We start from the raw sequence: 123,798 nt of genomic DNA on the forward strand, positions 1-123,798 counted from the left end.
TAGCTTGCTAGGGACATTCCCTCTGCACTGAACTGTCCATTTGTTCACAAATAAACTCTTAAAATATTTAGGGAAAGGAAATAGAGGTCGGGTGGTCAATTGAGGAAATATTATTCAGAGAGATTTGAGATTCTTAATTCGGACTCAAATACAGCGGTCAGAAAGTCTACAAGGTTTGCACTATGAGACAAGGACCGATCACAAAGGCCTGTCATGAGGTCCGGGGAATGTGGGTACGGCAGAATTGGACCGAGCAGCATATATAGTTGATACAGACCGGGACCACACAATTCACACCTAACTTAGTGAGAAAGGGAAAACTAAGATATAACACAGTGAGTGACGGACCAAATGAATAAAGGCAGCCGGAGATAGTACAACAATTGTTTGATGAATTAGGAAAATGTGAGAGAGGGAAGGAGGGACGAAATGGGGCTAAGGATCTATGTGCGTTTGATCCCCTTGCGTGAGTGTCTCTGCTCTGAGTTTAACTCGGCCCAACAGAATAGAACGAAGGTGGGCTTGGGCCCGGTTCTGGCAGGACAGCGCGGCTCTGCCCACAGAACAGACATGAAAATGTCTGGATTCATTCGTTCAATGCAGAATATGTGGAGGAAATGTACACTACGAACGGTCACTTTTCAGCCTAACCTAACCTGGGCTGATGACTACAGATACATAGTAATTGTGACCTAAGAAAGAAACGTAGAACAATCTAATGTGAATAGCTTTATAAGCTATTTTCTTGTAAATCAAATGGATATGGTATCCTAGTATCATATAATCTCTTCACTGTATCCCTGAATGTATGAGCGCGCCTATAGTTGAAAGTCAATATATGAGGTGTTGTCAGTACAAAGAAATCTTCAACTTAGTGAGATGATATTTTAAAATGTTTGGTCATAGTATGGCACGTCTAATATGGCTTCATTGATTCTTTAGTACGTGTTCAAGTTTATCTCTTTTGATAGACAACATCAATACGCTCAGGGGCTGTGTTGCATGTTTTGAGAAAAAAAAGAGAACAAAGGTTTGAATATCATTCGGGTTAAAAGGAAAAGGGGGCTTTTCAAATTGTTTAATGTGGCGTTGCCTACATGCGCTGTATGGGAGAATGCTGGAGAGATTCTGACAGAAAATAAGAAAGAAAATCGAGGAGCGATGGATAAGCAAATGAGCGACAGAATAGCAGCAAGGTCAATGTATCTTGTTATATGTGACTTGTGTTGCACATCAGTCAGTCAAAGCCCAGTTCGATTGATCGCTCTGGGGCTGTGCTGTCAGAGCCCGAGTAAATTTGTGAGTTAGCACTGCTTACCATGTTCCAGCTAATGCACTACCAACAAATGCAGGCCATCCATTAAAGATTAGTTTAAAAAGCACTTTGGACCAATAATGCACTATTCATTCAAATCTGAAAGATTATCGGAGCAGATTTTTATTTTTAACACTGATGTCGGAAAAGGAATGTACGTTTAACAACTCTCCACAACGTGGTTCTAACTACTTTTTAATTGATATGTTTTGCGTTCATGTATGCAATGGGCTTCAATGCTATTCTGATGTAATAGGGATCTGAAATGTGTATTTTATGTGTTAGGGAGACTAATTAAAAATGCGTATTTTGAAAAACAGTCTATGCAAATGAAGGTCCAAAATCCCCCCCCCCCCAAAAAAAAAGAAAGAAAACTAAAAAAGGAATGTAGAAAGACCGTTGTAATTAGCAAACACCCTCTGGATCAAAACAGGGTAGAACATCCCCCTTAGTTGTTCCACCTGGCCAAGAGTGATGATGATGTAATCCAGGTTTGAAGTTCTTTTTGGTTCTTTGCCCTTTACAAATGTCTTCGACTTCTTTATTTCTCAATTGACACTGCAATGAGAAGAAGAGAGCAAGCTGATCAATGGATGACATTTTCTTAGTCCACAGTTTAGCCAAAATGGTTCTATTCTAGGAGAGTTAGGCACAAGACATACAATAGCAGTGGTAATACCAATATTGAACAAGCATACATGATTACTCCTATACATAAACAGTTGGCTAATACCTGAAATAAGCAGTAAATAGCAAGTGCTAACATTCCCTCTGTTTGGCTCATTTCTATTCATATTTCAGATTACGTGATATCCACGGTGTAAAAATGACAATGCATGTTGCATTATTGCATTCATTTAAAACCAACAATTGAGTTGATTCTAATCATCATACTGTCAACAAATCTGTAACATAATACGATTCGGAAAAGCTCATCCTTTCACACCAGACCTTGAATATCCCAATCGTAGACACCTGAGAACCATCGTCTCATACACTCCTTCGTTAGATAAGGACCCGCGAGATCCCACTACACTAACATCAACTTTGAGAGAATAGACATGTTTTGACTTCAACATAAAACACCTCGATGGGACATGATGACGAGAGACACCATGTGGCTAGTACTGACACCGAGAGACGAGTGTCAGGGGAGAAGATTAGGTCTCATGGTGAAGACTAGGCCTCGAGAGGAGAGAAAGGAGGAGAGAAGCAACAGATGTGAGCAGAGTGGGGGGGGGTTGCCCTGAATGAGAGTATCCTGTCGAGATGAGAAGAGGAAAACAGGGAGCAATGCTGGGTTGGGGGCCCTAAAATTGGAGTCTCTTGTGCTGGAAAGTTAAGGGTGCCTTTCAAATCAGTGACTGCCCTGGGGGTCCATTTCCATTATGTCTCCTTGATGCAGCAATTAAGAAGCTACTGACGACAGCTGATCTCCTCGAATGTGAAGCTTTCTAGGCAAACACATCGTTTCGACAGACACACCGCTCGGCCTGGCCACAAATAGTGAGATGTTTATGAGTCTGTTCGGGTGCATATGGAACAGAGCATTCCCAACATATATGCTGCCTGAGCATCTGCTGATGCCTGGCCCTGCCGAGCACAGGTCTTAAAGAGACAGTGTAAACGCTGACACACAGCGTGTTAGCTCTACACTGACCCCCCCTCGCTCCCACTTCCCTCCCTCCCGCTCTCTCTCTGCCAGTGAGTGGGCTTGAGCAGGCTCTCTCAGAATAGCACTGCAGCATTGAACGAGAGAGGGAAAGAAAGTGAATGAGCAACACTGTCCACCACTGTTCTCTCTATACATATATATATATATATACATACGTCTATTGTCTTATCAATGCAATTCGTTGTACAATGGGCTTTGCTTCACCTCTTCTCCTTTCCCAAAGATCTCTCCATCTATCTCGCCCTCCTCCTCCCATGATGCTCAGTGTCAGATGTTTGTCCAGCTCACTGCTCCATCCATCCCTCCCGCCGTCCATCCATACCCAAGCCTACCTTTTCTCCCTGTCTTTCCCTGAACTGAAGCATGCTGGTTCTTAACACAGTGCACTAGGACAGTGAGCCTTTGTAATTAGGTGTCAGCATTCAAAGGCCTCCGAAGACAAGACATCATGAATTATGGAAGCAACGTAATTACCGTAGACCTATTACTGACTCCCTTGATAGTGAACGATAATTACCTTTAATACTGGGAAATGCCATAATATAGTATAAGTGCACAATTATGAACAATTAATGAACTATTGTGGCTGTGTCCCAATGTGCCATATCATGTAGCATTAATTGAGCCTAGTCTATAGACTATTTGTGTGAGATTATATATGGACAAGACTCCCACAGCTGAGGTTTTGGGCAGCAAACAGGTGACTATGTGACAATGTTGTCAAAGCAAAACCATTTCCATTCTAACTTCTGCACATGAGCGACCATGAACATTATAGCACGGTTGGTGTGTCGACATTTGCATTCGTGTTGCATAGTGTGGTAGAGGCCAATTCACACACTTCCATTTTCCATTGATGCAAGGGGACTTAATTTATGGGGGAAACGGACAAGACAGACACAAAATGGGAGGGTATGTTATGGTGGTCGAGGCGCAAAGAGCGAGACTTGTTCACGTGCACATTTTATTGGGCAATGTTGCAGCACTAAACAGAAACAAAATGAAGGAACGTCTTACCTATGTGTCGCTGGTTGTATTCAGAATGGCAATACGATGATGATCCTTATTTAGATGCGGCCGTCAGGCCCGTCACCATGTTTATTTGAAATTAAACTAGGAACACATATTGCCGCACATCAATTGTTGCAGATTGATGCCAATAAAAGAATGCAAATATGCATTGATCAAAAATGGCCATACACTATGCTGCATCACAATAAAAGCGCATAGATTGGAGTTCACAGGCGTATGCGCTCGTCTCTTTCAAATTACACCCAAATTGTATGTCTTATGGTCAAAATAATTGTTATATAAATAGGATAAAATCTGCACTCAATTAATAATTTACTTCCATCCTAAATTGCGAGAATCATGTTAATCTATCCAGTCGAATGAGGTTGTGGAAATCCGTTTCAAGCTTTGAAGTTATGCAAAGAGGAGAAAATGATTCAGATGTTGTTCTTAAAAAGTGTTCAAAAGATAGCTTTACCGGTTGTCTTAGTCCATTCACCAACGTTGGATCTTTGTGATTCCCGGAAAATAATTGACCATGCCTACATTTTCATTGTAATTCCAGGTGAGGATGACATTAATTGGTCTCGAAAGACATTTTTCTCTGAATAGACATGTAAAATGGCACAATCATTTAAAAAACGAGAGGGAGCTCGTCTGAAATATGTTCTGCTATAATTTAGACCATCACATATTGCTATTTCCTTTTAGCGGTGACTATAATCCTCAATGCGCTCCCCCTTTGCTAAATAGGTTCTACCGCGTTGATGAAATTCGCAAAAAGTGATTGCTCTCACAAAGGTCCGCCACACTAGGTGCTCATTCATTGATTGGCCAATATGGTATTTTTCTACGTTTCCATTTGTTAAGTGGAAATAGTATCTACCAATCGGTGACACACTTTATTCCCAATGAGATATTTTTCTCCAGGAACCATTGGTTTACAACCGGGGATGGAATGGAATAGTTTAAATGCATGCGACAAGAGCGAACAATCAGACACTTTCAAAAGGGCCAATTTGTCTTTTCAATGTGCCGAACAAAGCTCATTGCAATTAACAGTGGAATGTTTAACTCCTAAAACACTAGCAGAGTGATGGGGGGGTTACACTGCTTTACAGTTTTTCATGGGGAATAGATGGAGAAGGAAAAGTCTATGGTAATGTAGTGACATTAGTTGCCTTGACAATCGTGTCCCTGTATTTCGGCAAATTATTAATTTGATGGGAATTAGTAGATGCTTGTTTCCTTCCCGAGTCATTGCCCCATTCACTAACTTCTAATTGTCACACAAACTGTTTCCAAAATCTCTCAGGCATGCCTTCCTCCGTGACATAAATTACAGTATCCTGTGTGCTACATAAAATAGAACCGAACAGAGACGATTAGAAAATAATATGCTTCAAAGGCTCCCAAAAAGTCCAACATTGGGGAATGCATGATTATGTGACAGAGGCAGCTAGTTCAATCATTGTACCAGAACAGGAGCAGGACTGCATGGCGTCTGGGGCCTCACAGATGGTCTTCTATAACATGGCACATGGTGGCTCTTTCAGCCAGGGTTAGTCAACTGTCCTAATCACCACTTCTCGCCAGTGATTACTCTGAACGTCAACATATCAATGAATTAACCAAACACATAATCAATACTGTCTCCAAAAGGCTAACAAATATGGAAATAGTCATTTTAACAACAAAGGTAATTGCTGACAGAAAGTTTAGCAAATTGCAACTGATTGAAATGTCCAGAGACTCACTTTTCACTCCATAAAAGCCATTTGAAGACAGGCTAAAAGAGAACCCCTGTGAACCAGCCACAGGAAATGCTCCCCACCTGAACAGGAAATAGAGAATTCTCAGCGGTATCTACACAGTCAATGGGCAAGCCCACCCATATGAAGCTGACAGGGTGTTGGTGTTGAGTGACTGCACCTCACAATGATCATGTGTAGACTTCGGGCAATGTGTTACAATGTGTTGTTTAGTAGTATTACTCTTAGATTCAAATAAAGAGACATGTTTGGCTAGTCCTTGATGGCATTACAAGAGCCTGTTGGTGGCTATGCCAAAATGATACTGGAATACAGAGTACGTTGGTCGAAAGCGTACTGTAATGGAAGTTAGTAATGGCTGACTTATTACTCATTTCAGGCTTTGGGTCAAGCTTATGAACACGCCCCCTTCTGACCCAACATCCCCCAAGGGTTCATTTGATTGGGTTTTTGCTGCGGAATGTCTTTTTAATTTTTTTATTTATTAGACTGCATTAGTGACAGTCCAAAGTATTACACAGTAATACAACATGCAGAATGCATATTTTGGGGTGTAACTACTAAGCATATGGATGTATACAGTATATGAACCATTGAACAAATTAGTATTAAAGGATCCAATCTAGGTCACTTGGAGACAGAGAGATAACAACAAGCTCCCAGATGTGACGTGAGAGAGAGTTAAGGCATAAGGAGCCTTTCCTTGCCACTTGCGTCACTTCCTCCATTCCACGTCTAGAGGGCAAAAGAGAAGTATCGTCACTATCGCTATGCAGGTCTCTCAGTAGTAGACCTGCCAGAACTCTATTCAGTCAACAGAGCAGGATGACTCAAAGTGTCCTCTGGACAGGATGGAGTCAGAGTGCGTCACACACACACACACACAAACACAAACCAACTTCAGATACACAGGGCCAAGCATTCCTTGCTCTCAAACATCTTCAGGCGGTAGTCTACGACCAGGTAAATCATGTCATTCAGACAATAACAAAGCTCTCTACACTGCACTTTGTGGTGCACAGCTGAGGAATGGAGATGCAGAAATGTAGCCATTTCATATTCATAGACAGAGCTATTGATGCAAGGACTGATCATGACCTTGAGATCAGATGTATCATTTTAACCATGTTGAGGATATATGCAGTGCATTCGGAAAGTATTCAGGACCCTTCCCTTTTCCCACATTTTGTTACATTCAGTCTTATTCTAAAATGGATGAAATAAAAAAAAATACTCATCAATATACAGTGGGGCAAAAAAGTATTTAGTCAGCCACCAATTGTGCAAGTTCTCCCACTTAAAAAGATGAGAGGCCTGTAATTTTCATCATAGGTACACTTCAACTATGACAGACAAAATGAGAAAAAAATCCAGAAAATCACATTGTAGGATGTTTAATGAATTTATTTGCAAATTATGGTGGAAAATAAGTATTTGGTCACCTAGAAACAAGCAAGATTTCTGGCTCTCACAGACCTGTAACTTCTTTAAGAGGCTCCTCTGTCCTCCACTCGTTACCTGTATTAATGGCACCTGTTTGAACTTGTTATCAGTATAAAAGACACCTGTCCACAACCTCAAACAGTCACACTCCAAACTCCACTATGGCCAAGACCAAAGAGCTCTCAATGGACACAAGAAACAAAATTGTAGACCTGCACCAGACTGGGAAGACTGAATCTGCAATAGGTAAGCAGCTTGATTTGAAGAAATCAACTGTGGGAGCAATTATTAGGAAATGGAAGACATACAAGACCACTGATAAATCCCAGAACCACACGGGGAGACCTATTGAATGACCTGCAGAGAGCTGGGACCAAAGTAATAAAGCCTACCATCAGCAAGGGCATTGAAGATGAAACTTGGCTGGGTCTTTTAGCATGACAATGATCCCAAACACACCGCCTGGGCAACGAAGGAGTGGCTTCGTAAGAAGCATTTCAAGGTCCTGGAGTGGCCTAGCCAGTCTCCAGATCTCAACCCATAGAAAATCTTTGGAGGGAGTTGAAAGTCTGTGTTGCCCAGCAACAGCCCCAAAACATCACTGCTCTAGAGGAGATCTGCATGGATGAATGGGCCAAAATAGCAGCAACAGTGTGTGAAAACCTTGTGAAGACTCACAGAAAACGTTTGACCTCTGTCATTGCCAACAAAGGGTATATAACAAAGTATTGAGATAAACTTTTGTTATTGACCAAATACTTATTTTCCACCATTTTGGTTTCATCTGACCATATGACATTCTCCCAATCTTCTTCTGGATCATCCAAATGCTCTCTAGCAAACTTCAGATGGGCCTGGACATGTACTGGCTTAAGCAGCGGGACACGTCTGGCACTGCAGGATTTGAGTGCCTGGCGGCGTAGTGTGTTACTGATGGTAGGCTTTGTTACTTTGGTCCCAGCTCTCTGCAGGTCATTGACTAGGTCCCCCCGTGTGGTTCTGGGATTTTTGCTCACCGTTCTTGCGATCATTTTGACCCCACGGGGTGAGATCTTGCGTGGACCCCCAGATCGAGGGAGATTATCAGTGGTCTTGTATGTCTTCCATTTCCTAAAATTCACTCCCACAGTTGATTTCTTCAAACCAAGCTGCTTACCTATTGCAGATTCAGTCTTCCCAGCCTGGTGCAGGTCTACAATTTTGTTTCTGGTGCCATTAATACAGGTAACGAGTGGAGGACAGAGGAGCCTCTTAAAAGAAGAAGTTACAGGTCTGTCAGAGCCAGAAATCTTGCTTGTTTGTAGGTGACCAAATACTTATTTTCCACTATAATTTGCAAATAAATTCATAAAAAAATCCTACAATGTGATTTTCTGGATTTTTTTTCTCATTTTGTTTGTCATAGTTGGAAGTGTACCTATGATGAAAATTACAGGCTTCTCTCATCTTTTTAAGTGGGAGAACTTGCACAATTGGTGGCTGACTAAATACTTTTTTGCCCTACTGTATGTAAATGTGATATTTTTGTATTTTCTATTGCTAACATTTCTAAAAACTTGTTTTTGCTTTATCATTATTTGGTGCTGTGTGTAGATTGACGAGGGATTACAAAATATATACATACATTCTAAATGTAACTTAACGAAATGTGGAATAAGTCAAGGGGTCTGAATACTTTCCGAATGCACTGTAGTGTTTGTTTACAATTAATTGTTCACAAACATTGGAGTAAAACAAGCTTGTATTTTGGGTACAGATGGTGTAGGGCAGAACTTAACTCTTGAGACATTTAGAAGTTTAATTTTTCAATAATCAATGGGTAGATTGTACAAGTACAAATGGAGCAACTGCAGATTGCCCCATGAAAGAGCTTGTCCTTACAGGCTTGCTGCAAGTCTTTTCACGCTGCTTATTAGTGCATATGCCATGCATAACCCAGAGCAGCGCAAGTTAAGTGCCTAAGCCTAGCATCAGCACGCAGTGTTCCTAAATCTGGAACAGCAGGTAACTGCTTCTATTGTTACCTCGGTAGACACCTATTCTCTCTGTAGAATAGAGTACCCTACTCAAGTTTTAAAAAGCACCTGTCAATCTTCCATCAAACGGTAGAACTATCCCATGAATATTGCATTGAGTCGTAATCCGTTTTAAGGTGTGACCACGTGTATTGCTTAGAACATAAAAAGTGGAATCCATGCATGCTTATGACAAGTCTTGTAATACATTAGAACTGCATCATACCTGCTTTTAAGTTAAATGTTACCACTTCAACCATACAATTTCGGCTGCCCCCTCTGTTTCTTTGTATTTACATTGCTCCATTGAGCGCCTAGGTTTTCCTCTCCTTGTCTCAACATAACTTATGATAAACGCAGCACAACACAACATATGGTAGCTGATGTGTTCAACAACAAGATGGCTGCTGAGGCTCTCTTGGGAGACTGGCCCTGCATACACTACATGTGGTAAATGTAAATGTCATGTAGCATTCAGTACACCTATTGGACCAACAATGTGTATTGTAAGATAAAAGGAACTGTATTACTGTAGTAATACTGTAGCACTATTCGAACAAGTAATAATATATTATACCTGTCTGGTTTAAAATACCCCAGAAGCTTTATCAATATGATAAAAAAATCAAATAAAAATACTTCTGAAAAGTAATTATTTTATTAATATTTTACAATCCTTTATTCATGGTTATGCTTCATATTTACTTAATTTTATCAGCTCCACTTTGCAAGTGTCATTGATCATGCTGTCCAGAAGACAACGGCAAACAAAAAGTAAAGGATGAAAATGACAGTCTATACAACACCCTTTTAGAGGGGGAGAGTTTCACATTTCAGCTCTGGTGGACTTCTCTTCCCTTCCGCTTGCCAAATAGGTAAAAGGTAACATTAAAAACAGCAGGCTCGTCAGTGAATGGTGCCCTGACAAGTTATTTTCTTTAAAAAAAATTAAAAAAAATAAAAAAAACTGGGTCTCACTCTTTCGGATTGAAATGCTTTCCATCTCTGAGATGACATACACAGGCAAACGAAAATGACAAATTTAAGATTGCACTCCAAACATTGGAGGATATTATTATTTAAAAAATTTAAAGCCTGAAATGAAACACATGGCCATTAAAAGGGATAGAAAGCCCTATTGGGGTGGACAAAAAAAATTGCCTGCGGTGTCGGTCTGATCTCTGTGGGGTTTTTGTGCTGCAATGGAGCTCCTGACGTGGTATATTTCCTCACATAATGATCCATCAAACACTTCCTGAGAAAAGGAAATATCTACCTGGAGGTTGAAGTGAATTTTGGAAGTGCAATCACAACTGATTTGTACATTATTATCATCAAAGTGGCGGGAACAAAAATAATGAAGTTATTACTAGGGCGGTCGAGTTTATTGTAAAAGCCCACCTCTCGGGTTAAAACACTTGTAAACATACTCTACAGACGAGACGCTTAAGTGCTGGTGTGGTTTCTGTTGCTGTTGACCACAGCAATATAAACGTAATGCTGTAACTTGGGATAAGAATGAATGGAGGGATGGAGGAGGGCTGGGTTACCATATTTTATTATAGCAGTCTTTATGGCAGTCTGGTCAATGCTGGGTGTACCCAAGAGGAAGCTATTAGTTTAACATTAGGGTGGGCTGGTGACCATGAAGAGTCTATTCATTAGGGCTAAAACATGGAGTCACCCCAAAAAGCCCTTATTGTAACATGGAAATGCTACCGTTTCCCCTCTAGTCTTTAGCTTGTGTCTAACCCAGCAATGACCTAGGACTGCTGTGAAATGCTTTAGGCTTTGGACCCACCCCCCTCTGACCCACCATCCCCCAAGGGCTCATTTGATTGGCCTCTCGCTTCATCTTGTCACTTTTTTTTTTTTAATTGGACTGCCATACTGCTGGGAATTAAAACAGATTTGACCAATCATCTTTGGTTCTCTCAAATGAGTGGTAGGTGAGTAAAAAAATAATAAAGGAGTGTGTTATCAACCAAACATTATATATATATATATATCTAAATATATATATATATAAATAAAAAAGGGATCCAGTTCAGGTAAGAGATAAAAAGCTCCAATCTAAATCAAAACTGCCTTATGGGAAAAGAGGGAGGGGTTTATCACTGTAGGGGGTGTGGCTTCGCAGGGCAAAGAGGGAGAAGCTCCAAATGCATTATGCTCTGCTAAGACTGGCTCAGTCTGGCGTCTGCATCCGTGCCTCTTCCCAGTGTGTTGAGTTCAATCCAGGAATGTCGACGGTAGTCCAACCTTCTTTTATTCTCCTCCTCTGCCTTATGTCACTGGAGGTCTCGGTCCTCAAGGTACCTGTACTCAAACGTGAATCCCTCCTTCTTCCGTTGTCCCCACTTCTCGTAGTCAAAGTAAATGTACGTCCCCTTTAAAATACATTGGAAGATGCAGTAATGTTATAGCGCACAAAAAGTAAAACAACAAATCACAGACAAACCCCCCCCCACAAAAAAATAATAATAATTCTGACCAATCTTCAAAGAAAAATACATTTTAACGGAGCATGCAACGGATAACATTGAAACATTTTGCAACGGAAAATGGAAATAAGTATTTATTATTGGTCAAGTCTAAGTAATCACTCTCATTTTCAATCCGTTTTCTTCCGTTTGGTATCCAATGAACACGTCCCCAGGTTGCGGTCCAAGGAGTCTGCAGTGTGTGGAGGGGTGCCGAACTCACCTGCTCAAACTCATCTGTGATGGTCTTGGGCTCCTCGTGCCTCTGGAACCACATCATGTACTTAGTGTGGAACCGCCACGACTGCTTCTTCAAGGCCTTGGCTGCCAGATACTGGGCCTTGGTGCCCTGCGGAGAGAACCCAGAAGGGAATCTGTTACTATTATGTGCACAATCATATCCATGACATGACATGGCTTGGCCTGAAGATTGAAAAGATGCAGACCGCCATCTTCAAAAGTAAAACCATAGAAATGATCAGCGTCTCAGTCGCACAGTCAAGCTTGTTTTGTCAAACGAACACACACACACACACACACACACACACACACACACACACACACACACACACACACACACACACACACACACCTCTAGGTAGTAGAAGATGAAGAACAGTGTCTCCGTGGACAGTCTCTGGTAGAACTCTACAGAGTCGGAGTGTGGGGGTGGCACCTGGTGGTGGAAAGGCAGGGTGGGACATGGGTTCCTCATCAGGTACTGCCTGGAAGACCAAAACAGTCACAATAAGGGATAAATACATGTAGTAACGCTGAGGAAAAATCTACACGCCTTTAGTCTCAAAAGCAACAATAAAGAAATTACCCAAATGTAGACCTGGGGTGAATCTCAAAAGTATTTTCCTTGATACCTCATGTCCTCTCGCTTTGCCAAAAATGTGAGAGGGAAGCAAGAAGACTTGAGATTCAACCCTGGAGACCTTTTTCAGATTGCGGCTCGGTTCGTACCTGATCCTCTCCGAGTCGGAGGGGTGGGGCATGTGCGTCCATGCCGATTCCTGCATGGCCTGCTGGTACAGCTGGTCTTTGGACAGGGGCACAGGCCCGAGTGGGCACACGCCCAGCGATGGGGGGATGCTGACCTCTGAAAGCGAGGGCTGCTGGGGGGCCGAGGGAGGCCCCGGGGGCAATGTAGTGCTGGGGAAAATGTCTGAAGCCACAGAGAGAGAGAAAGAAATAGTAATAAAAAAGGAGTCTGGTGTGAAAGCCCCCCCCAAAAGTAGCTTTATTGTCACATACACCGGAATAGACTATGGGAGGCACACAGTACTACATGGAACTCTATTCCACAACAAGTAACACATGCAAGCAGTAGAATCAGATTTTATTTTTCAAACATTCTTACGGAACCGCAGGGATTGCGAAGAGAGACACAGGCACACGCATACACACACGATAACATACACACACAAATGATTTTTTGTTGAAGATATGTGGTAGTAGAGTCGTGGCCTGAGGGCACTCAATGTGTTATGAAATGTATTGTAGTGTTTTTAAAATTGTATACAACACTGCCTTGATTTTGCTGGACACCAGAAAGTCAGCAGTTAATGGGGATCTATACCAAATACAAATTGGTCTCATTCCAAGACTGATCCACCACGGCCCAATTTTGAGCCTTCACATCCAGTCGGTTGCTTACCTGTGGTGAGGTGCAGAGGAAGCATCTCTTCCTCCATTGCTGAGCCCAGTGCCGCTCGTTCTGCCATAGACTTTAGAGTGCTCAGAGGCTCCTGGGGCTGAAAGAGAGGAAAGAGGTTAAACTGACTGGGTGAGAGATCAGGAAATCTGGCTTCAGGTTGAGTCCCAAGAAGATCTCCCTGTAATGGGCTCAGGGCAGGGCAATTACTACATGAAGCTACCCGTGTTTTTCCTCACCTTGCTTTCAGAGGTCTGTGTGTAGGAGAGTGGCCCGTTGAGCATACCGCTGCCTGGAAGTTTACTCTCGCTGTAGGAGGGCGAGGGAGAGCTGGTGGGAAGAATCATGGGCCCTAAGAGGCTGGGGCCACTGTCTTTACTGGGAGGGTGGGAGAGAGGAGAGACATTGGTTGATGTGCTTTTTCACATTGTACAGTGAGAGTCACAATCCAAGACACTATAGGACATTTCTTTATTATATTTGACTCACGGCTGATTGGTGGTGGAGGTCAAAGACGAGGGTTGGCTGCTTTGTAATTGGCTGGCACTATTGAGGGCGGAATCGGGTGTGCTGTCTGCTACTACAGCACTGTAACCTGGGACAGAGGAGATTGAGAGGGAGGCTTACAAACTGAATCAGAACTCGGATAATACATAGATAGATGATATACATTTGGTTTGCTCTACCTTATCTGTACAACCCAACGCTGGGTTGAACAACTACTACGGAACTAAACAAAATACCCAAATAAGGGCATGGATGGATACAACCAATCAACAACACAATATAAGTGGATGGTAATTCAAGCTTACTAGTGCTACCATTCTGCTTCTGTCCACTGGGTGGCCTTGTGATCGCCGTGCTTGGCGCGCCTGAACCAGAGTTCCCTCCAATGCTTCCTATGGCTCCCAGGCTGCTTCCAGGGGACAGGCCTCCTATGGGACTGGAGGCCACCAGGGGAGGGCCCTGGACCGCCAACTGCCCTGAGCCAAGGCCGCTTAGGCTGAGGATCCCACCGCTGACACCAATTGCACAGGGCGCAGAGCCCAACAGGCCCGTGGATCTATCGCTGACAGTGTTCCCGCCCATCGGTCCCACTGTGCCGGAGTTAGGGCTGCTACTGCTGACGCTTTTCCCTGCTAGGGGGCTTCCGATGGTTCCGGAGCCTGCTGCTGCCGTGGCGTAGGGGGCCGAAGTTGAGCCCGCCAGGAGCCCGGCCATGGTGTTTAGGGATGCTGGCATCCCCGACAAGCCAAGGCCCGACATCTGGCTGACGGCCGGTGACCCCGTAATGCCGCCTTTACCAAGGCCCAAGCCCAACCCAAGCCCCAAGCTGGAGGACGGTGATGGCCTTGACGGAGCATGCAACTGGGTGTTGGGCGTAAGTGGGGGGAGGGTTGTGCTAGAGTTGGCGGGTGAGGAAGTGGAGGGGCTGGGGAGGAGGAGGTTGTTCGAAGGGTTGGAGTTGGAGGGGGCGTTGGAGGAGATGACTGAGTTTCTGGCCTGCTGGGTATGGTAATGCTGCTGCAGTTGGGTAGCGTCTCTGTAGCTGCCAGAGTTGGAGAGGAGACCTCCCATGTTGCCCAGGAGGCTGTTGCCCCCAGTGACAGGCAGGCCAACCCCGGCAATGGTCGCCAGTGAGGATGAGGAGGCTCCCGAGGAGGCAGAGGATGAAGAGGAAGAGGATGAAGAGGAGGAGGAGGACAACGACGAAGAAGGGTTGCCGTTCTTGATAGGCGACTGAAATTGTATAAAAGGCATTACTTCAAAACCACTCCTGGTGCAGCACAGCTGAAAATATATAGATGGGAAGTTGTGACATTTTTAAGACCATAGACCCAAATCAATGCAAGTGACTCATACACAGCACTGTTAACATTGGAATTCATCACACCTGACCGACTTCACTGTCTGTCGAACGTCCCCTTTTCTTGTCATCTTCAGAGTTCTCCTGGGGGGGGACAAAGAAATACCTCCTATAAGCACTCAGTCAAGACCATCTGTTCTAATTCAACGCAACACATGTTGTATCGCATGCAAACCCTATGTTTTGTACCAAAATCCATACAAGTGCTGTTCATATTAAAGCTCAACACAAACGTCAACATCATAATCCTCTCGCTTTCATCCTCGTTGCTCCAAACCCCCTCTGATCTGAGAGCGAGGGACCACTGAGCACCCACTCCAACCCAGGAACATTCAACATTCACCAGACCTAATTACAGAATGAGAGTGGGTGGTTCTAAAGAATGGGAGAGCAAGTAGGGGATACAATGGAGGCTGTAAAGTGAGAAGTAGCGGGGCGGGGGGCGTTCCCTCACCGTAGTGTAAGTTACGGACGAGGGAGGGATGGGCGAGGAGGAAGTGGTGGAGGTAGGCGTGCCGCTGGAGATCTGATGGAAGAGATCGTCGTCCAGGAGCGATTGGCCCGGCGGGGACGTGGCCACCAGCGACCCGGCTAGAGAGACAAGAGATGGATGGGGGGAGACAGAGGGAGAGGTAGCTACATAAAAACAAAAAGTTGCATATGGAAAAAGTTAAGTGGCAGTTATACAGAGACAACAGGAACAGAAATGATAGAATTTACAGCATTGTAATAACCAAGCTATGCAGACAATTACATTGATAGAAGCCACAATCACCAATATCAAAGCTGATCTATGCACAGTTTTTTAAAATTTTATAACCAAGCTATCATCCATTTGAGGCTATACATACTCCACATGCGGTCTAAGATATGCAGTACAAATGCAATATTCAGGAATAAACACACAAGTAGTGATGTCTAGACACAGTATGGATACTTCCGATACTCCATGGTTCTTTAAGGACCGGCTTAAGGGAAAACAATGTGTGCCATAGTGTGGGAAATAAACAAATGTTGGAACTTTGGGTGACCGTTTCCAACGACAGGATTTTTTCCTCAGGAAATTCAGCCTGCTTCATGTTGTGTTTCCATTGCCGTGATACTATGTCGTATCGATACTGCGTATCGCGACAACACCACGATGAAGCAGCACTTACGGAGCTCCTCCAGATCCAGGTCGTCGTAGAGGAACTCGTTCTCCTCGAAGTCGGGGTCCTGCGACGAGTCCATGTAGTACTCCACGTCGTCCTTGATCTTGCGGATGGAGTCCACCGGCAAGGTGTCGTTGTCCAGCATGCGCAGGATGGTCTCCAGCATCCGGATGTGGTACCGGTGCTTCTCGATGAAGCGCTTCAGCTCTTCGATGCGGTCCTGTTTCTATAGCAGAGATGCGCGTGTAAGTTGATGCTTAAAGCTCACTGTATGTTTCGGGCTAACAATCTCAAATGTGCTATATGTGTAGAGGCATGAAAGTGGAACACACAGATGGTAAAGTAGATGGTACCTACTTTACATTTTGGTGCATTGGGTAATGCAGCGTGCCGAGAAAATAAAGAGAGACATACAGGATAAGAGATGAATTTAAGAGTTAGAATGACAGCATCTGAAGAGAAAAGATTCAAGTAGTACGGAAGGAAACAGGGAGATAAGGAGGAAGATATGGAGAAGATAGCCAAATGGCGTGGCAAAAAAGACAATTGACCTCTTTGTCTCCCTTCTTCTTTCGAGTTTGGACTGAGAGGGACTCCACTTCGCTCTCAAACTGGTCCACCTGCATGTTCAGAGTGTCTATTGTATTCTGATGGGCGACAGGGGAGAGACACAGAGGTCATTCATGATTTACGCCAACACAACAGCCATAATCACACCACAACCACAAACTTTGTGGACCACACTTCACAATAATCTATTTCATAGGGGAAACTAGACGATACCAGTATTGCGATACTCGTTAGTACCGTGGCAAGGAAACAAAACACGAAGCAGATTTAATGCGAAGCCGATTTCCATGGAAGAAAAATGTGCGATACTGGTATCGTCCCAGCCCTAGAAACTATGCAGTAAAACAAAACAATCTACTTTGAAAGGCCTAGCATGCATGATGAAATCTCAAAGTCATTATTGTCACGTCATCAGACCACATTATTGAAATGTGCTCATGTGTGAAACAAATTCCCTTTGGGGTAAAGGTTTTCAATCAAAAGTAGTGCTCACCGTTAGCCAATTGCCGACCTCCTCTTTCTCCCTTTGGGCCGGGTCCACCTTCTGTGCCAGGCCCAGCCCCTCCTTCGAGTACGCCTTTGTCTTGGTCTCTCGCTCCACGATCTTGAACCGCTCCATTTGCTAAAGGGGGAGAGAGCAGGAATTGGTTTATAAATCCCTACAGATGACAGGTTTTCTTTTGACCATATGCTAGCTATGCCAGAGCCAAAAACGCTTGGCTTGTGAAATGTTCATGTCACATCATTGGACTAGTTGCCAATCAATGAAGGGTCATATAAGGGCATTAGGACGCGCCATAGCAAAACATTTCAAAAATGTTTTTCAACGGTAAACGAAAGGGAGTGGTTTTTTTTAATTGGTCAAGTTCAGATAATACCTCACCGTTTCAGACCTACTGAGCGTGTACCTGTTGGGCACTGTTGGTGGAGATTGAGACCGAGTCCTCACCAATTAAAGCCATCCAATATAATAGTTCAGGATGACTGTGGCAGGTGTACACATCCCCCAATCAGGCCAGTGATTACTTGTTGCAGGAATTTAATTACTCTGTTTTAATTCCCAATTAAAATTAAACACTCTGTCCATTCATAAGAATTTGTATTTTATAGAAATGGACAGAGCCCGGTCTTAAAGTCAAATAGCAGCCTTTATTCACAAGAGTACTGAACACAATACAGTTTACCACAGGTTATAAAGTGAAAATGATGTCATTAGTTCCAGTACCAACCACTCTCCTCCCACCCTGGTACAAAGGCAGTATCTCAAGCCTTCCCACATCGTCTCCCTACCAATTTAATATAATTTATGAGCCAAGGTCTTCTTGTGTAGATAAGCATTCTAGCCAGTCTGAAGATTTAGTTCATTCATTTCTACCAAGGAACAGACCGTCATTGTTCTAATCCTTGATTATATTTACACACATTATATTCAGTACTAGGATTAAGAAAGAAAATTCATACATATACAGTAACATAATACTATTCTGATTAGTACATCCTGGTTGAAATGTATACATAATTAGTCATTATAGATAAAAAAATTCCCTTAACATTACTAAGTTGAGACACCTGTATGTGCTTCCTTGTGCTAGTAACGCTGTCTACGCTCTCCTAGGTGTGCTCAGTAGAGGTTCCACAACCTCTGACTTCCACACGCAACAGAGTTCACTGAGATTTTGATGCATGCCAGAGGAGAATGCTTGGAGGCGTGTAAACCCAGCCTAAAAGCCAATTGATGCTTGGTCCAAAAATGTGGTCAGTGGCTCCCCATGGAGGGTGTGACGCAATCGCGGAGCCTCTAGAGGCATGCGGAGACCAAATTGAGCTCTGTACCGCATCACCGTGCGCCTCCCGAATTTTTTAACAATGCGGAGGGCTCCGTATAGCTCCGCATTGACAGGATTGGTTGACGGCACGAGGGGGACGGTCAGTCCTATATAAACACAAATTCACTTCCTTGACAACAGCTCTGCTCCGTGAAGCGCAAGAAGTATGAATGCCCTGACTTCTGCAGAGGCCTTATCCCTGCGAATGCTGCACGGCCAATACAGATGTCGGATTGATTATGCAGCGCCTTTTTTTAAACGCGCAACACTGTTTCAATGCATTGCCCTAGAAGTCAGCTGCCACTGTAAGTGTAGTAATATGCGTCGTCCCCACGAGCGTCCCAGCAACACCTTTGTACATAACATTGTAGGTCCCCCTGTGTTAATCTGTTAACGGCATAACAAGAAGCTAAATTAAAGCCCCGGCATGAAGCCTGTGAATGCTTAGCAGAGCGGTGAGTATATGCTAAATGCTTGTCGTTGCTGATGTGGCTAATTGTTCTCCTGAGGGGGAGGGGGGGGAGTCCTGGTTATGGATGGAGTCTCCGCTGGGGTTTTTATTCCGCCTCCGCACTGGTGTGGACTGCTGAATCCTTGATCAGGGTAGGGCTCTGCAGACCTGAAACCTAAAGTCTGCGTCCTAAATTATACCCTATTGCCATTTGGGACACAACCAAAGTGGCAAGCTACCAGGTGTCGCCAAATTATCTCAAGTTCCTAGGACCCTACCTCAATACTACAATACCTATCTCAAATACTGAGGGACGAACAAGACAGTCAGTCTTCAATAAGTGCTATGGAGCAACTTCCTTTGTTCATCATATCTGCGGACCATACATTGGGCTATGGTGATGCCGCCGTTTTCACTAACAGTGATCAGTTTAGTTTTCCTCCCTTGTTAAAGCAACGCAGATATTGTCTGAGTCTAGACGTTGAGCGCCAGCCTGGGGGGGGCAGCAAAAAAAAGGAAGCACATTATGATTCGATGCATTTCCATCAATGGACCCATGAGCACCAACGTGAAATTCATAGCAGGGTTGGAGTCAATTCAGGAAGTACACTGAAATTCCAATTCCAATTCTCTTCAATACTTTTCAATTAGGAACATTTCAAATTGCAATTGTGTTAACTTTCTGAATTGACTGGAAGTAAAATTAAATTGACCCCAACCCTGTATAAGAGCATGTCAAATGAAAGCCAAGAGTCTATATTTTGGGGCAAATGAAGGCATAGATACATTTGAACCATTTTCCAAGGCTTTGATTTCTGGATAAACAGATTGAAAAGGGATCTTAGAAAGCATCTATCAGAAAGTCTTAAAAGGTATTAGAAATGATAACACAATGTTGAAGTAAAGACCCTTGCCAACTAATATCAACACTTGTTAGCCTTGTGTAAGTTTAAGAAATATTGCCTGGTGCCTTGTAATTCAGTTACCAAAAACTCACATTTCTTTAAGATATTTTCTAATATTCCCTCCCATGAGGGAGGATAATGAAAGTTCACAGAAGTAACAAGTAATGGTAGACCTACCAATTATTAGTTATAGTGATTTTACTGATCAATTGTTTCTGAATTAAGTGGTTAAAACTTGGTAACGGAATTACCCTAAAATCAGTAACGGAATTCTTATGTTCAGCTCATAACAGTTTTCTTTGTCTTTCTGTTTTGTGGTCAAACCAAGAGTTTTAAAACAGTCTAACTCTGGACAACTCCTCACCCTCTCTCACGCTACAGCTTAAAGTCACCTCTCCCAGCTCTTACTGACACCTACCCATGAGCCCCCTCTTTCCATTTACTTTAACCAGAATCCTCACCCACTGAGCACCTACCAACACCGGGTGTCTATGGGCATTGAAAAGTAGTTGAAATTTGTTCGCGCCCAGGCTCTGTCGCAGCCGGCCGCGACCGGGAGGTCCGTGGGGCGACACACAATTGGCCTAGCATCGCCCGGTTTAGGGAGGGTTTTGCCGGTAGGGATATCCTTGTCTCACTAGCGACTCCTGTGGCGGCCCGGTCGCCAGGTGCACGGCGTTTCCTCCGACACATTGGTGTGGCTGGCTTCCAGGTAGAATGCACGCTGTATTAAGAAGCAGTGCGGCTTGGTTGGGTTGTGTTTCGGAGGACGCATGGCTTTCGACCTTTGTCTCTCTCGAGCCCGTAGGGGAGTTGTAGCGATGAGACAAGATAGTAACTACTAACAATTGGATACCACGAAATTGGGGAGAAAAGGGGGTACTTTTTTTTCTTTTTTTTTTACAAAAAAAAAGTAGTTGAAATTTGATCAGTCCACCCTGGCCTTGACGTCTACAGACGGACCGGACCGGGCCAAATCTGAACATATCAGAGACGCATGTTTTACAAGTTCGGACAGTATAGTACAGCGAGTACAGTACAATAAATACAGTAAAGAAAAGTAGTGTACAGTAGATTGTACTGAACTGTACTGAACTCTGCTCTACTGCACTGTGCTCTGCTGCAATTTCCAAACTTGTGAAACACGAGAATATCCATAATTATGCATTTCCGTGTCGTACAGATATGGGACCTATGATGTAATTCCATTGCCGGGTGGAAAAGCCATTTCACTTACTGTAGTTCAATAACAAAAATAGATTTTTCAAAACTCAAGATACTATGCCATAGCTGACACTGCATTCTTTCTGCAGACATATTTTAATCTTAATTCGGAGCAGATATGAATTTTTTGAAGACTTGGTCGCATAAAAACCTGAGATTTTAACCGTGAATCTATAATCAAAGTTTGCATGCTGACTCTTCTTCCACTAAATTAGTTTATGTACATTTTTCTGTGGAATATGTTGAAAGTAGTCCTTGTGCATAGAGGTGTATGCTTTGTTAAAATTGGAAATCAATGGGTTTTGCTTGGCATACATTTTAAGTGGCAAAAAAACTGAGTCAAAGTGCAATTTCATTATGTTGAATTGCCCTTAGCTAAGAACAGTGCCACAGGTGTGAAAAGCAGATGCTTAAAGAACTGCAGTAGACTCAATATAGACCAGGGGTCTGCAGCAGGCGGTTACGGCCCGCGAGTGATATTTATCTGGCCCTGCAAAGCAAAAATGTTGTTACATTAACTAAATCTGTACTCCCACAAAAAAAAGATATGTGATCATGTCGCAAGGTATGAAATTATTGTGATTTTAAAAATATTTTTGGGCATAGTTGTGGTCAATTTTCAGTGTACGAATTATGCCCCCCCGCCCGGCTGAATCTAGTTGCCTACACCTGATTTAAACCTTACTGCTAACAGATAATGGTATACACAATGAACATGGCTTTGACATGAATACTAACAAAGATAATATTAGCAAAAGTCACCACTGTTTGTTTCTGCATTTGTATTGGCCAACACCACAATTTAAAAAAGTCGCATCTTGATATCCAAGTGTCTTTTTCACCATTATCCCATGTATTTTTGGCTTGGTAGCACCACGTTTCAGGTCAACCAAAACCACACAGATGCTCACACTTAGATACGAGACCCTCGATAAAAAACCCTATTAAGACCCATAGGCTAAGATGACACATCCGTCTCATTGTGTTAGCAGGTGCTGTTGTTGAAGCAGGTGCTGTTGTCTGAATAACCTCAGTGCACTATGTGGCTTGCTAAGCCCTGCTAACCACAGGTGTTTATACCAATTGATTCTTCACTATGTGGCTAATGAACATGTCCCACACACTCACCGTCTCAATCAGTTTGCGATTCTCCACTAGCTGCCTTTTGTCTTTAATCTCGTTGGAGGCCACCCACGTCTTGATCTGGTCTCGAAGACGCTGGGGGATGAAGGTGAAGGAGAGGAACAAACGGAGAAAGAAAAATAAGTTCTCTTAGTGAAGGCATGCGGTGGCTTGCCCTGAAGTCAAGTATGGTTGACACGCACACACGTAAGCAAGCTTGGCTTGGGGTAGGATATGTCCACATGGTAACACATGGCCAAGTTAAAAAAAAAAAAATTTAAAAAATGCACACACAGACACTTTCACTTGGTTTTAAGGATAGCTGACCCTCCTATTTAATCATCAGCACATAGATGCCCTCTCGCACGTGAACACACACCCCTACCTGTGGTCAGGCGTAACCATATAACACTGGTAAACAAACATTTGAGGAACATCCCAAAACCATGTGCCCTCAAGCCACATAACAGTTAAGAGTCATAGGGTTGTCGGTGTCCCACCTGTAGTTTTTTAATCTCTTTCTTGAGGTCTGCTTCATACTTCTCCTTCTGGTTAGCGTTGGCTGCATTGTGAAGCTGTGTTTTGGAGGGGTACAGTCATAGAGTACACTCAGACAATCAGTATCTTTTCCCAAACATGTTTCATATAGTCTTTGTAAACAAAGTAAACCATGTAGCCTATAGCTTCAAAATGTGTCTAAAACTAGCGTATCATGGACTGTCAGTCCTAGCAACCATAGCTCAGCCTCCGCCTAGAAATTTGAGTGACATTCATTCCCTCCAGTCCCATCCCTCAACTTTCCACCAAAGCAAGTGCAAATGGGCCGAAACGCAAACTCGGGAGTGGGCCTTTAAACCTTGTTCTTCTTTGGCTATACAGAACACACTAACAATAGGTCTCCTCTCGATCCCCACGGCCGTGAATAGGAAAGGCTACAACCCCACCAAACAAATGCGGTATCGAAGAACCCTGCATATACAACGGATGTTAAACGTTAATCATTTGGTGGAGCTTTCTAAGGTCAGCACAAAACGTTCCAACAACCAACGTGTCAGGGTGGTAAGCACTTAACATGCATACAGTTCCTTCAGAAAGTATTCACACCCCTAGACTTTTTCCACATTTTGTTGTGCTACAGCGTGAATTTAAAAAAGGATTACAATTGGCCTACACACAATACCCCATAATTTTTAAAACAAATTAATTACAAATGAAAAGCTGAAATGTCTTGCGTCAATAAGTATCCTTTGTTGTGGCAAGCCTAAATAAGTTCAGGAGTAAAAATGTGCTTAACAAGTCACAATAGGTTGCATGGACTTTGTGTGCAATAATAGTGTTTAACATGATTTTTTGAATGACTACCTCATCTCTGTACCTCACACATACAGATAATTGTAAGGTCCCTCAGTCAAGTACTGAATTTCAAGTACTGAATTTCAAGCACAAACCTCAGGTTTTCCAATGCCTCGCAAATTAGGGCATCTATTGGAAGATGGGTAAGGGGGAAAAAGCAGATATTGAATATCCCTTTGAGCATGGTGAAGGTAATACACCTCGGATGGCGTATCAAGACACCTAGTCACTACAAAAGATACAGGCGTCCTTCCTAACTCGTTTTCCGTAGAGGAAGAAAGCCGCTCAGGGACTTCACCATGTGGCCAATGGTGACTTTAAAACCGTCAAGAGTTTAATGGCTGTGATAGGAAAAAACTGAGGATGGATCAAGAACATTGTAGTTACTCCACAATACTAACCTAATAGACAGAGTGAAAAGGAAGCCTGTACAGAATATTTTCTTGTCCAAAACATGCATCTTGTTTGCAACAAGCCACTAAAGTAATAATGCAAAAAATGTGTAAAGCAATTAACTTTTGGTCCTGAATACAAAGTGTTATGTTTGGGATAAATACAACACATTACCGAGTACCACTCTCTATATTTTCAAGCCTAGTGGTGGCTGCATCACGTTATGGGTATGCTTGTAATCATTAAGGACTGGGGAGTTTTTCAGGATAAAAAAAGAAAAGGAATGGCGAGAAGCGCAAGCAAAATTCTAGAGGAAAACATACAGTTGAAGTCAGAAGTTTACATACACCTTAGCCAAATACATTTAAAATTCAGTTATTCACAATTCCTGACAGTTAGTCTTGGTAAAAATTCCCTGTCTTAGGTCAGTTAAGATCACCACTTTATTTTAAGAATGTGAAATGTCAGAATAATAGTAGAGTGATTTATTTCAGCTTTTATTTCTTTCATCACATTCCCAGTGAGTCAGAAGTTTACATACACTCAATTAGTATTTGGTAGCATTGTCTTTAAATTGTTTAACTTACTGTCAAACGTTTCAGGTAGCCTTCCACAAGCCTCCCACAATAAGTTTGGGGAATTTTAGCCCATTCCTCCAGACAGAGCTGGTGTTACCGAGTCAGGTTTGTAGGCAAGCATCCCCTTTTTCCTCCAAACATAACGATGGTCATTGTGGCCAAACAGTTCTATTTTTGTTTCATCAGACCAGAGGACATTTCTTAAAAAAGTACAATCTTTGTCTCCATGTGCAGTTGAAAACCGTAGTCTGGCATTTTTATGGCGGTTTTGGAGCAGTGGCTTCTTCCTTGCTGAGAGGCCTTTCAGGTTATGTCGATATAGGACTCTTTTTACTGTGGATATAGATACTTTTGTACCGGTTTCCTCCAGCATCTTCACAAGGTCCTTTGCTGTTGTCCTGGGATTGATTTGCACTTTTCACACCAAAGTACATTCATCTCTAGGAGACAGAATGCGTCTCCTTCCTGGGCGATATGGCGGCTGCGTGGTCCCATGGTGTTTATACTTGCATACTATTGTTTCTACAGATTAACGTGGTACCTTCAGGCGTTTGGAAATTTCTCCCAAGGATGAACCAGACTTGTGGAGGTCTACAACTTTTTTGCACTAAGTTTGAAGGTAGGCCTTGAAATACATCCACAGGTACACCTTTATCATCATGTGAACATGACTGAGGGTTTCAGGTGTTTCCTAATGCCTTAGATTCCTGTGGTGTACTGTAGATAAGGTTTTGCAACTGAACGACTTGATTAGTGTAGTGTTAGCTAACTACATAGTTGTCTCTGCTGTCTTCGTATCCAAGATAATTGTGTAGTTTAGAGTGTGTAGTCTTAGAGTGATTATCTTAATTTACCGAGGTTAGCTAGCCAGCTATTTGTCGTCCTTAACGTAGGAGACACTGCTAGCTAGCCAACAGCTAGCCAACGTCTACCGAATAGAACTCAACAACCCGGTCGCATTCCGCTTCGCTCCACAGGTAGTATCACATTTTCATTTCATTTCATTACAGTACAACGGTTTGATTTGTTTGATCGTAGCTAGCTACATAGCTAGATACATAGCCGTCTTTGTATCAAAGATAATTGTGTAGTCTAGAGCGATTTTCTAGGTTAGCTAGCCAGCTATTGTCGTTCTTTTAACGCAACGTAATCAACACTGCTAGCTAGCCAGCTAGCCCCCGAATAGCAGCACTGTAGAAACTATTACACTCAACGGAACGACTTGATTAGTGTAGTGTCAACAACGCAGCCACTGCCAGCTAGCCTACAAAGTCAACAACGCAGCCACTGCCAGCTAGCCTACTTCAGCAGTACTGTATCATTTTAATCATTTTAGTCAATAAGATTCTTGCTACGTAAGCTTAACTTTCTGAACATTCGAGACGTGTAGTCCACTTGTCATTCTAATCTCCTTTGCATTAGCGTAGCCTCTTCTGTAGCCTGTCAACTATGTGTCTGTCTATCCCTGTTCTCTCCTCTCTGCACAGACCATACAAACGCTCCACACCGCGTGGCCGCGGCCACCCTAATCTGGTGGTCCCAGCGCGCACGACCCACGTGGAGTTCCAGGTCTCCGGCAGCCTCTGGAACTGCCGATCTGCGGCCAACAAGGCAGAGTTCATCTCAGCCTATGCCTCCCTCCAGTCCCTCGACTTCTTGGCACTGACGGAAACATGGATCACCACAGATAACACACTGCTACTCCGACTGCTCTCTCTTCGTCCGCCCACGTGTTCTCGCACACCCCGAGAGCTTCTGGTCAGCGGGGTGGTGGCACCGGGATCCTCATCTCTCCCAAGTGGTCATTCTCTCTTTCTCCCCTTACCCATCTGTCTAGCGCCTCCTTTGAATTCCATGCTGTCACAGTTACCAGCCCTTTCAAGCTTAACATCCTTATCATTTATCGCCCTCCAGGTTCCCTCGGAGAGTTCATCAATAAGCTTGATGCCTTGATAAGCTCCTTTCCTGAGGACGGCTCACCTCTCACAGTTCTGGGCGACTTTAACCTCCCCATGTCTACCTTTGACTCATTCCTCTCTGCCTCCTTCTTTCCACTCCTCTCCTCTTTTGACCTCACCCTCTCACCTTCCCCCCCTACTCACAAGGCAGGCAATACGCTCGACCTCATCTTTACTAGAACCTGTTCTTCCACTAACCTCATTGCAACTCCCCTCCAAGTCTCCGACCACTACCTTGTATCCTTGTCCCTCTCGCTCTCATCCAACACTTCTCACACTGCCCCTACTCGGATGGTATCGCGCCGTCCCAACCTCTGCTCTCTCTCCCCCGCTACTCTCTCCTCTTCCATCCTATCATCTCTTCCCTCTGCTCAAACCTTCTCCAACCTATCTCCTGATTCTGCCTCCTCAACCCTCCTCTCCTCCCTTTCTGCATCCTTTGACTCTCTATGTCCCCTATCCTCCAGGCCAGCTCGGTCCTCCCCTCCCGCTCCGTGGCTCGACGACTCATTGCGAGCTCACAGAACAGGGCTCCGGGCAGCCAAGCGGAAATGGAGGAAAACTCGCCTCCCTGCGGACCTGGCATCCTTTCACTCCCTCCTCTCTACATTTCCTTGCTCTGTCTCTGCTGCTAAAGCCACTTTCTACCACTCTAAATTCCAAGCATCTGCCTCTAACCCTAGGAAGCTCTTTGCCACCTTCTCCTCCCTCCTGAATCCTCCTCCCCCTCCTCCCTCTCTGCAGATGACTTCGTCAACCATTTTGAAAAGAAGGTCGACGACATCCGATCCTCGTTTGCTAAGTCAAACGACACCGCTGGTTCTGCTCACACTGCCCTACCCTGTGCTTTGACCTCTTTCTCCCCTCTCTCTCCAGATGAAATCTTGCGTCTTGTGACGGCCGGCCGCCCAACAACCTGCCCGCTTGACCCTATGCCCTCCTCTCTTCTCCAGACCATTTCCGGAGACCTTCTCCCTTACCTCACCTCGCTCATCAACTCATCCCTGACCGCTGGCTACGTCCCTTCAGTCTTCAAGAGAGCGAGAGTTGCACCCCTTCTGAAAAAACCTACACTCGATCCCTCTGATGTCAACAACTACAGACCAGTATCCCTTCTTTCTTTTCTCTCCAAAACTCTTGAACGTGCCGTCCTTGGCCAGCTCTCCCGCTATCTCTCTCAGAATGACCTTCTTGATCCAAATCAGTCAGGTTTCAAGACTAGTCATTCAACTGAGACTGCTCTTCTCTGTATCACGGAGGCGCTCCGCACTGCTAAAGCTAACTCTCTCTCCTCTGCTCTCATCCTTCTAGACCTATCGGCTGCCTTCGATACTGTGAACCATCAGATCATCCCCTCCCCACCCTCTCCGAGTTGGGCATCTCCGGCGCGGCCCACGCTTGGATTGCGTCCTACCTGACAGGTCGCTCCTACCAGGTGGCGTGGCGAGAATCTGTCTCCTCACCACGCGCTCTCACCACTGGTGTCCCCCAGGGCTCTGTTCTAGGCCCTCTCCTATTCTCGCTATACACCAAGTCACTTGGCTCTGTCATAACCTCACATGGTCTCTCCTATCATTACTATGCAGACGACACACAATTAATCTTCTCCTTTCCCCCCTTCTGATGACCAGGTGGCGAATCGCATCTCTGCATGTCTGGCAGACATATCAGTGTGGATGACGGATCACCACCTCAAGCTGAACCTCGGCAAGACGGAGCTGCTCTTCCTCCCGGGGAAGGACTGCCCGTTCCATGATCTCACCATCACGGTTGACAACTCCATTGTGTCCTCCTCCCAGAGCGCTAAGAACCTTGGCGTGATCCTGGACAACACCCTGTCGTTCTCAACTAACATCAAGGCGGTGGCCCGTTCCTGTAGGTTCATGCTCTACAACATCCGCAGAGTACGACCCTGTCTCACACAGGAAGCGACGCAGGTCCTAATCCAGGCACTTGTCATCTCCCGTCTGGATTACTGCAACTCGCTGTTGGCTGGGCTCCCTGCCTGTGCCATTAAACCCCTACAACTCATCCAGAACGCCGCAGCCCGTCTGGTGTTCAACCTTCCCAAGTACTCTCACGTCACCCCGCTCCTCCGCTCTCTCCACTGGCTTCCAGTTGAAGCTCGCATCCGCTACAAGACCATGGTGCTTGCCTACGGAGCTGTGAGGGGAACGGCACCTCAGTACCTCCAGGCTCTGATCAGGCCCTACACCCAAACAAGGGCACTGCGTTCATCCACCTCTGGCCTGCTCGCCTCCCTACCACTGAGGAAGTACAGTTCCCGCTCAGCCCAGTCAAAACTGTTCGTTGCTCTGGCCCCCCAATGGTGGAACAAACTCCCTCACGACGCCAGGACAGCGGAGTCAATCACCACCTTCCGGAGACACCTGAAACCCCACCTCTTTAAGGAATACCTAGGATAGGATAAAGTAATCCTTCTCACCCCCCCACCTTAAAAGATTTAGATGCACTATTGTAAAGTGGCTGTTCCACTGGATGTCATAAGGTGAATGCACCAATTTGTAAGTCGCTCTGGATAAGAGCGTCTGCTAAATGACTTAAATGTAAATGTAAACCTCTGATAGACTCCTTCACATAATTTGACAGAAGCTTCTAAATCCATGACATCATTTTCTGGAATTTTCCAAGCCATTTAAAGGCAGTCAATTTAGTGTACGTAAACTTCTGACCCACTGGAATTGTGATACAGTGAATTATAAGTGAAATAATCTGTCTGTAAACAATTGTTGGAAAATGACTTGTGTCATGCACAAAGTAATGTCCTAACCATACTTGCCAAAACTATAGTTTGTTAACAAGAAATTTGTGGAGTGGTTGAAAAACAAGTTTTAATGACTCCAACGTAAGTGTATGTAAACTTCCGACTTCAACTGTAGGTCAGTCTGCTTTCCACCAGACACTGTGAGATGAATTCACCTTTCAGCAAAACAATAACCTAAAAAACAGGGACAAATTTACACTGGAGTCGCTTACCAAGAAGAAATGTTCCGGAGTGGGCGAGTTACAGCATTTACTTAAATCTATGGCAAGACCCGAAAATGGTTGTCTAGCGATGATCAACAACCGATTTGACAGAGCTTGAAGAATTTTTAAAATAATAAAATGGGCAAATGTTGCACAATCCAGGTGTGGAAAGCTCTTAAGAGACTTACCCAGAAATACTCACAGCTGTAATCACTGCCAAAGGTGCTTCTACAAAGTATTGACTAAGGGGTGTGAATAATTATGTAAATGTATATGTCTGCATTTCATTTGAATTAAATGTGCAAATAAAACACTTTTTCACTTTGCCATTATGGGGTATTGTGTGTAAACAGGGTGAGAAAGAAACCTACATTTAATCCATTTTGAGTTCAGGCTGGATGAACCCACCACCCTCCCTGCATGTTACCTTTTGCCAAATGTCTTCAAACTGTTCCACGCCTTCCGTTACTTTTTTCAAACATCGATCTATTTCACCTGGGGAAGGGCATAGAATAACAGGGAGGTTTGGGAAAGAGCCGTGGTTTTAAAAATTAATAATAATCCTTCAACACGCATCACATCAGGATGAATAATGTAAAGTCAAAATGCGGAGCTCTCCCTTTCCCCATAAGCAGCACTGCTTTTACAACTGTGGCTGGTAAGCCTTATCAAAGATACATGCAGTAAAACCTAAATGTGTCACCACAAACCTGTTTAAAAATGAAACACCACGGGCACTGGCAACTGGGTTCGGTATACAGTCTTAATTTTAGAAGGTTGTCTCTACAGACTAAGTCTGACTTTGGCCTTGTGCAGCCTTGCTCCTAAATGTTGCTTCTGGCTTCTTATTTTTGGTATCACAGGTCACAACCCTTTTCAGTAATAAGAGTGCAGCACTTCTCTTACTGCGATCACATCCGTGCAGGACAATTTGACAATCTCTACATCATGTATGGATAGAGAAATTAAAGTGACATTTCATCTGTTGGATAGACATGCTTCATAGAGAAAAGGGAGGGAATATAGTGATGGACTGGGTGGTGGATCATTGGCAGGGGTACCATCTGGTCAACCATTTGGTAACCTCACCTTGAAGTTTCCTTTTATCAGCCATGACTGTTGACTAGGATGCTGTCTTCATGCCTTCTTTCACTGTAGAGAAAAATAACAGGTGTGATAACCGTAATCTCCGGCAACCTTTTTACGCTACATTACTTTTTCATAGCATTTTAGCTTGGCAGCCAAGTTCAGTGAAGTCAGCAGTGTGAAATCCTGGGTTGTATTCAATACAGCACAGGCACATCATAGCAAAACGTTTAGCAAACAGAAAATGAAAACAAGAGTTTGTTATTGGACAAGTTCAGGTAGTTGCTGCCTGTTTCTCACAGCTTGATGTGATGAAGATGTATCGTGAGAGCATGCACGGTGCAGGTACATGGTTTTCACATTAAGCTACCACTTCAAAAGTGCCAGCATGCAAAAAAAAAGTTTGGATTAATTTCTAAATGGTACAATATTACACTTTCATCTCAAGTTAATTACATTAAAAAGCATTTTGTACGAGACATACTCAACTCTCTAATTTACTACCCTGGAGGCATCACCATTACATTAGTTAAATACTTAAAGGTTGGTTAAATAAATATAAAATACATTGTATCATAAAGTGGCTTGTAGTTATTAAGGAGTAGTGGATAGACCATAGTTGACAGTCTGACTTGTTGACCTGTCACACACAGTCAATTCCTGGTAGAATGGTGCATGTAATTGGTTTTAGACATGGTTCATTCAACAAGGCATTTCTGACCATTCCGGGAATGACTTTAAGGGGGGCATCACAGAAACATTGATATTTAAAGTACTGTAAAGAACTAGCATGTAGTTTTGAATTTAGAAATGTTTAAAAACTCAATGTCTCAACATAAATAAACATTGACCATGTTTCTTTAGGAAATGTCAGTGGTGTAAAGTACATCAGTAAACATACTTTCAAGTACTACTTAAGTCTTTTTGTGGTATCTGTACTTCACTATTTATATTTTTGACAATTTTCACTTTTACTTCACTACATTCCTAAAGAAAAGTATTTACTTTTTACTCCATACATTATCCCTGACACCCAAAAGTACTCGTTTTGAATGCTTAGCAAGACAAGAAAATGGTCTAATTCACACACTTGTCAAGAGAACATCCCTGGTCAACCCTACTGCCTCTGATCTGGCAGACTCACTAAACACATGCTTAATTTGTAAAGGATGAGCCCCTTGCTATCTGTAAATACAAACAACGAAAATGTGTTCATCTGTACTTCTACATTTACTATTGATACTTAACTATATTCAAAACCAAACACTGAGACTTTTACTCAAGCAGTATTTTACTGGGTGACTCACCTTTGAGTCATTTTTTATTAAGGTATCTTTATTTTTCTCAAGTATTACAATTGGGTACTTTTTCCACCACTGGAAAATGTTAACTAAAATGTTAGTTTAAGTATTTTTTCTGTCAATTAATACTATAATACAAGAGTAAATATCACAAGCGGCAGTAGGCTAGCAGCTAACTGATGTCGCTTGCTAGCCTGCCTACATGAAAACTTGAAACATTGTAGCCACTGAGTGAAGCCTGGTCTGGATAATTTCACATTGACGGTTCACGTGAATTCAACAATGTAACGCGCATGGTAGGTTACTTCGTTGAGCATCACTTGATACTTTTTGTGACAATTTTTCACGTCCACGCAACCACCGTTTGATAAGGTCATTTTACCATCACTTCAGCCAGTGAGTTTTGACCATGTATTTACCAAATGTTTTTACCGACGCTAGACTTTCTCAACAGATCCAGTAAGCCAGCTAAACTAGTCTCCATATCTGGCTTGGGGGCAACGATCGATTTTTAAAAAGTGAGTAGTAATAAATAAACATGAAATGTTTACAAGCAACATAGCTAATGACTTTATAAGCTGTTTCTATTTGTCAGAGACAAGCAAACAAGTATACCACTTCAACACCTGAGTAACAAAAACTTGTCGGCTACAGATGTGCCGTGAATTATAGCAAAATGTATGCATTCCCATGGAAAATATCAGGCGAACCCATGTCAATTTGGCTCTGCAGCTGATAACCAGCTAGTGGATAACCACCAGCTAAGATATTAGTGAGACACATTGGAAGGGAGAAGATAATGGCACATAACTAGATCTGTTTTAGCGTACAATTTATTTACCTGGATTTTCCGATTTATCTTTTCTGTTCTTAGTTGACGCCACTCTTTTAAATCGTATTTGCCTACGTCTTCACGCTATTTTTCTAAATTATATTAATTATTTTCGCCAAACAATCACTCCGCACATCCAAGATGGCTACCAGGAACACCTCCTCTACTGTTGCCCTGATGGCCTGGAGGCCCGCCTTCCTTGCAAGCTATTCGATCCTCACCCTCATTCTACGCCTTCCACTGGCTAGACTGCCTGTCACTCTGGAGGGAGGGACAGGTTTCCCACTTCCGCACAAGTCGCACTATGATTGGTTAACTTTGAAAGGTGAAAGGTAAACATGAGTTCTTAGAACACCTCACCCCCTTCATGTTTTGGTTCCTGTCCCTAACCACTGACACTGGCCAGAAAATGTCAAGAAAACAACATGATAGTTAACTGAGCTGACAGAAAATCTATTGATAATATGAGCTGTAATAGTCCAAGTGTAGACTGCCATGTATATTATTAATTGCAGTGCAAATGAAATGCTGTCTTTCATTAATCAAATGGCCTACATTGTTAAAACTGCATTATTGGTTAAGGGCTTGTAAGTAAGCATTTCACTGTAAGGTCCTCACCTGTTGTATTCGGCGCATGTGACAAATACATTTGACTGAAATAAGATGTTGCCATCAACCTAAAGTAAAACAAATGTTTTACCTTTATTTAACTAGGCAAGTCAAGTAAAAATTCTTATTTACAATATATAAACACCGAACCAAAATATATAACTGCAACATGCAACAATTTCAAAGATTTGACTGAGTTAGTTAATTTAAGGAAATCAGTCAATTGAAATAAATTCATTAGGCCCTAATCTATAGATTTCACATCACTGAGAATAAGGATATGCATCTGTTAGTCACAGATACCTTTAAAAAAAGGTAGGGGCGTGGATCAGAAAACCAGTCAGTATCTAACATTTGCCTCATTCAGCGTGACATCTACTTCGCATAATGTTGATCAGACTTGATTGTGGCCTGTGGAATTGTGTCCCACTCTTCAACAGATGTGCGAACTTCCTGGATATTGGCAGGAACTGGAATAAGCTGTCAAACATGTCGATCCATATTATCTTAAACATGCTCAATGGGTGACATGTCTGGTGAGTATGCAGGCCATGGGAGAATTGGCACATTTTCAGCTTACAGGGATTGTGTACAGAGCCTTGCGACATGGGGGCATGCACTTTCATGCTGAAACCTGAGGTGATGGCGGGGAATAACTAGCACGACAATGGGCCTCAGGATCTTGTCACGGTATCTCTGTGCATTCAAATGGCCATCGATAAAATGCAATTGTGTTTGTTGTCTAGCTTATAAAAGCCCATAGCGCCACCATGGGGCACTCTGTTCACAATGTTGACATCAGCAAACCGCTCGCCCACACAACGACATACATGTGGTCTGCGGTTGTGAGGCCGGTTGGACATACTGCCAAATTCTCTAAATGACTTGAGGCGGCTTATGGTTGAGAAAATCATTCAATTCTCTGGCAGCAGCTCTGTGGACATTCCTGCAGTCAGCATGTCAATTGATCGCTCCCTCAAAACTCCCTCACAGCTATGGCATTGTGTTGCGTGACAAAACTGCACATTTTAGAGTGGCCTTTTATTGTCCCCAGCACAAGGTGCCCCTTTTTGTGCATAGGAAACATTTCTGGGGTCTTTTATTTCAACTCATGAAACATGGGACCAACCCTTTACATGTTGAGTTTATATCTTTTGTTCAGTGTAGTTCTCAAAACTCACTGAATAGAACTTTGGCCCGGCGTTGTCTTTTTTCCCCCCAACCCTACTGCAAGGCACTGTGAAATTAAAGACTGACCGATTCAACCCATTTGGGAACACATAATAGAAATGTTCCATTACACCTTTTGATCCTTTTCCATCCCCCATCAAAAATATTCCGCCTTGGAGGAGATCTCAGATAGTTGGCTCCATAAAATACCAAGGACGAGCCACAAGCACACTCAAAATCTGATTCAATACCCTGTAGACTGTAGACAATAAACAGATCAGACAGACATCAGAGTACATTAAATATGTTTTAATGAGATCAGTCAAGACCTTCTGTAAACAACCTTACAATGTAGAGGGAAGTGACGGAGTGCAAAAATTCTCACCTGCTAACCTGTTGACAGTATATGGACAGAGTCAAAGCCATTCTCTTACATAATCATTCAACCTGTTTCGGAAAACAACAAACAATCTCAGAGGTGGAGAAGCTTTGGTATTGCAAATCATCTAAAAGATCCTCAGGAAACTACAGCATTTGGAACGCAAACCTGTCAAAATAAAAGAGCGTTAAGAAATTCGAAGCAACGGAAAGTCTTGGGGATGGGAATAGAAAGGAAAATAATAGCAGACAGGTTCTTCCAAGTGTGATCTTTGTTGTAAAGAGAAAATTGAAAACAATTGAATAAGAAAGAGGAGTATAAGTAGAAGAAAGGGCCATGTAATTGAACTCTTCACATCGTTTTAATAGAGCCCACCCACGCCTGCAAATTATCTTGACTATTCTATTCTATTGCCTGTCACGAACCTGAATTCATGTCATCCTCCAGAAAGCCTCACACGTGCATATCCACATCTTTTTTTGGTCCAAAAGATATCACTTTGAGGCGAAACGTACTACAAAAAAAAAACAGCAGATATGATTTTACAGTGAAATAAATAACATTGTGTCAATGTTGTTTTACAAGACCAACCAAGGGTTGAGGCAGGGCAGTGATAACTCTCTCTCGGCTGAACAGCAGTTGGTCTGAGGAGAGAGAGCGAGAGAGAGAGAGAGGAAGCTGTGGAGGGGGAGAGTTCACGGTCGTGTTCATTAGGCACCAAACTGAAGAAAACGGACTGAAACGGGGAGGGATCTGAACTACCTGAACTTGTACAATAAGAAATACATATTTATTTTTTCAGTCACAAAACATTTTGCTATGGTATGCCCTAATGAACACGACCCAAATGTATCCAGTTACAGTACCTCTGATTGGGTGAATAATATATGCAGTGCATCCAATCTAATGTAGCTGATTGGACATACAGTAAGGCCTAAAATACAGTTAAAGCCTTAACACATACAACCCTATGAGATAGGGTTAATAAAACTGCATTTCATCATCACCGCTGTGTCATAGCATCAGCGTGATCGAGAGGCTTCTATTACAGGCTCTGGATCTGGCCTGGGTCAGCAGGTACTTCCTGTTAATATACTGGCCTGTAAGGTCTCCATATCAATGCAGTTGCCATTTTGGAGGTCTCATTGTTTTCTGTGGAATGGAGGTTGCCCACTGAGAAAGTCACATTGCATCATTTTCAGGCGTTTTGTTATCAAAAGAGGGCGGTGATGCTAAGTTAAATGTACACAAAGACACAATAATTGAAGGTCCCCTCAGACTTAAGTCAGTGCTGAATTCACAATAAGTGGTGTTGATGTTCTGAAAATGGAGGGGGGGGCCTAGAACATAACAAAAAAATCCTGGCTCGAGTATGGATAAAACAAAATGGTTAAAATCGGGATTGAACTTGATTCATAGGAGAAAAGTCAGAATTTGACCAATTCTGCTGATAAGTGGCCTTAAATGAACTTCAATAGGCCTCTTATACTCATTATATCAAAGTGATAAATTAATAAATAAATACTCCATATAAATACATATTATCCACTGGCCAGACCCAGTTTGCTGTACAAAATGTACCTTCCAAGCTTATAATACAATATAGGAATAATCTTTGTAACAAGTCTTCCAGTCTGCCTCTCTAGTAGCTAAATTCAAACTTTGTCTCCTCTTTAAAAAAAAATTCAAGTTGGGAGTGTTGTGATGCTCATAAATATTCATATCATTACATAAAACTCTGCTTCTCTCCCTCTCTCTGGTTCTCAGGTCTACCAGAAGTCTCGGCGGTGGTAAGCGTCTGGGTCACAGTACTTGGTCACCACCACCCTGTTGGCAAACTTCCTGCCTGTTAGCGCCTGCATGGCCTTCTGGGAGTCAAACAGCGTCATGAACTCCACAAAGATCTGAGAGAGGGAAAGAAAAGGATAGGAGAGTAGGTGAATAGCCATTCAGTATAGAACCATGTAATTCTACAGCAATCAACTATGATAAATGTTAACACACACACACACACACACACACACACACACACACACACACACACACACACACACACACACACACACACACACACACACACACACACACACACACACACACACACACACACACACACACACACACACACACACACCTTATTGCATTGGAAACTATTATCTTAAGCCTAGGCAAAAGTGATATGTTATGAAATGTTTGTTTGATGGGCAAATTTACATTTTTTTACACCCTTTTTCTCCCCAATTTCGGGATTACAATCTTGTCTCATCGCTGCAACTCCCCAATGGGCTCGGGAGAGGCGAAGGTCGGGTCCTCTGAAACATGACCCGCCGAACAGCGCTTCTTAACACCCGCTCGCTTAACCCGGAAGCCAGCTGCACTAATGTGTCAGAGGAAACACCGTTTAACTCCCCGGCGCCCGCCACGAGGAGTCGCTAGAGCATGATGAGCCAAGTAAAACCCCCCCGGCCAAACCCTCCCCTAACCCAGATGATGCTGGGCCAATTGTGCGCTGCCCTATGGGACTCCGGGTCAAGGCCGGTAATGACACAGCCTGGGATCGAACCTAAGGCTGTAGTGACACCGCAACACTGCGATGCAGTGCCTTAGACCACTGCGCCACTCGGTAGGCCAGGGAATTCAATCATTTAACCTGAACTGAACGGATTCACTTAAAAAATGTACAATTTCAGAACGCACACCACACAAACTCTCCTCAAATGACTGCAACAAACACCCCCATGCATCATGAGCCCTCATCCCCTCCCATCTTAACACCCAGGTACTCCTTTACCCCTCCCCTTGCTCATCTCACCTTCCCAGTGCCTGGGACCTCCAGGCCATCAACTGGCCGGGGGATTTCAATGCTCTTCACCTGGCCGTACTTGCCGCACTCATCCCGGACATCCTCCACGATCTCCTCGTACTCCTCGTCATCCAGCAGCTCCTCCACAGCCACCATGTTCATCAGGCAGAGGACCTCAGTGGGTAGGCCACCCAGCGAAGCCATGGAGGTGGGCATCAGGCCTGGCACCTGGAGGGTCACCGGGGTCTGGTTCATACCTGTCTGATGGGGGAAGGGTGGGGAGAGGTGTTGGTGATTGGGAAGGTTGAAAGAACATGAGAACTTGTAGAAAACATTTTAGAATGTTTAGGGTGTAAAACACATAAGAATTTAAAAATAATAATGTGTCCTCTTTGCAGTTGTGTATATGCTTAGTCAATCCGTAGTCAGCTCTGGATTGTCCTGATTAAGTTATGAAACAAAGCTTGATGTTCCAGGTCAGTCATTCGGCGATGGTCACAAGCCATTCAAACAAAGTCGAGCTGCTTGAACTTTTGCGCCAGGAGTGGCATAAAGTCACCCAACATCAATGTGAAAGACTGGTGGAGAGCGTGCCAAGACGCATGAAAGCTGTGAATGAAAATCAGGGTTATTCCACCAAATATTGATTTCTGAACTCCTCTTAAGATAAAACATTAGTATTGTGTTGTTAAAAAATGAATATGGACTTATTTTCTTTGCATTATTTGAGGTCTGACAACACTTTTGTTTTTTTGACCAGTTGTCATTTTCTGCAAATAAATGCTCTAAATGACAATATTTTGATTTGGAACTTGGGAGAAATGTCAGTAGTTTATAGAATAAAACAAATGTAATTTTACCCAAACACATACACAAAATAGTAAAACCAGAGAAACTGTTAATTTTGCAGTGGTCTCTGTATATACAGAGATGTATGTACAATACCGTTCAAAAGTTTGGGGTCACTTAGAAATGTCCTAGGTTTCTATGACAAAAATACATGAAATAAATTGCTAAATTAATAGGAAATATAGTCAAGACATTGGCAATATAAATAATGATTTTTAATTGAAATAATAATTGTGTCAAATAATCAAATAGTCTAAATAATCCTCCATTTGCAGCAACTACAGCCTTGCAGACCTTTGGCATTCTAGTTGTCCATTTGTTGAGGTGATCTGAAGAGATTTCACCCCATGCTTCCTGAAGCGCCTCCCACAAGTTGGATTGGCTTGCTGGGCACTTCTTACGTACCATACGGTCAAGCTGCTCCCACAACAGCTCAATAGGGTTGAGATCCGGTGACTGTGCTGGCCACTCCATTATAGACAGAATACCAGCTGACTGCTTCTTCCCTAAATAGTTATTGCATAGTTTGAAGCTGTGCTTTGGGTCATTGTCCTGTTGTAGGAGGAAATTTGCTGCAGTTATGCGCTGTCCACATGGTATGGCGTTGTAGAAGGAAGGCTATCACTCCATTTTGCAAGATCCCTTTACCTTGTACAAATCTACCGCTTTACCATCACCAAAGCACCTCCAGACCATCACATTGCCTCCACCATGCTTGACAGATGGCGTCAAGCACTCCTCCAGCATCTTTTCATTTTTTGTGTCTCACGAATGTTCTTCTTTGTGATCTGAACACCTCAAACCTAGATTAGTCTGTCCATAACACTTTTTTCCAATCTTCCTCTGTCCAGTGTCTGTGTTCTTTTGCCCATCTTAATCTTTTCATTGGCCAGTCTGAGATATGGCTTTTTCTTTGCAACTCTGCCTAGAAGGCCAGCATCCCGGAATCGCCTCTTCACTGTTGACGTTGAGACTGGTGTTTTGTGGGTACTATTTAATGAAGCTGCCAGTTGAGGACTTGTGAGGCGTCTGTTTCTCAAACTAGACACACTAATGTTCTTGTCCTCTTGCTCAGTTGTGCACCGGGGCCTCCCACTCCTCTTTCTATTCTAATTAGAGCCAGTTTCAGAAGAAAGTTCTTTGTTTCTAGCCATTTTGAGCCTGTAATCGAGTCTGTAACCCACAAATGCTGATGCTCCAACTAGTCTAAAGAAGGACAGTTTTATTGCTTCTTTTAATCAGATCAATTTTATGTTATTTTAATGGACTCTTTTTATTGCTGTTATTTCAAAAACTAGGAGATTCTAAATGACCGCAAACGTTTGAACAGTAGTGCACACATACAGTGCATTCGGAAACTATTCAGACCCCTTGACTTTTTCCAAATTTTGTTATGTTACAGCTGTATTCTAAAAATGTATTTTTATTTTTTAAGAATCCCTCAATCTACACACAATACCCCATTATGACAAAGCAAAAACAGGTTTTTTAGAAATGTTTACAAAATACATAACTATTCAGATCCTTCACTCAGTACTTTGTTGAAGCACCTTTGGGTATGACGCAACAAGCTTGGCACACCTGTATTTGGGGAGGTTTCTCCCACTCTTCTATGCAGATACTTTCAAGCTCTGTCAGGTTGGATGGGGAGTGTCGCTGCACAGCTATATTCAAATCAATTATACATATTTAGCAGATGTTATTGGGGGTGAAATGCTTGTGTTCCTAGTGCAGTAGTATCTAACAATTCACAACAATACACAAATCCCAAAGTAAAAGTGGAATAGATACTACTGCACTAGGAACACAAGCATTTCAAAAGTAAAATAATGGAATTAAGAAATATAATAATATAAATATTAGGATGGGAAATGTCGGAGTGGAATTTACTAAATACAGTAGAATAGAATACCGTATATACATATGAGATGAGTAAAGCTGTATATAAATATTATTAAAGTGACTAGTGTTCCATTATTTAAAGTGGCCAGTGATTCCATGTCTATGTATATAGCGCAGTAGGCTCTAACGTGCAGGGTTGAGTAACTGGGTGGTACCCGACTAGTACTGGATATTTAAAGTGACGGATTGCAAAAATTCTCACCTGCTAACAGTATATGGACAGAGTTCTCTTACATAATCGTTCAACCTGTTTCGGAAAACAACAAACAATCTCAGACGTGGAGAAGCTTTGGTATTGCAAATCATCTAAAAGATCCTCAGGAAACTACAGCATTTGGAACGCAAACCTGTCAAAATAAAAGTCCATTATGAAATTCTCAGAGGCTACCCGAAACATATGCCAGTCTATGTGATTAAAACAATCTTGAAGCATGGATTCCGATTGGTCAGACCAGCATTGAATAGACCTCAGCATGGGTACTCCCTGTTTGAGTTTCTGCCTATAGGAAGGGAGGAGCAAAATCGAGTCCTGATCTGATTTGCCGAAGGGAGGAGGGGGGAGGGCCTTGTAGGCATCTCAAAAAAGCGAGTAGCAGTGATCTAGTGTTTTCCCTAAACTAGTACTACAGTCAATGTGTTGGTATAACTTCGGTAGTGTTTTCCTCAAATTTGCTTTGTTAAAATCCCCAGCTACAATAAATGCGGCCTCAGGATATGTGGTTTCCAGTTTGCATGAAGTCCAGTGTCGTTCATTGAGGGCCTACACTGAACATTAGCGAGTAATATACTCAGAAGCAGTGGATGGTGTACCCGCCTCCCGAGTCGGACTAGAAATCCACTCTGAATACCTCTTCTCCGCCGGCGGCGACTTGAAGCAGCCTCTGGGATAAGTTCTATTGCCCTGGGGGGTACGAACAAAGGATCCAATTCAGGAAAGTTGTATTTCTGACCATAATGCTGGAGATTTACCGCCGCTATGATATCGAAAAGTTATTTCCGGCTGTATGTAATAACACAAAACCATTTCTGGGCTAATAATGTAATAAATAATACATTTAAAAAATGCAATACTGCAAAGTTGTTTAGGAGCTAGAAGCAGAGCTGCCATGTCTGTTGGCTCCATCTTGCCATGCCATCAGGTCTCTTCAGAGATGTTCGATCGGGTTCAAGTCCGGGCCACTCAAGGACATTCAGAGACTTGTCCCTAAGCCACGCCTGCATTATCTTGGCTGTGTACTTAGGGTCGTTGTCCTGTTGGAAGGTGAACCTTCGCCCAGTCTGTGGTCCTGAGCACTCTGGAGCAGGTTTTCATCAAGTATCTCTCTGTACTTTGTTCTGTTCATCTTTCCCTCTATCCTGACTAGTCTCCCAGTCCCTGCCTCTGAGAAACATCCCACAACATGATGCTGCCACCACCATGCTTCACCGTAGGGATGGTACCAGGTTTCCTCCAGATGTGACGTTTCGAATTCAGGCTAAAGAGTTCAATCTTGGCTTCATCATACCAGATAATCTTGTTTCTCATGGTCTGAGAGTCCTTTAGGTGCCCTTTGACAAACTCCAAGCGGGCTGTAATGTGCCTTTTATTGAGGAGGGGCTTCTGTCTGGCCACTACTATAAAGCCTGATTGGTGGAGTGCTGCAGAGATGGTCGGGCTTCTGGAAGGTTCTCCCATTTCCACAGAGGAACTCTGGAGCTTTGTCAGTGACCAACGGGTTCTTGGTCACCTCCCTGACCAACGCCCTTCTCCCCTGATTGCTCAGTTTGGCCGGGCGGACTGTTCCAGGAAGAGTCTTGGTGGTTCCAAACTTCTTCCATTTAAGAATGATGGAAGCCACTGTGTTCTTGGTGACCTTCAATGCTGCAGACATTTTTCGCTACCCTTCCCCAGATCTGTGCCTCGACACAATCCTGTCTCGGAGCTCTACAGAAAATTCCTTCGACCTCATGGCTTATGTGCCTTTCCAAATCATGTCCAACCAATTGAATTTACCACAGGTGGACTCCAAGTTTTAGAAACATCTCAAGGATGATCAATGGAAACAGGACGCACCTGAACTAAATTTCAAATATCATAGCAATGGGTCTGAATACTTATATAATAAGGTATCCGTTTTGTTTGTTGTCATTATTGGGTATCATGTGTAGATTGATGAAAGAAAAACATTTATTAAATTATTTTTAGAATAAGGGTGTAACAGAATTTGGAAAAGGTCAAAGGGTCTGAATACTTTCCAAATGCACTGTATGTGTATGCGTATATTTACAGTACCAGTCAAAAGTTTGGACACACCTACTCATTCAAGGGTTTTTCTTAATTTTTTTACATTGCAGAATAATAGTGAAGACATCAAAACTATTAAATAACACAGATGGAATCATGTAGTAACCAAAGTAGCCCCCCTTTGCCTTGATGACAGCTTTGCACACTCTTGGCATGTTCTCCCACGTTTTGTGCCTTACTTACACATTTTTTTTCCTCATTCTGTCTTCCATTTTGAAATGTTTTCTACCGTTTGTTCCTTTTGAACAGCACCCAGTTGTAAAGTGTGCCTCTACTTGTAGTCTATCATCTCTGCTACTCACCAGAGCTGCATTCTTGGCCCCAACACTGGCTCTCTGCACCAGGAGCTTCTTGTCCCCCAGCTGCATCCCATTCAACCCTGCAATTGCCTGAGACGGCAAACATAGTTAGAACAGAGGGATGCATCACAACAGTCAAAATTGATTTCCTATCCACATCTCCTTTCCTACAACAGCGCTGATCTACTAAGGCTGGATGGGTGACAGCAATATGGAAGACGACTATTATGAGATTGGCTTTCACCTGGCCTGGTATAATACAGTGCGGATTAGAGACAGACAGGGTAGCCACTTTGTACTATTGACATGCAGCCCAAGAGTTTGTGACCTTATGTTAACCTCATATCTATAACAATAAACATATTGCACACAGCAATACAGGTGCAATATCTGACACTGACCTGGTCGTTCAAATTGACGTCCACATATTCACAGAAGGCGTAGCCCTTGGAGAGGGCCGTGGCGCTGTCTTTGACCAGGTTGAAGGCCTTCAGAGGGCCAAAGGAGGTCAATAGCTCTTTTACCTAGGGGGGGGGGATTGCTCTATCAGTAATATTGTCTGAACTAAAACAAATGAATTCTCAACCTTGATGATTGACAAAATTAAACAGTACTATGAAATGTATTGATCATGCTAGAGACTTAGAAAGAAGGACTTCAATAAGTTAGAAAGGACTGACCTGATCGTCATTAAGGTAATTTGGCAAGCCACCGATGAAGAGTTTGTGGGCCGAGTCTGGCACCACGGTCGAAACCACTCCTAATCCAAGCAACAGTGAGATATAGGGTTAAGACATAAAAAATAAAATTGGAAATCAGAGGACTCAACTGTGTCAACAATCTTTCGAAAGACCCACCTGGTACATAGACACTGGGGCTCTCACTCATGCCGGGCAGGGGCTGGTAGTCGTGAGGCCGTCTGATCTTCAGGCTCTGACCCTGGAAGATGATGCCGTCAAAGGCCATGGCCTGGGTCGTCTCGTCCACCGAGCGGAACTGGAAGAGGAACAGGTAGAGAGAAGGTCAACATTGTGACGTGCTATTGTAGAAGCATGCAAAACTCAACGATACTTCAGCACTCAGCACGGCAACTGTTAGCGGGCAATGCAAGTTAGCTAACAACTGCCATCCATGATCGACATGTATTTTATGCCATAATTTTTATACTAAATACATTTTAGTTGAGCACACACCTCGAGGAAGGCAAAGTTCTTGTCCTGGTTTATCTGTACAGCTAGAACAGGGTTGCCAGGTGCCTGGGTGAGTCCGCCAAGGCACATCTGGGCATTGAAGAAATCCATCATTGCTTCCTATTGACACAACAGGGACGATCACTTATACGTTTTGCAATTGGGAAGGCAGAAGTACATAGAACCAGCCTGGTCGAGAGCCTTCTATGACACAGTAGTGATGATGAAATACACAGTTATTTTTAACCATATCACATAGGGTTGAGGCGTTAGTCTTTAACTGTATTAGGCCTTATGTCCGATCAGCTACAATGAACAAACGCAACATGCAACAATTTCAAAGACTTTACAGAGTTACAATTCATATAAGGACATCAGCTAATTGAAATAAATTGATTAGGCGCTAATCTATGGATTTCACATGACTAGGAATACAGACATGCATCGGTATGTCACAGATACCTTTAAAAACAAAAGTCATCCCAAGCATGCTCAAATCGGTGACATGTCTGGTGAGTATGCAGGACATGGAAGAACGGGGACATTTCCAGCTTCCAGCAATTGTGTACAGATCCTTGCGACATCGGGCTGTGCATGATCAAGCTGAAACATGAGGTGATGGCGCCGGAAGAATGGCACAACAATGGGCCTCAGGATCTCGTAACGGTATCTCTGTGCATTCAAATTGCCATCCATAAGTTAGAATTGTGTTTAATTTCCATAGCTTATGCCTGCCCATACCATAACCCCACCACCACCATAGGGCACTCTGATCACAACGTTGACATCAGCTGGCCCACACAACACCAGCCTGGTACAGTTGAAACTGGGATTCATCCGTGAAGTGCAAACCTCTCCATCGTGCCAGTGGCTATCAAAGGTGAGCATTTGCCCAATGAAGTCGGTTACAACGCCAAACTGCAATCAGGTCAAGACCCTGGTGAGGACGACGAGTACTAAGATGAGCTTCCCCTGGACTGTTTCTTAAAGTGCAGAAATTCTTCAGTTGTGCAAACCCACAGTTTCATCAGCTTTCCGTGTGGCTGGCCTCAGACAACCGCGCAGGTAAAGAAGCCAGATGTGAAGGTCTTGGGCTGGCATGGTTACACGTGGTTTGCGGTTTTGATGCCGGTTGGCGGTACTGCCAAATTCTCTAAAAACGATGTTGGAGGCGGCTTATGATAGAGAAAATAACCTTCAATTCTCTGGCAACAGCTCTGGTGGACATTCCTGCAATCAGCATGCCAATTGCACGCTCCCTCAAAGCTTGAGACATCTGTGGCATTGTGTTGTATGACAAAACTGCACATTTTAGAGTGGCCTTTTAGGTGCACCTGTGTAATTATCATGCTGTTTAATCAGCTTCTTGATATGCCACACCTGTCAGGTGGATTGATTATTGTGACATAGGAGAATGCTGACTAACAGGGAAATTAACACATTTGTGCACAACATTTTAGAGAAATACGTTTTTTGTGCATATGGAAAATGTTAGGTATATTTTATTTCCGCTCATGAAATATGGGACCAAGACTTTACATGTTGCTTTTATATTTTTGTTAGGCTACAGTTTACATACACTTACGTTGGAGTCATTAAAACTTGTTTTTCAACCACTCTAACATTTCTTGTTAACAAACTATAGTTTTGGCAATTCGGTTAGATCATCTACTTTGTGCATGACACGAGTACATTATCAACAATTTTTTACAGACAGATTATTTCACTGTATCGCAATTCCAGTGGGTTACATGCACTAAATTGAGTGTGCCTTTAAACAGCTTGGAAAATTCCAGAAAATTATGTCATGGCTTTAGAAGCTTCTGATAGGCTAATTGACATAATTGGAGTCAATTGAAGGTGTACCTGTGGATGTATTTCAAGGCCGACCTTCAAACTCAGTGCCTCTTTGCCTGACATCATGGGAAAATCAAAAGAAATCAGCCAAGAAAATTGTAGACCTCCACAAGTCTGGTTAATCATTGGGAGCAATTTCCAAACGCCTGAAGGTACCACGTTCATTTGTACAAACAATAGTACGCAAGTATAAACACCATGGGACCACAGCAGTCATACCGCTCAGGAGGGAGATGCGTTCTGTCTCCTAGAGATGAATGTACTTTGGTGCGAAAAGTGCAAATCAATCCCAGAACAACAGCAAAGGACCTTGTGAGGATGCTGTAGGAAACAGGTACAAAAGTATCTATATCCACAGTAAAACTAGTCCTATATCGACATAACCTGAAAGGCCGCTCAGCAAGGAAGAAGCCACTGCTCCAAAACCGCCCTAATAAATCCAAACTACAGTTTGCAACTGCACATGGGAACAAAGATCGTACTTTTTGGAGAAATGTCCTCTGTTCTGATGAAACAAAAATAGAACTGTTTGGCCATGATGCCCATCGTTATGTTTGGAGGAAAAAGGGGGAGGCTTGCAATCCGAAGAACACCATCCCAACCGTGAAGCACGGGTGTCAGCATCATGTTGTGGGGGTGCATTGCTGCGGGAGGGACTGGTGCACTTCACAAAATTGATGGCATCATGAGGAAAATTATGTCTATATTGAAGCAACATCTCAAGACATCAGTCAGAAAGTTAAAGCTGGGTCGCAAAGGGGTCTTCCAAATGGACAATGACCCCAAGCAGACTTCTAAAGTTGTGGCAAAATGGCTTAAGGACAACAAAGTCAAGGTATTGGAGTGGCCATCACTAAGCCCTGACCTCAATCATATAGAAAATCTGTGGGCAGTACTGAAAAAGCGTGTGCGAGCAAGGAGGCCTACAAACCCGACTCAGTTACACCAGCTCTGTCAGGAGGAATGGGCCAAAATTTATCCAACTTATTGTGGGAAGCTTGTGGAAGGCTACCCGAAACGTTTGACCCAAGTTAAACAATTTAAAGGCAATGCTACCAAATACTAATTGAGTGTAGACCCACTGAGAATGTGACAAACTAAATAAAAGCTGAAATAAATCAATCTCTACTATTATCCTGACATTTCACATTCCTATAATAAAGTGGTGATCCTAACTGACCTAAGACAGGGAATGTTTCCTAGGATTAAATGCCAGGAATTGTGAAAAACTGTGTTTAAATTTATTTGGCAAAGGTGTATGTAAACTTCCGACTTCAACTGTACATTAGATTTGGTGAATAATATATGCAGTGCATCCAATCAGTAACTAGATCTGAAATTGATACATCTTGCTGTGGTCTTCAGGGCACACTGCAGCTCTTTGTCATGTGTTGCATTGACTTCACTTGCTGATGTGTAGTAATCAGCATATACAGAGACACAGGCTTCACTCAGAGCCGGTGGCAAGTCATTAGTAAAGATTGGTGGGAAAAAAACATCAGTCTGCTTCATGTGAATTATTTACCCTTTTCACACCACCATGCCAACCCGAACCGTACTGCAACTATGTTGAATGCTTAACCAAGCCAGCACAGTACCGCTCTGCTAAGGTAGTGTGGAAAGGGTAGCAGTTTCCCCATTACCTACCTCTGTGATGCCAAATGGTATGTTGCCTACGTAGAGCCTCCTGGCCTGCCTGGTCATTTGGCTGCCCACCACGGGTACAGAGGTGGGGGCGGGGGGCAGCCCCTCTGGAGTTATCATGGTGGGCAGCAGGGCCGTGGCTGGGATCTGGCCAGCAGCTGAGACAGGAACATGGACTCAAGTTAGATATGAGTCTAACAGAGAAGAAATACTCAACACCTGCTCTTTCCATGACATAGGCTGACCAAGGGAATCCAGGTGAAAGCTATGATCCCTTATTGAAGTCACTTGTTAAATTCACATCAAAGAGTAGATGAAGGGGAGGTGACAGATTAAAGAAAAGTTTAAGCCTTGAAACATGTGCCATTTAGAGGGTGAAGTGGGCAAGACACAAGATTTAAGTGCCTTTGAACTGGGCATGGCAATACGTTCCAGGCGCACCGGTTTGTGTCGAGAACTGCAACGCTGGCGGGTTTTTCACTCAACAGTTTCCCGTGTATATCAAGAATGGTCCACCACCCAAAGGACATTTTTGGGGGGCAATATTAAGAAGGTGTTTTTAATGTTTTGTACACTCTGTGTATGTATGACTATATACAGTGCATTCTTAAAGTACTCAGACCCCTTCACTTTTTCCACAATTTGTAACGTTACAACCTTATTTTTTTCCCTCATCAATCTACACACATTACCCCATATTGACAAAGTAAAAACAGATTTTTTGAAATGTTGGCAAATATATTAAAAAAATAACTAATAAAACATTACATTTACATAAGTATTCAGACCCTTTACTCAGTAGATTGTTGAAGCACCTTTGGCAACGATTACAGCCTCGAGTCTTCTTGGGTATGACGCTACAAGCTTGGAACACCTGTATTTGGGGAGTTTCTCCCATTCTTCTCTGCAAGCTCAGGTTGAGAGACATGTCACGAAGCCACTCCTGCATTGTCTTGGCTGTGTGCTTAGGGTCAATTTTCCTGTTGGAAGGTGAAACTTCACCCCAGTCTGAGGTGGTTCCAAACTTCTTCCATTTAAGAATGATGGAGGCCACTGTGTTCTTGGGGTCCTTCAATGCTGTAGAAATATTTTGGTACCCTTCCCCAGATCTGTGCCTCGACACAATCCTGTCTCGGACCTCAACGGACAATTCCTTCGACCTCATGGCTTGGTTTTTGCTCTGACATGCACTGTCAACTGCGGGACATTACATAGTGTGTGCCTTTCCAAATCATGTCCAATCAATTGAATTTACCACAGGTGGACTACAATCAAGTTGTAGAAACATCTTGAGGATGATCATTGGAAACAGGATGCACCTGAGCTCAATTTCGAGTCTCCTAGAAAAGGATCTGAATACTTATGTAAATAAGGTAATCCTGTTTTTAATTTTTAATAAACTTGCAAATGTCTAAAAACCTGTTTTCGCTTTGTCATTATGGGGTATTATTTTCTTAAAGGATTTTCTTAAATTAAATGTAATAATTTTTAGGATATGGCTGTAACATAACAAAATGTGGAAAAGGGCAACGGGATCTGAATAATTTCCGAATGCACTGTATTTATGTACAGTTGAAGTTGGAAGTTTACATACACTTAGGTTGGAGTCATTAAAACTTGTTTTCTACCACTCCACAAAATCCTTGTTATTAACAAACTACAGTTTTGGCAAGTTGGTTAGTACATCTACTGTGTGCTTGACACAAGTAATTTTCCCAACAATTGTTTACAGACAGATTATTTCACTTATAATTCACTGTATCATAATTCCAGTGGGTCAGAAGTTTACATACACTAAGTTGACTGTGCCTTTAAACAGCTTGGAAAATTCCAGAAAATTATGTCATAGCTTTAGAAGCTTCTGATAGGCAAATTGACATAATTTGAGTCAATTGGAGGTGTACCTGTGGATGTATTTCAAGGCATACCTTCAAACTCAAAGAAAAATTGTAGACCTCCACAAGTCTACTAGCTTTAAGCACCAACTGTCAGAGCATCTTACAGATTACTGCACCTGTACATAGCCCACCTATAATTTAGCCCAAACAACTACCTCTTTCCCAACTGTATTTAATTTATTTATTTATTTTGCTCCTTTGCACCCCATTATTTTTATGTCTACTTTGCACATTCTTCCATTGCAAAACTACCATTCCAGTGTTTTACTTGCTATATTGTATTTACTTTGCCACCATGGACTTTTTTGCCTTTACCTCCCTTCTCACCTCATTTGCTCACATTGTATATAGACTTGTTTATACTGTATTATTGACTGTATGTTTGTTTTACTCCATGTGTAACTCTGTGTTGTTGTATCTGTCGAACTGCTTTGCTTTATCTTGGCCAGGTCGCAATTGTAAATGAGAACTTGTTCTCAACTTGCCTACCTGGTTAAATAAAGGTGAAATAAATAAATAAATAAAAAAGTCTGGTTCATCCTTGGGAGAAATTTACAAATGTCTGAAGGACTCACTTACATTTGTACAAACGATAGGCAAGTATAAACACCATGGGACTACGCAGCCGTCATAACGCTCAGGAAGGAGATGCGTTCTGTCTCCTAGAGATGAACGTACTTTGGTGCAAAAAGTGCAAATCAATCCCAGAACAACAGCAAAGGACCTTGTGAAGATGCTGGAGGAAACAGATACAAACGTATCTATATCCACAGTAAAACGAGTCGTATATCGACATAACCTGAAAGGCCGCTCAACAAACAAAATGTTTGATCCAAGTTAAACAATTTAAAGGCAATGCTACCACATACTAATTGAGTGTATCTAAACTTCTGAGCCACTGGAACAGGGAGGGAATTTTTACTAGGATTAAATGTTAGGAATTGTGAAAAACTGAGTTTAAATGTATTTGGCTGTATGTAAACTTCTGACTTCAACTGTGTAAGTATTAAGTGAGAGGGACTGAGTTGAATACTTTCATACAAAATCGCATTAACAGCCTTTGCTTTTGAGCAAAAACAATACAGACCATGATGTGACACTATTATAGTGAGTGCTGACAAGTACTGACAAACTGACCCTGCATAGCCTTGTACTGCAGGGGGGTGATATGCTCGAAGCCTGGTGCCGGAACATCCCAGTACTTCCTCACTTTCTTCTTCTTCTCTCTGTGCAGAGCTGGAGAGCGACTGCAGGAGAGAGACAGGAGAGATGGACATATAGCCTTGCAATGCAGAGACCGTGTGGACGGAGGTTAATGGATAGCACAAAAGTATGGGAATCAATGGGATATCACAAAAAAATACATTTTGGATTGATAGTTATAATACATTGCTCTTATAACTCTATCTACCTGGCATCTACATGCTCCCATTTGTATATGGTTTAAACATCAGACATTTACCATAATATAAGCCCTGATTTCAAAGTAAGCCTCTGACCATTATAGATCCAAGACGTCTCCCCTTACCTTGACCCTGTTTGTATTAAGAACCATTCTGACATTAGAACACTCAACAACCACCAAGTACATTACTTAACAGATGGACAGCTGACTAATAATTAGCAGTTTGATAGTGTCATGCACGTCACGGTCTGCTGTAATACTGTACCTCACAACAGTCTCTTGGGATTGTTTTTGGGTCTGTATGCTGAAATATCAGTTAAAACAAGGGTATTCCGTTTATTATTGCATAAAGGTGGGGAAAGAAATAGTTGAAACCAGTCAATGATCCACAGAAAGCTATTCACACAAAATGGAAGTGCAACTCATTTCAAATACTTGTACAGTATCCACCTGCGCCTGTGTCGACGACGTTCCTTGCTGTCGCCACGGCTTTCCCTGCTCTTCCTCCTTTCCCGGCACCTCTTCTTCCTCTCTCGGCTGAGACTGCGGGACGGGGTACGCCACCCATGCCGATTCTCCTTGTCCCGCTCTGAAGGGGGAAAGAGGGAGGAAGGGGAGGCGAGCAGGGGAGAGTCACAGTGACAAAGTCACAGGATCCCTTAGTTGCAGGAGGAGAGACAAATCCTTAAGCATACTGCTTTAAAAAAGTAATAAACACAAGTGTATGCTGCTACTTCTGTTATAGCTAACGTTAGAGTTAAAAGGCAATTGCCATTCACGCTATCAACATGCAGAGTTAGCACATCTGCAACACTATTCCCTGATTCTACATTGCATAAATGTGTCCTGGTATAGTACCCTTTATATACGCTAACTGATGGTGAGCGTGGTGTAGTTAATAAGAGCAAAAGTCATGGACAGGTCCCAATTATTTTTAATTTGCTCCCGAAAAAAAAAAAAAAACACTAATCAGGCAGATGTGACTAGCTATTCTGTGATGGCTAGCGGGTCAATCAGTGCCTTTTGTCATACATTGCGAGCAGACGTGCCAGCATGTGAGTCTGTATGTGTCATAAATTAATATTGTTTTGGTAAACAAATCATAGGCCTAGTGCAAGCAGCTAGCTGACAACAATGTAGTGACAGCGAGCTACTGGTATGCTAGCTCCCTATAATAAGAATCTCTAAGTCCTAGCTGGTACAATTAACCATTACTATAGGATGAATGGTCAACACTCACCTTTCTTATTTTCAGTCAACAATCTCTCGAATTCATCAAAATCCGACATTTTAGACCTAGATTGGATGACTTCTCTTGTTAGTTTTGCTACCAAGGCTACAAATAAACACAGCTTGTTTGAATCAAGACTGGACACAGGAAATTAGGACGCCCCCTGTCGGCATGGAATAATACTGATCTAGTGTTGTGTGCTGAACAGAGGAATTCTGGAACATTTTTCAGAGCCCAGTTAGAAAGACAGACATATTTCTGAAATGTAATATCTAGGAAGACAGATACCAACTACTAAAACGCATAACTGCATTTTGCGCAAACAATGTTTTTTTTTATTGTACAGCAGATGGGTTACACCGCTTTCACTGACCTCAATATACTATCGAAATGTGGAAAGAAAATGTCAAATACATAAATTAACAAAATAATATTGTAGCTGTGGATCAGGTATTAACAAATGGTTCAACAATGAAAACAAATAAACATGTAGAGGTGGAGTTTCTTTAAACCCACGGCTCAGAACGGTGTGCCTGTCCATAAACGGTCTTTACCATCAAAACAGCATTTGATGTATACTCAAATTCTTCACATTTTCCATTAATTTGGACTCCGCAAACTTGTAGAACATATTTCCCTGAATGGCAGTCATCTAACAAAAACTAGCAGGGCTCTCAAAGGAAGGAATACAGTGTCTGCAGTATGTCAGTGCTTCTACCATTCATGAATCATGCAGAAACTCACACCGCAGATCATTATTCTGCTGTGCCACCTGACAATGAAAGAGCCATGAATCAAAGACTATAAAAACTTAATCCAATTAACATGAACAGCAGGATGGAGCCAACATTATTTTTCTGTGTAACTGCTGTAATAGGCTACATCACAAAAGTATCCCGTGTGTGGCTTTTAGTTAATACAGTGACAGACTACAACCGTTTACACAAAATCCATCTCTTTCCTTAAAAAAATAAAGTGTAAACATATCTGTCGCTCAACAACAAAAAACTACTCTCGGTGCCCCCAATGCAGTAATCCTGCAATTAGCCCTTCAGAAAATTTTCAAACACAATGAATAAGATACTTCAAGAGAAGAGGTAAAAAAAAGAAATACAAAAAAAAAAAAAAAAAAAAAAGTGTTACACCCCATGATGGTCAATAACATTTCAGTCTACCTTCCCTCCATGTCTAAACTTATAGGAGGAAAGGACCCTCCATTAGTTTCTGAACCTGTAGGAGATGGGCAGAAGCAGGTGGTTCTTCTTCATGGCTGCCACTTTGGCGTGCATAGGCTCGTCCAGGGCCTTGTAGCAGCGACGGGCGTAGTCCAGGAGCTTCTCCTTGGAAGACTCAAACTCGCCCACCTCGGCCACCTTCTCTGGGGCTACCAGCAGCAGCTCGGCGATGGGGGATGTGGAGGCCATAGTGTTGCGGTCCACCCGGTGGACCTGGAAGGCCTTGGACATGCTCCTCAGGCGCTGGTAGGTGAGGAGGATCTTCTGGTACCGGTGGAGCACACCGTCAGGATCTTTCACTGAAGGAGAGGAGACATTTTAGTTAGCAGTTGATAGGAATTTCCCCCCCAAAAGTGTGATAATAAGGAAACAATTTTTTCCAACATGCAATTGAATATTATTACGCAGCAGATGAATGCACCGGACATAGGAAATAACATAGAAATAAACTGACTTGATTACCTCTTTGTCTTTCCTTGCCCCGAGTAATCCGGAAAACACGTCTCATTTTCATTCTCGGCTCCCCACCATTCCTGGATCCCTTTTTCTTGGACATCTTCTCGTCTGATGAATCGTCATCCTCTTCCACTTCCTCTTCCTCCATATAACCGTCTTCCTCAAAGTACTTGTCTTCTTCGATCACACGCACCTCCTGTTTTACTGGGGGGGAGGGAGGGGGGCAGTGACAAAATGTATCCTCGTACACTTCAAGACACTAGATGACGGTTGACACGAAAGCCTAGCTTAAGCTGTATGACTCTCCCACTCCTAAAAAGCCATCCCACCCAAAAATCTATTCTGCTTCCCTCTCACCAGGTACTCTGCTGCTACATGTGTGAGGTTGGCTCTGGACGTGTTTCCGTAGCATTCCAGACCTGGTGGTCATGGGTGAAGGAGGAGGGCTTGGAGCTCTCTCTGGTGGAGGTTTCAGAGTAGTGTAGTTCAGACTAGTGTGTTGGGATTCGGGATAAACATCTAATAAAGAGGGGAGAGGATAATCGATTTTTAAACGAGTTCCAATTTTTGAAATTATTTTTTCCCCCCTCTACCTCAATTTCACCTCTCTCCATGTATCAGCTTATATAGTTGTGTATTCACTTGTATTATGCTTCCAAACAGTGCACTAAATAGAAAGTGTGACCAGATAAGAAACAGTGCTTCAATTGAACGTACAGTCAAGTACTGACCCACTGGGCACACACTGGTTGAATCAATGTTGTTTCCACGTTGTTCAATTAAATGACATTGAACCAACCTGGAATAGATGCTGAATTGACATCTGTGCCCAGTGGGAGGTCAGTAGAAAAGTGCTCCCCACCACCAACCCCCCCAGTCTTTACGGTTGCTCTCCGGCGTCCTCATGGAGGAGACAAAGCGTTCCAGCTGGCAGCGCAGGAAGTTGCGTTCCTCCTCCAGGTCCTCGATGCGCTTCTGCAGCCACGAATTCTTCTCCAGGGACACACAAAGGTGGGTGCGCAGGTTGGTGATCAGCATGAACGGGCTGTAGTGCGGAGGCATTTCAGAAGCCGACTCTGGAAGGGGGCAGTTCATTATTTGACTGTTTGAGGCATTGGTCATACATGGGTAGGCCCTGAGAAGTTATTGACCACCTGACTTATGACACCATAATTACATGATTCATTTAGTTGATTAAGGTATCAAGAGGTGATTATGCAGGGCACTATTCATGAGGGATGGTAGTTTAATCACCTCCACCCTCCAGGTGAATGAAATTTCTATCCAATTAGTGACAATCAATAAACTGTAGATCACTTTGCTTGGGTTTGAGTAGCCCTGAACTATCTTATCTGACATGGTCATGATAGGAGAACACATTTATAAGGGGTTGCTTAATGTACTAATATTCTGTATGAGAGACTGGTAAAATGGTTCATACAGAAGCCTGGTTGTTACCCAACACCCCCTCCAAAAATATATATATCTGTCTGACTGGTATTATGCACAAATGTACCTTCCAAAATCTGCTCACTCTGGTTCAGATAAGCAGACCGGCCCTGGTTCTCCTCAAAGGGGAAGGAGACTTCATATTCATCCACAACATTATATAGACCTTTAGGGACCACAGTCAATGTAAGTGACACATGAGTGACAAATAAAACATGTAATTTGATAAATATATTGGTTAAATGGAAGTGCATTGAGTAAACTACTTGAAGTCATTTTGTAAAATAACAATACAGCCTATTCGGAGGACGAAGACAAATGGAAGTACCTGTTGCATTCCTCGTGCTTGTCCGATCAGTCATCCTTCGTGGATTGAGTGCTGTTCTGCAATTCTGTAATACATATGGCAACATTGTAACATTATAATAAGCACCGTCGTGGATCATACGTCAAGAAGTGTTAAAACAGTCATTAGTCCGTCGAGACGGTGATGTCACCAGCTGTAAAACAATTAAGATACCCCCAATGCGATTTCGCCATATAAGTGCTATCTAGTAAGTTCACCTGCTCCGAAATTGAAATGTAGCTAATCAATGTAGAATGCAATACAAATACAGGTAAAAACAACTGATGTTTTAGCATGAAATGTCAGCGAATGGTTTGTATTAGTTGTTACCCCGTTCTTCAAACGAGCCGCAAGTTAATAAGCAAGTTAATAACCATCCGCTTCCCATCAGGTGAAATGGGGTGAATTAGACAGCTTTTCTAATCGAGCCACGTGCGTAATTACTGCGCAGGGGGTGTAACGCTTCGGACTTCCTCTTCGATGGCTAATGAGAATGTATAATAATTATAGTGAAACAAACCTAATACCTACTTCATCGTGTCTTCAAATAACCTGGATCAACTACTGCATTTGCATCTTATAGCCTACCATGATAATAATTTCATACAATTTTTTTGCATACTGTATGTGGGAGGAGCTCAGGTGAGATTGTGGGAGGGGATAAATTAGTTTTTGAGAAAACACACAAAAATATTAAAGATGGGTTCGAATTCGACAATTCGGGGAGAATACAAAACTTGACCAGGTAGACAATTATTTTTTCTAATAAATAATGACATTAAAAGTTGTCGGAGTTGACATCAGTGTCACCTGGGCAAATTAAAAATAAACGTGTAAAACATGACAAAGTGCAACTAAACGTCAGTCTACCGACTATCAAAAGCATGTTTAACAATATATTCTGCCTAGCCTTACTATTTTCTTTGTTGCTTTGGAGTGAAAATGTCATTAGTTTGGATATGCTGAGATTATAAAATAGTACCTTCCCACAGGGCACAGTTTTGATTTACATTTGGTTGAGCTGTCAACTAACAATAATTCAACGTGAATTCTACCAACAATTTCACCCTGTCGTTGGATTTATTTTAAAAGTTGGGTGAAAAAATACGAGATTCTCTTACTTTGATTACATTTTGCAATTCAAAACAGTTTTCCAGGTTGATTCAACATCATTACATATACTTTTTGGTTTGAAATGAAGTGGAAACAACGTTGATTAAACCAGTTTTTGCCCTGTGGATTCCTGTTTATACCATACAAACATTGTCTTTACATTTTTGTTACCTAATACCAATCACTTTTATTTCCCACTCATGTAGATGATAAATTATATTTAGCTTTTCATATTCCCTAGTATTTATTTATTTATTTTTTTTGTCAGATATCTGATTCCCTCACTCATTCAGGTGTGACCATGGGGCTCTGTGATGGCCTGTCCCATTGTAAATGGACTTGTGCTGATGGACTTGCTGGGTGGCGCCGCCTTGCTGGTGGTGTTCTATGTCCCTCTGGATATCAAAGGCAGAGACTTTGGGGATCTCCTGGTGTACACAGGGGCACTGTTCATGCTCATGTCTCTGGGTGCTGGGGTACAGCGGCAACATTGACGGCCTTGCCTCCAGCAAAGAGCTGGGCCACATTGGCACCACTGTGGACCGACTGGCCCGCACCCTCAGCCGCAAGATGCATATCCATCACCCCAGGGAACCTTAGGGCTGTGGCTGTCCATAAAATCAGGTAAGTTACTCATCGGGACTTAAATAATGGGTTATAGGCCCAAACATATTCTAAATTATAAATACAGTATAGGACTCATCTGTCAAAGAGACAGCATGATTCCCTGTTAAAATAAAGGTTAAATAAAATAAATACATGCCAAGACATACTAATTGTGATGCATCTACTCTGCAACATGTAAAATAATGACATGCAATTGATCTGTAACCTCTCGCTCTGCCTGCCACTTCTTTCAATAGGCTTTCCATCTTCACGTTGGTGGGTGGATGCCAGACACGGATCAAGTACCCCCAATGTCCCCCCGGGGCGGCAGGGTAGCCTAGTGGTTAGAGCGTTGGACTAGTAACCGAAAGGTTGCAAGTTCAAATCCCCGAGGTGACAAAGTACAAATCTGTCATTCTTCCCCTGAACAGGCAGTTAACCCACTGTTCCTAGGCTGTCATTGAAAATAAGAATCTCTTCTTAACTGACTTGCCTAGTAAAATAAAAAACACACAACCATTTCAATAGTTCTAGTGCAGTATTTTACATTTTCTTCTGAGACTTGAGTCCAGCAGTATTAGTGTTTGATGGGTAATAATAGCCGTATTTTATGCCAAAGGGTTGACAGCACTCACCTAACATGTAATGTCCCCTGTGTAGGGGTGGCAGAGGTAGCCTAGTGGTTAGAGCATTGGACTTGTAACTGAAAGGTTGCAAGATCAAATCCCTGAGCTAAAGGTACAAATTTGTTGTTCTGCCCCTGAACAAGGCAATTAACCAACTGTTCCTAGGCTGTCATTGAAAATAAGAATTTGTTCTTAACTGACTTGCCTATTTAAATAAAGGTAGTAATGTTTAAACATTTCTTTAATAATGCAATTGCTCATCTGTTACATGGATGCTATTAGTGGATGTGATTTGAAATCTCTTGTGTGGTCTAATAGTCAATCTTTTTCATATAATTATTTTGCAAATGTATGTGTGAACAGCCTCTTCGGGCTCTTTCAATTTTGGAAATGTTTCTAGGTGTACTAATAATGTAAATAATTTAGATGGTATTGAAATATTGATTGCTTGTCACAAAATGTGATCCATTGCGCTTTACATTTCAAATAGACACTTCCGGCAGTTACAGTATTTTCAGTCTCTCTGACCATTCCAGCTTGTTTTGCTCTTATTTTGGGACAGTTTCTACAGTGAACTGTAGATGGAGACAAACATATGTATTCTCAGGTCCCCACAAGGAGAGTATGTACATTATATACCAGTAGACCTGTTTGGACTGACACTCTTATTCAACCAAATCACACAGCATACATTTAAACACACTTAAGAACTTACATACATACACACAATGCATATTCCATCGCAAAGATACACCAATGCTAGTATGTACGGTGACTATTGTGCCTACTACTTTGTGTAGATAGATATTCATAATTGTACTCTATTTTGTAGGTGATGTGTATGATCACAATTCAATATGCAAATAAGAGCAAATGGGAGCTTTTTTAACTACTTAAACAAAACATCATTAGCTTTATATTGAGAGGGCTCAAAGGAAGTTTAATGCTATCTTATTCAGAGGATACCGGCAATCAACTCATATTCTGTAAACCTGGCAAGAAGTACTTAGTACAATCATACTAAAAACAACAGGCTTAGTAGAAGGCATGGGCTCTCCTGGAAGAAGAGAAAACAGATTTGTCCTGTCAAATGTAGATTTTTTTTTAAACGTGTGGTCTATAAGAGGGCAACTCTGGTCCAGGAGGGCCAGCTGCCGTGTGCGTAGAGTTTTGTTATAGCTCAGAATCAACACCTGATTTCATTCATTAATGATGGTCTTCAATTTAATCATGGCCTAAAATGAAGATCATGATTAGTCTAATCCGGTACTTAAGAGCTGGAACAAAAGCCTGCAGTCTGTGGACCGCTGGGAGCAGAGTTAACCTGCCTATATAGCCTGTCCTCCCTGGGCTTGTTTGTTCCATGTTCCATTGTTGTGATCTAATTGCCAGCTTTTCCACTATATTTATCATGGCATGTATCTGACATACAGACAGATGGATGGCATGGCCATTAGATCGCTTTGGCACCGCTCCGTCCTGGCATAAACTATCACTTTAACCTCTCCTCCCTCTGTCTCTTCGTCAATCAAAAGATCCCTTCATTAGCACGGTCGGCCCACCACCCACTGGGCCTAAACCTCAATTTAGAGCGAAGGTTAGATTGTATTCGGTCTTGGGGCAGCAGCTTTACTGGCTCAGAGAGTTGAGGGTGCTGTTGAAACACTTAAACAGAAGTATGGTTCCAGCCCGGGGGGGGGGGGGCACTCTTTATGCCTCTGTCAGTAGGTGTTCTGGTCATCTGAACTTTTAAGTAGTTTGATTTAATTCACAGGTTAATTGGGGGACTGATGTAAACACACGTCTTGGCGCCAGTCTTTCCAGAGGTCTCTCTTGATGTGGTTGAGAAAATTGAATCAATGTTAAAGGTATTTCAGTATCTGGCATCATCTAAATTAAATTCAAACAACTTCATTTTCCCCCTTAGGACAATTCTAGAAGTGATATAGTGGGGCTTCACACATACAGCGCATTCAGAAAGTATTCAGACCCCTTGACTTTTTCCACATTTTGTTACATTACAGCCTTATTCTAAAATGTATTAAATATTTTTTGCCCCTCATCAATCTACACACAATACCCCATAACGACAAAGCAAATAATAGTATCACATTAACATAATTATTCAGAATCTTTCATTTGTTGAAGCACCTTTGCAGATCCTCTCAAGCTTTGTCAGGTTGGATGGGGAGCTTTACTGGACAGCCACTTTCAGGTTCAAGTTCGGCCTCTGGCTGGGCCACTCAAGGACATTCAGAGACTTGTCCCGAAGCCACTCCTGTGTTGTCTTGGCTGTGTGCTTAGGTTCGTTGTCCTTTACCTCAAAGGTGATTTGAATAAAGCTTGAAGGTTTATTAAATAACCACATCCTGGCAACAAAGAAACAATGAGCAGACATGACATTTTTTTCTATATTTGACCAAATCCTCTAGGTGGGATCCCAACTGACTAAAGCACCTAAACCTAAAAGACGGACCTACAGTTGGCTATCTAGGAACTGCCAACCATGTGTTGAGAAATGGTTGCATGGCCCCTCTACACTAACCTCAGCTGATATCTGTGAAAACAGCTCATATCTGTAAGACAATTGTTGTTGTTTTCTTATTCAACTCCAGTGTTGACAACGGACAAGTCTTACTGATGGTGTTGAAGGTAAAGCTACAGACAATACCTACACAGCAGTCTACAGTATGGGGATAAAATGCTCATTGCAATAGGTTTAAAATAATGTCATTGTTTAAAGTTGTTTGTACTTGTTAAGAAAGGGAAATAAAAAAATAAGGACATATTAAGACATTACATAGACATTGTGTAACCGATGTGAAATGGCTAGCTAGTTAGCGGTGGTGCGCTCTAATAGCGTTTCGATCGGTGACGTCACTCGCTCTGAGACCTTGAACTAGTGGTTCCCCTTGCTCTGCAAAGGCCGCGGCTTTTGTGGAGCGATGGGTAACGATGCTTCGAGGGTGACTGTTGATGTGTGCAGAGGGTCCCCGGTTCGAGCCCAGGTTGGGGCGAGGCGAGGGACGGAAGCTGCTATACTGTTACAATTGCATAAAATATATTGTGTGTGTGTTAACGTGTCGACATGGATTGATGGAAAAACAAAAATGTGCAGATAAGAAGTTCATTTGGGTGTGTTTGGGGCTCAGCACCTTAACAATCCTGTATAATTGACTTAGCCCAGACGGCAGGTGTAACAGGATCCCCTTTTCTCTCTGCTGACCGTATGAGTAAATCCAAACTAGCCTTAAACTAAGTCTCTGTATTGACATTGAGGGGGTTAAGTTTTAAAGTTGTGTGAGGTTGATTCTGGTCATCAAGTATCATATGGTTGTACTACTTGTTGAGCTACTTGCTGACTGACAGAGATGGGGGAGGGGCTGTGGTTAGGGTCTCAGGCAGTATGGAGGAGGGATAAGCCTCAAGCTCTGTTTTAGCTTCTAAGATGTAGTACTTGTCCCCTGAACAGATCCTCTGACATTTCTACACACAAACCTTTTACCCAGAAATGGGCGATGCTTATATCAAGGGCTCTCAGCCATAAGATAATTAGATACTTTATAACATTAGCAAACTAACCCTAAAAATGTAATGTTCAATCAAAAAAATATTGACTTTCCATTAGATAAAGAAAATGTGAACACCGAAAATCTCAAAATTAATTGCATTGGTGCCTCTGTCCTGCTATGGAGGCAGGTGTAATTTGTTTTGCCTCAGCGATTGTGTCAATGTCCCTGCGGTGCAGATTCATTCTGGAACTAATACCACTCCACTGCAGCATCTGACCGTATTCACCGGACCCATAGTCAGCTCTCCATCACTTAGGTAACCAGTTGTTTACTGAGGAAGGCCAGAATTAATGAGCGGTAAACTATTAAACATGACCTAGTACTGAGGTTAAACTAAAAGTGTGTAGGAGGGAGGGAGGGAGGGAGGGAGGGAGGGAGGGAGGGAGGGAGGGAGGGAGGGAGGGAGGGAGGGAGGGAGGGAGGGAGGGAGGGAGGGAGGGAGGGAGGGAGGGAGGGAGGGGAGGGAGGGAGGGATAAACAGTGTCTTAAAGACTTAAAGACACATCTCGGTGTGTCCTGGGCTGCAGGTCATGACGTACGTAACACTCAATGTGCAATTATCTCCCATGGCTGTCTGAAAGTAAATGTGTCAATTGATCAGACATGCAAAGGATGTTGAATACTAAAATCGTGAATACTTTTTAAGGCCAAATGAAAATGTTTTTTTAAACCTAACATTTTTTATATGGCCCTTCGAGCTGGATATATGCTAAAGAAGGACAGTGAGTTTACCCACCCTGTAGTGATCATGGTGAAGCGTACAATACTGCCAACCAATATCTGAACAGTCAAGTGTAAATGTGACCAATGGTAAACACCACATACTGTATTTTTCTGGGATTAGTGGTGGTTTACATTCAGTACCAGTCAAAAGTGTGGACACACCGACTCATTCCAGGGTTTTTCTTTATTTGGACCATTTTTACATTGTAGAATAATAGTGAATACATCGAAACTATGAAATAACACATATGGAATCATGTAGTAACCAAAAAAGTGTTAAACAAATCAAAATATATTTCATATTTGAGATTCTTCAAAGTAGCCACCCTTTGCCTTGATAACAGCTTTGCACACTTTTGGCATTCTCTCAAACAGCTTCATGAGGAAGTCACCTGGAATGCATTTCAATTAACAGGTGTGCCTTGTTAAAAGTACATTTGTGGAATTTCTTTCCTTCTTAATGTGTTTGAGCCAATCAGCTGTATTGTGACAAGGTAGGGGTGGTATACAAAAGACAGCCCTATTTGTCAATTTTATGGCAAGAACAGCTCAAATAAGCAAAGAGAATTGAGAGTCCATCATTACTTTAAGACATGAAGGTCAGTCAATTCGGAAAATGTAACAAACTTTGAAAGTTTCTTCAAGTGCAGTCGCAAAAACCATCAAGCGCTATGATGAAACTGGCTCTCATGAGGACCGCCAGAGGAAAGGAAGACCCAGAGTTACCTCTGTTGCAGAGGATAAGTTCATTAGAGTTAACTGCACCTCAGACTGCAGCCCAAATAAATGCTTCACAGAGTTCAAGTAACAGACACATCTCAACATCAACTGTTCAGAGGAGACTGCGTGAATCAGGCCTTCATGGTCGAATTGCTGAAAGCAAACCACTACTAAAGGACACCAATAATAAGAAGAGACTTGATTGGTTTTGCACTTAGTGGGACTACAATTTGTTTTTCAACAGGACAATGACCCAACACACATCCAGGCTGTGTAAGGGCTATTTGACAAAGAAGGAGAGTGCTGCATCAGATGACCTGGCTTCCACAATCACCCAACCTCAACCGAATTGAGATGGTTTGGGATGAGATGTCATCAAGGCAAAGGGTGGCTATTTTGAAGAATCTAAAATGTAAAATATATTTTGATTTGTAACACTTTTTACTACATGATTCCATATGTGTTATTTCATAGTTTTGATGTCTTCACTGTTATTCTACAATGTAGAAAATAGTAAAAAATAAAGAAAAACCCTTGAATGAGTAGGTGTGACCAAACTTTTCACTGGTACTGTATATTAAAAAAAGCCTAAATCCTTCTCAACAAACCAAGTCTGTGTGAACTGTAAATGAGAACAAGCTGCTGCTGATTTTGGCACCAGTCCTTAGGCTCTAATCTTCTTTAAGCTCCATGTTTACAGTTGACATGTGATTTAGTGGTTTTTGTACCACCATTCTTCTCTCCAAAATGTTATTTTGATTGCTTTACAAGCCATGGGAACACAATGAGATTTAATCAAAACCCAGGCTCAGATGGGAAGCATATTTATAAATGGTAGATACTAACATTTGAAATCCCTCGAAAACAACATATTTTCCCTGAGCGAAAATATTTTAAAATGTTCATGTTAATGGTGTATGATTATTTCGTACAATTACATTGTTCAGGAAAGAATGCGGTGTGTGTTTTTGACAACGCTTCAGAGCGATATGTTTTCTTTATCCTTACCTGTAAAGATTATAACTTGATTGTTTCAAAGTACAACCATCAATGTTCCACATCTAATCTCTCGTTTAAAATGTTCCCATATAAACTTAATCAGGCCTGGGATATGGTTTTGTGAGAAGATTAAAAAGAACAAGATTGGGATGTTCTAAGGATACGTTCTCACTGGTGTTTATAGTTGATGTAGGGTGAGAGAATTTCCATGGCATCCTTTCACAAACACTTTACAACAGCAAGCCGCTTGTATTGAGCGTAATTCCAAAAGTGAATGTGGGTTAAATGGTTCCATGTTTGTTGACGCGGTCGGCACGATTTGTTTCACATGTTTGTCAGTAACTCTCCCATGTTTCAGAATAACTGATAGCGGCCTCAAATAGATGCCTGTCCATTTTAATAACTGGGCATCGGCACCCATTTCAGCAACAAACAAAAAAACTGTTTCAAATAAACACCAGGTCTAAATTAATTGTTTACCAGATTACCATGAACACAGCTCGGATATTCCCATGGTCATATGCATTAAAAACGTTTTTACAAAACGCTGTCATTGTTGCTAGCCATCGCGCTACCAAAAATAAAATACCGGTATCGTATGCCAACTTCGATACAAGTCTTTATGACATTTACCTCATAAAATCTCTTCTCTTTTTAAAGTAGAAAGAAACTTGGTCAAAATGGTTGAAACTACTTTACTCCGAATTTGCCATTGTTATTGAAGGATAAGGATTATTGTGCTTTTCAATTTGTTTCTTTGACTTAATATTACCCTCTGAAACTTTATAGAAGTGCAAACGCTTCGACTGAAAGTATTGCTGAACTAGTGTTTTGTCTGTTGGAGCATGGTTCTAGCATTTAAAGTCTCACTCGTTTAATGTGCAAACTTTTCTTTTGATAAGATATTGACTTTATGAAAGATTTGTCAAGAACTTTCTATTTCATTAGCTTCAAGCTTCATTAGATAAAACTGTCTCTTTAACAGTTCTTAGAGAGCTGGGGTGTATGGGAAGGTAAAATCAAATCTGTCTATCAGATGATTATTTGACTTTGTGTTTGATTGTGTTATTTGTGTTTCCCCTCTCTGTTTTTGTAAATAATTTGTTTTCAGTTTTGATTCTAAATCATTATTGTGGTCTTCCTGTCTGGGTTTGCGCCCCCCCCCCTTGGGTTGTGCTGTGGTGGAGATCTTTGTGGGCTACACTCGGCCTTGTCTCAGGATGGTAAGTTGGTGGTTGAAGTTATCCCTCTAGTGGTGTGGGGGCTGTGCTTTGGCAAAGTGGGTGGGGTTATATCCTGCCTGTTTGGCCCCGTCCGGGGGTATCATCGGATGGGGCCACAGTTTCTCCTGACCCCTCCTGTCTCAGCCTCCAGTATTTATGCTGCAGTAGTTTATGTGTTGGGGGGCTAGGGTCACTCTGTTATATTTGGAGTATTTCTCCTGTCTTATCTGGTGTCCTGTGTGAATTTTAGTATGCTCTCTCTAATTCTCTATTTCTTTCTTTCTTTCTCTCACTCTCTCTCTCTCTCGGAGCCCTAGGACCATGCCTCAGGACTACCTGGCATGATGACTCCTTGTTGTCCCCAGTCCACCTGGCTGTGCTGCTGCTTCAGTTTCAACTGTTCTGCCTGTGTCTATGGAACCCTGACCTGTTCACTGTGATTACTATTATTTGACCATGCTGGTCATTTATGAACATATTGGCCATTTACTGTTATAATCTTCACCCGGCACAGCCAGAAGAGACTGGCCACCCCTCATAGCCTGGTTCCTCTCTAGGTTTCTTCCTAGGTTTTGGCCTTTCTATGGAGTCTTTCCTAGCCACCGTGCTTCTACACCTGCATTGCTTGCTGTTTGGGGTTTTAGGCTGTTTTTCTGTACAGCACTTTGATATATCAACTGATGTAAGAAGGGCTATATAAATACATTTGACGATTGAAATTTGATGATTGTTTGGTTCAGTTGATGGGAATAACCATGAAGGGAAGGCTGTCTCGCCTTGTCGTCTATTAGCCAAAAGGCTCATATTGCAATTTCGGAAATTGGAGACTGTACCTAGGGAAAGGAAAGGGAAAGGGAGATAACTAGTCAGTTGTCCAACAATGTATTCAACTGAAATATGTCTACCCCTGTGAATCAGAGAGGTGCGGGGGGCTGCCTTAATCAGCAACCACATCTTCGGCGCCCGGGGAAATCGACCTAAATTTGCCATCCCGTTCAACACTACAATGAATGTCAATGTTTGTTTCTCTTGTCTTCTTTTGAAAAACAGCTGCAGCCCATTATTCCTCCTCCACCAAACTGTACAGTTGGCATTCTGCATTGGGAGCAGCTAGCGTTCAAACCCAGATTCGTCCGTCCGACTGCCAGGTGGTGAAGTGTGATTCATCACTCCAGAGAACGTGTTTCCTTTGCTCCAGAGTCCAATGGCGGCAAGCTTTACACCACACCACACCACACAAACGCTTGGCATTGCGCATTGTGATCTTAGACTTGTGTGCTGCTGCTCAGCCATGGAAACCCATTTCATGAAGCTCCTGACGGAACAGTTATTGTGCTGATGTTGCTTCCAGAGGCAGTTTGTGTAACGGCGTTCTTCGTTTGTCGAAAGAGTGTCGGACCGAAATGCAGCGTGGTTGTTACTCATGTTCTTTAATGAATGAAATGACGATACATGAAATAACTATACAATACAAAACAACAAACGGAACGTGAAACCTTATTACAGCCTATCTGGTGAAACTACACAGAGACAGGAACAATCACTCACAAAATCCAAAGCGAAACCCAGGCTACCTAAATACGGTTCCCAATCAGAGACAACGAGAATCACCTGACTCCGATTGAGAACCGCCTCAGGCAGCCAAGCCTATACAACACCCCTACTCAGCCGTAATCCCAATAATACAAAAACCCCAATACAAAATACAACAACATAAACCCATGTCACACCCTGGCCTGACCAAATAATTAAAGAAAATACAAAATACTAAGACCAAGGCGTGACAGTTTGGAACTCGATAGTGAGTATTGAAACCGAGGACAGATGATTATATACGCGCTGCGTGCTTCAAACACTCGCTGGTCCCATTCTGTATACTTGTGCGGACTACCACTGGTGCTCCTAGATGTTTCCGCTTCACAAAAACACCACTTACATTTGACTGGGGCAGCAATTTGACAAACTGACTTTTTGGAAAGGTGACATCCTATGTCGGTGCCATGTTGAAAGTCACTGTGCTCCTCAGTAAGGCCGTTCTACTGCCAATATTTGAATATGGAGATTGCATGGCTGTGTGCTCAATTTTATACACCCGTCAGCAACAGGTGGGACTGAAATAGCCAAATCCACTAATTGAAGGGGGTGTCATTTTGTGTATATATATATATATATATATATATACACGAATATCCCTACAGACTTAAAGATGACTGTCACACACATCAATCCATACTTCCCTAGCCCCTCTCTCTGCCCTTGTTCCTGACTGGGGAGATTATTGACATAATCTTCTGTCAAGCATCTGTTAACTTCTGAAGCTCCCTGTATTTTTATGTCATCTTTGCATCACGGTCTGTTTAACTACAAGATCACTTCATCTCTTTCTGGACATCAACCGGTGATATTGAGAGAGTTGTCCCAACCGACAATGCCCGGGATTCATCCAGTTTAATTAGAACTGGCATGACTAGAGACTCCCAATACTATGTAATTGACATGAGACAGTTTCACTTTAACCACTTTTATTCACAATGTCACCACAGTTACTATCAATATCAGGATAGTAATAACAGGGTTACCATCAATACAATAAAAATAATATATAATATATATGTTATATGTGGCCAATGCCAGGCATTTCTTAGCGATTGTCTCTATTGATCTCTTCCCAGACAATACATGTCAATCTCTGTGTGTGGTTTTAGAGCTTTATCTACTCATATTTCATATATGGGTTGAGGTACTGAAATCAAGCACAGTCCATTTCACAGTTCAATCCAAAACATGTAAAAAATAAAAGACAAAAATAAGTTCCAGGTGGCTAGAACCTCTTTAACCTCTCCCTTCCCTCAGCACCTCCCACAGTCCTCTCCCTCCATCTCCTCCCTCTCTTCCCTATCCAGGGCATCCTCAATCTCATCCATCTCTCTCTCGCAGTCCTCACACCCCTTTGTCCCACAGCCACCAGCCATCATCACCAGCCCTCTGTGATCTGGAACCCCCGGACCGGGGTCGATCATCGCCCCCTGCTTGCAGTGCTGGAGCAGGCTGCTGACTGAGCAGGCGCCCCCGGCCGCCTGCAACACCTCGTCGTACGAGGGGGCCTGGATGGCCGCCCGGGCCTCCTCCAGACGAACGCGTGTGCGGTGCTTCATCTCTATCAGCGTCTTGGTGTAGGAGTTGAGGGTGAAGACGGCCGCCGCCATGCAGCAGCTGAAGGAGATCCAGGCTAGACTGAGGGTAAGAGAGAGAAAGGATGGTTGGGCCGTAGTGGTCATTGGTTATGAATAGGCTGTAAATATGGCCTAGAAGTTTAAAATATGCTGATATCGGGTCCAGAATTAATGGATCCCTTGATAAAGATAAGCAAAAAACACAGTATAAAATAAACAATACAAATACTGTGCTATATTGTATGCTCACTTCTTTGTATTATTATATTGTTTTATACTAATACAGTTGCTCAGAATTGTGTTCGTTTGGGATCCAAAATATTGGATCCCAATCATTTATTATTGAATAATCCAATTATTGGATTATTGTTTTCAATACTCCAGTACCCTCCCCTTGCGTGGATAAGGTATTTTTAATAAAATGTTTTATGAAATTGGAGAACACATTGGGATGGATCTTAAACCATTCCTCCATACAGATATATTTCCAGATCCTTGATATCCTTATTCTGCTTCCCTCTTCAATTCAAACCACAGGTTTTCAATGGGGTTCAAATCCTGAGACAGATGGCCATTGCAAAATATAGACTTTGTGGTCAATGAACCATTTCTTTCTGGATTTGGACCCCTATCTTTTTGAGATTTGTACTAGTCGATAAACACAAATCGCTTTCTCTGAGAAATTGTAATAGTATAAAAATAATACAATTATAAAAATATAAAATAGCCAATAGTTCTTTGCTCATCTTTATGAAGGTATCCAATAATTCCGGACTCCACGGTTTTCAATTGGACTGTGGTCAGAAAATACTTAAGCTAATGGTTGGAGACAGTGCCGAGGTAAACAAAGCAATCATGGATTGTAGAATCTCCATGTCCAAAGACTGCTTTCAGGGTAAGGGAACAAAATAAGCAATTTTGTCAATTTGGGTGAACTATGCCGAAGGGAATACTTACACAAATGACCAGCCGTAGTCCCAGGTCTGTGGTCTCCAATCCTTTGGCCCAATGCTCACAGTCATCTGGAACACTGTGGTGTACATCATATGAGCCACCATCCCCATCAGACCTGAGAGAGCGAGAAAGGGGGAAGGAAGAGTGATTTATTTTCAGACAATCTCTTCATTTATTTGACCAACATCGAATAAATCAATGCTTTACCTTGTGAATATTTCTACAGAATGCTCAAAAGCCTTGGTATAGATCATTGTGGTGATAAGAGACATGTCCGCTCGCCGTGGCCGTCTCACCTGAAAGGACAGTGCATATTGCGGCAAAGGCGTTGATCTTGAGAGCGTACATCTCCTTATGGGCACAGAGACACAGCACCTCCACCCACATGAGGAGAAAGCCCATGGCCAACAGGCCTATGTACGCAAACTCTGACACTACTGACAGCCACAGCACCCCTGTGAGTGAGTGAATGAGTGAGAAATAGATTGAGGAAGAGAGCGATAGAAAGAGAGAGGGAAAATTAAGATTGGAGAGAGGTAGAGCAAGAAAAAGTTGGCATACAGTGCTTATTTGACTTGACGACCCGCAATTTAAAATGGCGACGTATTAGCTTCACCTATATCTACTTTCAATGAGCACAAACCTTGTGTCTCTCCTGGAGTTAATTCAATGAAGCTCCGGCATTTCTCCTCTGTAAGACAAATACAATATGATTAGCAACAGATACAACTTAAGTCAGTATATTCATTTGTACTGTATCTTTTAGGGCCTTGTCAAGGCAATGGGACATACTGATTTAATTTAGATCCCTTGAGTGTCTGTTGTGAGATCTTAAAATAGTGCTCCAATTGGCATGGGTAATCGGAGGGAGACACTGACTGCAGTAGAACATCCACCAGATGTTCTCTATCTAGGGTCAAGGCAAAAGGTCTAACTCTCCCCTCTCTACAGTGATTTTGCAAATTAGTCCTAAGGCGACATGCAAAGACATTACTTTGAGTTTTCCTTCACTGACTCGAGCTTACATTGCCAACATTAAAGATGATTCAATTATTAACAGAGCACCCGCTTATGATAATTTACTTCTAAATAGCCTTGGTTGATTAGGGACTATCCCAGATCAGTGAATGCGTATGGTGTTAAAGCAACCAGTCATGCAGAGATAGATTGACAGTGGAACAGCAAAACAGCCACATTCAAAGATACAATGGTAATTGCTGATAGATATATCAACATTATAGTGCATTCTAGTAACTAGTGTCCAGTCATTATTGGGGTTCCACAAGTCAACGTCCTAGGTCCGACTCTATTGTAAGACTTTACTCAATCAAGGTTCTGTAGATCAACAGCCTAAAACAAGAGCCGTATCCTGTTTTATTCACTTTTCCAATTAAGTTCTCCGTGTCAAGCAATTACTGGCTAAGGCTAGAGATCCATTTACATTTTAGTCATTTAGGAGATGCTCGTATCCAGAGTGACTTACTTAGTGCATTCATTCATTATAGCTAGGTGAGACAACCACATATCACAGTCATAGCAAGTACATTCATTGAGGAGATTGGATCTTACAGTGCAAGAACCAGGCATCATTAGGCTCTTGGGATGAAGGCTACTTAACCCCCCTTTCTATAAAAGGTAAAGCATACTTAAACAATGGCCTGGATAAAGACCCAATGCTCACCCTCGTTGTGTGCCTCGCAGGACAACCAGAAACCTGTGTGGAAGTAGCGCAGCATGTACTTATCCTCGCCTGTCTCCCAGATGTAGTGCACTGCGTTGGCAAGGGCCTTTTTCTCAAGCCTCGCCTGCTCTTCCTTTTCCAGGGGCGACAAGGTGATGTTGTTTGACGGCTTCTTAGGGTCCAGAGTGGGAGTCTCTGAGGAAAAGAGAGGTTAAGAGGGTCATTGGGACAGGAACGGTTAGACAGTTTTAGGCTAAATATATGCATCTAGTCTACACATCGTACTACTGTAATTTCTCTACAATAAACTCCAGAAACACACATCTTCAAACCATTTTTCTCAAAGGCATTTCAAGACCATAATTGAATATTCTTCAGGGACAGAGATAAAAAGTGCCCATGAGTCCATAAACCACCCCCTGGTGTCAACGGAATGAAGGGGCAACAATCTACAGCAAAATCCGTATGAAATCTGTTTTTTTTACATAATCTATTTTATGTAGAAAATGGCACATTCCATGGCAATAGGCTTAGACAACAATGTAATCCAGATATTCAACAAAGTTTGAGATTACATACATTGGGCTTGGTCAACAAACCTTTGTGTGCCTTCTCTGAAAAGCAACAATTCTCAGTGTCATGATTCATGTTCAGGGGTTGGTTCAACATGGGTGAGTCCACAAGTACAAAGCAAGGGAAACAAAATCATTATTTAGGTACCGGGCTCCACATTCATTCTTGCACAGGTGAATTATTTCCCTACCTGTGGTGTAGGGCTGGCTGTTGTTCTGTCCGCAGTTCTTCAACTTGACCGGGGAGAGGCAGAGGGGCTTGGCAACCTTGTGGGTCCCCTCGCACCAGTACGAGGTGCAGAAGGCCAGGATGGACAATGCCAGGGCCAGTGAGGTCAGGGACAGGGAGAGCAGGGAGCGGTTGCATCGTGACATGTTCTCCAGCATGGTGGCTTATGGGGGTGGGACAGGGGCCACTGCTAAGAGAAAAAGTGGCCCTCTGATGGAGAGACAGAGGTGGGAGAGAGGGGGTGTCTCAAGAGGAGCTCGAGATGAATGATGGTGAAACAGGGTGATGGGGGATGGTTAGAGGACGGGTACAGGGATGACAGATCAGCTAGAGTGAGGGCAGTGATTACGATGAGGAAGGGGGATTGACAAAGGGATGGTATGGCAGAGAGGGATTAGGAAACTGTGAGAAAATTATGGGATGGAAGAAGTAGAAGAAGAGGGCAATAGAGCAGAGGATTTATTCACTGAGCCAGACGGACTGGATGAGGGATAGCTAGCCTCTGTCACCTTCAATTAGTCCTTTCGATATTCCTCCACACTTTACACGCTGATCCAGCTGTGGTCCCGCAATAACAACTTGTGATGAATAATTTGCAAATTAAAGCAGTCATTGAACTGAGGCAATCAGGCGGAGAACTTTTGATTTGGGAAGAAAAATATATATAATTCACTTCTTACATTTTACGTCCATATGCTACATCCCATATTGCCAGTATATGACATGGATTTATTATGTGTTCGTTGGTATACAGTTGGGTCCTGGAAGATAAACACTTACATTTTACAGAACCACTAATTATTTATTATATCCTGTCTCGTTTCTTTTTCTCGGGAAACATTCTGTTCTTCCCGTGCATCTCAGCTTTCTCAGGAAGATTGTGATTTGATATAATGACTCGTCTACCTCTCTGTAGACCCGTAATCCTCATTAATCTGTGCTAATCTCCCTGTACAAAATCAATCTGTTTAATCCCACACTCGTAACGTCTGTCCAACCACCTATAGAGCAAGACAAATAATTTGGATTAGTATCGGGAGGAGTAATTAAGGGGACACAATCTACAGAAAGCACTGGTCTTGATGTAATCTCCTTTATGTAGAAACATTTCATATCGCATGGCAATAGGTTTAGACAACAACGTAATCCATATAGTCAGCTAAATATGAGATTACATATTGTATATACATTGGACTATGTGGATTACGTAAACAGACCATCATCATCATCATTTCATAGTCACAACATTCTTTATCATCACAATCCACACAATCGTCATCCTATCATCGTCATAATTGTCATCCTATCCTGTCAGCACAATCTTCAGAATCACAATCTTCTGCATCATCACACTCATCATACTATGCGGATGGTTTAGTGTACTGGTCTGGGCTGCGTTCGGTATGATTTACGTTCTGGAACTTTCAATTGAACAGAAAAGGCTACTGAACGACCAGTTGAAAAACAAGGAGGAGTTGGGAGATGGTGAATGCAGTCAGCATGGCCACTGCCATTTAAACACGTCACACATTGCTTCAAACCACACCCACCAAACAGGAGCAAACATAACTCAAACTTTGTTCAATAACGTTTTGGGGAAGAGTGTTGTTCCGAACAAACCGTTCAGCAACGTAGCAAACGTTCAAGCGAACTAAACGCACCTCTGAGGTCTGTCTTGACTCCATGAATGATTATTGGATACTTTAGCGCAGGGATCATCAACTAGACTCATCCGCGGGCCGATTTGTTCCTGAGCGGATGGTCAGGGGTCCGGAACACAATTACAAATCATTTGTAGACTGCAAATTGACCGCAAAAAGCCAGATACAGTATAATACTTGCATAAAGCAATCATTTCAACCTTGCTTACCATCACATTTTTCTCTATTATGCGTGGAAATACTTGTGAACAGATGTCTTATTTAAAAATCACTTGGATCTTATTTCCTGGTGTTTTTACTGTATTTAATGTTCTACTTAAATGTAAATGTAAATGTACAATGAAACAAAAAAAATAATGTTATTTGATTTGTTTGCTTAGAAAACTTGGGCGGGGGACAAATTCCGTCCGCGAACCTTGCTTTAGGGAATAATCATTGAAATATTAATCCATCTGTATTGATATGGTCTTTATGTAAAATAGCAATCTGACAAAGATCGCAGAATCACAGATGTTTGTGTATTTCTATTTAATCTGGCGACATCTGCTTCAATTACCACTATACACTCTTTGAAAAAGGGTGCCATCTATAACCTAAAATGGTTATTTGGCTGTACCCATAGGATAACCCATTTTGGTTCCAGGTAGAACCCTGGACTCTGAATAAGAGCATATGTTACATGTAAAAATGTAATAGAAAGACCACAGGCAAATAACCTTTTTGGGAACACTTTTTTCGAAGAGAGTAAAGCTGTGTTGTTGCCAGATTGGGTTGTCAATTGCGGCACAAAATAATGACAGATTATTCCTCATTACAGTAAAAACAGGAGTTAATCAGACTCGGGTATTTAATTTATCCCATCACGACACCAAAATATTTCAACAATTAGAATAACCTTCAAAAATTGTACATTTCTCCCAAAGGTATTAAATTACAAGCTCTTAATTTTCCAAATCTGTAAGCGTTTCAACAAAACGTTTGTTGCAAACTGTCAATCAATATCTCCTTCCTAGGAGTCTCATCCATATTAACTCCAGATACTCCGGCAAAAAAAATGTTTTTATACTTGACTCGAAACCGGAAAATATTTGCAGCAGTCTAGGAACCGCATCAATTTAATGCGTAAACCAAAGCAAATCTCCTATCCCCATTGTCCAGCAATATGATTAAATATGTCACAGCCACACAAATCACACACGCAGTTTCATTTCCTGTAATAGTTGTGCCTAGATTTGAGTTCAAATGGCCATACCGGTTGTATTTTCTTTGTGCTGCATATCGCCGCGCTTTCCATTGAGTCCTTGTCCCCCCATACGGTTGTACAATACATGCATGAAAGTTACCGAACGGATGTTTGTGAATGAAGAAAAAAAAACATACCATATAAGGCCTTCAGAGACATCGACACTCTGTCCTCTACCAGATGAACTTTCTTCACCTTTTCTTACTCTCTCTCCCTCTCTTCCTCACGCTTCTGCCTTTCTTGGGTGAGTTTCTATCACAAACCCACCCAGATTTCACTTAATCCTCACAAACCCATCTGTTACTTTCTCTCCCTTTGCTCCCTATATCTATCTATCATCCACCATCACATTATCTCGTTCTCTCTCCCACAATTTCTTACGCTTCACTTTAAGCAAATCCATGATTCTACTTTGTAGTTCACTACATAATGATTAAGGGTCATGTGTTGTTCTATACTGTTTATCTGTTCGCCTCCGGGGAATCCCCATCTTGACCCGGATGACGAGTCACCGCCCCGCTTTCCAAAGGTCATGCCATACTCTGAATGAGGAGTGGAATTAGAGAATGTACAGTATGTGCGTCGCTCACCCCCTCGCTTTCATCCCGTCATTTGGAGTGTTCACTGATCCACCCAATCTCCCTTCGACCCAGCAATCTCTACTCCGTTGAGATCACTCCCGTTCAAACAGCTGTTCCTCAAATTATGTCCACAAATCACTTTGAATCATCACGATTTTGGCGAGGAGCTGAAAGAGTGACTGAATTAAAAAATAATTGAAATTGGGCATTAGAATTGTGGCGCACATGCGTGTAGGTGTAAACTAAAAAGGGAGATATAACGCTGTACTGGAGTGACTGTAGTGACAGATGTTTCACCAGCCCTCATGTGGCCATTTGTAATAGGTACCATCACTGATGTTGATTGAAACAAATGTGGATTGAGCATAGACCATACACGTCAATCAAGAGATAAAAGGCATTGATTGGTGGAGACACCTTAAAGCAAGAAATGGCAACAAAAAAAAGATAGAATTTGACCATACCAGTCATATCTGAGATCTCAAGTATTGAATAACTTTATTTCTCAAATGTGTTACTGTCACAGTTTCCACCACAGCCTTGACATAAATAAAAAAAAGCATATCATACGAATTAAATGATAATAGTAGCCACGATAAAATGTATTATCGTAACAACACTAATCCTTTTGCACTACGATTCAGATGAATTCATTTTCATTTCACTTCACATTTTGTGTTGTTGTATTTCAACTGTTTTGTTTGAGGCCAAAGAGGAAACGCAAAACACAGAATGACAAGCATCCCGTAGGATTCATAGGCCTTACGATGAAAACTCACTGAATAGATAAGCATAACAATACCGTGTGCATGGGATGTTGTCTTGTCATACAAATATTTGACAAAAAGACTTTCAACTGACTGAGATACAGTTTTCAACAACATACGCAAGGACAGGGGGAAAAAAAAGATGACAAATTCAGCTTTCATTTTGTACACAATCTGTTCGTTCCCAAACACAAGTAAATAAGTAGACTTAAGTGTATAAAATGACAAAAGCAAAATAAAGCCACTATAGGTTATTGGCTGATAATGTGGATGATTATGGGTTCTATCCAATTGGATATGACCTTTTCCAACTAAAGTCAATGGTCAACTAAAGAAACCCACAGGACAATGACCACTTTGATGCTTGCTGTAAGTAATGTGAGATGATTGAATTTGAATATGGCTCTAGTTTGTTTTGAAAGTATCTGTCGGAGGCCATGTGTTCAAGAAACAAACAAATAATTGAATTAATAAATACAGTAAATAGGCTAATAAGTAAATTAATAAATAGATACAATTGTACTTTTAAAAAAAAAAAAACACAAATAAGTTACTTTTGCTCAAGGATCTCACCTCCACACAAAACTCTCTCTCTCTCACACACACACACACACACACACACACACACACACACACACACACACACACACACACACACACACACACACACACACACACACACACACACACACACACACACACACACACACACACACACACACACACACACCCTGATAGCAGCTCTACTGACATCCTGTTCTTTCTGTGTACATGTTCCATTGTAGACTACTGTAATGATTCATCAGGTCTTCTTAACCCTCCATCCACCTATCTCAGAGCCTTATGAGTCAAGCATAGAGAAGGTGAGCATTGATAATAACCAGTCTAATTGAAAAATCACAGCACAAGAACAAAATCACAGAAGGACTAAATGGAACTAACTCCTACGGCCCCATCTCAGCTTCCCACTCTTGAAAGAACCGAAATGAACATCAAATCAACCAAAATTGAATGTTTTTCTTGGAAAAACTATTTTGAGATACTTATATTTTGTCTGGTTTCATTTCTTACATATTATTGCATACACTTACATTGGACATGTACATTATATTAACCATTGCAGATATTGGGGTTGAGGAAGGTGAGCTGGACAGGTTGTAGCAGTATAGGATTGTTGTTTCTGTTGGGGAGGATCTCCCATTCTGGTGTCTAAAATCATGTGTCACTGCAAAGGGACCACCCTCCCATTTGAGGAGTGGAAGCTCCACTGCAGCGTGTCCTGCCGGAGGAACCCAACCCAGACAATTGGGTTGTACCATCCCAGCTCCAAAACAGGGGCATGCCATCTGAGGTCCCATTTCGGGCAATGCCAGGCCAGGATGAGGCATTCCCAGGGAATGGGATGATAGCTGGGTTAAAGGAGGCCCCAGCAAGGGGTCGTGGGACCCAAAGGCGGGTAACACCGTGGGACATGTGGGTGGAACCAAAAAGGCTGGAGTTTGGGGAGATTGTAGTACGAGACACTCCAGCAATGGATGTGACTCTGCCCATAGGGCCAGACATGCCTGGGCCTTGTAAAACGCCTAGGAAATTAGGAAAGGCAAAAGAAAATGGGGAAAGGGAGGGAGGACAGATATACAGTACAGAGCATTCCAAGAGAGAGTATAGAACAGAGAGAGGAGTGAAAAGGTTACATCTCTAAAACTCTATGCATGGCTACTACCGATACTGATACTGACCCACACAACAGTTATGAACTATAGGGGGGAGGAAGGCCTAGTGAAAACACTGAATCACTAACACTGCTTTGAACAGAAATATACTTCTCATATTCACCCTCTGGTTCTCTCTGTCTATCTCTCTCAGGGTCTGGTCTCTCGTTTACCCGTCCTTACTTTGTTACTTGGTGCGGGGGGGGTGTTTGGGTTTGGGGGGAAAGGACTGAGCCCACGTCCACGAGCGAAGCGCCGGCACCATGGAAGGAAGCTGGCGATTTGTTGTCTTCGTCCGCTGTGTCTCCATTGTCTGTAGAGAGAGAGAGAGAGAGAGGAAAAGTAGGCCTGCGAAATATTACAATATTATCACGATATTACAATATTAGTGTGTATCATGAAAGATGTATGACGACAAGGGTGTGTCAAGTATAGTGTCGGGGGCACAGGCATCGAGGGAAGACAGACGGAGCGCTAACACACAAACACATTACTGGGATCTGTTAGAGTACACAGGCGCTCTTCAGCTCAGCTTGACTGAAAAATGGAATACGGTGCTCAACAAAGAGACATAGGAACACATTTGAAAAATATCTTACCCCAGGGCACTTCAATTGCCGACTATCCCAGAAAAAGAAAAAGGGGCACTCAGATGTCTGCATGCAAGGGTGTTTAAGGTTTATTGCCAGGACAGACAGATAGGCTTACACTGTGGTGTGTCAGACGCCTTCCTCAGAGCTTGGAGGCAACAGCTTTGAGAAAGCATACGATACTACAGTACATTACCTGTGCCATTACTTGGAGCTCCCCATGGGTCAGAGTTCATAGCGTCTGTGGTGGTGGAAGCCCCTCCATCTCCCCAGGGCTCGTCTGTGGATGCTGTGTCAGTGGGAGCTGCAGGTGCACCCCAAGGGTCACTGGCGGTGGGCGGAGGCGATGCTGGTGTAAAGGGGGTGGGGTTAAACGGATTTAAAGGGGAACTCCAATGAAAAATTGTTATATGGAAATTGTGCTCTACATCTTAAAATGATCGTATACACATTTTATATCATGTATTTAACCTAAGGATTGAGACAAAAATCTGAATTAAGAGCTCATGTGATGGTGTCACAAGATTATAACCATCACTGCTTACCTGTTGGTCCCCATGCGTCACCATCAGCCTTCGAGCCATCACCAAATGGATCTGTGGGGGGAGAGGCAGCTGTGGTCCCCTCGTCTCCCCAGGGATCAGCCTTCTTTTCGGACAGTGGATTAGATGGAGCACCCCACGTGTCTGAAGCATCGGTTTTTGGACTGGATTGTGCACTAAAAGGATCAGCACCCTTCGTTGGGACATTCAATGGGCCCCCAAAAGGATCTGAACCGTCTTTTGGTGCCACAAAGGGATCTGAACCGTCTTTTGGCGTATTGGATGGTGCTGAAAATGTATCCTCTTTTGGTGCCCCAAACGGATCAGAACCACCTTTTGGTGTATTGGATGGTGCTGAAAATGGATCATCTTTTGGTGCCCCAAATGGATCAGCTTCAACTTTAGATGGTGCATTGGATGGTGCCGAAAATGGATCGGAACCATCTTTTGGAGCCGCAAAAGGATCTGAACCATCTATTGGGGCATTGGCTGGTGCCGCAAAAGGATCTGAACCATCTATTGGGGCACTGGCTGGCGCCGCAAAAGGATCTGAACCATCTATTGGGGCACTGGCTGGCGCCGCAAAAGGATCTGAACCATCTATTGGGGCACTGGCTGGCGCCGCAAAAGGATCTGCTTCTTCTGTTGTAGCATTAGATGTTCCACCCCATGCATCCTCGGATGGAGCTTTGGATGTTCCACCCCATGCATCCTCGGATGGAGCTTTGGATGTTCCACCCCATGCATCCTCGGATGGAGCTTTGGATGTTCCACCCCATGCATCCTCGGATGGAGCTTTGGATGTTCCACCCCATGCATCCTCGGATGGAGCTTTGGGCGCACCCCCCCAAGGATCAGGAGCGGGTGCTTTGGCTGCTGCGCCCCATGCATCGTCCTCTGATGGTTCATCTGCCCCACCAAAGCCATCGGCAACCTTAGGCTTTCCTGCTTTGGCGGCATCCTCCCATTCAAGCTCTTCCTTGGTCATCTTTGACTGCAATTACATAAGAGACTGGACAATCATGATGCCAAACACACATTTATTTGGTAGATGATCCAATATGTCCGAAGTGTACAATCATTTACCTTTGAAAGGTGCCTTTGAAAGTCCAAATAAAGGGAGAAATCTGACTATTAAGTTGTAATACTTACCCTTCGTTCCTCCTCTTTTTTCTGGGCCTCTCGTCTCAGTTTTTCTTGCTTCTTGGCCTCAAAGCTGGCGGCAAGATCAGCCACAGATGGGATGTTGGCTAGGGAGGGGAGCCCGGTGGCTCCTGGGACATACACTGGCTTGTAGTTGGGGTCCTTGGGGTCGTTGGGGTCGTCCGAGGAGGCTGTAGAAAGAGGACGATAAGATATAGCATAAAGAGATACATTATTATGGTAAAGCAGGGTTGGGGTCAATTCGGTTTTGTGTCCTGTAGGGATTTTCCAAGAATGTTTTAAGGGAAATGGTCAATTGAAGTCTCTAAAATTTTGAGTGTGCTCTGTAACGCTCACCAGTGGCGTTCTTTGAGATCTTGTCTCTGGTCTTGAGTGCAAACTCTCGCTCTTCCTTTAGTTTCTCGTCGTCCTCCATAAGAACCAGTACTACCTTGGCCTTCTCCCTCACGTTCACCCCCTGTAAAGGATAGCGTGAGGAGACATCATTAGTACTGCTAGGCAGCTCTCTTTCTGAAGCATGGTGCTCCCGAGATGTAACTGTGCAGAATTAGTAAGGGGAAGCTCAAATGATCATGTATGCATGGAAAAGCAATGTGTTAGCTTAGATGTTAGTCGAGTCAGATACCTCAAGCCTCACTCAATATTTGGACTGGTCTCCCGGACCGGTTTAAGCCTATTCCTGTTCTACAAAGCACTTTCACTGGAGTTATGCTAATAATAATTATTCATTAGTAAATGAGCTCACAGTGAATTTCTCAGGTGGGGAGGCTTCAAAAAGAGTACATTGGAGATGGAACCTGCATATCAGAGGAGTTGGTGGGACAAACATGCATTTAGCTTCAGTACCTGATCTTTCCCATCCTTGTCCTGGAAACGGAACTCTGTTAGCGCTTTCACAATGTAGATGTTGTCCTTCATCGTATTCAGAACGCGGTCTGAGCCCGTCTTTAATAGGTTCTCCAGCAGAGTCAATGACTGCAGTTGGGGGATGGGAGAAAAACAAAATGGGGGATCCAGATGAGCGTCCCCTGCTCCTTAAAAACACTCTGCGACTTAATCATTGAATGGGAGCGATCATCAACAGAAAAATAAATACATAAAAAGTTAAGTTGACACCATAGTGTGGCAAAGATGGGAGGGTATTTAAGCGGATTGTAAAAACTGAGAAAGATTACCATACATACTGTATATATTTCCCATGCCAATACACATCCTGTGGAGGACCTTTATTTCTATCTGATTTGTGGCATTAGAAAAAAAAACAAAGAAGAAAGTGTCAAATAATATAAAGACCATCTTTTCACAGAAAGATAAAATATATGGGCTACAGCTTTACAAAGCACTTGAAAAACCACCAACCAACCTGAATAACCAAAAATAAAAAGGAAAGAAAGGAAGACCCAGAGTTCTCTGCTGCAGAAGATAAGTTCATTGGAGTTAACTGCACCTCAGATTGCAGCCCAAATAAATGCTTCACAGAGTTCAAGTAACAGACACATCTCAACATCAACTGTTCAGAGGAGACTGCATGAATCAGGCCTTCATGGTCGGATTGCTGCAAAGAAACCACTACTAAAGGACACCAATAGGAAGAAGAGACTTGCTTGGGCCAAGAAACACCAGTAATGGACATTAGACCGGTGGAAATCTGTCCTTTGGTCTGATGAGTCCAAATTTGAGATTTTTGGTTCCAACCGCTGTGTCTCTGTGAAACGCTGAGTACAAGAACGGATGATCTCCACTTGTGTGGTTCCCACCGAGAAGCATGGAGGAGGAGGTGTGATGGTGTGGGAGTGCTTTGCTGGTGACACCGTCTGTGATTTATTTAGAATTCAAGGCACACTTAACCAGCATGGCTACCACAGCATTCTTCAGCGAAACACCATCCCATCTGGTTTGTGCTTAGTGGGACTATAATTTGTTATCAGGCCAATGATCCAACACACATCCAGTCTGTGTAAGGGCTATTTGACCAAGAAGGAGAGTGATGGAGTGTTGCGTCATATGACCTGGCCTCCACAATCACCCAACCTCAACCCAGTTGAGATGGTTTGGGATGAGTTGGCCCACAGAGTGAACGAAAAGCAAGCAACAAGTGCTCAGCATATGTGGGAACTCCTTCAAGACTGTTGGAAAAGCATTCCAGATGAAGCTGGTAGAGAGAATGCTGAGAGTGTGCAAAGCTGTCATCAAGGCAAAGGGTGGCTACTTTGAAGAATCTCAAATATAAAATACATTTTGAATTGTTTAATACTTTTTTGGTTACTACATGATTCCATATGTGTTATTTCATAGTTTTGATGTCTTCATTATTATTCTACAATTTAGAAAATAGTACAAATAAGGAAAAACCCTTGAATGAGTAGGTGTGCCCAAACTCTTGACTGGTACTGTACATGCGTAATTATTTATCTTTGCCCTCACCTTGTAGATGTGCCTCCAGTTCTTATCGTCTTTGAGGCGTTTCCACAGCATGGTCATGATCTCATTGCAGGCCACCACATTGTAGGTGAGGTCCGAGATGTCAGCCATCTGTGAGCTAGAGGGACCCCATGGGTCGTTGGAGGTGGCCTCCCTCACCTGACAGACATACAGCAGTGTTAGTACAGATTATTGTTCACTTGTGCTACTGTATTTAATTGTAGGGGAAATACTGGTGATAGAGTCACTGGTGTTACAGACAGGGGTAACAGATGGAGAACTGACTCATGCTCTGCTACAGAGGGTGTGTCTTATATTAGAAGGAAGCTGCAAAGGTATTTTGGAATGCTGACAGTGTCAACTGAACAGCATATGTGGCCAATCTTACTCTGCAAGGGCCAGTGTGGATGCAGGCTTTTGCTCCAGCCAAGCAGTACTAGGTTGATTCTACTAAATGATCCAAGACTGTGATCAGTTGAATTAGGTGTGCTACTAATTGGCTGTCACAAAAGAATGAACCCACACCGGCCCTTGCAAGGTAAAATTGACGCACCCTGGGTACAACATCAAGAGGGGAGAAAGAGAGGGATAGTCAAGATGAAGGGAAGCATGCCGTGGCAGAGAGTGCAAGGAAGATGAGACAAATCAGGAGAAAAATCTGAGAACGCAAGAGCAAGAAAGGAGAGAACAGGAGGAGTGAGTGATGACAGAAGAGAATGAGAAGTGAGAGTGTGGGGAAAAGGAAAGAGGGGAAAGGAGAAGGGTCAAAGACAAGATGGGGGATGGGGTAAAGTAAATCATCTCCCTTACCTTGACCTCAGCCTCAGAGAAGTTTTGAACGAGGTTCTTCAATTGTCGGCGTAGCATAGAGGATGTCATGATGCCTAATGGGGCCTAATGTCTCAAACCACAAGGACCTAGTCAGTATAAAGACTAGTAACAGCATGTACACACACACGGACGCATACTCAACGGAAGCAGACAGAGCTTTCGTCCATATATGAATGAGGCTTCTGTCTCGCCTCATGTAATGGCAGGTATCAACACAGGAGAAGCTGCTTGGCATTTATCCCAAATCATGCTGCTGATAGCTACATCTCCATACCTATTGAAATAAAAACGGATAGTGGGGGGGATGTCAAAGACGTGAGTCTGTCTTGCGATCTGGTCTCACTGGCTCACTGGATGCTCATTCTTTTAGTCTCTCTCTCCACGACGACATCGGGTCCCAGCACACACAGATCTGGAAAAATATTCTAAAAGGGAGCAAAGCAATGACATAGCTAGGCTAGTGAAGAAGCTACTTCACATGCCATTGGGAAACAAATTGTTTGTGTTTTTATAATGTAAATGCCTAACAGAAAATGCAGAAAGCAGCCTAGAAACCAGACCTAGTCATGATTGCGACCAAATCAACACCATTCATGTTTGCAAAAAGCTAAGCTAGCTCCGTGGCTAGCTAGCGAGCATTCTGCAATGCCAATACTATGGCGACAAATCCAGGCTCTGCAGTGTTCCCGATTAGCTATGCACCTGAGTAGGCTATTGTCAATTTAGCATGTTATTTGGCAATTTTCGTCTTGTCACGAACGCTAGTTGCGTTATGTACATCCATCTACGAAATGCATCACGATTCAGCACCTTGGACAGCGACCGGTGTAGCTTAAAAACCGTCAGTGCGTCTTCATGGCTGTCGAATGTTGTTTTTAGAGCAAGCTAGCTGTCAACGACAGCCGTCTGATGACAGCTTTGGAAATATAGCTTTGGTCTACTTTTATGGACAACTGACACCTTTAAAATACATACTTCCATTGAGCATACATTTATTTTTATGATTATGCGTCTATTTCAAAGGAATACGAACCTTCGAGATGTTTTCAGAGATCTGCAAAAAAAAACTACAATTTCCGCTTCCGTCTGCAATCCGCACCTGACTAAAAGACCACCCCCCTACTTAATAAGTACGATGATGTTAGGCTACATTGTAGTCAATAAAATTAAACAATGTAGTAACAGTGTCTTTATTGAGAGGGAAACAAACGACTCGTTTCTTTGTTTTTCCACAAATTAATGGATTATTATTGGGAGCAGTCTTGCCTGTTTCTCATAAGGTCGGCATTTTTGGGGTCTCAAATGTTTACATAAACATCTGTTTGCATTGGTTACACATACCATCTAGGGGTGAAAATTGGCAGTGGTGTAAAGAACTTAAGTACTTAAGTCGTTTTTGGGGGGTATCTGTACTTTACTTTACAATGTATATTTTTGACTACTTTTACTATACTACATTCCTTAAGAAAATATTGTACTTTTTACTTTATACATTTTCCTTGACACTAAAAAGTACTTGTTACATTTTGAATGCTTTAGTTGGACAGGAAAAATGTTAAAATCATGCACTTATCAACAGAATGATCTGGTGAACTCACTAAACACACATGCTTCATTTGTAAATTATGTCTAAATGTTGGAGTGTTTCCCTGGCTGTCCGTAAATAAATTGAAAAAACAAGAAAATGTTGACACCTGGTTTACTTAATATAAGGAATTTGAAATGATTTATACTTTAACTTTTGATACTTAAGTTTATTTTAGCAATTACATGTGCTTTTGATACTTAAGTATATTTTACTTAGAGGGTTACTTTTACTTGTGGTGTCTACTTTTACTCAATTATGACAATTGGGTACTTTTCCCACCACTAATTAATGGAAGGGGTATGCTGCCTTATAACATTGGGGGATGTGCTCAGGGTCAATGCATCCTGGAACACAAACTCCGCTCTTGAATCCCCGTCACGTCATCGCCGTCTCGTGGTTTGTGAGTGTGTAGGCCACTCGCAAAAACCAGAAAGGACCGATAAATACGACACACATCATCAATTTATTTGACATAAATGGCGGCCGAAGGCGAATATGAGTCAATCCTGTGCGTTAAACCTGACGTCAATGTTTATCGCATACCACCGAGGGCTACAAATCGTGGATACAGGTAAATGCAAAGGGTTGGCCCATTTTTGGGGTGTTGGGCTAAAAGCGCGGTGCCGGTGGTTCTATCTGTTGTCAGAGTGCTGCATTGTGTGTGTGTGCGCCTATATCTGTCTGTTTGCTCAGAGGATGTTTAACGCTGTCGTTGTGTGTCTAATATTTGTTTTGCGTAGGCCTATGAGTCATTAATTATTCTGCCCCATTGGCAATATTGATGTTACACTCGCAAAGCTGGCATTATCAGTGCGGTGGAATCGAAAGTGAATGGCATGCTATGTCTATTTGCGTGTGTTGTTTATCACCATAGTTTACCCAGAAAATGTATTGGTGTAATGCATTGACCGCAATTGTTATATGAAGGTATATAGGTGATAAATAGCCCCATATCCTTTTGCCAAGGCTAGCAATCATTCTACAACAGTCTTATTGTGACAGTAACATTTTATTACAGAATTGCTCAAATAATGAAACCATTGTCTATTAAGGACAAGTAAAACAAGCAGTGCCAGCTGCCAGGGAGGATAACAAGTAGTTTCAGCAGACTACTGTTTTCAATCTGGCCTATATGTGTGTGACCCAGATAACTGTAGGCTAAATGGTTTTAATTGAGATTCTCTAAGACGTAGATGACTGATATGCTATTAATTGGGGTTTGTGATCTTCATAATAGTCTTGCTTCAGCCTTCAGGCCTTATAAGAACAAGACAATTGGGTCAATTCAGAATTATCTCCATATTACACAGTACTATTTGTTACAAAAGCTGTCTGAGAACAGTTTTTAAATAGGCACTGTTTACTGACCTTATGACGCACTTCCTGTTTTGCTCTGTTGTTGGCTACCTCTGACCTGGGTATTAACTGTAGGGCAGCAGACTGGAAGCTGGATGTGCCCGATTGGTCAGGGCGCATGCGGATCACGGCGAAGGGCAAAGTGGTCTACATCAAACTGGAAGACAAGGTCTCAGGTGAGAGAGTGATGAAACTGTGTGTGTGTTGCACAGCTGCCCCTTTGTCACAGCACTGCTCATTAGGAACCCGTTCGATGTAGCCAGTAAATAGAACTTCATACAGCTTATCTGTGTGGAATATTATTATGTTTTCTCCTCCCATCCTGCAGGGGAGCTGTTCGCCCAAGCCCCTGTCACAGAGTATCCCGGCATCGCAGTTGAAACCGTAAGCGACTCCAGTCGCTACTTTGTCCTGCGAATACAGGATGACAATGGTGTGTATGTATATTTGAGTGAAAGCCCCTCCCTGTGCGTTCATAGCTGTCAGACTTTTACACCGGTCATATGTCAGCTTCCTTTAGCAGGTTATAGTACTTTCATCCATCTATCAACGTCATGTCTTGGATCGCATTCCATTTTGTCAGCTCTCCTCAAATGTCAATTCACAATACACTGTCAGATCCAAGCCTATGCACTCATACAGCTATGTCAACCTACTCTCTCAGGCCGCAGTGCGTTCATTGGTGTTGGATTCGGGGACAGAGGGGACTCTTTTGACTTCAACGTGTCTTTGCAGGACCACTTTAAGTAAGTGATGGAAGGGGTCACTCCAGGGACAGTGTGACTGTTAAGGCACTCAAACATTGGTGCTTCACCATTTCCCACTAATAACAAACACACCTACTGTGGTCTGTCTGCAGCATAATCTGCCAGTCAAAACTAAGTGTCATTGAGTACGCTTGTTCCAGATATTGCACTTTCCAAAACAACTGATGTGACATTACTTTTTCCAGTGTCAGGGCACATTAAGTTGATTTTGTGTGTGTCTCATAGGTGGGTGAAACAAGAGAATGAGATCAGCAAAAACCCTCAGGGGGCAGCTTCGGGATCAAAGCTGGACTTGGGATTTAAAGAAGGACAAACCATCACCCTTAATATTGGGGTAAAGACCTGGAACAATTAAACTAGATCATTCTTATAGAAATTGTATAACAAAATTATAGCCTGTGACCCTGGGGTTTGTTTGGGATTGGCCATTTAATTTTTCACCAACACTCAATATTCCTTAACTGTTCCAATTTCAATATTTTCCCTATCATCCTTTCTCTCTACCAGCAAGGCAAAAAAAGAGATAAGCCACGCTCACAGGGGGCAGGTGGGTCTGGTCTCCTTCCACCGCCACCAAAAGGCAAGATGGCTCCTCCTCCTTCCTCTACCTTCTCCAATCACAACACAGTGCCTCAAACAGGAGGCCCAGAGATCGGTACAGCAGTTAAAACTCTCAATATAGCCTTGATTAACTTTTCTCTATAGCGAAATAAAGCTTTAATTTGGTAGCTTTGGTTGTTTATTCTTTCTCTCTCAATTCAAATGGGCTTTATTGGCATGGGAAACATGTTAACATGGTTTATTTCACTTGCTTTGGCAATCACAAATGAACAGTTGCCATTGGACACACAAAAGGGTCTCTTTTTCTCTCTCTAGGCAGTTTGCTAGATCTGGACAGTAGTAACTCCAACACTGTGGTCCAATCATCTAATCCCAGCACTGCTCTTTGGGGAGACTTCTCCACTCCTGCAAGGTAACTTGTTACAACAGTCTGTGATGAGCTTATTTTAGCCTTTTGTTTTGTTATGCTATGACATACTGATATACACTACCAGTCAAAAGTTTGGACACACCTATTTATTCCAGGGTTTTTCTTTATTTTTACTATTTTATACATTGTAGAATAATAGCGAAGACAAACTATGAAATAACACACATGGAATCATGTAGTAAACAAAAAAGTGTTAAACAAATCAAAAATATATTTGAGATTCTTCAAAGTAGCCAGCCTTTGCCTTGATGACAGCTTTGCATACTCCTGGCATTCTCTCAACCAGCTTCACGAAGTTGTCATCTGGACTGCATTTCAATTAACAGGTGTGCCTTGTTAATTTGTGGAATTTCTTTCCTTAATGCGTTTGAGCCAATCAGTTGTGTTGGGACAAGGTAGGGTTGGTATGCAGAAGATATCCCTATTTGGTAAAAGACCAAGTCCATATTATGGCAAGAACAGCTCAAATAATCAAAGAGAAATGACAATCCATCATTACTTTAAGACATGAAGGTCAGTCAATACGGAAGATGTAAAGAACTTTGAATGTTTCTTCAAGTGCAGTTGCAAAAACCATCAAGCACCATGATGAAACTGCCTCTCATGAGGACCGAGACAGGAAAGGAAGACCGTTACCTCTGTTGCAGATGAGTTCATTAGAGTTACCAGCCTCAGAAATCGACAATTAACTACACCTCAGATTGCAGACCAAATAAATGCTTCACAGAGTTCAAGTAACGGACATCTCAACATCAACTGTTCAGAGGAGACATAATCAGACCTTCATGATTAAATTGCTGCAAAGAAACCACTACTAAAGGACACCAATAAGAGGAAGAGACTTGCTTTAGCCAAGAAACACGAGCAATTGACATTAGACCGACGAAAATCTGTTCTTTGGTCTGATGTATCCAAATTTGAGATTTTTGGTTCCATCCTCTGTCTTTGTGAGATGCAGAGTAGGACTGATGACCTCCGCATGTGTGGTTCCCACAGTGAAGCATGGAGGAGGAGGTGTGATGGTGTGGGTGTGCTTTGCTTGTGACACTGTCTGTGAAATATTTAGAATTCAAGGCACACTTAACCAGCATGGCTACCACAGCATTCTGCAACGATACGCCATCCCATCTGGTTTGCGCATAGTGGGACCATCATTTGTTTTTCAACAGGACATTGACCCAACACACCTCCAGGCTGTGTGAGGGCTATTTGAGGGAGAGTGCTGGAGTGCTGCATCAGATGACCTGGCATCCAGTCACCCGACCTCAACCCAATTGAGAGTTTGGGATGTGTTGGACTGCAGAGGGAAGGAAAAGCAGCCAACAAGTGCTCAGCATATGTGGGACCTCCTTCAAGACTGTTGGAAAAGCATTCCAGTTGACTACCTCATGAAGCTGGTTGAGAGAATGCCAAAAGTGTGCAAAGCTGCCATCAAGGCAAAGGGTGGCTACTTTGAATAATCTAAAATATGTTTTGATTGAACATATTTTGGTTACTATATGATTCCATATGTGTTATTTCGTAGTTTTGAGGTCTTCACTATTATACTACAATGTAGAAAATAGTACAAATAAAGAAAAACCCTTGCACGAGTAGGTGTGTCCAAACTTGTGACTGGTACTGTACATGCTTGATATTCTGTAACACCGGTATTGCTATGAGTCAACCAGCATGTAAAAATTGTATCTTTATCTTCAGTTCTCTCCCCCCCAACATCGCGACAACAGCACACTCTGAATTGGGGCCAGTTTTGAGTCCATGTCACGGCATGTTTTTTTATTTGATTCCAGCGCTGAACGCACCGCCTCCCTCTGCCTCTACAATACAACAGAAAACTGTCGAAGAGGCAAGGAACACCATGCACTTCTAGAATGTCTTTATCAAAACTATGAATGAGTGTAGGCTATAATCTCCTCCCAATGTAAGTACAAAATAATAATGAAGTCATATTTAGGATAATAATGCAAATCTATTGCACATATTCAATGTTTGGGCATATGAGATTTATGGTAGGTCTTCAATACCACCTAAGGGCTATGTTGATAGGCTCTTCAATTTCTTGTTATCACAGGAATAGGAGCAATATTACAGTACTGCTTTTTACCCAGAAACAGTGCCCTGTTGTTAATGTTTACCTAATCATCACGACATGCTTGATTTATAGAGGGCAACACATAGGGAGACGTCCTTTCCCATATGGTTTTCTTCTGATCATAATAGGGAAAAGGATTTGTAGTAATTAATTGTTAGGACAGTAGCTCAATTCCGTTTTCTCCTCCGTGTGCATTTGTTCACTCCCCCTCAAGGATTTAAAAGCATTGGATTAGTGTATGCATTGGCTGGAGGGAGTCTACCATATTCCTTATGATTGCATACAAACTATAGGTGATTTTTGGGAGAACTGGGAGAAACTGAGTAGAGCTCATATTGATGAATGTATCTGTTACCATTGTACTTACCACCTCACACACTGGGCCTTTTTGAAGAGCATGTATCTGTGTTTACTTTGTGGAGGACTTGACAGAGCACTCTACAGTCCATTTGTAGGTAGGTAGTTGTGGTGTAGTGTACATTGGATGAAAAACTGGGTTAAAATGCATACTTGTAATGAAAATGACAAGTAAATCGGTATAAAACGAACAATATGCTCAAAAGTGCTATTCAATGATTCATTTGTTTGTTTATGAAATAATTAGCCTGGGATGCTAGATCTGTGTTTGTCTATTCCTTTATCAATAGCCAATGCAGAAACCAATCTGGCAACCAGGCTGTGAAATCTGATGATTGTCTAACAGTGTAATTTGATGAATGTATGACAACTCCAGCTATTGTTGGGGAGGATGTGCTGCTGTTTATTGATGAATGTATGACAACTCCAGCTATTGTTGGGGAGGATGTGCTGCTGTTTATTGATGAATGTATGACAACTCCAGCTATTGTTGGGGAGGATGTGCTGCTGTTTATTGATGAATGTATGACAACTCCAGCTATTGTTGGGGAGGATGTGCTGCTGTTTATTGATGAATGCTGTTGGAAGTGAATGACTGAAGTTGCCTCATGTCAATAGTGTTTGTTTACCTTCCCCAGAACATGGTTTCACGTGGCTCTGTCACTGGATGTGTACTTATGATTTATTGCCTTGGTCGTCATTACTCATCATGACATGTGAAAGTGGCAATAAAAACCTTCAAAAGGAGTCGTGCGTCTAATGGATGATGCATGGTAGAAAAAATCTGACGTTCATTAAAGCTTTGAGGGTATAAAAAAATGTTTGCAAGTTAGATTTAGTATTTTGTCATTATTTCATGAATGTTTGACGAAGGGTGTTTTCTTGCCTTCAAGGTTTTCCTATATTTTCTACATTGTAGAACAAAGTGAAGACATCAACTATGAAAGAACTCATAGGGAATTATGTTGTAACCAAAAAAGTATTAAATTCTTCAAAATATAAGAATATATTTGGATTTGTTTAACGTAGCCACCCATTGCCTTGACAGCTTTGCAGACTCTTGGCATTCTCTCAACCAGCTTAATGAGTTTGTCACCTGGAATGCATTTCAATTAACAGGTGTGCCTTGTTAAAAGTTAATTTGTGGAATTTCTTTCCTTCTTAATGGGTTTGAGCCAATCAGTTGTGTTGGGACAAGGTAGGGTGGCATATAGAAGACAGCCCTATTTGGTAAAAGACCAAGTCCATATTATGGCAAAAACAGCTCAAATTAGCAAAGAGAAATGACAGTCCATTACTTTTAAGACATAAAGGTCAGTCAATCTGGAAAATGTAAAGAACTTTGAAAGTTCAAGTGCAGTTGCAAAAATCATCAAGTGTGAGGCTTTTGTGAGGACCGCCACAGGAAGGGAAGACCCAGAGTTACCTCTGCTGCAGAGGATGAGTTCATTAGAGTTACCAGCCTCAGATATTGCAGCCCAAATAAATGCTTCAGAGTTCAAGGAACAGACACACTCAACCTCAACTGTTGAGAAGAGACTGTGTGAATCAGGCCTTCATTGTCAAATTGCTGCAAAGAAACCCCTACTAAAGGACACCAATAAGAAGAACAGACTTGCTTGGGCCAAGAAACACAAGCAATGGACACTATACTGGTGGAAATCTGTCCTTTGGTCTGATGAGTCCAAATTTGAGATTTTTGGTTCCAACCTCGGAGTCTTTGTGAGACGCAGAGTAGGTGAACGGATGATCTCCGTATGTGTGGTTCCCACCATGAAGTATGGAGGAGGAGGAGTGGGGGTGCTTTGCTGGTGACACTCAGTGATTTATTTATTTATAATTCAAGGCACACTGGACCAGCATGGCTAACACAGCATTCTGCAGTGACATGCCATCCCATCTGATTTGCACTTAGTGGGACTATCAATTGTTTTTTCAACAGGACAATGACCCCGCACACCTCCAGGCTGTGTAAGTGCTATTTGACCAAGAGGGAGAGGACCTGGTCTTCACAATCACCTGACCTCAACCCAATTGAAATGGTTTGGGATGAGTTGGACCACAGAGTGAAGGAAAAGCAGCCAACAAGTGCTCAGCATATATGGGAACATCTTCAAGACTGTTGAAAAGCATTCCAGGTGAAGTTGGTTGAGAGAATGCCAAACGTGTCCAAAGCCATCAAGGCAAAGGGTGACAACTTTGAAGAATCTAAAATCAAAAATATATTTTGATTTAACACTTTTTTGGTTACTACATTATTCCTTATGTGTTATTTCATAGTTTTGAGTTCTTCACTATTGTTCTACAATGTAGAAAATAGTGCAAATAAATAAAAAACCCTGAACGAGTAGGTGTGTCCAAGCTTTTGACTGCTACTGTATGTCAAAGGTGTTAGATAACATGGCTTCCCAAAAATACATTCCAAAAATGCGGATATTCATTTTTCAAGTTTTACCTTTACATCCCTGTATCCCCTGACAGGGAAAAAGTATGTCAAATAGTTGTTGTGGCTGTCAACCTTTACCACTAGGGGGACAGACCAACGCTGATCACTACAGAGCCACTTTGAATTGCTTTGTACATGCTCTGCTTTTACAGTGGTGGAAAAAGTGCCCGATTGTCATACTTGAGTAAAAGTAAAGATATGTTTAATAGAAAATGACTCAAGTAAAAGTGAAAGTCACCCAGTAAAATACTACTTGAGTTGAATTATCTGATTTTAAATATACTTAAGTAACAAAAGTAAATGTAATTGATCAAATGTACTTAACTATCATAAGTAAAAGTATAAATCCTTTCAAATTCCTTATTTTAAGCAAACCAGATGGCATGATTTTCTTGGGTTTTATTTATTTATGGATAGCCAGGGGCACACTCCGACACTCAGACATCATTTACAAACGAAGCATTGGTGTTTAGGCAGTCCGCCAGATCAGGTAGTAGGGATGGCCTGGGATGTTCTCTTGATAAGTGTGTGAATTGGACCATTTTCCTGTCCTGCTAATCATTCAAAATGTAACAAGTATTTTTGGGTGTCAGGGAAAATGTATGGAGTAAAAAGTACATTATTTTCTTTAGGAATGTAGTGAAGTAAAAGTAAAAGTAAAATAGTAAAGTACAAATACAAAAAAAACTCCATAAGTAGTACTCTAAAGTATTTTTAGTTAAGTACTTACACCACTGTGCTTTTAACCTGCCACCCCAGCCTCAATATATCTACTCACACCTATATACTGTACACGGGACATGAAGGTTAACACAGGCCCACGCTGATCCCCACATTGAACTACCCCACATTATCTAAAGCACAAAAGGTTGAGAAGTTAAAGGCCCAGTGCGGTCAATGGGAGTTTTTGGGGTTTTATGTACATATATTTCCACACTGTTTTAATAGGAGGGAGTTTTTGGCCTTCTAAGGTGACATCACCATGTGGTAAATTTTGTTACTAGGCCAATAAGAAACAGAGTTCCAAACATCAAAGCCAATAACAGCTCATTTTCAGTTCCCCACTCAAACCACCCCTAGACAGTCCTAGCAAAATGCTTGAGAAATTGCTCTTTGCTAAGAACATGTTTTTGTCCGTCAGACATTTGAGAAATGGACATCTATCTCAAAGAAAAGCAAAATCAACATATTTCTTGAATTGTGTGTCGGAGAGTGGTGGTAATCAAGCCAACTTCCGAAAAGTGGTCAAATCCTTCAAACAAAACTCCACCCCGTCGTAATGCCCAGCAGGTTTTGAAAGCATCTGATCCCATACTAGACAAAATGGAAATTTGTAGTGCTTTTAATAACCATTTTGTGCATATCAAGCCATCTGTTTGAAAGGATAATCTATGTCAATGTATCTCATTCCACTAGAGGGAGTCCTTTAGTCACATCAGATTGTAGAGAATGAGGCAGACTCACATTTTTTTTTTTTTTACATAACTAGGCAAGTCAGTTAAGAACAAATTCTTATTTACAATGACAGCCTTGGAACAGTTGGTTAACTACCTTGTTCAGGGGCAGAACAACAGATGTGTACCTCGTCAGCTCGGGGGATTCACCCTAGCAACCTTTCGGTTACTGGCCCAACACTCTTAACCACTAGGCTACCTGCCGCCCCCACATACTTTATTTTCATTTCAACCATTTGATTTCTATGATGTAATGTTTATGCAGGAGATGATTCACTTGACCTCTTCTTACTACAGCTCTCTGCCCCGCTCCTCGTTGAACCTCTGACCTGTGTTTTTAACTTGACAAATTGCTACTGCTGTTATCCCTAAGATTTGGAATGATTTGGATCAACTCCCAGCTAAGAACTTTTTCAACTTCTCAATCTATTCTACATTTCCACTAGTCTGGTTTAAGAACTGGACATAGCACTGTTTCAGCCACTATGCTTGTTTCAGCTGATGGGTTAAATTGCCTAGATCATAAAAATCATTGTGCTGCCTTATTTAGAGGCCGTTGCAAGGCCTTCGACACAGTTGACCATTCCCTACTCATTCAAAAACCGTCTGAAATGGGCCTAGATAAGGAGTCTTGCAAATGGTTTAAGAACTATTTGACAGACAATGTGTGCTTTCGGGTGGTGTTTTTTAACTTGTTGATTTAAAACTTTTACTTAATGCAGGCAAAACTAAATATATGTTGTTTCCTAATTCACAGGGAAATATCTCACATGGGATTCACTCATTGGATGCTTGGTTCTCTTATCGAGCGGGGTCCCGCCTATAAATATCTGGGCGTTTGGATTGATAAGATCTAACATTTTTAAAAACGTATACAGATGAGCTAAAGATTTAAGATGGGCTTATTTTTTTAGATCTTTTAGATCTAACCTCTCTACGAACAGCAGGAAGCTGTCACGGATCCCTCCGGAACTTTCATTACGCAAAATGGATTCCCTGCTGCCGATAGAGCAGTTTAAAACTCTTGTTAAATGAGTTTACTGAAGCGTGCAATTGTTTCAATGTATTATTATAACTTGTTGTAATAACCTGATGTATTTATAGCTGTCCGATAGTTTCTTAATCATTTTGTTGATGTAATTTTGTCAGGCACCATTGTAAATGAGACACTGGTCTTAGTTGGGTTGCCCTGAATAAATAGAAGAAAATATTTATTTTATTATTTGATATTAAAATAAAATAGCTGCATTGGACCTTTCAATAGACCTGACACATTCACCACAAATACCAAGTTGGCACAACAGGGTCAGGGGGACATGGGCACAGGGAACATCATGTGAAGAACACAGTGGACAGACAGATTGATAAGACTGTGACAAGCCAGGCAGAGTCTGGAAGTCAATGAAGAGAAGGAGTGGGGGAGAGAGAGGGGGAGAGAGAAAGAGGTGGGGGTGAGAGGGGGTTAGCGTGACTCCATGACTGGTTGCTGGTGACATGACCTAGACAGACGAGAAGGAAGAGTGAGGGAGAGGTGAGGAACAGGGGTCAGTGCATGATCTCTCAGTGGCTGGTCGCTTTTAGCATTGCTGACAGAGAAAACGAAGGAAGGAGATGGATGGATAGTGAGAGTATTGAGAGAGATGGAAAAAGGAGAGGAGGTACAGTCTCAATGACTTCCACTGAGCCTCATCTATCTCGCTCTATTCCCCCATCTGTCCCCATCCGTCCCAGGATATCGTTCAACTGATCAATTGGCAACACGTGGCTCATACACATACACTCATAGTTCTGAGGAATGGGACGAGCAATGCTATTAGCCTGTCAATGCTTTGAAGATGACGTACTGCGAAAATACCAAGAGGGTCTGGACCAAGCTCAGTGTCATATATCCTTACATTTTTCACATTCAAGGGATAACTTAGCCAAATTGGAAATTAGCATATTTGTTTCCTTAGTCTACTGGTTGTATGTACAAGAAAAGACTGCAATCCACACGTTGGTTATGTTCAACTAGCCACTGCCACCAGCTGTTAATATTAGCATTTTCTAACCAAAACCCATATACAGTGGGGCAAAAAAAGTATTTAGTCAGCCACCAATTGTGCAAGTTCTCCCACTTAAAAAGATGAGAGAGGCCTGTAATTTTCATCATAGGTACACTTCAACTATGACAGACAAAATTAGAAAAATATCCAGAAAATCACATTGTAGGATTTTTAATGAATTTATTTGCAAATTATTGTGGAAAATAAGTATTTGGTCACCTACAAACAAGCAAGATTTCTGTCTCTCACAGACATGTAACTTCTTCTTTAAGAGGCTCCTCTGTCCTCCACTCGTTACCTCTATTAATGGCACCTGTTTGAATTTGTTATCAGTATAAAAGACACCTGTCCACAACCTCAAACAGTAACACTCCAAACTCCACTATGGCCAAGACCAAAGAGCTGTCAAAGGACACCAGAAACAAAATTGTAGACCTGCACCAGGCTGGGAAGACTGAATCTGCAATAGGTAAGCAACTTGGTTTGAAGAAATCAACTGTGGGAGCAATTATTAGATCTGAGGCTCCACGCAAGATCTCACCCAGTGGGGTCAAAATGATCACAAGAACGGTGAGCAAAAATCCCAGAACCACACGGGGGGACCTAGTGAATGACCTGCAGAGAGCTGGGACCAAAATAACAAAGCCTACCATCAGTAACACACTACGCCACCAGGGACTCAAATCCTGCAGTGCCAAACGTGTCCCCCTGCTTAAGCCAGTACATGTCCAGGACCGTCTGAAGTTTGCTAGAGAGCATTTGGATGATCCAGAAGAAGATTGGGAGAATGTCATAGGGTCAGATGAAACCAAAATATAACTTTTTGGTAAAAACTCAACTCATCGTGTTTGGAGGACAAAATATGCTGAGTTGCATCCAAAGAACACCATACCTACTGTGAAGCATGGGGGTGGAAACATCATGCTTTGGGGCTGTTTTTCTGCAAAGGGACCAGGGCGACTGATCCGTGTAAAGGAAAGAATGAATGGGGCCATGTATCGTGATATTTTGAGTGAAAACCTCCTTCCATCAGCAAGGGCATTGAAGATGAAACGTGGCTGGGTCTTTCAGCATGACAATGATCCCAAACACACTGCCCAGGCATGAAGGAGTGGCTTCGTAAGAAGCATTTCAAGGTCCTGGAGTGGCCTAGCCAGTCTCCAGATCTCAACCCCATAGAAAATCTTTGGAGGGAGTTGAAAGTCAAGTCCGTGTTGCCCAGCAACAGCCCCAAAACATCACTGCTCTAGAGGAGATCTGCATGGAGGAATGGGCCAAAATACCAGCAACAGTGTGTGAAAACCTTGTGAAGACTTACAGAAAACGTTTGACCTCTGTCATTGCCAACAAAGGGTATATAACAAAGTATTGAGATAAACTTTTGTTATTGACCAAATACTTATTTTCCACCATAATTTGCAAATAAATTCATAAAAAATCCTACAATGTGATTTTCTGGATTTTTTTTTTCATTTTGTCTGTGTACCTATGATGAAAATTACAGGCCTCTCTCATCTTTTTAAGTGGGAGAACTTGCACAATTGGTGGCTGACTAAATACTTTTCTGCCCCACTGTAAGTAAATGTCCCCCATTGGTATGCTTTAAATTTCATGCCCAAATCATCCAAAATAAACTTCATTTGAGCTACACAATCCCTTTCAGAGATGTGATATTTGAAGCATGCTAACTTCATTATCCTACATTAGAAAATGCTAAAATTAGTGGTTGGTGGCAGTGGTTAGTTGTGGCAGAGGACGGGATGTTGCTCTCATATTAAACACAATTTAATATGATGTTTCCATCGACTTGGTGGTTGTCGATTCCGAAAAACAATTTTTGGATAAATGTGCTGTATTTCGCTTTAGGTATTAGATTTCGGTGTTTTAAGTGTTACCATAGAGCCTCATTAATTCTGAAAATATATCTGAAACATCTTTCAAACACTTCAATCCAACTCATATTACAAAAGTATCCTTTTCAGGAGGACGTGACTGAATAGCATCTTTGAAATGTCACTTTATCTATTTCAAATTATATTTGAGAGTTATGACATTTGTATACAAGCACATGAGATTCTAGTTCTGATTCCAATGCTCTCATGTCCTACATCCATATATTTTTTTAAAGTTGCAAAGTTGCCTCACAAACACAGGTCTGGTCAAAGGCAGTGCTGGGGTTCAGGTGTCAGACCGCAGAGTGCCTGACTGCGCTAGTCGTGTGCTAGGCCCATGAACAGACTTGTAGCTACTGGATGCTAATATTAACTTACCCATCAGAGACTGGCACCTTATGTAAAATTGTATGTCAACATTTAATACATATCTATTAAACTCTAAGCCAAACTACGAGACAGATCGGTTTGAATTTAGTTGGCATGCAATGTTCTGATGTTGTGGCCATGAGAAAATACATTTTAAACATACCTAAAATGCACTTTCTTGCATCTCTCTCGATCTTTCTTGCCCCCCCCCTCACTCTCACTCACTCTCACACACACAAACTTTGGCGTACTTTTACAAGCACACACCATTAGTGACTCATATCAGGTGAAATGTCAGGAGTGCGCCGCGGTTGTAATAATGTATTGGAGCTGTGCAGCGATCCTTCTCAGCCCCCTCCAACCCAGCCCCCTCTCCTTCTCATGTGTAATACCCTAATGAAACTGTCCAGCCGTTAACGAGACGTAATTAACGAGTTTTGGCCGAGTGAGTTGTAACCTGGTGTTTTTAGCCTGGCAGACGACAACTGTATTTTATCCATCCATATACATTTACTACTGGCTAGTGCCCCTTTTCTGACGCCATTTTCGGCCCTCGGTTTTGCTCTTAAAACCAGAGTTTTTACGCTTTGATTTACGCAAAGGACAACCCATTGTAGTGTGACCTATCTTGCATTGGGTGCTTCAACCTCAGTGTTTTACAAGGGGATCAGGAGTTGTATCGCCCAGGACCCAACATGGAATCAGTTGTTTGTAAGGACCGGCTGTTGGTCTTTGGGATCTAATGTCGTCTATGGGTCAAGATGACTCAAACCCAATAGATGTTGGATTCTTGTACTGTTTTTTTCTAATTGGAGAAAGTGGTAAATATTGTCTTAGGTAACCATACCAAATGTAACATATCAGACTAATTTGAGTGTCCTGGATTTACATATTTGAGACCAGGTTGTATGTAAAGTGTTAGGTAAGAATGATACAACCACATGTTTTCCAGTTGTCTTGTGTTGGTTGAGTTACAGTTCTATGATGTTTTGATTTGACTGGGTAATGGTTCAACATACTGTGCACGTAGATATCTTGCCACTGACCTCGCTGTCGTTTCCAAGAAGTTGCGGGTGTCAAGAGAGCAAAATGTATTCAAGCTAATAAATTGACTAGCCGAACCTAGTCAGGCAGAATTGACCCATGTAGGGTTGTACACGAAGACTTATTACAATAGTCCTAAAGAATAACTATTTTATTGGCAGACTTATTGTACATGGAGTTAGTGTGATATATGCACATAAAGTGTTTACTGTTCACGTAATGTTCTATGTTCTCTATTTCTTTGTGTTTGGCCGAGTGTGGTTACCAATCAGAGGCAGCTGTCTTTCATTGTCTCTGATTGGGTATCATACTTAGGCAGCCCTTTTTCCCCTCCTTCAGTGTGGGATCTTGTCTTTGTTTGAGTGCATATAGGTTACACGACGAAGCTGTTCGTTCGTTGTATTGTTTTTCTTGGTGGAACATTTAAATAAAAGAATGTACGCCTACGACGCTGCACCTTGGTCTCCTTCCGACGACAAACGTTACACTCATTCAATGTTTTTTCTTTATTTGTACTTTTTTCAATATTGTATGAAATAATACATATGGAATCATGTAGTAACCAAAAAAAGTATATATATACAAAATCTATTTTATATTTGAGGTTCTTCAAATACACACCCTTTGCCTGTCACTGGATGCGTACTTATGATTTATTGCCTTGGTCCTCATTACTCATCATGACATGTGAAAATGGCAATAAAAACCTTCAAAAGGAGTCGTGTGTCTTTGTGCGTCTAATGGATGATGCATGGTAGAATTTTTTAACGTTAATTAAGCTTTGAGGGTAAAAAAAACGTTTGAGAGTTAGATTTAGCATTTAGTTATTATTTCATGAGAATTTTCGACGAAGGGTGTTTTTGCCTTCAAGGTTTTTCTTTATTGTCTATATTGTAGAATAAAGTAAAGATATCAAAAACTATGAAAGAACTCACAGGGAATTATGTAGTAACCAATTGAAGAATTTAAAATCTAAAAATACATTTAGATTTTTTTTAAGTTGCCATCCATTGCCTTGATGACAGCTTTGCACATTCTTGGCATTCTCTCAACCAGCTTCACCTGGAATGCTTTTCCAATAGTCTTGAAGGATTTCCCACATACGCTGAGCACTTGTTGGCTGCTTTTCCTTGACTCTGTGGTCCTACTCATTCTTAACCATCTCAGTTGGGTTGAGGTCGGGGGATTGTGAAGGCCAGGTCATCTGATGCAGCACTCCATCACTCTCCTTCTTGGTAAAATAGCCCTTACACAGACTGGAGGTGTGTTGGGTCATTGTTCTGTTGAAAAACAAATGGTAGTCCCACTAAGCCCAAACCAGATGGGATGACGTATTGTTGCAGAATGCTGTGGTAGCCATGCAGTGTCACCAGCAAAGCAACCCCCACACCATAACACCACCTCCGGTGGGAAATACACATGTAGAGATCATCCATTCACCCACACCACATCTCACAAAGACACAACGGTTGGAACCAAACATCTCCAATTTGGACTCCAAACCAAAGGACAAATTTCCACCGGTCGAATGTCCATTGCTTGTGTTTCTTGGCCCAAGTAAGTCTCTTCTTCTTATTGATGTCCTTTAGTAGTGGTTTATTTTCAGCAATTCGACCATGATGGCCTGATTCACACAACGGTTGATGTTTGGATGTGTTTGTTACTTGCATTTTATTTGGGCTGCAATTTCTGAGGCTGGTAACTCTAATGAACTCATCCTCTGCAGCAGAGGTAACTCTGGGTCTTCCTTTCCTGTGGCGGTCCTCATGAGAGTCAGTTCCATCTTAGCGCTTGGTGTTTTTTGCGATTGCACTTGAAGAAACTTTCAAAGTTCTTGACATTTTCCGGATTGACTGACCTTCATCCATTAAAGTAATGATGGACTGTCGTTTCTCTTTGCTTATTTGAGCTGTTCTTGCCATAATATGGACTTGGTCTTTTACCAAATATGACTGTCTTCTTTATACCCCTCTACCTTGTCACAACACAACTGATTGGCTCAAACGCATTAAGAAGGAAAGAAATTCCACAAATTAACTTTTAACAAGGCACACCTGTTAATTGAAATGCATTCCAGGTGCCAACCTCATGAAGCTGGTTGAGAGAATGCTAAGCTGTCATCAAGGCAAAGGAAATATCTCAAATATAAAATCTCACTTTTTTGGTCACTACATGATTCCATATGTGATTTTTTATAGTTTTGATGTATTCGCTAATATTATACAATGTAGAAAATATATATATATTTTTACTAGAATGTGTAGGTGACCGGTAGTGTATGTGCATTGATTCATTTTGACCGGTAGTGTATGTGCATTGATTCATTTTGACCGGTAGTGTATGTGCATTGATTCATTTTGACCGGTAGTGTATGTGCATTGATTCATTTTGACCGGTAGTGTATGTGCATTGATTCATTTTGACCGGTAGTGTATGTGCATTGATTCATTTTGACCGGTAGTGTATGTGCATTGATTCATTTTGACCGGTAGTGTATGTGCATTGATTCATTTTGACCGGTAGTGTATGTGCATTGATTCATTTTGACCGGTAGTGTATGTGCATTGATTCATTTTGACCGGTAGTGTATGTGCATTGATTCATTTTGACCGGTAGTGTATGTGCATTGATTCATTTTGACCGGTAGTGTATGTGCATTGATTCATTTTGACCGGTAGTGTATGTGCATTGATTCATTTTGACCGGTAGTGTATGTGCATTGATTCATTTTGACCGGTAGTGTATGTGCATTGATTCATTTTGACCGGTAGTGTATGTGCATTGATTTATTTTGACCGGTAGTGTATGTGCATTGATTCATTTTGACCGGTAGTGTATGTGCATTGATTCATTTTGACCGGTAGTGTATGTGCATTGATTCATTTTGACCGGTAGTGTATGTGCATTGATTCATTTTGACCGGTAGTGTATGTGCATTGATGGTATGAGAAAGAGAGCTGACAGGACTACGTGTTCATGTGTGGTTTGTTCAAGGAATTCACCCATTGCTTGTGATAATGTTGACTGAAAGTGTGTGTGAGTGGGTTAAGTGAATGCTGTGTGTGAACTGTTTGAGAACTTTGTAGGCCCACAAGTGAGAAAGGTGTCGAGCAGGGGGTTGGGGATGATGATGGTTCGCGTGGTTAAGAAACTGCGTCCGGTCTATTTTTAAATATGTTTGTGGTGGCACCGTGGGAAGATCTCTCTGTGTGTTTTGGTACTCTGAGTGTTAGTGTCTGTACGTGAGGGTGTGTGTTTTTATGCAGGCCTATGCATGCCGGGTGTCATATTATGGTTATTAAATCGTGTTCAGTTACTCGCACACCACAATGCAAATGTGTCATAACAAGCAGCCATTTTGTTCCAATCTTCTCTGGATCTTGTTTGTCATGATAAGTGAATGACAGTCACTGTGTCGTCTTGTGGAGTGAGATGGTCCCAAACACACAAGATGGCCTCCATATTTCCGTCCATTTGCAATGGGGACGATGACGTTCTGCTGACATTGTGCATTGTTATGGGATTTTGGAGCACCCTGCTGTGCAGACGAGCAGATTTATGTTGTATCATAATATCAGTTCCTTCTATGGCAAGGGGTATGGCTACTTGTTGAAGGCCAACTGCCTACTGCATGAAGTTCACATTATGGAGTGATAGTCATGTCCCACTAGGCACAGACGTCAGTTCAATGTCTAGTTTTGATTTACGTTTGGTTGAGTTAACCTGAATTCAATGTGAAATCAACAAAACATGTCACCATGTCATTGGATTTACGTTAAAAGTTGGGTGAAAAAGACTGAATTCCCTTTACGTTGACTTGTTGCTAATCCAATCAGTTTTCCACGTTAATTCAATGTCATCACATTGCATTGTTGTTGTTGAAATGACATGGAAACATCGATGATTCAACCAGTTTCTGCCTCGTGCGGTGCTTGCAGTCGCAGTTGTTATTCTACTTTCCAAGTCCAATAATAAAATAAACAAATCTGCAATCTGGTCAATTCTCTTGCTTAACTTAATACAGTAGAGTAACCAGATAACTTACGGTAGAAACAACACAAAATGCAGAAGACATTTGTAAGTATCATAGCAATCTAGGCGAGGCAGGCCCAGGACAAATGTGAAGTTATGAGTTTAATCCAAATGATAATTCATAATAAAATGTTTATTAGACTCAATTCCAACCACAAGAAATTACATGACATTCAGATGACATTTACATATTATTAAAAAAAACAAACATTAGAATACAGAAACACCATCATCAAGTCACACTTAGAATTTACTAGATTGAACACATCGAAATTATACTTTTAAAGTGCTTACAAGTCCCTAAAGTAGCCAATTGCAGCTGTGTCTATCTCCAAATGCTATCCAGTATCAACAATGATCTGATGGCTATTTATCTTATCGTAAGTGCAACTGTAGTGGTATTATATACTGTACAATGTCTTTTTAAGCAACAATGTGACACATCACAGGATATGTATTGTCCTCTGGGAGGGCAACACATATTGTCTCTTTCACCTCTGAGTTTGTGAGTTCATGATCGTGTGTCGCCACTCCTTTATCCCTCTCCCCTTCCCTCCCTCTCTTTCTCGTCGCAGATGACCTCGCACCCTCTCATTTTCTTCTCCTCCTCCTCCAGCTCTATATTCTCCTTCACCTGCAACCAGTCTTCTCCCAGGTAGCCCAGCACATCGTCGGGCCTACCGCGAAGCCTAGGCTGCGGGTGAAGTAGTGACAGGAAAAGGGAACTGGCCAGTGGGGTGAAACAGGCAAACTGGGGGGCGACCGGATGGGATTTTCTCTTGCTCCGATTCTGCTTGTCTTTATCCAAACTCATCATGATGCCCTCGTCTTTTCCTTCCCCCCATAGATCTAGTTCATCGTCCTGACCTTCTTGATCTTTCTGCTGGTCAAACCACTCTTTGTACTTGATGTAAGAGCGGTCGTCGGACGCTGTCTGCGTCCAGGGTAGACTGCCAGTCAGCATGGCGTAGGTGAGGATCCCCAAGGCCCAGCAGTCTGTACTGGCCTCCACCGACACCCACACCCGCTTGATCTTGCTGTCCAACCCCTTTCCTCCATCTGGTTTTGAAGCAGTATTATGTCTACTATCCTCCGACTCCTTTGCTATCTCTGCTTCGGGCGTACAGTAAGCAGAACTGTACCACACACCGGGTACCTTGGTTCCCGTGGCCTTGGCCATGCCGAAGTCGCCTAGTTTGACCCAGCGGCAGGCAGCGTCGACCAGGAAGATGTTCTCGGGCTTGACGTCGCGGTGGACGAAGCCCAGGGAGTGGAGGTGGGTTAGGGCACCGCACAGCTGGGAAACCACCCTCTGGACACAGTCCTCCTCCACACCCACCTGAGACATAGACATAGGAACAGTTGAACTACATTTCCCATTCTGTTAGTTACCAAAGATTCATAAGAGAACACTGACAAATGTCTCATGGGCGTGGACATTTTTTTAATTGTTTTTTTACACATACTGTATATTATACCTCAGGGACAATGACGTCGTATAGATCACCGAAGAGGCTGGCTTGCTGGGCGAAAACGTAATGTGAGGGGGTGGAGAAGGCAATGCCCAGGGCCTTGGTCAGGGACGGGTGGGTGCAGAAGGAGAGGGAGAGGTTATACTCTCGCAAAAAGGAGAAGAGATTTGTGGAATGACGAGGAAAGAACTTCAGGGCCATTGGAGTGCCTTGGGGGAAGGAAAAGAGAGACAAGTGATCAGAACAAAAGAAAGAAAGACATTCTGGAGATACGAGGCCAGGCAAACTGGGGTTAAGGATTCAAACAGATTCATAGTTGACCTCTTTCCCGATGTACAGCCAACATGACCTTCCCGTACGACCCCTCCCCTAACATCTTGACCACCTGGAAGTGGTCCGAGGTCTCCAGTGATGTCAGCGACTGGGCCGTGAGATGGCACATCTCGTCCAATAGTCTCGTGGCAGCCTGCGGAGATGGGAGCATAACACATATCTGTCGTGATGCTTATCGCGAAACCAGATGTAAAGACTTCCCTTTATAGCCCCATGAACGGCTTGATGCATTTATGCATGATGTAAATTCTAAATTGGTGTAGTCATCAAGGAAAATACACTATTGTAACGGAGGCAATACATGCATTAAAGACTGGAACCCCCCCTTGTTTATATAACAGTGCAATATTAATACATTTCGGGGAAAAAAAATGTATGAAGTTAAACTGGATTAACTCAATTCCAGAAGAAGTCAACATCTTAGAAAACTTCGACAAATGTCTCCCTAAACCTTGATGATTATTGGCTGAATGAAACACATTGCTCCTAATTCTTTCTTTGGTTGCAGAGGAAAATGGGGATGAGAGGATGGCTTACTTACTGTCATTTTGGCTCTGTGGTTGGCTTCACACTGATATTGTGATGTTCCTCACAGACAGGTTGCAGTGAATCTGTATCCCTGCCCACATCTACCAAGTAGTGCACCTTTCAGAAATGCTTCCACAAAACATAAGCTGCACTGTAGCGCTTCCAATCACAAGGTAAAAGAGTTCCTGCTCTAGAGATCTTGTCGAGGCTCTTCTATCCCTGCTGTTTGTACGTTTTGATATCTCCTCCCCTACTTGAATCCTTACATTATCTTGCTCCCTCCCCTGTTCCTCACCTCCGCACTCCTCCCTCATTCTCTCCCTCCTTCCGGATTCTCTGGTGAGCTGTCTGTCCCATCAGTCAAAAGCCAGCCACTCCCACTGTTGCCTTCCCTCCCTGTTGTGGAGCCCAGGGAGAGTCAATGTTTTGAATTTGATCTGTCAGTCAACAAATGAACGCCGGTGTCTATCCTGTGTCTATCCAAACACTTATCTAGACACTCTCTCATTTTCCACTCTCTCTCTCTCCCTCCACTCTTGCTGCATTTCACCTTTGAAGAGGAGCAAGAGAGGGCATGCCACTCTGACAAACCTGGTCTTGGATAACCATCTGTGTGTGACCTGTGCTTAACAAGCGGCACACACTCCATCACAGGCTTTCAAATGACTGCCTCTTTTCCTCAACTTGTCCACCTGTTTTGTGCCTCTTTCATTCCTTGTCTTTATTCTTTCTTTCTTTCTGTCTTTCTTTCTGTCTTTCTTTCTGTCTTTCTGTCCTTTCTTTCTGTCTTTCTTTCTGTCTTTCTTTCTGTCTTTCTTTCTTTCTATCTGTCTTTCTGTCTTTCTTTCTTTCTTTCTGTCTGTCTGTCTGTCTGTCTGTCTGTCTGTCTGTCTGTCTGTCTGTCTGTCTGTCTGTCTGTCTGTCTGTCTGTCTGTCTGTCTGTCTGTCTGTCTGTCTGTCTGTCTGTCTGTCTGTCTGTCTGTCTGTCTGTCTGTCTGTCTGTCTGTCTTTCAGTCTGACTTTTTGTCTTTGTTTTTCTTTCTGTCTGTCTTTCGTTCTTTATTTTTTAATTAATTCTTTCTGTCTTTCTTTCTTTCTGTCTTTCTTTCTGTCTTCCTCTCCAACTCCCTCTCTCCCCTCATTTGACAAACCGAACAGCTGCAGGGGGTCACGCACCAAAACAGCTTTATAGTGCGATCCTCTCGTACCTTGAGTGCCTGCCAACTCTATTTCCTCCAGCTTGCCAACTATCCAACTTTCTCCCCCACCGCCACCCATCCGACCACCAGCTATTCTGCCCAACATCTTTTCTAACCCTTCCAGCCCCCCTTGGGGCGGATACATTTCTCCGTGCCTCGCATTACCACGCAACTTACAACTGTACTGTCACTTTAGCTGTGTTAGCAATATGTCCTCAGTGTTACATGTTCATGTGTAGCAAATTTCTGGGTGACACTTCATTTAAAGGGTACCTACTGCAGCCTGATGGTCTGGGGTTACAAGCTATGGGCCAGTCTTTCATTTTTGTTTTACCATGATGCTCCTATACTGTCCGTGTCTAAGTGATGGAAGCGGGGAGAACAGTCCGTGGTGTCCCAGGTGATCTTCTTGGCCTTCCTGCGACACCTGGTGTTGTAGGTGTCCTGTAGGGCAGGCAGTGTGCATCCAATCGTGTGTTCGGATGAGCTGTCCACCTTCTGGTAGCCCCTTGCGGTCATTTGCCGTACCAGACTGTGATGCAGCCCGACAGTATGCTCTTGATTGTGGTCCTGTAGAACACTGAGGGCCGTCGGGACAGGCTCAATTTCTTCAGCCTCCTAAGGTTAAAGAGTCGCTGTCGTGCCTCCTTCACCGCAGTGTCCGCGTGATTCGACCATTTCAGCTCCTCTGAGATGTGTATGCCACGGAACGTGACGTTTTTAACCGTCTCCACGGCAGCTCTGTTGCATCGAGTGGAGTTCAGTCCCAGGGCTGTGAGCTTTGCGGTGAGCTTAGAGGGCACTATGGTACTGAAGGCCGAGCTGTAGTCCATGAACAGCATCCTTCACCTATGCATTCCTTTTGTCCAGGTGGGTGAGGGCAGTGTGCAGTGCCAATGGCGATTGTGTCGTCCGTGGATCTGTCAGGGCGGTAGACGGATTAGAGCGGGTGGAGTGTGTCGAGGAGGGAGGAGGTGATGTGGTCTTTGACGAGCCTCTCGAAGCACTTTATGATGACGGAAGCGAGCGCTACGGGTCGATAGCACTGCTATGAAAGCCTTAGAAATGTGTTATGGAGTCATTATGTCGATACAATTCAAGTGAGTTACACAAACAGTATGTCCCTTTATTTAGAATGATGTATAGAAACGCAGGACAACGTGGTCATATATCACTGTCTTTTTTATTTTAGATGGGTAAATCCTATGGATAATGTATTTGTACAAAAAAAATATGTGATGCCAGCATCGAAAATGTAATAGTCTCAGATATGAGACAATTGGTTAATAAATAACTGTACATTCAGTAAATACAATACAAAACAGGGTCATAGGCTCAGTCAGATTCAGGGTTAGGGTCACCCTAATTCAATCACATTCTTCAGTAACATCACCGTAATAAGGATGTTACAAATTACTGTATATTAAAGAAGATTAATTTTCATTTCAACATATAAATTAGCTGAGACCAAAGGGAGAGGTAAAACGCTATTGACCGTATAGAGGGCATCATGTTTGAAAGAATGACGTTACAGTTAGCTGAATCTTAAATACTCAAGTTGAACACAATTCGCAGTCACAGTAGGTAAGCGTGCTTACCGCAGCAAAAAAACATGAGTTAAATTGAATACGATAACACTGCTTTCGAGGAAGGCATTTGTTGTTGCACAGAGTAGGAACTTAGATGGCGGGAAACTTTATGTCAAAGGCGCTGAACCTTTGACCTAAGGAGGAGCAACACTCTGGTTGACCACTGACAGTAGAATCGTAACCGCTCAGGAATCTCGTAGGAGAGGAGGGCCACATCCCAGGATTTGAGTTGTGTTGGGAAGGAGGGGATGGAAATCTGGGGTAGTGGGCATGCAGTCTATAATGGGGGAAGAAAAGGGGTTACTCTAAAATATGACTCCTGAACATACCACAGTGAATTATCAAAATCCAAACAGCTTTTCCATGTGTGTTATATTATATAGATGTTCTTTACACACCGTGACTAAGCTAAAACGCTTGGGTACATTGAGCCTATACTCTGATCTATGGTCAGTTACATATTCCCTCACATATGGATAAGGTTTGGAATTTGAGCGTGTAAGTGAATCCTAGAACTGTACACAGAGTATATTGCGCTACCTACCTGCTGTAGTGCAGTAGAACAGAAATTTGAGAGATTATGCAGGCCTTTAGCGACCTCTAGTGTCTTGGGAGAGACTGGCAAGCTCATCTTGACTCGGGCGTCAATCATCCAGTCAACATGCAGTTTAAAGGAGATGAGATCCGTGTAAAGTTGTGAGAGGGAGTCGTTTAGCTGGGAGAGGGAAGAGAGGGCGACAAGGTGTGAATTCCGAAGACTGGGGACTTGACACTGTGTTTTAAACGCTTACATCCTATTTAGTACAACGTCAAAAAAGTTTCTGAAAAGTGTTCCTGGTGAATTTATAAAGCATCGCTGAAGAATTCCTCCCAATAGATCAAATAAATTTAGCAGTGATGAAATGGAATACATTTATGTTGCTTTAAGTCACTACATTTATAAAACCTTGTCACTTTCAGACAACTGGCACTGTATACTGCTCTTTGCAAAAGTATTCCGACCCATTGGATTTCTTCACATTTTGTTGTCTTACAAAGTGGGATTAAAATGTATTTAATTGTCATTTTTTATCAACAATCTACACAAAATACTATGTAATGTCAAAATGGAAGAACAATTATACCAACAAAAAAAATATGACTACAAATTAAAAATAACAGCTGTGATTCTTCTTGGGTAAGTCTCATAAGAGCTTTGCACACCTGTATTGTGTAATATTTGCCCATTATTCTTTTCAAATTCCCATTTATTTTCATCCTGAAAAACTCCCCAGTCTTTGTGGATGTCAAGCATACCCATAACATGATGCAGCCACCACCATACTTGAAAATAAGGAGGCAGTTACTCAGTGATGTGTTGTGTTGGATTTGCTCCAAACATAATGCTTTTAATTTAGGCCAAAAAGTGTATTATTTTGCTGTGTTTTTTTTTTTGCAGTAATAATTTAGTGCCTTGTTTTGTCAGATCAATTTCAGATCAAGTATCTGTATTGATTTGTGCATTATTGCTGATATATGGATTAATTGCCATTTTTCTGAAGCAAACATATCTGAAAAACATTAACCAGACCAGTCTCAATACATCTTGCACTGTTTGAGTGAATCAACTTCATTCATTGTCTGTGCATGTTTTTTTGGCGTGATATTTCACTATGTCATTTAGGTCATTATTGTAGAGTCCCTAAAATGTTGTTGATCAATGGCATCATGGTGACATCTCTAAGCAGTTTCCTTCCTGTCCTGCAGCTCAGTTCAGAAGGACGACTGAAATCTTTAATGTGTCTGGGTGGTTTAATATATTAAACCATACATCTTGTCATGTTTTGTCATTGATTATCATGCCTTGTCCCTGTTCTTCTCCTTCTATTCGTTTCCCTCTGCTGGTCTTATTAGGTTCTTTCCCTCTTTCTATCCCTCTCTCTCCCCCTCCCTCTCTCACTCTCCCGCTCTCTCTTCTCTCTATCGTTCCGTTCCTGCTCCCAGCTGTTCCTATTCCCCTAATCAATCATTTAGTCTTCCCACACCTGTTCCCGATCCTTTTCCCTGATTAGAGTCCCTATTTCTCTCCTTGTTATTCGTTTCTGCCCTGTCGGTTCCTTGTCTAGAATTCACCGTGCTGTGTTTGTGTATCGCCCTGTCGTGTCGTGTTTTCCTCAGATGCTGCGTGGTGAGCAGGTGTCTGAGTCTGTTTGGTTCAAGTGCCTTCCCGAGGCAACCTGCTGTTCACCTGCTGTTCAAGATCGAGTCTCCAGTTTGTCCTCGTCTTTTCGAGTGAAAGTTGTGTTTTTTTGATTGTATTTACTTTACTGGATTAAAGACTCTGTTTTCGCCAAGTCGCTTTTGGGTCCTCTTTCACCTGCATGACAGAAGGAACCGACCAAGGAATGGACCCAGCGACTTCAGACGCTCGTTACACTGCCGTCGAGATCCAAGGAGCCATGCTCGGCAGACACGAGCAGGAATTGTCTGCTGCTCGCCATGCCGTGGAGAACCTGGCCGCTCAGGTTTCCGACCTCTCTGGACAGTTCCAGAGTCTTCGTCTCGTGCCACCTGTTACTTCCTGGCCTGCCGAGCCTCCAGAACCTAGGGTTAATAACCCACCTTGCTACTCCGGGCAGCCCACTGAGTGCCGCTCCTTTCTCACGCAGTGTGAGATTGTGTTCTCTCTCCAACCCAACACATACTCTAGAGAGAGAGCTCGGGTTGCTTACGTCATTTCACTCCTTACTGGCCGGGCTCGAGAATGGGGCACAGCTATCTGGGAGGCAAGGGCTGATTGCTCTAACAAGTACCAGAACTTTAAAGAGGAGATGATTCGGGTTTTTGACCGTTCAGTTTTTGGTAGGGAGGCTTCTAGGGCCCTGGCTTCCCTATGCCAAGGTGAACGGTCCATAACGGATTTTTCTATTGAGTTTCGCACTCTTGCTGCCTCTAGTGAGTGGAACGAGCCGGCGCTGCTCGCTCGTTTTCTGGAGGGACTCCACGCAGTGGTTAAGGATGAGATTCTCTCCCGGGAGGTTCCTTCAGATGTGGACTCTTTGATTGCTCTCGCCATCCGCATAGAACGACGGGTAGATCTTCGTCACCGGGCTCGTGGAAGAGAGCTCGCATCAACGGTGTTTCCCTGCTCCGCATCGCAACCATCTCCCTCCTCTGGCTCAGAGACTGAGCCCATGCAGCTGGGAGGGATTCGCATCTCGACTAAGGAGAGGGAACGGAGGATCACCAACCGCCTGTGCCTCTATTGCGGAGTTGCTGGACATTTTGTTAATTCATGTCCAGTAAAAGCCAGAGCTCATCTGTAAGCGGAGGGCTACAGGTGAGCGCAACTACTCAAGTCTCTCCATCAAAATCCTGTACTACTTTGTCGGTCCATCTACGCTGGACCGGTTCGGGTGCTACATGTAGTGCCTTGTTAGACTCTGGGGCTGAGGGTTGTTTCATGGACGAAGCATGGGTTCGGAAACATGACATTCCTTTCAGAGAGTTAGAGAAGCCTACGCCCATGTTCGCCTTAGATGGTAGTCATCTTCCCAGTATCAGATTTGAGACACTACCTTTAACCCTCACAGTATCTGGTAACCACAGTGAGACTATTTCTTTTTTGATTTTTCGTTCACCGTTTACACCTGTTGTTTTGGGTCATCCCTGGCTAGTATGTCATAATCCTTCTATTAATTGGTCTAGTAATTCTATCCTATCCTGGAACGTTTCTTGTCATGTGAAGTGTTTAATGTCTGCCATCCCTCCCGTTTCTTCTGTCCCTACTTCTCAGGAGGAACCTGGCGATTTGACAGGAGTGCCGGAGGAATATCATGATCTGCGCACGGTCTTCAGTCGGTCCCGAGCCAACTCCCTTCCTCCTCACCGGTCGTATGATTGTAGTATTGATCTCCTTCCGGGGACCACTCCTCCTCGGGGTAGACTATACTCTCTGTCGGCTCCCGAACGTAAGGCTCTCGAGGATTATTTGTCTGTGTCTCTTGACGCCGGTACCATAGTGCCTTCTTCCTCTCCGGCCGGGGCGGGGTTCTTTTTTGTTAAGAAGAAGGACGGTACTCTGCGCCCCTGCGTGGATTATCGAGGGCTGAATGACATAACGGTTAAGAATCGTTATCCGCTTCCCCTTATGTCATCAGCCTTCGAGATTCTGCAGGGAGCCAGGTGCTTTACTAAGTTGGACCTTCGTAACGCTTACCATCTCGTGCGCATCAGAGAGGGGGACGAGTGGAAAACGGCGTTTAACACTCCGTTAGGGCATTTTGAGTACCGGGTTCTGCCGTTTGGTCTCGCCAATGCGCCAGCTGTTTTTCAGGCATTAGTTAATGATGTTCTGAGAGACATGCTGAACATCTTTGTTTTTGTCTATCTTGACGATATCCTGATTTTTTCTCCGTCACTCGAGATTCATGTTCAGCACGTTCGACGTGTTCTACAGCGCCTTTTAGAGAATTGTCTCTACGTAAAGGCTGAGAAGTGCTCTTTTCATGTCTCCTCCGTTACTTTTCTCGGTTCCGTTATTTCCGCTGAAGGCATTCAGATGGATTCCGCTAAGGTCCAAGCTGTCAGTGATTGGCCCGTTCCAAGGTCACGTGTCGAGTTGCAGCGCTTTTTAGGTTTCGCTAATTTCTATCGGCGTTTCATTCGTAATTTCGGTCAAGTTGCTGCCCCTCTCACAGCTCTTACTTCTGTCAAGACGTGTCTTAAGTGGTCCGGTTCCGCCCAGGGAGCTTTTGATCTTCTAAAAGAACGTTTTACGTCCGCTCCTATCCTCGTTACTCCTGACGTCACTAGACAATTCATTGTCGAGGTTGACGCTTCAGAGGTAGGCGTGGGAGCCATTCTATCCCAGCGCTTCCAGTCTGACGATAAGGTTCATCCTTGCGCTTATTTTTCTCATCGCCTGTCGCCATCTGAGCGCAACTATGATGTGGGTAACCGTGAACTGCTCGCCATCCGCTTAGCCCTAGGCGAATGGCGACAGTGGTTGGAGGGGGCGACCGTTCCTTTGTCGTTTGGACAGACCATAAGAACCTTGAGTACATCCGTTCTGCCAAACGACTTAATGCCCGTCAAGCTCGTTGGGCGTTGTTTTTCGCTCGTTTCGAGTTTGTGATTTCTTACCGTCCGGGTAGCAAGAACACCAAGCCTGATGCCTTATCCCGTCTGTTTAGTTCTTCTGTGGCTTCTACTGATCCCGAGGGGATTCTTCCTTATGGGCGTGTTGTCGGGTTAACAGTCTGGGGAATTGAAAGACAGGTTAAGCAAGCACTCACGCACACTGCGTCGCCGCGCGCTTGTCCTAGTAACCTCCTTTTCGTTCCTGTTTCCACTCGTCTGGCTGTTCTTCAGTGGGCTCACTCTGCCAAGTTAGCTGGTCATCCCGGTGTTCGAGGCACTCTTGCGTCTATTCGCCAGCGCTTTTGGTGGCCGACTCAGGAGCGTGACACACGCCGTTTCGTGGCTGCTTGTTCGGACTGCGCGCAGACTAAGTCGGGTAACTCTCCTCCTGCCGGTCGTCTCAGACCGCTCCCCATTCCTTCTCGACCATGGTCTCACATCGCCCTAGACTTCATTACCGGTCTGCCTTTGTCTGCGGGGAAGACTGTGATTCTTACGGTTGTCGATAGGTTCTCTAAGGCGGCACATTTCATTCCCCTCGCTAAACTTCCTTCCGCTAAGGAGACGGCACAAATCATTATCGAGAATGTATTCAGAATTCATGGCCTCCCGTTAGACGCCGTTTCAGACAGAGGCCCGCAATTCACGTCACAGTTTTGGAGGGAGTTCTGTCGTTTGATTGGTGCGTCCGTCAGTCTCTCTTCCGGGTTTCATCCCCAGTCTAACGGTCAAGCAGAGAGGGCCAATCAGACGATTGGTCGCATACTACGCAGCCTTTCTTTCAGAAACCCTGCGTCTTGGGCAGAACAGCTCCCCTGGGCAGAATACGCTCACAATTCGCTTCCTTCGTCTGCTACCGGGTTATCTCCGTTTCAGAGTAGTCTGGGTTACCAGCCTCCTCTGTTCTCATCCCAGCTTGCCGAGTCCAGCGTTCCCTCCGCTCAAGCGTTTGTCCAACGTTGTGAGCGCACCTGGAGGAGGGTGAGGTCTGCACTTTGCCGTTACAGGGCACAGACTGTGAGAGCCGCCAATAAACGCAGGATTAAGAGTCCAAGGTATTGTTGCGGCCAGAGAGTGTGGCTTTCCACTCGCAACCTTCCTCTTACGACAGCTTCTCGTAAGTTGACTCCGCGGTTCATTGGTCCGTTCCGTGTCTCCCAGGTCGTCAATCCTGTCGCTGTGCGACTGCTTCTTCCGCGACATCTTCGTCGCGTCCATCCTGTCTTCCATGTCTCCTGTGTCAAGCCCTTTCTTCGCACTCCCGTTCGTCTTCCCTCCCCCCTCCCGTCCTTGTCGAGAGCGCACCTATTTACAAGGTACATAAGATCATGGACATGCGTTCTCGGGGACGGGGTCACCAATACTTAGTGGATTGGGAGGGTTACGGTCCTGAGGAGAGGAGTTGGGTTCCGTCTCGGGACGTGCTGGACCGTTCACTCATTGATGATTTCCTCCGTTGCCGCCAGGATTCCTCCTCGAGTGCGCCAGGAGGCGCTCGGTGAGTGGGGGGTACTGTCATGTTTTGTCATTGATTATCATGCCTTGTCCCTGTTCTTCTCCTTCTATTCGTTTCCCTCTGCTGGTCTTATTAGGTTCTTTCCCTCTTTCTATCCCTCTCTCTCCCCCTCCCTCTCTCACTCTCCCGCTCTCTCTTCTCTCTATCGTTCCGTTCCTGCTCCCAGCTGTTCCTATTCCCCTAATCAATCATTTAGTCTTCCCACACCTGTTCCCGATCCTTTTCCCTGATTAGAGTCCCTATTTCTCTCCTTGTTATTCGTTTCTGCCCTGTCGGTTCCTTGTCTAGAATTCACCGTGCTGTGTTTGTGTGTCGCCCTGTCGTGTCGTGTTTTCCTCAGATGCTGCGTGGTGAGCAGGTGTCTGAGTCTGTTTGGTTCAAGTGCCTTCCCGAGGCAACCTGCTGTTCACCTGCTGTTCAAGATCGAGTCTCCAGTTTGTCCTCGTCTTTTCGAGTGAAAGTTGTGTTTTTTTGATTGTATTTACTTTACTGGATTAAAGACTCTGTTTTCGCCAAGTCGCTTTTGGGTCCTCTTTCACCTGCATGACACATCTAATACATATATTTTCAATGTCTGATTTGTTATTGTTACCCATCTACCAATCACTGCTCTTCTTTATGAGGCTTTCGAAAAGCTCCCTGGTGTTTATCTGTGCTTGAAATTCAATACTTGACTAAAGGACATTTACAATTGTGGTAAAGGACATTTTTACAAATGAATCCAAAATTAAAAGCTGAAATGTCTTGAGACATTAGCATTAAACCCCTTTGTTATGACTAGCCTAAATAACTTCAGGAGTAAAAATGTGCTTAGCAAGTCAGATAATGAGTTGCATGGACTTAATCTGTGTGCAATAATGGTGTTTAACGAGATGTTTGAATGACCACCTCATCTCTGTACCCCACACATACAATTATCTGTAAGGTCTCTCAGTCGAGCAGTGAATCTCAAGCACAGATTCAACGACAAAGACCAGGGAGGTTTTCCAATGCCTCGCAAAGAAGGGCACCTATTGGTAGATGGGTACAAAAAAAAAGCATACATTGAATATCCCTTTGAGCATGGTGAAGTTATTACTTACACTTTCGATGGTCAATACACCCAGTCACTACAAAGATACAGCCATCCTTCCGAACTCAGTTAACAGGGAGGAAGGAAACCACTCAGGGATTTCACAATGAGGCCAATGGTGATTTTAAACATTTGGCTTTTTTCCCCCATACTTAACAACTTCCAGAGTTAAATGGCTGTTGTAGGAGAAAACTGAGGATGGATCAACAACATTGTAGTTACTCCACAAAACTAACCTAAATGTCAGAGTGAAAACAAGGAAACCTGTAAGGAATACAAATATTCCAAAACATGCATCCTGTTTGCAACAAGGCACTAAAGTAATACTGCAAAAAATGTGGCAATGAAATGACCTTTTTTGGTCCTGAATAAAAAGCCTTTTGTTTGGGGTAAATCCAACACAATATATTACTGAGTACCACTCTCCATATTTTCAAGCATGGTGGAGGCTGCGTCATGTTATGGATATACTTGTCATCAGCAAGGACTAGGGAGTTTATTATGATAACAAGAAAAGGAATAGAGTTAAGCACAGGCAAAGTCCTAGAAGAAAACCTGGTTCAGTCTGTTTTCCAACAGACACTGGGTGACAAATTCACTTTTCAGTAGGAAAATAACCTAAAAGGCATGGAAAAATATATACTGGAGTTGCTACCCAAGACGACGTTGAATGTTACAGAGTGGCCTAGTTACAGTTTTGACTTCAATTGGATTGAAAATCAAATCTATGGCAAGACTTGAAAATGGCTGTCCAGCAATGATCATTAACCAACTTGACAGAGCTTGAAGAATTTTTTAAAGAATAATGGGCAAATATTGTACAATCCAGGTTTGCCAAGCTATTAGAGACTTCCCCAGAAAGACTCATTGCTCTAATCACTCCCAAAGGTGATTCTAACAGGGAATGGGATTGAATACTTATCTAATCAAAATATATTTGTTTTATTTTCCATTAATAAAAATAAAATAAAGTTTTTTTTCTTCCACTTTGAAATTACAGACAAGAAATGACAATTACATACATTTATTTCCCACTTTGTAACACAACAAAATGTGGAAAAAGTCAAGGGATATTAATATTTTCTGAAGACACTGTAGTTATTTAGAGAGAGCATGCAATAAGGACTGGACTTGAGTAGACGCATACATACCTTTAATGAACTGAGGTGATTGGCCGTGTGCTCCATCTCGGGAAGAGAGTCTAGATTGTACTCCGTAAGCTCCGTACTGCCGAACTCACTTTCACTCTAATTTAAGAGGACATGGATAAGAGTTCAATTGGATGGCCACAGAACGAGCATATGTTGACTAGCAATGACTGTGCTATGCCTACCAAACTATGGTCAACTCACTCACCTGTAGATTCCTTGTCAGCATCTGCAGGCTTCTCATTTGCTGGACCATCACTGTCAGATGGGCACAGAGGGGGCACTTTTGGATGGGGCGTGACCACGAAAGGACAAGCAGCCGGGCTAATAGCAGCAACAGGAGGAGAGACTGTGTGGAGTCCAGGCACACTGCAGAGATAAGAAATAAATCATAATTTTAGAGAGCTACATTAAATGAGGCATTGGATCAGTGTTACATTCAAGATCACAGCATTTATCAACAATTCAAAAAAGGTTTATTATTCAACAATTGCTAAGGGTTGGTACCAGACCACATGGTACCAGACCACATGGTAGGCCTACATTCGAGTGAGTGGACACACTGATTGGTTACCACGTAACAGGTTTTTGTCTTCCCAGAGAGCAAGAAACCATTATGGAAACAGATATTTATTTTATCTTGCACCCTCACTTTGGTGTAACTTGCCTTTAACATGAGATACCATATGCTACCATGAAATGCATAGACCTGATAGCTTCCAGTTGAAAAGAGGTTGTGTTTGGAAAAGGGGTCATCCAATCAGCATGGAGTGCAACGGTTTCATCATTGACTCATCAAGCCGACAACTTCAAAGAACCTTTTCTAGACTATGTGGTTATTGCTAGCCAGCATTATGGCTCTGAATCAGTAGGCTAGTGATTCATTTGATGATATCCAATCACGAAATGACAAGCATTGATGCCAACTGTTTTCTTAGCCAGCAGACTGCAACCAAACCTTCAACAGATCACCAACCAGAACTAAACACCATATTGCAGTTGAAGCCAAGTCATTGACGATGAATGCTGAGTATGTTGTGGTAGACATCTTACATTCCATGTGAACATGAAGGAGTGAGATGGAATCTGTCTGAGCTACATGGTGATGATCAGTACAGTACATTGCCAGTAGAATAATCCGGTAGCAATTCCTACTGTTTTTCCTTTTTCCTTTATAATTGTGCTTCTATGGGTTATAGTAGTAAAGGCCAAATTCAATATTTTATCAAATAAAAGACACCTAAAGGGGTCCTAAAATTCTAAATCGATAACTTATCCATCTTAAAACAATTCCAAATATTAGCCCCCCCGCCGCTTAGAATTTTAGAGGTTAATCGAGCATAGTCTGACGCAGACAAAAACCTAAATCAATTATACTTGGAACACTTGCTTAAGTTTAGAAACAACATTCTGTACTTATATTCATATGTTACATTTAGCCAAGAGAGTTACCTTTAGAGGTAACCATTTCCTGTGCAGTCATTTCTTTGAAAAATGTACGTCACTTTTGCACTGTGAAAAAAGCTATTCCTGACCCAGTATTTATACTGTACAGCTGATTCAGAAAGCGCTGCACTGAAGTTTCCCGTAGCCTTGGGCTGACCTAACACCCCCATGTATTTGAGAAATTCTGCACACGTTGCTGCTTGTAAGTGCACAGCTTTTTCTACGTACAGTGGAACAGTATTAGTCTAAGTTCAGTTTCTGGAAACCTATTGTTATAGTGTTTTGGAGCTGCCTGTATCACTCTCCTGTGTAGAATAAATAGCTTAAATCAAAATCAAAATCACATTTTATTTGTCATATGCACCAAATACATCTGGTAGACTTTACCATGAAACGCTGGCTTACGAGCTCTTCCAAGCGATGCAGCGTGAAAAGCTGACTAGTCAGTAGTTTTATATGTTTATTTATTTGCTTATTTGTTTCCACTCTGCCTAAATCATGTCTTAAATGGATTGTGTTGGTCTCAAACTATTTGGACTATTTTGGTTTTAAATATTTTGGTGCTAAATGGTGGAGACGGTGAGGAATTGGTCCAAAAGTGCTCGTGTGGATTGCAGTCACTCCTTTTCCATAGACTGCTTTCAAGATAAGGAAACAAATATCTAAATATGCAAAATCGCTGAATTATACCTTTAATCAGAATTGTTGGCAGGTTACAAAATGTATACACCCCCCCCCCCCTCCCCCACAGGCACATTACATCCCCAATCAATAGTGTAGTATCAGAAATACTTACATTTCATCGTCACCCCAAAATCCAAAAGTTGTAAATAAACTGTCAGCAGCCCCAATCTTTCATCCCCCAAAATGAGTTCACAAACCCAAATGTTCTCTTTTATAGAATGTGTACGATGACACATCACCTGAGTCACCCTCTCCATTCATAGAAGAACTCCCCCGCAAGCCCCCTCTCTCCCCCTCCCAAAACTTGGCTGTTCACTTTCTTTCTTTGTTTTTCATCATACCGGTTGGGTTTTTGTACAAGTTGGGTTCTTTATACTGGTTGGGTTCATTACACTGGTTGTTTGGGATCTTTGTACTGGTTGGGTTCATTACACTGGTTGTTTAGGGTCTTTATACTGGTTGGGTTCATTACACTGGTTGTTTAGGGTCTTTATACTGGTTGGGTTCATTACACTGGTTGTTTGGGATCTTTGTACTGGTTGGGTTCATTACACTGGTTGTTTAGGGTCTTTATACTGGTTGGGTTCATTACACTGGTTGTTTAGGGTCTTTATACTGGTTGGGTTCATTAAACTGGTTGTTTAGGGTCTTTATACTGGTTGGGTTCATTACACTGGTTGGTTGGGTTCATTACACTGGTTGTTTAGGGTCTTTATAGTGGTTGGATTCATTGCACTGGTTGTTTGGGGTCTTTATACTGGTTGGGTTCATTACACTGGTTGGTTGGGTTCTTTATACTGGCTGGGTTCATTCCACTGGTTGGTTGGGGTCTTTGTACTGGTTGGGTTCATTACACTGGTTGGTTGGGTTCTTTATACTGGCTGGGTTCATTCCACTGGTTGGTTGGGGTCTTTGTACTGGTTGGGTTCATTACACTGGTTGCTTGGGGTCTTTATACTGGTTGGGTTCATTACACTGGTTGCTTGGGGTCTTTATGCTGGTTGGGTTCATTACACTAGTTGGTTAGGGTCTTTATACTGGTTGGGTTCTTTACACTAGTTGGTTAGGGTCTTTATGCTGGTTGGGTTCTTCATACTCGTGGGGTTCATTGGTTGGGTACTGGTTGGGTTCTTTATACTGGTTGGGTTCGTTATGCCAGTTGGGTTCTTTATATTGTTTTTTATACTGGTTTGGTTCACTGGTTGGCTTCTTAAAACCGGTTGGGTTCTACTGATTGGGTTCTCTTATCAGGCCTTTCTATGGAATAATATTGGGTTTGAAATAGTGATGCAATCAGATGATTAAAAAAACTGTCCCACTCTGATATGATGAGCTGCAGTTTCTCTAAAAGAGATGATTCAAAACTAATATTTATCAGATATGTTTGATGTTTGAAATGGTTGCTAAGTGGTGATTCCTTTTTATCTGAGGTTTATATAATTCTCCTCTTTTAGTGAATTAGGTAATCCCACAAAAGTAGTGGCACTGACCCTATGTCCCCACTCTGCACCCAACCCACTCTGTAGCAAGTACTGTCAGATCTCCCCACTAGCATTCTGCCTGATGTTGTTTAATGGATGGACACAAACGGATAGAGACTCAGACAGAGCAGACAAAGGAGATGAGCATGCCATGATGTCATCAAAGATCTGCCACTTCCTCCCCGGGTGGGAAATGGGGTGAAGGGAGGGGCCCAGCTAGCATAGAACGTTGCTGCAACGTTCTCTAAAGGTTCTCCTTCATTTCTCCTTCGGTTCTTTGAAAAATTACTTTCACAGAACATTCTGGGAACATTGTGGAAAAGTAATTTTTCTAAGTATGAAAGAAGTAACTTTAGGGAACGTCGCTATTTTGGTAAGGTAGGTAACACATTGTTCTGAGAACTTTGAAATAACCTCATAAAATAACGTTATTAGAACTTTCTTTACACTGGTTGGGGCCATGGGTTGGGTTCTGGTTAGGAACTAGAGGAATTAGAACTTTCTTTACACTGGTTAGGGTCATGGGTTGGGTTCTGGTTAGGAACTAGAGGTTTAGAACTTTCTTTACACTGGTTGGGGTCATCGGTTGGGTTCTGGTTAGGAACTAGAGGAATTAGAACTTTTACGCCATGTTCCCCTGTGGTTCCCGTTTGGATGTTGGAAGAAAAATAGTTCTGGGAACATTCTGGGAATGTTGTATATCTAAGGAACAGTGTGTGTGGAGGTGAAGAGTGCACATCATTTTGCAAATAGCTAACTACACTGAACAAAAATATAAATGCAAAATGTAAAGTGTTGATCCCATGTTTCATGAGCTGAAATTAAAGATCCCAGAAATTCTCCATAAGCACAAAAAGCTTATTTCTCTAAAATGTTGTGAACATATTTGTTTACAGCCCTGTTAGTGAGCATTTCTCATTTGCCAAGATAATCCATCCACTGACAGGTGTGGCATTTCAAGAAGCTGATTAAACAGGATGATCATTACACAGGTGCACCTATGCAGGTTTGTCATACAACACAATGCCACAGATGTCTCATGTTTTGACGGAGCATGCAATTGGCATGCTGACTACAGGAATGTCCACCAGAGCTGTTGCCAGAGAATGTAATGTTAATTTCTCTACCAACGTCGTTTTAGAGAATTTGGCAGTACAACCAACCGGGCTCACAACCGCAGACAACGTGAAACCACGTCAACCCAGGACCTCCACATCCAGCTTCTTCACCTGCATTGTCTGAGAACAGCTGATGAAACTCAGGTGTATTTCTGTCTGTAATAAAGCCCTTTTTGTGGGGGAAAACTCATTCTGCTTGGCTGTGCCTGGCTCCCAAGTGGGTGGACCTATACCCTCCCAGGCCCACCCATGGCTGCGCCCCTGCCGATTCATGTGAAATCCATAGATTAGAGCCTAATTCATTTATTTTAATTGACTGATTTCCTTATGTGAACTCGGTCAAATTGTTGACATTGTTGCATATTGCATGTATATTTTTGTTCAGTCGTTTTTATTCCCCCGCCCCCCAAAAATATTGAACTCTTCTCTACAAGCCATATAGAGCTGTTATCAAGATGAAGGATGGCATTGGAGAGGTTGCACAGAGAGAAATGTTTGGAGAAAGGGAGCGATTGGAGATGATGGCGGAAAAGGAAATAAGTGAAGAAAGGGAAGCGTATTATGAATAAACACGGAGTGGGGGGGACGGCGTTGTGCTTCTGAAAGATCTGGTGAAGGAAAATATGATGGACAAGGGAAAAAAGGAGAACAGTGGAAATGGTTATGAGGGAATACGGAATGAGGGATTTTGCATAACTTTTGGAAGAACTTGAGGAAATTGAGAGTGACGAAAGTGAGGATCAATTCTATGTGGTGGCATGTGCAGTGATGACTGTCGAGAAGACGTTGAGTGTCGAGAAGACGTTGACTGTCGAGAAGACGTTGACTGTCGAGAAGACGTTGAGTGTGGAGAAGACGTTGAGTGTCGAGAAGACGTTGAGTGTGGAGAAGACGTTGAGTGTCGAGAAGACGTTGAGTGTCGAGAAGACGTTGAGTGTCGAGAAGACGTTGAGTGTCGAGAAGACGTTGA

At 42.6% G+C, this 123,798-nt stretch overlaps 8 protein-coding genes across 33 annotated transcripts in view; 1 reads left to right on the forward strand and 7 right to left on the reverse strand.

The window, feature by feature from the left end:
- The window catches only part of LOC124043579 (protein shisa-7-like), an 11,804-nt gene extending 10,158 nt beyond the window's left edge, over positions 1–1,646 (reverse strand). For both annotated transcript variants that reach the window (XM_046362303.1, XM_046362302.1), the window contains exon 1: positions 1–1,646. This exon is cut by the window's left edge and continues 1,756 nt beyond it. The gene's annotated coding sequence lies outside the window, so the exon portion shown is untranslated.
- Positions 1,647–9,867: 8,221 nt separating this feature from the next.
- On the reverse strand, positions 9,868–33,154 carry LOC124043574 (CCR4-NOT transcription complex subunit 3-like). Of its 5 annotated transcripts, none has more exons than XM_046362290.1 (18): positions 32,989–33,154; positions 30,850–30,912; positions 30,188–30,255; positions 22,991–23,065; positions 22,497–22,586; positions 17,456–17,584; positions 16,944–17,039; positions 16,399–16,612; positions 15,696–15,877; positions 15,269–15,325; positions 14,187–15,114; positions 13,864–13,969; positions 13,614–13,752; positions 13,378–13,474; positions 12,684–12,885; positions 12,307–12,439; positions 11,938–12,063; positions 9,868–11,621 (listed from the first exon to the last, which is right to left on the reverse strand). In XM_046362290.1, exons 2-18 carry the CDS (start codon positions 30,872–30,874, stop codon positions 11,523–11,525), a joined length of 2,766 nt encoding a protein of 921 aa, XP_046218246.1. In that variant the 5' UTR covers positions 30,875–30,912; positions 32,989–33,154; the 3' UTR covers positions 9,868–11,522. The 5 variants fall into 5 exon arrangements, with proteins under 5 accessions (XP_046218246.1, XP_046218247.1, XP_046218245.1 ...); XM_046362291.1 differs by having other exon boundaries at positions 15,696–15,832; positions 16,399–16,618; XM_046362289.1 differs by having other exon boundaries at positions 16,399–16,618.
- Positions 33,155–35,052: 1,898 nt separating this feature from the next.
- LOC124043587 (splicing factor U2AF 65 kDa subunit-like) lies at positions 35,053–52,660 on the reverse strand. Of its 2 annotated transcripts, XM_046362327.1 has the most exons (12): positions 52,509–52,660; positions 51,719–51,857; positions 51,534–51,572; positions 51,001–51,110; positions 47,969–48,123; positions 44,468–44,584; positions 44,132–44,270; positions 43,955–44,034; positions 43,676–43,798; positions 43,278–43,364; positions 37,950–38,201; positions 35,053–37,041 (listed from the first exon to the last, which is right to left on the reverse strand). In XM_046362327.1, the coding sequence occupies exons 1-12, from the start codon at positions 52,555–52,557 to the stop codon at positions 36,907–36,909; spliced, it is 1,425 nt and encodes a 474-aa protein (XP_046218283.1). In that variant the 5' UTR covers positions 52,558–52,660; the 3' UTR covers positions 35,053–36,906. The 2 variants fall into 2 exon arrangements, with proteins under 2 accessions (XP_046218283.1, XP_046218284.1); XM_046362328.1 differs by lacking the exon at positions 51,534–51,572.
- A 147-nt stretch (positions 52,661–52,807) lies between these two features.
- Positions 52,808–56,605, reverse strand: LOC124043597 (coiled-coil domain-containing protein 106-like). 6 transcript variants are annotated; one of them, XM_046362345.1, is made up of 7 exons: positions 56,517–56,605; positions 55,968–56,031; positions 55,707–55,805; positions 55,075–55,266; positions 54,548–54,709; positions 54,197–54,394; positions 52,808–54,033 (listed from the first exon to the last, which is right to left on the reverse strand). In XM_046362345.1, the coding sequence occupies exons 2-7, from the start codon at positions 55,999–56,001 to the stop codon at positions 53,717–53,719; spliced, it is 1,002 nt and encodes a 333-aa protein (XP_046218301.1). In that variant the 5' UTR covers positions 56,002–56,031; positions 56,517–56,605; the 3' UTR covers positions 52,808–53,716. The 6 variants fall into 6 exon arrangements, with proteins under 6 accessions (XP_046218301.1, XP_046218302.1, XP_046218303.1 ...); XM_046362346.1 differs by having other exon boundaries at positions 56,506–56,575; XM_046362347.1 differs by having other exon boundaries at positions 56,513–56,532.
- Positions 56,606–68,072: 11,467 nt separating this feature from the next.
- Positions 68,073–75,945, reverse strand: LOC124043598 (germ cell-specific gene 1-like protein). Of its 8 annotated transcripts, XM_046362354.1 has the most exons (8): positions 75,218–75,608; positions 72,644–73,177; positions 72,139–72,386; positions 71,376–71,570; positions 70,338–70,385; positions 69,991–70,149; positions 69,698–69,809; positions 68,073–68,801 (listed from the first exon to the last, which is right to left on the reverse strand). In XM_046362354.1, the coding sequence occupies exons 3-8, from the start codon at positions 72,332–72,334 to the stop codon at positions 68,417–68,419; spliced, it is 1,095 nt and encodes a 364-aa protein (XP_046218310.1). In that variant the 5' UTR covers positions 72,335–72,386; positions 72,644–73,177; positions 75,218–75,608; the 3' UTR covers positions 68,073–68,416. The 8 variants fall into 8 exon arrangements, with proteins under 8 accessions (XP_046218310.1, XP_046218313.1, XP_046218307.1 ...); XM_046362357.1 differs by lacking the exons at positions 72,644–73,177; positions 75,218–75,608 and adding an exon at positions 75,671–75,945; XM_046362351.1 differs by lacking the exon at positions 75,218–75,608 and adding an exon at positions 75,671–75,944 and having other exon boundaries at positions 72,139–73,177.
- Positions 75,946–76,142: 197 nt separating this feature from the next.
- LOC124043582 (epsin-1-like) lies at positions 76,143–84,780 on the reverse strand. Of its 7 annotated transcripts, none has more exons than XM_046362315.1 (11): positions 84,722–84,780; positions 83,963–84,113; positions 83,668–83,758; positions 82,861–83,016; positions 81,283–81,411; positions 80,773–80,893; positions 80,425–80,606; positions 80,083–80,266; positions 79,276–80,046; positions 78,927–79,079; positions 76,143–78,488 (listed from the first exon to the last, which is right to left on the reverse strand). In XM_046362315.1, the coding sequence occupies exons 3-11, from the start codon at positions 83,734–83,736 to the stop codon at positions 78,328–78,330; spliced, it is 1,926 nt and encodes a 641-aa protein (XP_046218271.1). In that variant the 5' UTR covers positions 83,737–83,758; positions 83,963–84,113; positions 84,722–84,780; the 3' UTR covers positions 76,143–78,327. The 7 variants fall into 7 exon arrangements, with proteins under 7 accessions (XP_046218271.1, XP_046218268.1, XP_046218270.1 ...); XM_046362316.1 differs by adding an exon at positions 78,740–78,761 and having other exon boundaries at positions 78,316–78,453; positions 79,276–80,266; XM_046362317.1 differs by adding an exon at positions 78,740–78,761 and having other exon boundaries at positions 78,347–78,488; positions 79,276–80,266.
- Positions 84,781–85,581: 801 nt separating this feature from the next.
- LOC124043603 (adaptin ear-binding coat-associated protein 1-like) lies at positions 85,582–91,593 on the forward strand. 2 transcript variants are annotated; one of them, XM_046362364.1, is made up of 8 exons: positions 85,582–85,847; positions 86,708–86,808; positions 86,961–87,065; positions 87,297–87,378; positions 87,625–87,733; positions 87,907–88,054; positions 88,276–88,372; positions 90,181–91,593. In XM_046362364.1, the coding sequence occupies exons 1-8, from the start codon at positions 85,753–85,755 to the stop codon at positions 90,284–90,286; spliced, it is 843 nt and encodes a 280-aa protein (XP_046218320.1). In that variant the 5' UTR covers positions 85,582–85,752; the 3' UTR covers positions 90,287–91,593. The 2 variants fall into 2 exon arrangements, with proteins under 2 accessions (XP_046218320.1, XP_046218319.1); XM_046362363.1 differs by having other exon boundaries at positions 85,583–85,847; positions 90,089–91,593.
- Positions 91,594–104,205: 12,612 nt separating this feature from the next.
- Positions 104,206–106,698, reverse strand: LOC124043596 (serine/threonine-protein kinase SBK1-like). Its single transcript, XM_046362342.1, has 4 exons — positions 106,468–106,698; positions 105,915–106,059; positions 105,600–105,802; positions 104,206–105,460 (listed from the first exon to the last, which is right to left on the reverse strand). Exons 1-4 carry the CDS (start codon positions 106,471–106,473, stop codon positions 104,657–104,659), a joined length of 1,158 nt encoding a protein of 385 aa, XP_046218298.1. The 5' UTR covers positions 106,474–106,698; the 3' UTR covers positions 104,206–104,656.
- Positions 106,699–123,798: the final 17,100 nt, after the last annotated feature.

This window comes from Oncorhynchus gorbuscha, linkage group LG09 (genome assembly GCF_021184085.1).
Source record: "Oncorhynchus gorbuscha isolate QuinsamMale2020 ecotype Even-year linkage group LG09, OgorEven_v1.0, whole genome shotgun sequence".
NCBI classification, from domain to species: Eukaryota; Metazoa; Chordata; class Actinopteri; order Salmoniformes; family Salmonidae; genus Oncorhynchus; species Oncorhynchus gorbuscha.

Coding starts and splice junctions, on each gene's coding strand:
- LOC124043596 (XM_046362342.1), bottom strand. Junction 105,803..105,914: donor GGCTGTACATCGGGAAAGAG/GTCAACTATGAA, acceptor CCTTCCCCCAAG/GCACTCCAATGGCCCTGAAG. Junction 105,461..105,599: donor ACGACGTCATTGTCCCTGAG/GTATAATATACA, acceptor TCTATGTCTCAG/GTGGGTGTGGAGGAGGACTG.
- LOC124043603 (XM_046362363.1), top strand. CDS start 85,753: ATGGCGGCCGAAGGCGAATATGAGTCAATCCTGTGCGTTAAACCTGAC. Junction 85,848..86,707: donor GCTACAAATCGTGGATACAG/GTAAATGCAAAG, acceptor TATTAACTGTAG/GGCAGCAGACTGGAAGCTGG. Junction 88,055..88,275: donor AACAGGAGGCCCAGAGATCG/GTACAGCAGTTA, acceptor TTCTCTCTCTAG/GCAGTTTGCTAGATCTGGAC.
- LOC124043582 (XM_046362312.1), bottom strand. CDS start 83,736: ATGACATCCTCTATGCTACGCCGACAATTGAAGAACCTCGTTCAAAAC. Junction 83,017..83,667: donor TCTCTGAGGCTGAGGTCAAG/GTAAGGGAGATG, acceptor TATGTCTGTCAG/GTGAGGGAGGCCACCTCCAA. Junction 79,080..79,275: donor TGACGCATGGGGACCAACAG/GTAAGCAGTGAT, acceptor CCTTTACACCAG/CATCGCCTCCGCCCACCGCC.
- LOC124043574 (XM_046362289.1), bottom strand. CDS start 30,874: ATGGCTGATAAAAGGAAACTTCAAG. Junction 12,886..13,377: donor TCCTCTGCACCTCACCACAG/GTAAGCAACCGA, acceptor CTGTGGCTTCAG/ACATTTTCCCCAGCACTACA. Junction 12,064..12,306: donor TCATCTTCTACTACCTAGAG/GTGTGTGTGTGT, acceptor TTCTCTCCGCAG/GGCACCAAGGCCCAGTATCT.
- LOC124043587 (XM_046362327.1), bottom strand. CDS start 52,557: ATGTCGGATTTTGATGAATTCGAGAGATTGTTGACTGAAAATAAGAAA. Junction 51,111..51,533: donor TCCCAAGAGACTGTTGTGAG/GTACAGTATTAC, acceptor TCTCTCCTGCAG/TCGCTCTCCAGCTCTGCACA. Junction 38,202..43,277: donor GGGCCAAGAATGCAGCTCTG/GTGAGTAGCAGA, acceptor TTCCCCCATCAG/ACAGGTATGAACCAGACCCC.
- LOC124043597 (XM_046362343.1), bottom strand. CDS start 56,281: ATGCTAAAACATCAGTTGTTTTTACCTGTATTTGTATTGCATTCTACA. Junction 54,710..55,074: donor GAGGACGCCGGAGAGCAACC/GTAAAGACTGGG, acceptor CCTCTTTATTAG/ATGTTTATCCCGAATCCCAA. Junction 54,034..54,196: donor GGGCAAGGAAAGACAAAGAG/GTAATCAAGTCA, acceptor CCTCTCCTTCAG/TGAAAGATCCTGACGGTGTG.
- LOC124043598 (XM_046362357.1), bottom strand. CDS start 72,334: ATGCTGGAGAACATGTCACGATGCAACCGCTCCCTGCTCTCCCTGTCC. Junction 69,810..69,990: donor AATATGCACTGTCCTTTCAG/GTGAGACGGCCA, acceptor TCGCTCTCTCAG/GTCTGATGGGGATGGTGGCT. Junction 68,802..69,697: donor GACTACGGCTGGTCATTTGT/GTAAGTATTCCC, acceptor TCTTACCCTCAG/TCTAGCCTGGATCTCCTTCA.